Source organism: Sus scrofa, chromosome 5 (genome assembly GCF_054392235.1).
Source record: "Sus scrofa isolate SSC_HxYL_T2T_F1_AM1 chromosome 5, Sscrofa_HxYL_maternal_Yorkshire_Landrace_v2.0, whole genome shotgun sequence".
Taxonomy (NCBI): domain Eukaryota; kingdom Metazoa; phylum Chordata; class Mammalia; order Artiodactyla; family Suidae; genus Sus; species Sus scrofa.
In genome coordinates, this window is record NC_139387.1 from 72,551,423 (window position 1) to 72,673,255 (window position 121,833).

A 121,833-nucleotide genomic window follows, 5' to 3' on the forward strand; every position below is an offset into this window, starting at 1 on the left:
CTGTCTCGCTACTGCGAGGCGGTGGTGTTAAATGTGTCCCTCTTTGACCTACAGGAGTTGAAGTTTTCTTGCCATCAGATTATTTTGAAATACTGAGAATGCGGCTTGTGGGAAACCAAAAGCTCCGTGGGCTCATGGACGTGTCTGCCAACTTGGGGCTAAGTGTCATGAATCTGAGAAGCAAGTTGCATGCCCACCTCCCACCTACGTCACTCCTCCCGAAGCCTCTTTTTCCGGCCTAATGCCTCCACTGGGCCACTTGCAAGTCTTGCCACTGCTTAGGGAAAGGGTCTGCACCCGGGCGCAGGGCAGCAAAAGCCGGGGGCGGCGTGCGCGGTGCACGGCGAGTGCGGCTCCAGCTGCGCCCGCAGAGGCGCTGCACCTTGGCGCCTGCAGCAGGAGAGCAGCCAGCCAGCAGCTCCGGTACTTCGACTGCTGCCGAGTCTCCAAGGAGGCTGCAAGAACCCAGAGTCGCAGCCGATTGGTTCCCCCGCTGCACTTGGACCACCCCTTCGCACCACCGCGACCGCGATGCCTCCCGCCTCCGCTACCCACCTCTTTAATCAAAGCCAAAGATTGCATCCTCCCCGCTCTATTGTGGCTAGAGGGAAGCGGGGGCCTCTGCGGGGTTGCCCAGGCAGCGCAACAATCCTGGGTACAGAACTAGCTAAGTCCCTCCTCCAGATTGCGACTCCCGCATTTCTTTCAGAAAAAAATAATAATAAGTATTTGTTCCCTCCACTCCTTCGGAGCCATATCCCAGCTTTTCTTTTTACAAACAATGAGTTACCTAAAACTCCTCCTTCCCCTAGGAAGGACTGCCCTTTCCCCACCTTCCACACACATATTCCTGGATCCCACTTACTCCATGCTCCCTTGCCTTCCTAGCCTACGGCTTTATTGAAGAAAAAAAGAAGCTAAGAAAGAAAAGAAATAAGAAGCTTTGCATTGAAATACTGTCAAGGCCCTTGTTTTGGTTGCTGCTGCTCCCCAGGCTATGCTGCTGCTATAGCTCTAACCCAAAATCGCTCTGCGGCCAGACGGGATAAATATTTTCTGACATGTCCCAGCAATATTGGGCTTCCAACCCTGCTCCTGTCCCTCCCTTTGCCCCCTTCCTTCTTTTAAATGTTTCTAAAACTGTCATCTCCCTAGCTTCACATGAGTGCGCTTGCCCCCAATTCAGCATTGGGAGGTCACCTTACAGAAGAGATTTACAGACTGGATGAGATCCCAGGTTCCTCAATTCAACGTTTTATTAAGAGGGCATAGTAAGATCAGGAAGTTTTCAACATCCCTGGAGGATGTCTTTAGAACAGGACTGGACCTCCAAGGAATTGGAAGAGAGTTGCTGAGCTGAGCTAGGAATTCATCATTCTTGATGCAAATGAGAGTCTGGAGGTATTTATTCGTTTAACAACTTGCTTAGTTCCAGGAGTTCCCATTGTGGCTCCGTGGGTTAAGAACACGATGCAATGTCCCTGAGGACACGGGTTCCATCCCTGGCTTCAATCAGTGGGTTAAGGATCCAGCATTGCTGCAAGCTGCAGTGTAAGTCACAGATGCAGCCTGGATCCAGTGTGGCTGTGGCTGTGGCCTAGGCTCCAGCTGCAGCTCGGATTTGACCCTTGGCCCCTGGCATATAGAAACTTCTACATGCTGCAGGCGCAGCCGTAAAAAGAAAAAACGAAAACACTTTGCTTAATTCCAGGTATGTGTCAGACAAGTCCTCACACTGGAGACACGGTAATAACTAAGACATGAGATCTCAGACCTTCGAGCCCACATTCTTGTGGGAGAGACAAGGAATTGGACTATACCTTATAATGTTAGGGGAAAAAAACTTTTAAGGAGATAGAGAGTGATAAATATAGATTTGCATGGATAAGAAGGGCCTCCCTGCAGAGGTAACATTTGAGCAAAGGACTTCAAGAAGAAAGAGATCAAAGAACAGGAATGTCAGGAGGATGGAAGAGCAAATGCAAACATTCTAAGGCAAGGACAAGCTCAGCATATTTGGGAAACAAAAGAGGGCTGGAAAGAAGTGAGCAAGGAAGAGGGATGGAGAAAGTGGGTCAGAAAAGTGGGCGGGCAGATCATGCAGGGCCTCTTAAGCCACTCTACAAATATTTCGTTTGCTTCTGAGTGCAAGGGGAAGATATTGGAGAACTTGCATCCCTGCAGTAACATAATATGATTTGCCGTTTTTAACGGTTATTCTGGCGGCTAGAAACAGAGTGTGAGAGCTGGAGGTTATCAAGTAACACAAGCAAAGATGGTTTAAACAAGGAAGATAGTGGTGGGAATAGGATTACATTGTGAAAACTGAGATGAGGAGTTCCCTCTGTGGCGCAATGGAATTGGAGGTGTCTCTGCAGCGCCAGGACTCAGGTTCAATCCCTGGTTCCAGTGGGCTAAAGGATCCAGCGTTGCCACAGCAGAGGCATACAGCTGTGGCTGGGATCTGACCCCTGGCCTGGGACCTCCATTTGCCACTGGGTGGCCAAAAAAAACCAAAGATGACAGGATTTTGGATGTGGGGGAAGGACACATGTCAAGAATGTCTCCTAGGTCCAAAGTCTTAGCAACTAGGTGGATGGTGACGTCATTTACTGGAGGAGTGTGCTGGACAGCACCTGTCCCACTGGATTGTGAGCCACACAAAGTCTGGGACCGTGTGTGTCTTAGTTATTACTGTCCTGGGCTATGGAGGCCTTTCCTCAGAATCTCCTTGCTTCTCCATTCTTTCCTCAGGCCACTTGCCCTGTCTCAGCTGCTGCTGAAACAGCCAGCTCTGTGAGGGCAGCAGAGTTCTGCCTAATGAGGTTGCAATGCATTCCAGTGCAACGCGTGGAAACTGGATTCCTCAAGATGGCAAAAAGGTCCAAGTGACCAGCACAGCCACATGGAGGCATCAACTCAGTGGACCATTGAGAGTTGCCTGGTAGGAGATATGGGGTAGGATGGAGCCTGGAGATAAATTCTCTCTCTTCAGTCTTTTCAAGGACAAGTAACCACATGGTCTAGTGACAAGGCTGCATCTCCTTGTGGTTCATGAAGTAGTGGCCAGCTTGTAACTAACTACGTTGGTTTTTTTTTTTTTTTTTTTTGTCTTTTTGCCATTTCTTGGGCCACTCCCGCGGCATATGAAGGTTGCCAGGCTAGGGGTTGAATTGGAGCTGTAGCAGCCTGCCTACGCCAGAGTCACAGCAACGTGGGATCCGAGCCACATCTGCAACCTACACCACAGCTCACAGCAACGCTGGATCCTTAACCCACTGAGCAAGGCCTGGGATCGAACCCGCAACCTCATGGTTCCTAGTTGGATTTGTTAACCACTGCGCCACCACGGGAACTCCTCACCACGTTGTTTTTGCACCCTTTCTTCCCCTTTTCCCTTCTTCTCCCTGCCCAGGATCACACCTTCCATTAACATATTGTCTCAGGTTCTGTTTTCTAGGGAACCTGGGCTGAGGTAGGCATCCAGCCTTCAGTCCGAGACCTGTTAAGTTTGAGCAAGCTGTTAAATAGCCAGTGCAGATGCTGAGTGGGAAACTGGACATGCAAGTCAGTCTATACAGTTCAGAGGAGAGATCTGGGTAGATCCGGGTTTTTCAGCCTTGGCACTTGGTCTGGGTGCTTTTTGGTTGTGGATAGCATTTTTGTTTTGTTACTCTGCATTTTTGGAGGTTCCGCAGCATTCCTGCCTTCTACCTGCCAGCTGCCAGTGGCACCTGCTCCCAGTTATGACATGTCTCCAGACATTGCCAAAGTTTCCCTGAGTTGGGGGGGGGGGCAAAAATCACCCCCTTTGGGAACCACTGGGGTGGATAGTAGTTAAAGCCAGAATCCTGGACTAGCACACTGGGACATGAAGGCAGAAAGAGAAGAGGCAGTGTTCAGAGACTGCACCTCAGGATGCCCTAATTCTTCGAGGTCAAAGAAGGAAGTACCTGCAAGGGAGATGGAGAAAGAGTGACTGGTAAGGTCAGCAACGGGGGAGCGTGCGGGGGGGGTGGGGTCTGTGAAAGCAAAGGAGTACAGTGTTCCAAGAAGGAGAGGGAAGGATTGATTTTGTTAAACTCTGCAAATAGATTGAATAGAATGAGGACATTAGAACCAACTACTGGGTTTAGAAAAACGGAGTTGAGGAGATAGAAAGCCCCTTCTCTTTCGGTCATCTTGGAGCCTGTTGAGGCCTGCAGGGAAGAAGGCTTCAAAAACAACAAATACGATGGGAAGGTTGTGGTCCAAAGTCTTTTATTCTGGTTATAAGTGGGGTCTCCGGAAGCAGAGGAAGCACACGGCTCTTCTTAAAATTGAAGGTGTTTATGCCTGAGATGAAACTGAATTTTATCTAGGCAAGAGATGTGCTTATGTGTACAAAGCAAAGAATAACACAGTGACGCCTGGAAGAAAATCTAACAAAACCAGAGTAACCTGGGGAAAGGTGTCCAGCTAAGGCCATTGGACACAGAATCCATGTGATGCTGTACCCGTCAAGGATTTAAACTTATTGAAAAATAAATAAATAAAAGTGGATGTGCTCTCCTGTTAAAAAAAAAAAAAGAGAGAGAGAGAGATTGAGAGAGAACTGATGACAGTGGGTGAAATCAACTCTTGAAATTTGGGGGTCCCTGGGAGAAGATGAAGGGTGACAAGCCTTTTTCAGATGCGAGCCATTGCAGTATGTTTGTACACTGATAGGAATGATTCAGTAGAAAGGGAAAAATTGTTGATGCAGGAGAAAGAACAACTGGAGCAGTGTTCTCGAGAAGGCAAAGGGAGAACGGGATCTGAGATCCGAATGAAGAGGTTGGCCTTGGAAAAGTAAATCCCTAGAAAAGGGAGTGAGCGCACGGTTCAGGCACAAGTAGTTTGGTCGATGTGACTGCGGGTGGGAGTTTGTGGACATTCGCTTAGGCAATTGAGGCAATGTTCTCAGTGAAAAAGGGAAGCAAAATCATCAGCTGAACGTGAGGCTAGGGAGGAGGTCTTGGAAGTAGGAGGAAAACGTGTGAAATAACCACTCAGGAGAATGGTCAGTTGAAAGGATTAAGGAATGCAGCTTTGAGGTTGCCTGTCGATATCACAGGCTGGCTTTTGGTGAAGGACCTGGCTTTTGGTTTCGGGGATCGGGCCCTGATTGTTTAAGATAAACTTGGAAGTGAGTCATGATAGAATTAGTTCTGATGATTGTTTATGGGAAAATGTGAGACTAGCTCTAAATATAGCCTCCTTCTTAGCATCAGTTTCTTAAGTGTTATGTCACTTGCTAAGGCACGATCTGGCACGAGAAGAGATGGTCCTACCAGGCAAGAAATACCCATGTGGACTCACCTTAGATCCTGCTGCAGGCAGTGTAACGAGAGGAGGAATGAATGAGGACCTCATAAGGTATAAGGTAAAGGGTAATGTAGAACCATCAGGAGGCAAGAAGGAAACGTCACAAGTTCACTAAGGGTTGAAGATGACATTGAATGGGGTGGAGGGCTATGTCAGTTAGCCTTCTCTTGCTGGGAGTGGTGATGGGGCTTATCCGTAGATGGGCTCCAGGGATCTGGGAATCTCTCAAACTGTTTACATATTTTTTGCTACATGTCAAAAATCTGGTTTCTGAGCACCAGCTCTGTAAGGGATTTTTAGCAAAATCTCAAAGGGAGCTTACGCTGGAACTGTTAAAAGCCTAGGTTTTTAAAACACAGATGAATTCTAATTCAGTAACGCTGAGCTTGGACAAGTCACTCCATCATTTTATATCCTATATCCTAGGCTGCTGTGAGGATAAAAAACAAATCAAGCACTGATCAGACCCTAGCAGAGAGCTGAACTTGATGAAATGTCAAGAAAAAGTGACCAGAAAGGTCAGGAATCATTAGACAGGTATTTAAGAAACATTTTCACCAAGGACATGTCACCAAGGATAAAGCAGTCCCTAGATAATTGAGAATCAGAAAAAGAAAAAAAAGGTAATACCTACCATCAAGACTCCTTACGGCCAACTTCAATATTCAGCCACAACAGGTTAACTGGTACTGGCTTTTCTCCCATCACGAACAAGTAGAAAACTGGATAAATGACATGAAGCAGCACAGGGCAAGAGGCAGGGAAGAACTGACATCTCTTATAAAAGGGAACCGAATGAGGTGAGCTCTGTGATAGGCTTGCTTTTTGCCTGGAGATAGTTTCCAGCAGCTGTGCAGGGAGAGGAGACCCAAGCAGAGCCTTTGGAAATCTTGCCCATTGAGGCTTGAGATTGAGGTGGCTGAAAGTTATGAGGCAAAGTACTAAAGAGGAAGGAGGAACCCAGTGAAAAAAGTACTGGCAATCTGCACGCAGTCCCCTTGAATGTGTTGGTGGAAACCCAACTGCACGTGGGTAGGAAGGATAAAACTCCAGGGGGCTGGGTTGGTTTAATCAAACATCAGTCAGTGTAATTCCCTCTACCAAGAGAATCGTTAGGAGATTCTCAATAGAGGCAGAAAAGCTGCTTGACAAAATTCAACACCCATTCATGATTATAACAACACAGGGAAAAACAAACCTTTTAGCCCACTGGAAATTGAAGGAACTTACTTAACCTGAAGAAAGACCTCTACCAAAAACATAGAGCAGACATCATACTCAGTGGTAAAAAGGTTGAACACTCTCCCCTAGGATCAGGAACAGAGCAGCACGGCGCACTCTCATCACGTCTATTGAGCATCCTATCTGAGGTCCTAGTTGGTTCAATAAAGCACTAAAAAGAATAAAAGCACATAGAGAACAGATCTGTGGTTGCCAAGGGGTAGAGGGAAGGAAGTGGGATGGAGGGGGTTTGGGGTTGGTAGACGCAAACTATTATATTTAGAGTGGAGAAGCAATGATGTCCTACTGTCCAGCAGGGGGAATTATAGCCAATCTCTTAGAGGAGAACATGGCAGAAGTTAATATGAGAAAAAAATATATATACGTGTGTGTGTGTATATATATATATGTATGACTAGGTCACTAGGCTGTACAGCAGAAATTGATACAACACAGTAAATCAATTATACTCTACTAAAAGTAAAATAAAATTTAAAAAAGAAATAAAAGGCATATAGATTGGAAAAAAAGAATTGTTCTTATTCATAGACAACATGACTATGTGTACGGAAAATCTAAAGATTCTACAAAAACGCTACTAGAAATATTAAGTGAATTTAGTAAGTCTGAAGGAAACTTCAGTAAGGCTTTAAACTTTAGTAAGGCTGATGAATATATAAAAAGCAGTAGAATTCCTGCCACTTACAACAACATCGAAAAATAAAATGCTTAGGAGTTCCCATTGTGGCTCAGCAGGTTGAGAATCCAGCTAGTATCCATGAGGATGTGGGTTTGATCCCTGGCCTCACTCAGTGGGTTAAAGGACCCAGCATTGCCGTGAGCTGTAGTGTAATTCACAGGCATGGCTCAGATCTGGTGTTGCTGTGGCTATAGTAGCCTGGAAACCTCCATGTGCAGTGCATGAGGCCCTAAAAGACAAAAACAAACAAAAAAACACAAAACCTTACATTAATGTAACAAGATATCAAAATACGTTACATATAAGACCTATCCATGGAAAACTCTAAAATATTGCCGAGAAACATTAAATAAGATCTAAATAAATGGAAAGATGTACTGTGATCATGGATTGGAAGACCAATCCATTACATTAGCATGATGTCAATTCTCCCCCAAACATAACTGCAATCAGAATGCCAACGGGGGAGTTCCCATTGTGGCTCAGCAGAAATGAACCCAACTAGTATCCATGAGGACACGGGTTCGATCCTTGGCCTTACTCAGCAAATTAAGGATCCAGTGTTGCTGTGAGCTGTGGTGTAGGCTGGCAGCCGCAATTCCCATTCAACCCCTAGCCTGGGAACTTCCATATGCTGTAGGTGTGGCTCTAAAGAGCAAATAAAATAAAATAAAACAAAGTAAAATAAAATAAAGCTGATTGTAAAACTTATATGAAAACACAAAAAACCTAGAATAAAAGACATTTAAAACAGAATTTTATTGTAGGACTTACACTGTCTCATTTTAAGAGCTTTAAAGCAAAAATCATCTTGACAGTGCAGTATTACGTAAAAAGAGACATACAGATCCACAGAACAGAGTAGGGGGAGCCCAGAAGCAGGACCACACATATATGATCAACTGACTTTCAACGAGGCTGGCAAGGTAACTAAATGGGGAAAAGATACTTTTCTCAACAAATGCATCTGGAACAACGGAATAGCCATACACCTTCACACTCACTTCACACTTAACTCACACTTACACAAAGAATTATTCAGAAGGGATCACAGACCTAAGTGCAAAAGCTTAAACTACTTAACTTCTTACAAAAAAAAAAAAAAAAAAAAAAACGGACTAAAATCTTTACAACTTAAAACAAAGACATACACGCCATGCAAAAATTGAGACATGGAACTTCATAAAAATTAAAGACATCTGCCCTACAAAAGACACTGTTAAGAAAATGAAAGGGCAAGCCATAGACTGGGAGAAGGTATTTACGATACATACATCTAACATATATGCATACATGCCAGTAACTTTAACAACTCACTAGTAAGACATACAATGCAGTTGAAAATGGGCAAAAGATTTGAATGAACACTTCACAAAAAGAATGCTTTTTTTTTTTTTTTTGGTCATTTCTTGGGCCACTCTCTTGGCATATGGAGGTTCCCAGGCTAAGGGTCAAATCGGAGCTGCAGCCACCGGTCTATGCCAGAGCCACAGCAACGCGGGATCCGAGCCGCGTCTGCGACCCACACCACAGCTCACAGCAACGCCAGATCCTTAACCCACTGAGCAAGGCCAGGGATCGAACCCTCAACCTCATGGTTCCTAGTTGGATGCGTTTCCACTGTGCCACAACAGGAACTCCTATATCTTGATTTTAGTGGTAGTTAGATGGTGCATTGTCAAAACTCGTAGAACTATACACTTGAAATGGGTATGTTTTATTGCATGTAAATTATACCAAAATAAAAATTTTTAAAAACACCTTGTTGTGAAATAAATAATACTGATACACACTGAGCTGACAGAGGAAAGCAAAAACCTCGGTATTTTTTGAGAGCTTAACCTGTGATGGTTCCCTAAGCTGTTCTGAGTGGTCCTTGGAAGGAGGAATCTATGTGGTATGAGGGAGCAGAGGAATTTCCTGTCTTACTAAGACTATATGGGCAGGTTCACAACTAGGAGAGGAGAACTATAACATTTAGGACTTCATTGAAAAATAATTATTGAGCACCTATGGATTACCTCTGCCCTTGTGTAATACATCAGAGACCAGGATAGAGTCCTTGCCCTCAGTGAGCGCCTCTTGTAGGTGTTGAGACAAAGACATAAATAGGTAATTACAATACAAAAATGTTTTCACGGGACAGGCAGAGGCACACCAGGTATTGAAGAGTGGCCCTTCAGCCAGCCTTGGGAGACAAGGAAGAACTCCCGGGAGCAATAAGATAACAAGCAAGATGAATCCTAAAAGATGAGTAGGAAGGATGGCCATTGGAGTGCCTTCTGGAACAAAGTCAGCAGCCTACTACAAGGCTCTAGATATACAAGGGAATTGATAGTGTACCCGGGATAATATTATTTAGGTCACTAGACCTGGAGGATCAATATAAGGAGGTGAGTGGCAGAAAAATGAAGCCGGAGAAGTTGCCAGGAGCGAGGTCATGATGAGCCTTGCTGGTCTCCATAGTAAACCCCACTGGTTTCCTCCTGAGCCTCCAACCCTCTCTCTTTTCCCCCAGATGGGATCCCTTTTTACACAGCCAGGTGCCCAAAGGAGAGCCCAGTGCTCCAGCTTATCTCATCAGCCCGTGACCCAACCCTAACCTAGCGGACAGAGAGGAAGCCTTCTGGAGGGCTTCAGGGAAAGGCTTCCTCCGTGGTAAGAAAGAGCCACAGAAAGTCTTTCTCTTCATCCTCTAGATGTCATGTCTGATGAGTCATTGCTCTGTCCATCCCGCTAGCAGCCTGAATGACTAAGCCAACACTGAAGGTGTCATGGCAAAAAGGGAAAAAACATCTGGATCCTGGTGGCATCGCCGAGCTGCTGAATCAAACAGCCATGAAGCTTCTTACCATGGAAATTCCTGTTGTGAAAGTCAACAGTTTACTCATTGTTAGGTGAATTTGAGTTGAGCTTGCTCATTGTATCTTATTTCTCATTAAGGAGTTTAGACTGACTTGCAGAATAACCACGGATACTATTGGGAGAAATGGTTTAGATGTAGGGGCATCAATTAGAACTCTTTCTGATTATGGAAGTAGAAGCTTGACCCCAAATGACTTAAACCAAAAAAAGAGGGGGGGCGGAATTTGCTAAGAAAACTGAGCATGTGGGGAATAGAAATGGAGGTTTGGGAAAGGCTTACCCAGCACTCGAGGGTTATGACCAGGACCTATTTATTTCCTTCTCCATGTCCCTTCCTCAGCACTGACTCTCCTCTAAAGAAAGCCTCTTTGGGGGGTTCCTACGATGGCTGCGAGAAACTCTAGGGGCTCTGTACCTCATGTCTGGAAGAAATACCTCTAATTCTCTAGTGGCTCCAATGAGTCCAATGAGTTGGGAATTGAGTCCTGGTGACCCTGAATTGGCCTGACTTGGGTCATTTATCCATCTTTGAGCCAATCCCTACAGTCAGGAAGATGAGATGTGCTCACTGGATTAAAGAAATCAGAGCCCTTCCCTGAAGAAGGGATGGGGTCAATCTGACCCAAAATGTATCATGAGAAATTTCAAAGTACTGGTATAAAGCATAAGAGGGGGCTGCAGGCTAGGGAAGTGATTAAATGTCCAGAAAGGAGGTGATAGAGGAAGTTAAGAATCGCTCTCAGGTCTCTGGCTTAGGCATCTAGGAGAGACATGCACCAAGAGAAATGCCCTTCAGAAGGGTGAGTAAGATGAGCTATACTGTGAGATGTAGTGGCCACTGGTTATCAATTGTCTTGAAAGCAGGCATGAGGCAGTGGAAGCAGACGCCTGATTGCAGTAGTGGAGGAATATGTGGAGTGAGCAAGTGAACAGAGGGCAGGTAGGCATTCCTTGAAGGGTCTTAGAACCAGAGGGCAGGAGGGGGATGGAGGTCATAGCTAAAGGGATCTAGGAGGGGCGTTCTCATTGTGACTCGGCTGGTCACAAACCCGACTAGTGTCTATGGGGATTCGGGTTCGATCCCTGGCCTCACTCAGTGGGTTAAGGATCCAGCACTGCCGTGAACAGTGGTGTAGGTCGCAGATGTGGCTCGGATCCAGTGTCACTGTGAGCTGTGGTGTAGGCCAGCAGCCGCAGCTCCAATTCGACCCCTAGCCTGGGAACCTCCATGTGCCGTGGGTACAGTCCTAAAAAGCAAAGAATTAAAATAAATAAATAAAGAGACCTAGGAGGTCAGGAGAACTTTTTTTTTAAATATAGGAGAGATTTAAGCATGGTTTAATGCTAAAGGTGATAAGTGAAAAATATAAAAGGAAGAACAAGATTGAAAATATAGGCCGGAAATGGGGTGATTCATAGAAATGGGGTGATTCATCCTCTAGGAAGGATGACAGAGGGATAGAGAGCGCTATAGAATAATTGATCTTAAGGAAGAGCAAGGGACCATTCTTCACTGGGGTGGAACAGAAGGAGCAGAGGACCATAGCAGTGCACTGGGAAAGTGAATTCAGGAAGCCCAGGGAGAGGTCATCTGAAGCTTTCTAGTTTCTCAATGAAATACCAGATTCTACCTTCTGATGGGCAGGTGGGCAGAGACTGTGAAAGGTCAAAGACAGCCCCGAGGAAGAGTAGGAGAGAGAGTGGACCGGGAAAGTGCATGGAACTTTGCCATTCGTCCCACGTCATCTAGAAGATGTGTAGTCCTTTCTCCTGAAGACCCTGCCTTGCTCATAATCGATCATAAATATAATCAAAATCCAATGACTAGGACAATGTATTCATTATCTGTGGCCCATTAGATCACCTTCTAGTCTCATCAGACTCCAGCTCAGATGGACACGTGGAAGTCTTTTTCTCCCCTGGCTGTGAACTTGAGCTCTTAGGGGTTGGGCTTTGACTGATGTTTTCTTTTCTTTATTTTATTTTATTTTATTTTATTTTATTTTATTTTATTTTATTTTATTTTTTTGTCTTTTTAGGGCCACACCCACAGCATTTGGAGGTTCCCAGGATAGGGGTCGAATCGGAGCTGTAGCTGCTTTAGACACACCAGATCCGAGCCGTGTCTGCAACCTACACCGCAGCTCACGGCAATGCCAGATCCTTAACTCACTAAGCAAGGCCAGAGATCGAACCTGCATCCTCATGGATGCTAGTCAGATTCATTGTGTATAAGGCACAAATAAATTAGAGCATTAAAACACAGATTATAATTTCTAACCTAAAATACATATACTGGGAATGTCTACATCTCAAAACATTCTGTATTAAGAGTACATCCATCCAAGGGCATACAGGTCCGAGACCTCTATTGGCTAATTTTGTCTATTTTGCAGCACACCCAGAAATGCTTTCAGAGGTAAAATTTCCCTCCTCTAAATATTCCCTTAACCCTATAAGGTATCAACTCTCGGTCATAAGAAATAGTATTCATGAAAGATTGTTGGAAAGAAACACAGTACAGACATTTTTCTTTTTTTCTTGTCTTTTTAGAGCCATACCCATGGCATATGGAGGGTCCCAGGATAGGGTCGAATCAGAGCTATAACCTCTGGCCCATGCAACAACCACAGGAATGTCAGATCCAAGCTTCATCTGCAACCTACACCACAGCTCACAGCAATGCCGGATCCTTAACCCACTGAGCAAGGGCAGGGATCAAACCTGCATCCTTATGGATACCAGTCAGATTTGCTTCCACTGAGTCACGACGGGAACTCCCAGACATTTTTCAGGACCGCCACTGTTCAACATGACACCCATTAGCCACATGTGGCATTTACATTTAAATGAACTAAAACAAGAATTCATCATTAGTCCCCTGGCTACGCGTTAAGAGCTTAATAGCTTGTGTGGCTGCTGATATTGGACCATGCAGATAGAGAGCCTTTCTACAACAGCAGAAAATTCTCTTGGGCAACTCTGCCTTAGAGTTTCAACCCTTGGGTCAGTCCAGGCCCTCAGTGAACTCTGTACCGGAGCAGCATGGCTTGGGGCCTTTATATAATTGCTTCCATGCCCTTAGCCTACCATGAGAAACATTATCAGAAAAAGCCCCATCAACTCATGGTGGTGACTACTGCCAGAACTTTGTGAAAGACACCACCGCCCAGGTGCACAGTGTCTCTTATGAGGGTCCCTGGAAGAAATCATCACCCAGCGTCAGAGCAGCTCTGTTTCTCTTAAACACGGATTGTGTTCATCTTGCCCTTACTGCGATTCGTAAAGCTGATTCATTTGCCTTATGGTTTCCAGGCAAATTTAGAGCCTCTGTGAGTATATGTGTTTCCTGCCTTCATTTCCGTTCACAATTGATTTTACTTTGCGGTTGCATTGTTTTTACAACGACCTAACTCTTTCCTGTCATCGATGTAGGCTGTATGTAAACAGACATTACAGGCATATATACATATGTCTATGTGTGTGCATACACATAGGCATGCATGCATTCGACTGCCTTCCATTCACCATTCAGATATGTGTCCTTGAGATGAAAAAGTAGTCAAAGGAGTTCCCACTGTGGCTCAGTGGAAATGAATCTGACTAGCATCCATGAGGACGCAGGTTCGATCTCTGGCCTTGCTTAGTGAGTTATGGATCTGGCATTGCCGTGAGCTGCGGTGTAGTTCGCAGACACGGCTCAGATCTGGTGTGTCTGTGGCTGTGGCGTAGGCCAGCAGCTACAGCTCCGATTCGACCCCTATCCTGGGAACCTCCAAATGCTGTGGGTGTGGCCCTAAAAAGACAAAAATAAATAAATAAAAGAAAGAAAGAAAAGAAAACCTTAGTCAAAGCCCGACCCCTAAGAGCTCGAGTTCATCACTCTGGGATCTTTCTACCCTAAACCATTACTTTGGGGTACATAACAGATAACAGCATCATAACTGAGGCATCAGTGTCAGCGACAAATGTTCAAACCTAAGTTAGAGTCTGAGGCATTCAAAGGCTTTTCCTATTTGAAATGTAGCTGTCAGGGGCGATAATAGGCGGAGCAAAGGACTGGTCTGCATTGTGGCAACTGAAATGGTTTTCAGCACATTTTAGTATGTATTTAAGTCCCAGTCATGTTGACACAAGGTACTGTCGTTCTGACTTCATTCAATGGAGCCTTCTAACAAGCTACCCTCCCACCTGTCACTGATGATGTGACATGCATCTTACTCACACACTCTATTAAGCCACAAATAAATACAATGCATAATTATGCAGCATAGAGATGGATGAGGGATGCTATAGAAAAACTGAAATTTGAATTTCCAGGCTAATATGGCTCCTTCACAAGAAGGGGAAAAAAAAAAAAAACACTCTGAAAAGTTCGCCCTTTTTTCTTTTATTCTCCATATCAATTGATGCTTCACAGTACTGAATACTTACTAGGCACATTCTTTTCACTGCAGAAAAGGAAAAAAAAAATGCATTGTCCATACCCTCCATCAGTTGATCTTTGCTCAGGAGGCAAAGCTTAAATGAATGTAAGATGACAGCCTCCAAAGGCAGTCAAGTGAGCCACACAAACTTACATGTCTCGCAGGAGTTTGGGCCGGGGAAAGACAGGAGTGTCAAGGCAGCCGCTGGGCAGCATTCAAGAGCGGTGGCCTTTGGAGCACCTGCATGGAGAAGAGACACGGGTGACTCACGCAGGAGGAAAGGCAAGAGCAAAGACGCAGTCATGGGAATGCATGGACCTTTCAGGGGACAAGGAGCACATCAGCCTGGCAGCAGCAAACCCAGGTGGAGATGCTAACGGGCTGGAGAGTGACAAAACGGGCTGGGGAGTGACAAAACGGGCTGGGGAGTGGCTGAAGAGACCAAGCAGAGAACTTCGCAAATGCTGCACGCTCCGGCATTCCCCCTTGAACCATGGCACACGGTCAATACCATACCAAGTGTTTTCAGCCTCGGAAGGAAAAATAAGAGCCGCTCTGCAGCCAGTGTTCAGTGACAGAGTGAAGGCAGTGAGTTCCTGATGGCAGTTATCCAACACATGGTAATGAATCATTTTCAATCTTTACCTTCGTGCCATCCTTTATACTTTTGAAAGCTCTTTCTTATGCATCATTATTTAATCCTCAGACAATCTTTGGAGGTTGGGGGAGCAAGCGTTTGTTATCCTACTATGATAAAGGCGCTGAGCAGGTGTAACGGATAGGGGCTTGACTCCTCCGCACTCACGTGGGTACCAGTGGACTAAGGCAGCAGACACAGGTCCCTACCTCCCAGTTCTCTGCTACACCCCTTCCCTCCTTACTGCCTGACATTGCTGCTGCTTCACGCGCAGGCATTTGTAGCTCAGAGTCCCTTGACACTGGCATTGGGGATTTTCTCTTTAAATCCCACATCCTAAAAAACACACTAATTACAGTAGTGAGGGGGCGGTTATTCGGAACTTTCTGATTTTGAGGGAAATATGTGATAATTAAGAAAGACTGGTCATTCCATCTTCCCAGATGTTTCTAGGAGACATGCCTCTCTTTTTTTGGATTCTATACTGCCTGAAGACAAATGGATGGACTGTTTGATGTCCTGGGGGCTCTGTAAGCTGCAGTGATTCTGTAATTCTTTCCTCTAACAGTTGGCTTGGATGGCATTGTCAAGAATCCAAATCTCTTATTTAAAGTGCATCAGAGAGAAGTGCAGCTGGATATAAGCAATGTGAATATGTAGGATAACAGTGTAAATATTTTATAGACTGCAGCACAACAGAATTAAATACTTCTGCTTGGACAAATGAATCCTATCTTCAAAGCCATTGCAAAGAAGCGTATGTATTAAGTTCAGTACTTTTGCAAATAAGTGAACATACTGTGGTGTTTACATAATTGCATTTCTCCAAAATCTTAGCACCTTCTCAGCACTGTTGGGAGCACCCTTACCTATTGTTCTTACAAAGAACTCTTTTCTCTTGACAGTCTGGTAGATTATGCAACTCTATTTCAGTAATTAACTAATTGAGTCATATGTTTTTGTTCTTTCCTAACTGGTAAGCCTCCATCCTCCCTTTATTCTCAGAGTAGCATACAGCTACTTCCTCAGCTCAGAGCACTGACCCATCTGACTGACCCAGTTCTCAAAGGTACCCTTGTCACCACGCTCCCTCTGACCAAGGCCAGCACCCCTTGGAGTTCACTCTCCAGTCCTCACTGCAGGCTTTGACCCATGGTACTGTCTGATCTCAGACATCAGAAGTGTCTCAGAGACCAGGATGTAGCAGAAAGTTAAGACTAACCACCTGCACCCACTCCCATCACTGCTATTATACATAATCCTGGCAGTCCTCGCCAGAGCAATCAGGCAAGAAAAAGAAATAAAAAGGATCCAAATCAGAAAGGAAGACATAAAGTGGTCTCTATTTACAGATGACATGATCTTATATATTGAAACCCTAAATACCCCACCAAAAAAAAACAAAAAAACAAAATGAAACTGTTAGAACTAGTCAATAAATTCAATATACTTGGATACAAAATCAACATACAAAAATCAGTTGCATTTCTATATGCTAACAGCACACCACCTGAAAAGGAAATAAAGAAAACAATCCTTTGCGCAATGCTATCAAAAATAATAAAATACATGGAATAAATTTAACCAAGGAGGTAAAAAATCTGTACACTGAAAACTCCAAGACATTGATGAAAGAAACTGAAGAAGACACAAATAAATGGAAAGATACACTGTGATCATGGATTGGAATAATGTATATTTTCACAATGTCTACACTATCCAAAGCAAATCTACAAATTTGTGGCAATCTCTATCAAAATTCCAAGGCCATTGTTTTATAGAAATAGTGAAAAAAAATCCTAAAATTTGTATTAAAAAAAAAAAGAGTTCCTGTTGCAGCTCAGTGGGTTAAGAACCCACTAGGAAATCCCCGTTATGGCTCAGTGCAAATGAACCTGACCATTGTCCATGAGGATACGGGTTCAATCCCTGGCTTAGCTCAATGGGTTAAATTCAACTGTTAGCCTGGGAACTTCCACATGCTGCAGGTGCAGACCTAAAAAGCAAAAAAAAAAAAAAAAAAAAAAAAGTAATTAAAAAAAGTTTTTTTAAATCTGACTAGTATCCATGAGGAAGTGGGTTCTATCCCTGGCCTTTTCAGTAGGTTATGGATCCTGCACTTCTGCAAGCTGCATCATATACCACAGCTGTAGCTCAGATCCCAAGTTGCTGTGACTATGGTATAGGCTAGCAGCTGCAGCTCTGATTCAAACCCAGCCCAAGAACTTACATATGCCATGGGTGTGGCCCAAAGAAGACCAAAAACAGAAAAACAACAACAACAACAAAAAACACCTAAAATAGCCAAAGCAATCTGAGAAAGAAGAACAAACCTGGAATCATCACACTTTCTGATTTCAAACTATATTACAAAGCTATAATAATCAAAATAGTATTGTACTGGCATAAAAAAGACAAATAGATCAATGCGACAGAATGAAGAGCCCAGAAATAAACCCACATACATACAGTCAACTAATATTTGACAAGAGCGCCAACAACACTCAGTGGGGAAAACATAGTCTCTGCAATAAATGGTGCTGGGAAAACTGGACAACCACCTGTGAAAGAATGAATCTGGATCCCTATCTCACACCACTTACAAAAATTCCTTTGAAATGGATTAAAAACTTAAATATAACCGTAAAACTCCTAGAAGAAAACATGGGGAATCTCTTGTTGACATTGGTCTAGACAATGATTTTTTGAATATAGCCAGGAAAGCACAGACAACAGCAAAAGTAAGCAAATTGAACTACATCAAACTGAAAATCTTCTGCACAACAAAAGAAGCAATCAACAAAATGAAAAAGGCAGTTTATGGAATGGGAGAATATTTGCAAATCATATATCTGATAATATCCAAAATATATAAGGAACTCCTAGAACTCAATACCAAAAAATAAAGAATCCTATTTTAAAGTGGGCAAAGGACCTGAATAAGCATTTTTCCAAAAAGACATACAGGTGGTCAACGACTTCATTAAAAGGTGCTCAGTATCACTAACCATCAGGGGAATGAAAATCAAAACTACAAGAGCACCTCACACCTGTTAAAATGAGCATGGAGGTGGGGAGGGAGGGAGACAAGAGCTGGCAAGAATAGGAGTTAAAGGGAAAACTTGTTCTCTCTCGGTGGGAATGTAAGTTGGTGCAGCCACTATAGAAAACAGTATAGGAGTTCCCGTCGTGGCGCAGTGGTTAACGAATCCAACTAGGAACCATGAGGTTGCGGGTTCGGTCCCTGCCCTTGCTCAGTGGGTTAACGATCTGGCGTTGCCGTGAGCTGTGGTGTAGGTTGTAGACGCGGCTCAGATCTGGCGTTGCTGTGGCTCTGGCATAGGCCGGTGGCTACAGCTCCAATTCAACCCCTAGCCTGGGAACCTCCATATGCCGCAGGAGCGGCCCAAGAAATAGCAACAACAACAACAACAACAACCAAAAAAAAAAAAAAAAAAGACAAAAAGACAAAAAAAAAAAAAAAAAAAGAAAACAGTATAGAGGTACCTCAATAAAACTAAAAATAGAACTACCCTATGATCCAGCAACCCCACTTCTGGGTGTACACCCAAAGGAAATGATACCAGCGTCTTGAAGAGATAGCTGCACTCCCACGTTCAATGCAACATTATTTCCAATAACCAAGACTTGGAAACAATCTGAGTGTCCATCAACGGATGAATGGATAAAGACAATGTGAGTAGGAGTTCATGTCATGGCTCAGTGGTTAATGAATCTGACTAGGAACCATGAGGTTGCAGGTTTGATCCCTGGCCTCACTCAGTGGGTTAAGGATCCGGTATTGCTGTGAGCTGTGGCATTGCCATGAGCTATGGTGTAGGTCGCAGATGAGGCTGGGATCTGGCGTTGCTGTGGCTCTGGTGTAGGCCGGTGGCTACAGCTCCGATTAGAGCCCTAGCCTGGGAACCTCCATATGCCGAGGGTGGGGCCCTAGAAAAGAACAAACAAACAAACAAAAAAAGATAATGTGAGTGTGTGTGTGTGTGTGTGTGTGTGTGTGTGTGTATATGACTATATGTGGAATATTATTCAACTATAAACAAGAATAAAATCCTACCATTTGCAACAACGTGGATAAAACTTAAGGGCATTACACTAAGTAAAATAAGTCAGACAAAGACGAATATGACATCACCCCACATGTGGAATCTAAAACAAACAAACAAACTAGATTTCTCACTGGGGCGTGATGGGTTAAGAATCTGACTCGGGTCTCTGTGGAGGTTCAGGTTGGATCCCTTGCGTGGGAACAGCCATATGCCGCAGGTGCAGCCATAAATAAATAAATATTTAAAAAAAAAAAAACTCATAGAAACAGAGAGAGTGGAGAAATGGTTACCAGGGGTGGGAGGAGGAAGAGAAGCGGGGGTCAAATAGGGAAACACTGGTGCAAACTTCCAGTTATAAGATAAGTGCTAGAGACGTAGGCCCCTCGTAGTGACTCTAGTTAACAATACTATGTTGTGTGCTTGAAAGGTGCTAAGAACGTAAATCTTAAAAGTTCTCACCACAAGGAGTTCCCGTCTTTGCACAATGGTTAACGAATTGGACTAGGAACCATGAGGTTGCGAGTTCGATCCCTGGCCTCGTTCAGTGGGTTAAGGATCCAGCGTTGCCGTGAGCTGTGGTGTAGATCGCAGACGTGGCTTGGATACTGCATTGCTATGGCTGTGGTGTAGGCCGGTGGCTACAGCTCCAATTCGACCCCTAGCCTGGAAACCTCCATATGCCGCAGGAGTGGCCCAAGAAATGGCAAAAAGACCAAAAAAAAAAAAAAAAAATTCTCACCACAAAAAAAATAAAATAAAAATAAAAAGCAACAGTGAAGTGATAGATGTGGTTACTCACCTTACAGTGGGAATTATTATGCAGAATATACATGTATCACATTACCGCTTTGTACACCTTAAACTTTCACAATGTGATATGTCAGTTATATCTCAGTAGAGCTGCGGGGGCGGGGGGCGGACATCCAGCACACAGCCACAGCCAGCCACCTCTGTGCCTTCTCTGACCCCCTGCTTTGGATCCCCTGCCACCCCCGCCCCTCCCCTTCTCAGGAAGGTTCACCATGGATTATCACCCGCTCCCCTCGAGTTTTCAAGTTTCCTCTTAAGTCCTTCTGTGAGACCTTCCCTCTATCAATCCTTTTTGGAAAGGCAAGAAGGACTGTGTCTCTGTATTTACACTAATGTCCCCATAAATGCGGGTGACAGAGCCATCCACCTGTGCCAGAGCGTGGTACCTCCTCCTGTACTGTCCATCACACCTGTGATATGACAGGTTTATATTTAATAACCCTGCCTTTATTAAATTTTGAAAAGAGACTAATTAATATTCATAAAATGTAAGGCATAAAACACGTTATGCCTTTAAGGTTTAAGGCAGAAAAACATTTAGTAAAAAAATCACGTACCCACCTTAAAGTTTAATGAATAAAACATAATACTACCTTTGAAACCCCTGGGGCCTCTGTCACAGCTTCTTCCCAGCCCCCTGCCCCTTGCCACCTGCCTAGAAGTAAATCCTCTTCACAACTTTGACATTCCTCTTTCATTCCTTTGCTTTTCAGTCTAGCTTTACCGCATTTGTTTTCTATTCTTACACAGTGTATTATATAATTATATGGGCTTTTGACTTTACATAATAGGATCTCCTTACAGAATATGTGTTGTTTTGTCACTGACTTTTTTTAGTCAATGTTATGTTCCTGGAATTCAATCATGTTTCACTGCTGTGCAGTATTTCATTTCATGAATATATAACAATGTCTTGTATCCATTCCACTGTTCGTGCATATATAGGTCATTTCCCACTTGTTTGTTTGTGTTGCCATCACAAGCCATGCGGGTATGTCCTAGAGTACCATGTACAATGATGGCTTTAAAGTCTACCTAGGAATGGAAGAGCTGGGTCAACGGCTCGTTAGTTTAACAAGATTACACCAAATTATTTTCTCAACGTTACTGCATCAATTTACACTCCCACAAGCAGAGTCTAAGTATGTTTTTCCACATGCTCACCAGCTTGCTAATGTCCAAACGTTAAATGTTGCCATTCTGATGAAATACACATAATGAATTTACCATCTTAATTATTTTTCGGTGTACATCTCAGGGGCAGTGAGTGCATTCTCCTTGTACAACCCTCACCTCCATCTCCAGAACTCTTCATCCCGCAGAACTGAAACTCTGTCCCCATTAACCAAAAACACCTCGTTCAGCAGTGGCAACCGGTCTCCATCCTGGGTCTATGACTTTGACCATCTCAGGTACTTCACATAAGGAAAATCATACAGTATTTGTCTTTTTGCTGGCTTATTTCTAAAAGCATAATGTCCTCAAAGTTCACTCATGAGGTAGCGTGTGCCAGAATTTCCTTCTTTTTTTAAGGCTGAATAAAATTCCGTTTTAGGCATAAGCCACATCTTGTTTATCTCTTCATCTGTTGATGGACACTTGGAATGCTTCCACGTTGTGGCTGTTGTAAGGAATGCTGCTATGAACTTCGGTATTCAAATATCTCTTTTGAGATCCTGCCTTCAGTTCTCAGGGGGATATACCCAGAAGTAAAATTGCTGGATCATAAAGTAGGTCTTTTTTTAATTTTTTAATAAAATACATACTATCTTCTGTGTGGCTACATCACTTTACATTTGCACCAGCAGTGCACAAGGTTTGTAATTTCTCCAAATTCTCATAAGTATTTATGATTTTCTACTTTGGTTGGGTTTTGTTCTGTGCTGTTTTTGGGTTTTGGTTTTTGTTTGTTCTTGCTTTTTAGGGCTGCACCCACAGCATATGGAGATTCCCAGGCTAGGGGTCGAATCGGAGCTACAACTGCCAGCCTATGTCACAGCCACGGCAACGGCAGATCCGAGCCGTGTCTGCAACCTATACCAGAGCTCATAGCAATGCTGGATCCTTAACCCACTGAGCAAGGCCAGGGATCGAACCTGCATCCTCATGGATGCTAGTCAGATTTGTAAACCACTGAGCCATGACAGAAACTCCTGTTTTGTTTTTATAGTAGCCATCCTAATGGATGTGAAGTGGAATAACACATTGTATTTTAGTTTTTATTTCTCTCATTATTAATGAAGTTGAAAGTTTTGTCAGATTGGCCATTCTCTTAATTAAATCCTGTAATTCTTTGCCCATTTTGATTTTCAGCTATCCTATGCATATTAATTTGTAAGATTTCTTTCTTTCTTTCTTTCTTTTTTTTTTTTTTTTTTTTTTTTTTTTTGTCTTTTTAGGGCTACACCTGCGACATATGGAAGTTCCCAGGCTAGGGGTCAAATCGGAGCTGTAGCTGCCAGCCGGCACCACAGCCACACAAGGTGGGATCTCAGAGGCATCTGCAACCCACACCACAGTGCATGGCAACACCAGATCCTTCACCCACTGAGCGAGGCCAGGGATTGAACCAGCATCCTCTGGTTATTAGTCAAGTTTGTCACCGCTGAGCCACAACTGGAACTCCCTTATTTATTTATTTATTTATTTATTAAGATTTCATTATATATGCTGGATATTAATCCAGTTCTTTTGTTACAAATTTCTTTTCTTAGCTTGTGGTTTAATTTCACTTCATTTATACTGTATTTTTTACAAAAGGAAGTTCTTAAAGTTGACATTTAATGAATAGTTTCCTTACAGTCTGTAGTTCTTGTAAATTGTTTAAGAAAATTTTCTCTTACCCAAGGCAAAAAAAAAAAGGGTGTCTTAAATTGTCTTCTAAAACTTGTATAATTTAAACTTTACATCGAAGTCTTTGCTCTATTTGTAATGAATTTTGTTAACGAAATGAACTAGAGATCCAGTCTCCTTTTTATGCATATGAATGTCATCCTGTCCAAGCAATCCTTACAAGAAGGCCTTATCATCCCTTACTGAGCGACCTTGAGACTCTTGTGCGTCAAGTGTAAATTTATGTGTGCCCTTTTTACTGGTTCTCCTTGATATTACTTTGTTCCTTTTCTGTGCTTTCTTGTACTTTACTGTGTACTGTTCACTATCCTCGTGGAAGATGTTTGTGGGGAATTTTTTTTTTTTTTGTCTTTTTTTTAATGGAGGTTCCCAGGCTAGGAGTCGAATCAGAGCTGTAGCTTCCAGCCTATACTACAGCCGCAGCAACGCGGGATCTGAGCCGCATCTGCGATCTACACCACAGCTCACAGCAACGCCGGATCCTTAACCCACTGAGCAAGGCCAGGGATCGAACCTGCATCCTCCTGGTTCCTAGTTAGATTCGTTTCTGCTGAGCTACGATGAGACCTCCATTGTGGGGAATTCTTTGAGGCCCAGGATAAAGAGTATCTTTATCCAGGAAGGTCCCCCTCCCCCCCCAGAATCTTGAATTACCATTCTAGGTCCACTTCCACCAAGTTCACTGTGTCAGCTTCCCTGGACCACCCAGACAATACCAGTCCCAGCTGCAAATCCGTGGTAAGGCATCCCGCATCCGCGGCCTTCCGAGGATGCTTGCTCACGTGCCTCTGTGACTCTTCCCTGTCAGCATCTGTGCACCTTGCCCTGGCTTGAGCTCACCGCCAGGCTTACTCCCCATTCCTCTTTTTCTGACGCAGCATCCCTCGGGATCCCAGCTTGATGGCGGGGAAGCTTTGCTATACTTCACACCCAGAAGGAGACTAAGTTCTTGACTTCTTTCCTCTTGGCCCTTCCTGTCCCCCAAAACTGAGGCCCAGATTTGCTAGGTTCCAGAATACTCTCAGAGCAACTTTGGAGTTCTGCATATCTGTTTCTCACGTTTCCTTATATTTTTTCCCGGTGTTGATTACTGCCTGTCAGCAAGCTTTGCATATATGGATGCTTTTATTCAATATTATAGAGCCAAATTCTTAACTGTATTAATGAAAGGCTTGGTTCAAATAATATGTCATAGGAACTAGAATCAATCACTATCTCTTTCCTCAGCACTGCCTAAAGAACAGAAGAAACAAATTCTCAAATGTCCCCTTAGAAAGGTTACTGCTCCTAAAAAAATCAACCCTCTAGAGAAGGTATCTCTTTTTTTGTTTGTTTGTTTTTTTAGGGCTGTACCCTCGGCATATAGAGATTCCCAGGCTAGGGGTCAAATCGGAGCTACAGCTGTTGGCCTACACCACAGCCACAGCAACTCAGGATCCGAGCCGCATCTGCAACCTACAGCACAGCTCACGGCAACACCAGATCCTTAACCTACTGAGCAAGGCCAGGGATCAAACCTGCAACCTCGTGGTTCCCAGTTGGATTCACTTCTGCTGCACCATGACGGGAACTCCCTAGAGAAGATATCTTTTAAGAGAGGAAGGAAGGCACTTAAAATGCGGCCTTAGAATATGCCTGCGGTTGGTACGAGTCAATGGAAGAAGAAAGGAAGGAACAAAGGAACATAAGTGCAATCAGGTATATGCATCTCCTGCTTTAAAGTCTGCTTAGATTGTAGACCAGACCCAAAGCGACCATGGCCTTAAGCCATTATTTAGTGCTGAAAATGAATCACCGTGTCCCAATAAACAGATCATATCACATCACAAATCTTTCCTGGTACTCTGACTAAATGTTTGTAAAGTGCTTATGTAAAGCTTATTAAATGCACTTGCAAATCGAAGACATTGACTTCGGTTACAACAAAGGAATGCGGGCAAGGTAGACAGAAGAATTTCCTGGAAGTGAGTATTGTTAAGCCAGGAAATACAAACATGTGGCGGAATCTCCTTCACAGATGGCATTTAAGTTTTCCCATGATTCTGGGATTCTCTCTATATCTGTAATAAAATCAGTGTTCTCCCGTAGAAAGAACGGGGACGGGCAAGATGCCCTTGGCATTTCATTCCAGCCTTGGGATTCTAGTCATCTAACTCTTGGGAAACCAATGGCTCAACTTCAATTTGGGTCAAAAGAAGATCTTCCTAAGAGGCCACGAGATAGTTTTTAATAGCCATGGGTAATGAAGGAACCCCTGACAGGTCCTCAGCTCAAATTTCATTGTCACTAAGGCTCCTGCACCCAAATGGCATTTTAAAGAGTCTTAAAATAAGTGCCTATTTGAACAAGTAGCCAAAATCAGCCTACATCCCAGGGTTCTCTGAGCTCCTTAGGTCTCTGAGTTTACTCTATTATAATAACATAGTGTCTCTTCTGCGGATTTTTGCTGGCATTTTCTTTTGGCAACATTTTCTTCATCCATCACTGCTTGGTCTGTAGCAGTTGGTGGGAAGGATTTTGGCTTTGATCAATAGGTTCTCTCTACAAAAAGAACTGAGGTTGTAGTGTTTTTTGGACACCTGGAACATATCTTTTCTCTGGAGACCAGTAGACTTTACCACCAGCATGTTAGAATTTTTCAGTTTTGACCTCTTTTTTTTTTTTTTTTTTTTTTTGTCTTTTCTAGGGCCGCACCCGCAGTATATGGAGCTTCCCAGGCTGGGGGTCTAATCCGAGCTGTAGCCACCAGCCTACACCAGAGCCACAGCAATGTGGATCCAAGCCACATCTGCGACCTACACCATAGTTCACGGCAACGCAGTGATCCTTAACCCACTGAGTGAGCCCAGGGATCGAACCCGCAACCTCATGGTTCCTAGTTGGATTTGTTAACCACTGAGCCACACAGTAACTCCAGAATTTTTCAGTTTTATGAATAGTCTTCAAAAACCTTTGAGCCTGAGAGATGTTATAGGTTTATAGCACAAACCCATAAAATCTGCATTCACCCCAAGACCTTGAGACCGTCTCTAAGACTGGTAACATCTGTATAGGTGTCCCCAGGTCCCAAGCCTCCTTTATTGGATCTGCCTAACATACCACAGTCAGATTAACATTCCTGGAGAAGTTCTAGGCACGTCTTTTTCTTAATGAAGCATTCTCAGGTTTCCCTTTCATTTTTTGAGGTTCATCCATCCAATCATCTTCCCCCACAACCCTGCTCAGCCCCACCAGCCACTTGGCTCAGGTTGCTTTCCCCACTCCCCCACCATGTTCATCCGCATTTCTCACCCTTGCTCCTCTTTTTAGAGAGGGACGGACACTGATCCAGGATCTCCCTGCTTCTGAGGCAGGATAATTAATAACTCAGGTAGTTAGTGTAGGAGCCTGGGCTTCAGTGCATTCTCTGATACGGTCGTTGACTAACGTCTGGCTTAAGGGTTCCAGGGAGTAACATCCCCACAGGCCTTGCTGCCTGTAGGGAGTGTATCTGTTCTACACCCAGATAGATATGAATCAGTAACCCCCTCCTCAACTGATGATAGAAAAGAAACGAGAGGAGTGGCGACTCACAGTCTAAGGAAAGGAAGAGCTAAGAAACCATGCAACTTATGGGGCATTTCCACCTCTAAGACCCCTATTGGACAAGGGCTGATACAGGTAACTGGGCAATGCCAGTGGGAGAAAACCATATTCTTCTGGACCCCATGTTGGTACCCCCATCTTTAAGGGAGAAAAACCCCTGTAGGACAACAGAGAAGGGGACGCTTCCTCCCCTCTCCCAGTGTCTATGGGACTGACACTGGGAGTCAGTAATCTTCCTGTTATTAAAATGTTGCCTGCTTGCTGCCTGTTTTCGAAGTTCATTCTTCTGCTCTGTGACCAAGAACCCGGATTCCGATAACATCTTTCTGGCATCATCTCCTTCCTCTCTACCTCCCGCACTAACCACCATCACCTCCTTCATCAGAACCCAAGCTGCCCTCTCTGGTTCTTAGCCACTGTCCTGATCAGTGCCTGGAAGACACCAGTCTGCAGAAGAACGGGGTACACACTGATCACGTCCACCCCGCCTTCTCTCTCTTATACTTCTTCCTCAAATATGATAACAATAGCAGCAATGAGTACGTGTTTGAATGATGCCTTTTAATCCTGGCCACATTTCATCTTACTGATGAAGGAAGCAAGATTCAGGGAAGTTACCTTCTTCTTAGATATTCGACTGCAGAGTGGAGATTCAAATCCAGAAAAGTCTGGCTCCAAAGCAAATACCCTTTACAACTTGTGATGACAGGACAAGTTTCTTCTCTTCCACCCCTCTGGTTTCCTTCTTTCCAAGATTCCCTAGTAGATAATTTAGTTATTTAAGATGCAATCTAGCACAGAAGAAAGACACAGGCCTTGGAACCACTCAAACATGCATTAGAATTACGTCTTCAAGACTTACTAGTGAACTTGCTTTGGGCCAGTGACTTCACCTGTCCGTCCTCTGATTTTCTCATCTCTTAAAACAAGATTAGAATGCCCTAGAGCCCAGCACAAAGTCTGGTCCATCACAGACATTCAGTTAAACGTTGATTCATTTCGCTCTTCTTTCTTTACCTCATTATTTTTCTTTTATCTTCTCTTGTTTCCTCTTTGTATTTCTTTATTATTTTCTTTGATTCTATCTATCTCAGTTTGATAACATCCAGGATTGAAACATGATAGCATCCCCACTGAAAACATCCCGAGCCCTCAGGGGACAATTGGGAAAATTTGAATACTAGATATTCATTTGTTTTGAGAACAAAGTATTGCATGCCACATCAGTAAACAAAAGATGTCACAGTCAGAAGTGGTTACAGCCACCTGCAAGGGTGAACCTGTGAGCCCTGAGGGAACTCAGGAAGGAAAAAAAGAATGCCTGCTATCTAGCAGCCATCAGACTGCAGCCACTCCCTAAGGTGAACCCTGAGGGCACTCAGGAGGTGCAAACACAGGACACTGGCCCCAGAGAGCTGAGGGGCAGATCAAAGGAAGGATTTCAGCGAGCCGGATCTTTGCATCCTCCCATATTTAGAAAAACACTTAATTCCTTAACTTGAGATATCTAGTTTTCTGTTATTAGCAGTAATCTCTTGTTCTATTACCTGCCCTTTGTTGCAAAACTCCTATATATCCTAGCTCCCACCTCACCTCCTTGGATGGAGATGCTGCCTCCCAGGCTTAAGTTCTCAGTTTTCTCCACGGAATAAAACATAACTCTCAATTTTTAGGTTGTGCGTATTTTTTAGTTGACAGTATATTAGAAGGATTGTGAATTTTTAGGTATAGTAATTTTACTATAATACTGTTTTTAAGGAGTTCTTTTTTTCCTGCGATATATACTAAAGTATTTATGGTGCAGTGATGCGATGTCTAGGATTTGCATCAATAAGACCCAGTAAAGGAGTTCCCATCCTGGCTCAGCAGAAACAAATCTAAGCAGTAACCATGAGGACTCAGGTGCAATCCCTGGCCTCGCTCAGTGGGTTAAGGATCTGGCGTTCCCTGAGCTGTGGTGTAGGTTGCTGATGCAGCTCTAATCTGGCCTGGCTGTGGCGTAGGTCATTGGCTACAGCTCCGATTTGACACCTAGCCTAGGAACTTCCATGTGCTGCAGGTGCAGCCCTGAAAAAACAAACAAACAAACAAAAAGACCCAGTGAAGCTGGGGTAAGGAGACAAGAGTGAGTAGAAGTACGGATGAGGTGAGATGGGCTTTGAAATGTAAACACCTCTGACTCGAACCCAGCCAAAACCCAGATTGGGAATTCTATCCATGAGCCAGGACTTGAACCCAGCCAAAACCCAGATTGGGACTTGAGCCCATGGTTTTTTAATTAAAATCACTTACCTGATGTCCAGACTTACTGAAGTTCAGGTTCTTTGTGTCTTGGTGCAGCCGAAATTCAGCAAGAAGCAAAGTGATAGGCCAGAAATAGAGCTATTACGGCAGGGCGTTTGTGAGGGACGCAAGCAGGCAGTAAAGAAGCTCTGCCCCGAGAATTCGGGGGGCTTCCTTTTTATAATCCAAGAAAAGCGGGGAGAGGGAAGAGACCGCCTTCTTCTGGATGTAAGACCTCAGGCTGACCTCGTTAGCTCCTCCTTCAGATCTGGTTAAGCAAGTACATTGGCCAAATGAGGTCCAACTAGGCCAGTCCTGGTGCTTATTCAAATCAGCCGCAGGGCGGTAACATAGTAACAGACGCTAAAACTTGTTGAGTCATCTCAGGGCTACTTTGGAAGGTCATCTTTCCCTTACATTCTGTCCTTGGTTCTAAGGCTCATTATCCTGCTGACCTTGAATGCAGGCCTCAGTGTATCATTCACTTAATGACCTGAGGCATAGCTCATGCTTTGATTTATGATTTTATCGTTAAGCAAGCTGCTTCACCCCATGATATTCTGATGGCTTTCTTGAGCGATCACTAACTGACAGGGGTCCCCCAAAGTTCTCCAGGTTTCCCTCTCTATCTGGGGTCCCCTCCTGGGACTCCTACAACCACCTGTGTGACCATCCTACTCCATCCCTATCAGCTTGAGTGGATAAATGCTGCAGCTCAGGGGTGGGTGCCTGGGCACTCATTGCACTATCACTCTCCACGTTTGTGTGGGTTCGAACATTTCCAAAATAAAACCTTTTCTAAAATGTCCAAGGCGGAAGGTTCAAGCCTCAGTATCTTCCTCATCTTCATCAGAGTCTCCAGTTGCTCCTGATGACCTCCTGGGCAGCTTTCTCCTTGCTCCCCCAGCGCCTCCTGGGCTATTCCAGCCTCCATGCCAGCTGAGTACCAGGCAGCCTCAGCCCCCACAGTTGGCATTTGGACAAATATCTTTTCCTGACCCCAGATGGCATCACAGCTTCCTCAGTCTGATCCTATCAGCATTTTTTTTTCCCAGGCACCTGATTCTTGGATGTGGCAACAATAAGACCAACCGAGATGGTTTGGCTGCCGCCTCCACACACACCCCCCCATCAGTAGGTATTTCCCATTCTGATGGTGTCAGCCATCTGAGTGCACTGCTTGCATAGAGCTCCCTGATAACAGCCGAGTAAGAATTTCACAGACTGCAGTGCCTGCTTTTAGCCTTCTGGCCAGAGTGTTCCTGAGGGGCGGAGAGCCACTGGGGTAGGCGGTATAATAATATTACTGATTATTAATGGAAAAGCTGGTGCAAATAAGAAATTTTATGGGCTGCATTTTATTGGGAAGCTGGCATGAGAGAGGGGAGAAAAGCAAAATGCCAACCTACATGGAGTTTATTTATCTGCTATTGGTCACTATACGGATTCTTTAGTTTAAATCTATATCAGACTCTAATTGGATTCAAGTAGAAAGATAAGAGGCTGAGTTATCCAAGTCTCAGCAATTTCCTAAGGAACAAACAAGAAAAAGATAAACAGGTAGGTCAGACCAGGTCAGTCTAGAGGGCAGGACCAGGGATCTCAGTGGGTTGTACCCAGGAAGCACTTCACCAATGAGTCCTCAAGTGTTTATGGGTGTTTTCCATGGTGTCATAAATGCATTGGGTGTGTTGGGGACCTAGCCCCTCCCATGGGGCTGTGGTTTACTCCTCAAGTCAGAAGACAAAAATCCCAATTTCCCTCCTTCTGCAATGATGCTTTCAAAATGCAAGACTTGTAGACGAGGCTTTCAAATTTTTTTTTCTTTTTTTTTTCTTTTTTTTTTCTTTTTTTTTTTTTTTTTTTTGCTTTTTAGAGCCACACTCTCGGCATATGGAAGTTCCCAGGCTAGGGGTTGAATTGGAGCTAGAGCCACTGGCCACAGCCACAGCCACAGCCACGGCTACTCTGGATCTGAGCCACATCTGTGACCTACACCACAGCTCACAGCAACGCTGGCTCCCTGACCCACTGAGTGAGGCCAGGGATCAAACCCACATCTTCATGGGTACTAGTCCGATTCATTTCCCCTGAGCCATGACAAGAACTCCCACCCATTGTTCTTTTCTGAGCCAAAGAAGGAGCCATGCTTGCTTCCAGCATCATGCAGCACTTCATACTTTGAAGTATTTCTAACCTCTTCTCTCCTTCAATCCCCTCACAGTCTATGAGGTCGGACAGGTACTTGTATCCCAGTTGACAGCCTGGGAAACTAAGGCTGAGAGACATGGTGACAATGTGACTTGTCCAAGGTCACAGTCTCAGGGGTCGCAGCTGAAACAGGAACCTATGTCTCTTGCCCTCTGATCCGTACTCTTTTCCCCACACCAAAATTAACACAGAGTTTCTACAGTCAAAGCCATCAGGATCTTCAAGGAAATGGGCTGGGGAAAGTGGTTCAGACACCGGCAAGGCAGATTTCTATTAGGCTCTGCCTCTGGGTTTCTTACCTGACAAAATCCAGGCAACATTCACCACTGACAATGACACTAGGGGACCAGTTTAGACCAATGACGATAACGGCCCTAAATGACTCTGTCCTTTGTGTGGTGTTGAATGGAGCCCAGGCCCCCTTTGTCACCAGATATGACAGCCCTTCAATGCAACAAAGTTGCAATGACAACTTGGTATGTTTCCAGCACAGGGCTGGCAATTACTGTGCTTTGTTATTAACCGAGATGCCACGTTCCTGCTCCAAACTCCCCCCACACACACACCGCCGCCCTTTTCTCCCAGTTAATGTATATTGAACACCTTCTCTGTGTCAGGCACTGGGCTGGGCCATGAGGCCGTAGCAGCGATCCTTGCTTTCCACCCACGTACCACAGTATAGTCCTGCCCCCGCTTGTCAAGGTTTCCTGCCTAGAATGCCCACCTCCCACCTTCCTTCAATCCATTCCCTCCGTTCTTTTATAACACCGCTCTGGGAGTTCACGTCATGGTGCAGTGGAAAGGAATCCGACCAGGAACCATGAGGTTGCAGGTTCAATCCCTGGCCTCACTCAGTGGGTTAAGGATCCAGCATTGCCCTGAGGTGTAGTATAAGTCACAGATGTGGCTCAGACCCCACGTTGCTGTGGCTGTGGCATAGGCCGGCAGCTATAGCTCCGATTCGACCCCTAGCCTAGCAACTTCCATGTGCCTCAGGGGTGGGCCTTAAAAAAAAAAAAGGCATAAATAAACAAATAAATAAATAACACCGCTCCAAAGCAGCCTGCTCTGTGAAGCCTTCCCTTCTCTGCCCCTCCTACCAATTTGGGCCACTCTATTCCCCAGCAGAGCTCTGTCACTTTTGATCAGGGGTGGCACAATTTTCATTTTGATGCTGAGTCAAAGAGCTCAGACAAGGAGGTCTTTCAGGTTGTTTTAACTCCATTACTATCTGTCTGTGTAGCCTGAGGCAAGTCACTTAAACTCTTTGAGTCTCAGTCTCACTCACTGTAAAACAGGGGTGGTAGAAGCTGCCCCATTTATGTGTCAGATCATGAATGCTGAAGCCAATGGAAAAGTACAGAGGACAGGCTGCATCACTGGTTTTTATTTATGTGTTTCTTTTTTTTTTTTTTTTTTTGGTCTTTTTTGCCTTTTCTAGGGACGCTCCCATGGCATATGGAGGTTCCCAGGCTAGGGGTCGAATCGGAGCTGTAGCCACCAGCCTACGCCAGAGCCCCAGCAACACGGGATCCGAGCCACGTCTGCAACCTACACCACAGCTCACGGCAACACCGGATCGTTAACCCACTGAGCAAGGGCAGGGACCGAACCCGCAAACTCATGGTTCCTAGTCGGATTTGTTAACCACTGCACCACAACAGGAACTCATTTATGTGTTTCTACCGAATATCTATCACCCACGTAGGCACTAGATAAGATACAAAACTGTGCTGTCAAAAACTTACCATATCAGTTGGGAGAAAACACCAAAACAAAGCCACAAAAGGTACTGTGGAAGCTTAGAGGAAGAAGAAATAAATTCTGACTGGGGAGTTCCCATTTTGGCTCAGCAGAAATGAACCCTACTCATATCCATGAGGATGTGGGTTCCATCCCTGGCCCCGCTCAGTGGATTAAGGATCCGGCTATTGCTGTGAGCTGTGGTATAGGTCACAGATGAGGCTCGGATCCCATGCTGCTATGGCTGTGATGTAGGCTGGCAGCTGCAATTTGACCCCCAGCCTGGGAACTTCCATATGCCGAGAATGCAGCCCTAAAAAGAAAAAAAGAAAAATTCTGATTGGGAGCAGAGATGCTATCATGACTTAAGTGGCATTGGAGCAGGACAAAGAGAGATAAGTGTGACTGAGACAAGTGGGGGGTGGGAGGATGGGAGGAGATGGAAAGACAGCATTTGTGGAAGGAAGGTCACAAGTAAGTGGCTGGATGTAGGGAGGGGCTGTCGTGAGTGACCCCAAGTGGCACTTGGTTTAGTTCCACTGGAGGGTAACAGGCATCCAAGATAAATTCAGAAATGGGGACTTGCAACATTGTTTAACTCTGGGGTTTAGAGTTTAGACATCACTTGGGAGAAAGCCACTTAGAAGGTCAGAACAATTGAAGCTACTTGAGTACACAGGTGCTCCAATACAAGGAGGTACTTTTGAAGGATTTCTAGAGATGATGTTTCATAGTTGAAAATTACAAAGTGTAGTCATAGCAACAGGCCGTGTTAGTAACTGTATCTTCTCCTACAGAGGTCTCCTTTCTCTGCATCATCTCCCAAGTCCCAGGAACTCACCCTGTCATATGGTGGGGAGCTGTTGATTCTAACTGGTCTATGAGTGAGTTCCTGTCCTGTGTTCATCCACTGAAGCCCCTTGCAGTTGCTGTGCATGGTGTCAACAAAACGTTGGGGAGGGAAGCAAGTGCCTCTAGGCTGAAAATCAGTGCGTATCCCTCTTCCCACCACTCTCATTCAGGCTTGATTCATGGAGCCCTGCAGCTTCACAGGCACTCACAAATGGAGATGCTGGAGCCAGCTGCTGGAGCAAGCATCTGACAGGGCTCTGAGCAGATGTCCCAGCCCCCAGGATACCAAGCCTGAGACCCTGCCTGGCATCTGCCCTCTGGAATGCCAAGCCTTCTCCCCTCTTTAAAACAGGAGTTGCTGGACTCATCGTAAGATGAGAATGATTAAAAAAAAAACAAACTGCCTGGTTTAAATATACAGTCAGAGAGAATCACGGATGTTCCAGCGTTCCACCAGCAGGAAATGAAGAGCTTGGCATAAGCCTCAGAGAATAAGAGCAGGCACAGAATGAGAGTTTGTTATTTGCTTGATGTTGGTTGTGTTGGGAAAAGGACACTGTGCCTGGGAACATCAGAGTCCCCACTAGTCAATGGATGGTGACATAAACTAACTGCTGCTTTGTGTGCTAGACCCAGAAAACTGTGTCAGTTTTTCTCATCCCTTATGTTATGAAACAGTATGAGACCCCCAAACTCTCCTCGGTGTACCTCAATATCCTGGTTTCCTCTTTCCCTGGTTACTTTTTCAACTGGAAGTGGGAGAGGAAGGAATAAGGGTAACCAAGAAGCAGAGAGAACAACCAGCAAAGAGCACATTGGTATATGAATGATTATAACACAATAAAATATCTACTACTTGCTGAGACCCTATTATGTGGCAAGTACTGTTAGATACTTAGCAAATGTGATTTTATTGAATATTGATAACACTCAAAATGTATTTCTAGGAGTTCTTTTGTGGCGCACAGGGTTAAGGAGCTGGCATTGTCACTAAAGCAGCTTGAGTCGCTGCTTTGGCATGGGTTCAATCCCTGGCCCGGGAACTTCTACATGCTGCAGGTGCTGCCAAAAAAAATTTATTTTTATTCTTTAGCCACCCTGCAGCACATCAAGTTCCTGGGCTAGGGATCAGATTCAAGCCACAGTTGCCGCAGCTGTAATGCCAGATCCTCGACCCACTGTGGTGGGCTGGGGATTGAACCTGTGTCCTGGTGCTGCAGAGATGTTGCTGATCCCATTGAATCACAGCAAGAAATCCTCTATTCCCATTTTAAAGATAGGCAAACTGAGGCTCCTGGAGCTCGGCCCTTTGTCTATGTGATATTACATTAGGAATTATGTGTTAAAGGGGAAAGTTAAAGCCCTAAATATCATGTAATCAGAGCAGTAATACTTCTGCAACCTCCCTATTTACAAAATCCTTTTGTATGCGCCGAGCCATACCTCCCAAAACAAAAAAGAGGAATAATCAGGAAATGAGATCAGAGTGGAACAAAGATGTACGGAGAAATTTTCATACACCAGGCATGTGTTTTATGTAGTTTAATTAGTTATCATCTTCACTTTGCAGAGGAGTAAACTCAGGTTCAGAAGAGTTGGGTAATCTGTGAAATACTTATCATTCATGAGTGATAGACCCAGGATTAAATCTGAAAATGACAATTAGAGGTGAGCTCAATTGGACCAGAGTATTGGAGAATCAGTCAAGTATTGGAATTGCTGTCGTGGCTCCCCAGACACAAATCCATGAGGACACAATTTCAGTGGGTTGGGGATCCGGCATTGCCGTGAGCTGTAGTGTAAGTTGCAGACAAGGCTCGGAGCCCATGTTGCTGAGGCTGTGGCACACATTGGCAGCTGCCATGTGAAGATTAAATGTGAGATTTTGATACCTTATGAAGATTAAAAAGTAAGTCCTATACAACCTAAATGTCCATCGACTAAGATGAATGGACTAAGAAGATGAGGCACATATACACAATGGAATACTACTCAGTCATAAAAAAGAACAAAATAATGTCATTTGCAGTAACCTGGATGCAACTAGAGATTTTATACTAAGTGAAGTAAATCAGAAAGAGAAAGACAAATACTGTATATCACTTATATGTGGAATCTAAAATAGGGCACAAATGAACCTATCTACAGAACAGAAATGGACTCAAAGACATGAAGAACAGACTTGTGGTTGCCAAGGGGGAGGGGTGAGTGATTGAGATGGACTGGGATTTGGGGGTTAGTAAATGCAAGCTATCACATTTAGAATGAATAAACAATGAGGTCCTGCTCTATAGCACAGGGAAATATATCCAATTGCTTTGGATAGAACATGATGGAAGGGAGTTCCCATCGTGGCGCAGTGGTTAACGAATCCGACTAGGAACCATGAGGTTGCGGGTCCAGTCCCTGGCCTTGCTCAGTGGGTTAAGGATCTGGCGTTGCCGTGAGCTGTGGTGTAGGTTGCAGACATGGCTCGGATCCCGCGTTGCTGTGGCTCTGGTGTAGGCCGGTGGCTACAGCTCCGATTCGACCCCTAGCCTGGGAACCTCCATATGCCGTGGGAGCGGCCCAAAGAAATGGCAAAAAGACAAAAATTAATTAATTAATTAATTAATTAATTAATTAAAATAAAATAAAATAAAATAAGTGGTCCTTTCCTGCTAAGGAGTGCACAGGAGTATCCTCCTGTGAGTGATAATGGTGGAATTTCAAGTCCGTAGGAAAACAATAGACTACACGAAAGAAGTGATACTACCTCACATCATAAACTAAAAGTTTAAAGTGTTAAATATTTTAAAACCCAACTATAAAGTTCTTTGAGAAACAAGGAATGGACAGTTTTATAATCTTGTGGTAGGAAGGTCTTTCCAAGCAAGACACAAAATCAAGGAGTCATTAGAGAAAAGATTAAGTATATGAACCTCTGCAGGCAAAAACCCATGGGTTTTTGCATTTGTTATACACTTTTTTTTTTGGCTGCCCAAGGCATAGAGAGTTCTGGGCCAGGGATCAGATCTGAGTCATAGTTGCAACCTATGCCACTGCTGGGGCCACGCTGGATCCTCGAACCCACTGTGCTGGGCGGGGAATCCAACCTGCATCCTGCAGACACCACTGATCCTGCTGTGTCACAGCGGAAACTCCACATACACAAATGTTTTTATTTTCTTTTGGGAGAGGAAATAATATACAACCTTGTACCTCTAATTACTTGTGAAGTAGTATAGGATGATACACAAGGGAAAAGATATGTTGCAAATCATTGATCCACATTAAGAATCCGTTTACCCATTGACAAAGTGCCTGGTATATTGCAAGCGAGCAGAGAGGCAGCCTCTCCCATACAGATCACCAGGGAGTTTGTTCTGAGGGGAGCCCTCCCTTTCCCAGGATTTCTGCTTCTTTATCAGATCTTCCACCAAAACAAGCAAGGCTCAAATATGCTCTGTGGAAACCTCATTTTATGGAAGCTTCACTTGTCAAAATGGCGAGAGGGTTTGGTTCCTGTTGGACTAAAGGAAGCTCAGCCTTCTTTATTCAAACATTTTCCTCCTTTATTTCCCTTCCTTCTCCTCTCACCACCAGGGATGCGAGTAAAGATGAGACATTTCTCAAAGCCCTCAGCATCCCCAGTGGTACAATGCCTTTGCGCAGCAGCTGGAGAATCGCTGAGGTCTGAAAATGAGCAGAGAGGAGCCCAAAGGGCATGTTGCTTGAGAGGCAGAGCGATGGACCGCTGCTCACAGCCCTTCATCTGGGGCAAGACCGCACCGCGGGCAGAGCCGGTCCCTGGGAAGTGTGGTCTGCAGACTAGCAGCAAGGGCATCTCCTGGGAGCCCATGGGAAAAGCAGGCAGATTCTCAGGCCACCTCACAGCCCCCCAAATCAGAATCTCCATTCTTGAAAGATACCCAGGTGGGTCACATACACATTAACTTGAGAAGGACAGGCTCCTGCATGCGCTTTATATTCAGATAACTGGAGCCGGGGTCTTGGGGTCTCCTACTTTCTCACTTGGGACCTGCGGCAGCTTCTTCGGTCACCTCATCCTCAAAATGGGAATAACAACTGCATCTCCCTTGGAGTGCCTTTGAGGAAGCAAATGAGAAAATATATGTGAAGCACTCCGTAGGCTGCCTGGAACATAGTAAGTCTCTGTAAGTATGTATGTATGTATGTATTATTATTATTATTATTATTATTATTATATCAGAGTCTTAACATCATGCTCCAAAATCACATGTATCCTGGCGTGAATAGGATTTATGTGGTCAGCAGAAAAACTGAAAGCAATGGCTCTACCTTTTCCTAATTTGGGGGAGAAATTTTCATTAAAAACAAAGAAATCTAAAATATATTGTTTTAAGGAAGTAAGATGAAGACCACTTTACAGGCTACCTCTGTATAAAAGCGGGACTGTGAATACATTTTCCTATTCACTAGTATGTACCTCACAGGTCTTATTAGAGACACCTTCCCCCAAAATGGCTCAATGGTCATGTGCAGTGGTAGAAAAATATTGAGTTTAGGGCTCCTGGATTTGAGTTCCAATCCAAGCTCCACCCCTTATTTACTTTTTAATTTGGGGCACTTAACTTGCCTGGGCTCTTTCCTTATTTGTAAAATAGTTGCTTCTCAGTATGTTGTGAGAAATACATGTATTTTAAAAGACAGGTTTTCAGGACAAATCATAATTCAAAAAGATACATGCACTCCAATGTTCACTGCAGTACTCTTCACAATAGCCAAGACATGAAAACCACCTAAATGTCCATCAACAGATGAATGGATAAAGAAGATGTGGTATATATAAACAATGGAATACTACTTAGCCATAAAAAAGAATGAAATGATGCCATTCACAGCAATGTGGATATAATTAAAGATTATCATACTTAGTAAGTCAGAAAAAGGAAGAAAAATACCATATAGTATCATTTATATGTGGAACCTAAGATGTGGATAAATTTTCCCTTAGTGAGAGTTTTCTGCTCTCTTTTTTCAGTGGCCTCAGTTCCATAACTGGTCCCCTTGGACTATGTTTTACAGCACCTGTTTTGTCTAAAGCAGATGTGCAACATCCCCAGCTACAGAATATGGGTGGTGGTAGCTTCTGCTCTTCTCCTGACCATCAACCTGTGTGATGGGAGTTTGGGGTGGAGGGTAGTACTGGGGAGCAATTCAGGGAACTCAGACTGCTCATGTCACATGGCGTAAGATTGCCAGGAAGCCCAAGTGATGTCATCTGTAAGGCCCTATTCCTTAAAGGAAGTTCCCAAGAAATGAGCTGCTTAAGCCATGTCAGTGGGAGCAACTTACTTGGAAGACCTGACAGCCAGCCTATCTCCAACACCCACCTGCCGCCATGCCTTCAGTCTGACCCTAGAGATGCCTTCCTTCCTAAAATGTAATGATGAAATGTTTGAAATGTGCAGAAAGATAAAGAAATATGTCTTTGTTCAAACTCCTGAGATTTACTTTAAACCCCTCTCTGAAAAGAAAAACATTAGTTTTACCAAATTTCCAGCCTCATCTTCTTCTTGTCCCTGTGTCCCCAGAGATACACTAATCTGAATGGTGTCTTCCATTCCTAAGTGTTCTTTATGCTTTCCTTCGTTTATGGTATCATACTGCACCTGTCAATTTGCAACATGTTTTTCTGAGGTCAACACATTTTGTTCATTGAGATGCACCAAAGTTGATCTAGGCTGATCCAATTCCTACTTTTTCCTCTAATATTCCATTCTGTGAATAAACCATAGTTTACTCATCATTTGTTATTAGCTATATGTAAATGTTAGAGATTTAAGCATACTGATCTTATATCCAATAACCTCAATGAATTCATTATTATTACTGGCCTATAGATTATTTTGATTTTCCATGTTGACTATTATTTCATCTGTTCAAATGAGACTTTTTCTTCCTTTCCAGTTCTTACTTCTTTTATTTCTTTTCCTTATAAGTACCATTTGAATAGATATGGCAAGAGCAGGCATCCTATCTTGCTTCTGACTTTTAAGATAATGTTTCTTAGATTGGACTACTAAGTAGGATTTTGTTCTAGGTTTTCGGTGGGCATTCTCTATCAAGTTAAAGAAAATCCCTTCAGCTCTTGGTTTGCTAAATTGTTTTCTTTTTTTTTTTTATCAAGAATGAGTGTTGAATTTTTGAAATACTCTTTCTAATCTATGAGATGATAATGGATTACTCATTTGTGACGGTGGTCAATTACCTTCATATTATTTATATTAACTATTCTCACTTCGTCACAAGGTATTTTATTAATGCATTGATGGATTTAGTCTGTGAATATTTTATTTAGACTTATCGCGTCTATTTATAAGTGAGATTTGTCCGTAATTTGCCTGTCTTGTAATTTACCTGAATTGGGCATCAGATTTGTATAGTTTCCCTTCTTTATGATCTGACGCAGTTTATGAAAGATAGGGATGGTTTCTTCCTTAAAGATTTGGTAGAATTCAATGTAAAACAATCTGACTACATTGTTTGGAATTTTTTGGTTGTTTTGTTTTGCAGATAGTTTTTAAACTACTTTCACAAGGCAAATTGTTTAATAGTGTTAGGTCCATTCTTGATATCTTTTTATTCATTCAGTCTTGGTATTACATTTTATCTAAGCTTTCGAATATATTGGCATAAGGTCAATCATAGTTATCTCATAATTTTAAAATCTATATTGTAAATATAATTAATTCTCAGTTTTCACTTCCATTATTTTGTTTTTATGTGTTCTCTTTTATTTAACCAATATTTCTTAAGGATTGCCTATTTTTTTTACTTTTTTTTCCCAAAAAAGCCAGCTTTTTAAGTATTTTCATCTCTTTTCTCTTGTTTCATTAATTTTACCATTCTTGTTCTTATTTCCTTTTTTCCCCTATTTCCATTAAGTTATCCCATTACTCTTTCATAACTTCTTGTCTTTTTGTTGTTGTTGTTGTTGTTGTTGTTGTTGCTATTTCTTGGGCCGCTCCCGCGGCATATGGAGGTTCCCAGGCTAGGGGTCGAATCGCCAGGGCCACAGCAACGCGGGATCCAAGCCGCGTCTGCAACCTACACCACAGCTCACGGCAACGCCAGATCCTTAACCCACTGAGCAAGGGCAGGGACCGAACCCGCAACCTCATGGTTCCTAGTCAGATTCGTTAACCACTGTGCCACGACGGGAACTCCTTTCATAACTTCTTAATTAGACCCTTACTTCCTTAATTTCAGCATTCTCTATTTCTAATATTCATCAGTGGTGGTTTAACAAGGAGATTCAGGGGATATGGATATTTAAAAATGTGTGCTACTTATATATTAATAAACGGTATCTTAAAAAGAAATGTAATAACTACCACCTCAAACGTAATAGTTCATGGATGGTGTATCACTTAAGATAAGGCAAGCAGTATGTTAAAAGTCAATGAATGCCAACAAAAATGAAAATAATAGTAAAGTTGACCATTGTTCCATGATTGGCTGAAAAGACAGTGACTCCTCTAATTCAAGGTGCACAATTCAAGATAAGAGCATGGAGTAATAGCTGTTAACCATGCAGTTCAAATCATCCTTATGCTATTATTTATTTTTTTACCTGCTCGAATTATTAGTTTTTGGAATGGTATGTTAAAACCTCCTGCCCTAAATGTATTTGCCAATCCCTCCTTATAATTCTGGCAATGGCTACATTATACAGTTTGAATATGAATTGCTAGGTGTAATTCAGCTCAAGAATTATTTTATATTCCTCATGAATTATTCCTTTAGTAATTAAAGAATGCTCTTTACCTCCAAAAATATCTTTCTCTTGGGTCTTCTTTGGCTGGCATTAGGATGGCCACCCTGGCTTCCTCTTAGCTCTCATTTGCTTGGTATGTATTTTTCCATCCCTTTACTGTCAACCTTGGTCTGTCATTAAGTTTTAGTATTCTTTCCATCACATCAGGCTGTGCTTTTCCTGGTTCATTCTCCTCCACCAAGGTCTTTTGTAGTCCTGAGTTCTGGAATGCTAATGTATCCACATGACACACATATCCAAGTGTCCAGATGGAAAAAAGAAGTCTTTAAGGGAAGTTTGGATGTTCATGAGAGCAAGTTACAGCCCCCTGGTTTGCATCTGGAGACGGGAGGTGGAAAGCCTGAACTCCGCAGACTCCTGCCTGCCCGGGGAGTTCACGTACAGCTCGTGGGCAGTGGCCAAACTCGCCCCAGGAAGATCCTGGTTCTGAAGATGGGACACGTGCAGTTCTGCCTTCTGCTATTTACAGCTCCACTCAGATGAGGCTGCACCTTCTTGGGACAGAACGAGAAGGTCTAAGCCTCAGGAAACAATGTAAACCACTGTGCCATGGAGCAAGTGCCATCCTCCCGTGGAAGCTTCCTCCCAGGCTCGGGCAACAAGGGGCCTGCTCCCAGGCCCTGATGGGGCTGGAGGTCTTCTAAAACAGCCTATGAGTTCTGTCTCCACACACTGCTCTGCGTTAAGTGAGCAGACGAACCATTCGCTTTGCCTTTCCCAAAACATCCAGGCAACATTGAGGTTCCAAACATAGTCTACCTTCCTGTCTCAGATCTGCAAAAGAAAACCCAAAAACTGTATCCACAGGATGGGAAATGTGTGCCTGGAGGAATGAAGGTGGGAATGCCCACCCTTTGGTGGGAGGAGGGAACAGTGGCTCAGCTCCTAGGGAGGAGCTCCACCAATCAGGGACCAGGGATGCTAACCAAGCATCCGTCTAGGGTGGGACTGAGGGGACCCCGCCCTGGACTGTATCCCTTGAGAGGCGGTGACCATAGAGGGAGTGGGGGACACCATGCTTCTAGTCCTGCATCCACCATTTCTTCTATCTGGGCATCAGTCTCTTCCTCTGTAAAACAAGAGGAATGCTCCAGGTCAGATTTCTCTAAGCGTCATTCTTGTAGTAGCACTTTGACAATTTTTGTCATATACACGTGCCAACTTTATTATTGACATTCCACTTTACATCGACTTTATTGAACTTAGTACTTACCCTTCTTAATCAATACCATTTGCTGACTGATGGTTTTGATGTAACAGTTATTGTTTTCCTTTCTAAGACACAGTTAGTGAAATAAACAAGCAGTACAGGAGTTCCCGTCGTGGCGCAGCAGAAATGAATCCGACTAGGAACCATGAGGTTGCGGGTTCAATCCCTGGCCTCACTCAGTGGGTTAAGGATCTGGCATTGCCGAGAGCTGTGGTGTAGGTCGCAGACGCATCTCAGATCTGGTGTTGCTGTGGCTCTGGCGTAGGCCAGACACCACAGCTCCGATTACACCCCTAGCCTGGGAACCTCCATATGCCATGGGTGCAGCCCTAAAAAGGACAAAAAGACAAAAAAAAAAAAGCAGTATACATTTTTTCAAGTCCATGGAGCCTCTAAAATCTCCTTGTATACCATCAGTTAGACAATATATCATGCTTGGGAAATAGTTGAATGATCTTCTCATTTGAAAGAGTCTAAGTTTTCATGAAGTCAGCTTTTTGTGTTTAATTCTTTTTTGGCTGCACCTGTGGCGTATGGAAGTTCCCAGGCCAGGTACCGAATCTGAGCCTCAGCTTGAGCCATGCCACAGCTACAGCGATGCCAAATCCTTCAGCCCACTGCACAGGACCGGGGATCGAACCCGCACCTCTGCAGCGACCTGAGCCACTGCAATCGGGTTCTTAACCCACTGTGCCATGGTGGGAACTTCTCATGCAATCAGTTTTGACTCACATTGCTCAGGCTTCAGAGCAATCAGGCAGGAGAACCAGAGGGAGAGTGAGTGGTGGCCCCAGGGTCTAGGTCATCCTATCCTTTCCCAATTCATCCCTTCCCCCACCCCCCAGGAACTCCAGGAGGTTCCCGCTGTTGAAAGCACAGCCTGAGAAATCCAAAGCTCCCACCTGCATTTCCAAATCAGGTCTATGGATGGCTCATCCAAACTAAACAGAAAACCATAACTAAGATAGGTGCCTGATTTGGAGAGTTTGGTTTGGTTAACATGTGGGTTTGGAGGCAGCACGAATCACTATCAGATCACACACTACTCTTGTCACTCTCCCCCCGACAATTGGTACCTGGACTCTATTGGATTGAGATTTAGCTAAGGAAGAGGTCACATCTTATGCTGCCATCATGCAGCCCAACCGTCACTCCTCACCTTCAGAGAATTGTTCTGTGGGCCCTTTGCTGACTGGTTGCTTTCAGAGCTGGGAACATCTATGGCTCAGGGGGTCTGGGTGTGCCACTCCCTGCAAACAAGGCTTGTTGGTGATGACAAGGACTCACTCAGCGAGGACACACAGGAAGCTGATACTGTAACCAATCAGAACCTTATGAGGCCTTCCCAGGACAGACTCCCACTCATGTCCTCACCTGCCTTTTGTCTATAGAAGAACTTTAGTCAAAGAATCACCTGAATCAGAGACGTGAGAAAAAATAGAGAGAAAAAGGAAAACAGTCAAGAAAGACAGGATAATAATAGTTTAGCCCCTCAACAAAGTCAAGGACCTTTAGCTCTTCCTCAAGGACTAGAGTTAATATTCTGAGCCAGGTCCTTGGAGCTGTTTTGCAGGTGCTGAAGCTCCCACTGGTGGAAGAAGTCAACTGTGTGCTGCCCACAAGCATACAGACCCCAGACCGGTGGGAACCAGAAGGTTAATGACGCTGACTCCCAATGACCTCATCACCCACCAATCAGGAAAATGTCCACGCGCTGACCACGTCGTGCTCCTCCAGCACCATAAGACTCCACAGGACTCCTTCCAGGAGGGGCACAGTCCTTGAGGCACTAGCCTGCTGTGTCCCCTCTTTGCCCGGCAATTAAAGCTACTTTTTCTGTCCCCTCCAACTCTGTCTCCACGTTTCTATTTGGCATTGGTGTACAGAGGCAGCTGAGACTTTAGCAGCAATATCTATAAATTAACTATGGCATAGATCCCTTTTTAGTGGTTAGTCTAATTGGGGATCCTTCTGTAGAATTTTTATCAGTGTGGACTAGTCAGACCCCCCCACTAGGTAAGGGGCACCTGAGACTTCATCTCTGGCAGAGAGGAAAGAAGACTGACCTAGAATCAGGACGTCTGGGTTAGAATCAGAGTTGGGGTTCCAATGGCCTTGGAAAAGTCCCATATCTTCATGGTCTTAAACTGCACATCTATAAGCTGGAATGTATAATCCATGCCCTAATAACCTCAGGGGATTCGTAACACAGGCTCAACTCCTGTGTCACATGGAACTGTCAGGCTGGTTGACAGTGAAACATCTAACCAACATGAGGACAGAGCCCAGGTGCTGCATTTCCTCTAAGTAGGATGACCACGTGGCTTGCCCAAATATTTATTTATTTATTTATTTTTACAGCCATATTCGTGGCACACAGAAGTCCCCAGGCTAGGGGTCAGATCAGAGCCGCAGCTGCCAGCCTACACCACAGCCACAACACCACCAGAACTATTCCACAGCGTGTGGCAGTGCTGGATCCTTAATCCAATAAGCGGCACCTAGGATCCAACTGCCTCCTCGTGGGCACTGTGTCAGGTCCTTAACCTACTGAGCCACAGCGGGAGCTCCCAAACCAGGCCACTCTTGAGAGCAAAAGCAGACACTATTGGTAACTCTGCCTGGACAGTGGCGTAGACACAGCCATCCTGGGCAAACCAAGGTGGGGTTTGTCCAGCTTACTCAGGAGCTGAAGAAATAGTAAGAAATGCTTTCCTTCCTCATTTCCGAGCTTCTCTTCGTAGAGTTGGGTAGAGGTGTTAGAAAATCCCTGTTAGCCCAGAAGGTCCTGGAGCTAGGAGAGCTCGATAGTGCCTGCTGCCCTAGACTCCCCAGGCTCAGAACGTAGCATCCTACAAAATGCCAACCGACTCAAGGCCAATAAAGCCTCTAAGTCTCGTAAATGCCTGCAGCTCAGGCCCGAAAGTCTCCGGTTTGCGGGCCCGAGTCCCTTGGAGGCGCAAAATATAAACAAACCACCACGGAGCCGCCCTCCAAAGGCTCGGTTCATAAGCAGCCACTGAGCCCTTCGTTCCAGCGATTTCCTTGGACGTTGCCCCGCGGTCCAGATGGCGAGCCGGATAAACAAGAAGTCCCTGTTCTCCGTCAGCGTCAGTGCGCGCCTCACTCCCGGGCATCTGCCGAGCTGGGGATGTGAGCTCCGTTTACAGTTCAGCCCCCCTCAGCGCGCCAGAAATGTGCCCTTGTGTAAACATCAGAGCCTCCTCCCGAGGCCACGTGGCTGGGCCGCCAACACCTGCCCCTGGGTGGAGAAGTGTCCCCGGCCGGCCGGCTGCTCCCGCCAGCCCTGTCTCCAGCCTGGCGCCCATCCGCAGCTGCAGGACCTGCAAACGCCGGGAGCCCCCCAACCGATTCCGTTTCTAGAAACTCCAACTGCCTCCTGATTTTTCCGAATCTCTGTTCGGAGGCAACCGTCTCATCCTCCCGGACCCTGCCTCTTATTAGCTGCGTGACTACAAGCAAATCATTCATCTGAGTCTCCATTTCTCTAACAAATAATAAAGTAATACCCCTGATCTCTCAAGGTTCTCGCCTTGCCACTAGGACTTCAGAAAATATGTATGACCGAATCACACGGGTATGGGTGTGTAAAATACTCACAATGCGATCCAGCAAGACTACATCTGAGCGTATATCTGGAAAAGACAAAAACTGCTATTCAAAAGCATGCACGCACCCCACACGCACGCACCCCATGTTCACAGGAGCCCTGGTTACAGTAGCCAAAATCTGGAAGCAGCCACCAAAGTGTTCATCACAGATGAATGGATAAAGAAGATGGGAGATATATATATCTATCTATATATTTCATCATATATATATATTTCATCATATATATATATTTCATCAAATATATATATATATATATCTGATGGAATATCACCCACAAATATAGCCACTTGCAGCTATATGGATGCCCTTGAGACTATCGTACAAAGTAAAGTACGTCAGACAAAGATAAACATCATATTATATCATTTATATGTGGAATCTAAAAAAATGATGCGAATGAACTTATTTACAAAACAGAGGTAGACTTACAGACATAGAAAATAAACTTACGGTTACCAAAGGGGAAAGTTTGGAAGAAATAAATTAGGAGTTTGGGTTAACAGATGCACACATCTATATATTAATAGATAAACAACAAGGTCCTACTGTAGAGCACGGGGATTCAACATCTTGTAATAACCTATAGTAGAAAATTATCTGAAAGAGAAGTATATATATAACTATCATATATTTAACTCTATGTGCTGTACACTTAAACTAACACAACATGGTAAATCAACTATACTTCGGTAAAAGGAAGGATGGAAGGAAGAAAGGAAAGAAGGAAGAAAATGTAGATGAAAAACCTCCTACATGTCTGATTGACATCAGGACCTCTGTACGATGTTACTTCCTGTCCCCTCCCTGGTCAGCCCGATGGAAATCCTCTCCCTGGCACTGCCACTTGTCCAGGGAGGAAGTGGGTAAGAACTCAATGGCTGGATCAGTCTCTGGCCTCAAGGGCAAGTCTGTTGTGAGCAGTGGCCTCCGCTCATGGGTCTGGAGCACCTGCTGGTCCTGAGCATCTCACCAGTCGGTTCTCAAAACTCCAGCGATGGTGTAGGAGATGAAAATGTGTCCCATAAAATATGCCTCCAAAGCAGATGGGTTTTATACCTTTTAAACAAGGAAACAATAAGCTTATGAAGAATTGACACAACCAAAGGGTTTGGTCTTGGGGTAGCAAATAGAACAGAAGTAACAAGACCTGTTAACACGCCTTCTCCACCTTGAGTTCCTTGTCTCTGGTGACAGGTATGCCTTCTATGCTCCTGGGATGTGGAAGGTAGCTTCACGTAGGAGATCTATTTCCTGCTTTCAGGGGAACAACCGCCAATCAAAGTGTTTTTCTTTCTGTCTCATGGGATTTCAGTGAAGATGAAATGAGCTCTTGCATGTCAAGAGCTCAGCTCAGTGCCAAGTACAGAGTTAGCGTTCAATAAACATTAGCTGACATCACCACCACCATCATCACCACTACCATCACTGCCATCACCGCCATCACCACCGCCATCACCACCATCATCAACCACCACTATCACCACCACCACCATCACTGCCATCACCACCACCACCATCACCACCACAATTATCATCAGCCTCAGATCATCATCATCATCACCACTATTACTCCCATAAGCAGCATCTTAGACGGCAGGTCTCCGCACATGCATTCTTCCGTGTCCTTCTATCCTTGATTGGAATGTCTTTGGACCAGGAAAATCTCAAAAAACAAGTCGGTGCTCTTAACTTCACCCCTGCTACATGGACAAGGACAGACTTTGAAGATGCTTGGGACCAAGTTAACAACCCTGACTTTCCAAGACCCTTACCAAAGCTCGTACCATGTTCAGATAGATACCCTAGCAGACAAGCAGGAAAGCCATTTTAAAAACATGCAGAGGCAGGGAATGGTCCCACAAACGAGATTTGGCCCAGGGCTCTCCCACTGTGCACAGTTCAGCATTAGCTCAGCCAGAGCCCCTTGCGGAAAGCATGTCTTCCCAGAAGCTGTGTTTCTTCAATGGGAAACTCAGTGCTGGGGCGGCACTGCTCCAGAACTTGCCAGGGAAGTAGAAGTGCCCTGGAGATCTGGTAGTTCATCACAGAAGACTTGAAGGGGAAGCGGATGACCCAGGAAAAGCAAATGTACCGTGGAAATTTGAAAACACTCTCTGTGTTCTAATACAGCAGTGCCACAGCCTTCAAGGACCCCTGTGGTCTGGCATGTGGTGTTCAAACTCATCTTAAAACAAAGGCTGTGAGAACAGAAACGTGTTCACCATGAATTCCGATCATTTGCACAACTGAAGGACCACTGAGGTGTCGATGAAAACCCGCTGCCTACAATATCCATAAACAACAGTCACCTGGATGCAGAGTCCTGGGGAACTCAGGATGGAGACAAATCGGCTGCCCACTGCCAAGCCCTGAGCCACTGCAGACACTCCCAACTGAGCATCCAGAGGGGAGTTAGGGTGGGAAAAAAGCAGGATACTGGCCCTAGACACTTAAGGTGCATATCAAAGAAACAATTTCAATGATCCCAGACTCTTACCTCTTCTCATACAGAAAAAAAGTACTACATTCATTAACTTGAGATGCCTTTTTTTTTTTTTTCATTAACAGTAATTCTTTGATGTCCCGCCTACTAACTTTTGTTGCAAAAATTCCTACATATCCTGGCTCCTGCCTTATCTCTTAGGAGTAAAGAGCTCTCTGAGAGGCTGTGTCCCAGGCTAAAGTCCTTAATTCTCTCCACCAAATAAAACAGGTCTCAGCCGTTAGGTTGTGCATGTTTTTCAGGTGACAAAGGAGAATCTGACAGAGCGGGTGATGGGCACGAGGACACCTGCCTGCTGAAGATGAAAGGAATCCGGAGCCTGGACGTACCTCACATGGAGGAGCAATGGCAGCCTTATTGGGGAAGAGAGGGAAGGGTATGGTCCTGTGGGCCACTCAGATCCCCCAGCCCCTGGGACCTGCATCAGATCCTAGCTGGGGGCTGAGGCAGGAGTGGGGATGGATTTGAGAAGCAGGAAAGAGCGAGTTGTTTGGGTAACATCTCTGTGACATGCAGGCAGTACAGAGCAACCTGGGCCATGAAGTCCACTCTCCCATTCAGGGTCACTTTGGGAGCATTTTAGGGCAAGGGCTGTCCCAGGGGCTGAAGGAAGATGAGGGATGATCTCGATGTGAGAGAGAGGAGTTCCCATCATGGCGCAGTGGAAATGAATCCGACTAGGAACCATGAGGTTGTGGGTTCGATCCCTGGCCTTGCTCAGTGGTTTAAGGATCTGGCCTTGCGGTGAGCTATGGTGTAGGTCACAGACACAGCTTGGATCCCGAGCCGCTGTGGCTGTGGCGTAGGCTGGCAGCTACAGCTCTGATTCAACACCTAGCCTGGGAACCTCCATATGCCACTGGTGTAGCCCTAAAAAGAAAAAAAAATTGATGTGAGAGGGAAACAATGGCGGGGACCACACACTGGCAGCCACAGCAGAGTCTTAGAGCACAGGAGGCACTTTGGGGGTCCTCAAAATCACGTAGGAGGAATCTTAAAGGAACTGTTTCCTCCCAGAATGTGTCAGAGGCAGGACCCAGGAAATACTGCTATTTGTCTCCAATTGTGAGCTGATGTGTATCCAGGTTGGTCTCCAGTCCCAGGGAAATAGGACCATGCTCGTGGCCACCCCATCCCACAAATCCTGCCCAGATCTTCCTCCCTGGGGGCAGTTGACAACTTACCCAAAGCTCTGTTTCTTCCTTTACCTCCAGGGCGTTGTGAGAATTCAATAGGTTAATGCATGGAAAGTGCTTCGAGTGGAGTCAGCACATGGCGAGGGCTCCCTAAGTGTTAGCTGCATCTCCATCACTGCCCTCCCTTCCAGAGAGAAGGGGACAGGCTTAGAGGTCCTGTACCCAGACTGTCAGGGTTGGACTGGGGCCCCTCCCCGCTGTTCACTGTGAGATGCAGGGGGACTTGTCTTACTAGCATTCTTTTTTTTCCAGGCTGCCCTGGAGGCATAGGGAAGTGCTCAGGCCAGGAACTGAATTAGAGCTGCACCTGCAACCTACACCGCAGCTGTGGCAACACCGCGTCCTTTAACCCACTGTGCCAGGTCAGGGATTGAACCCACACCTCTGGAGCAACCCAAGCCACTGCAGTCAGATTCTTAACCCATGGTGCCACAGCAGGAACGCCTATTTACTAATCTTCTGTGACCTGCTTTCCTCCTACCCCAGGTCTGTGGTTGCCGTGATTTCATTGCAGATTCACTGGCTCCTTGGCTTGGGAGGGGCGCAGAGCCCCTGAGCTCAGGAGGCCTCTGTTTCTCCAGGGTACTGGGTATTCAGTATGGGAGCGAGTCCGTGTTACTGATGCGCTGGCAATGGACCGCTGTCCCCCAGAGCAAGTGTCCCTTATCACCTCATCCTCACACAGCTGCCCCTGAGGACAGCCCAGTGAGGTGCACGCAGGCCACCCCGAGTGCAAAAAAATCATGGAGATGCAGTCCCGGCCCCCAGTGACCCTTGGTGAGGACACTGGCTCCCCTGGGAACGAGGGGACGTGGTCCCCCATCGCCTCCTGGAAGTAGTATCTCTCCCTGTTGATGTGAGTTTTTCACTGCTTGTGCTCTGGGTTCTGGTGACAGCAGACCTATGAAGATAGGCAGACTTTTCAAGAGCCTCCCAGAACCTGTCAGCTGGCCAGTCCACCACGAGTCTGAGGGAAGTCCTATCCCAAGGAGTTGGGAAGGCACTGGCCCCCTGGCCTGGGAGGGAATAGGAGGCTTTCCTACATTTGGGGGCAGAGAGGGCTGACGGGCACAGGAAGCCCTGGAATCCAGCCTGGAAGTGGGGACCCAGGTCTGCTGCCTGTCACTCGCAGGCTGTGTGCCTTTGGGTGCTCAGGGAAGTGCTCAGGCCAGGCAACACCATGGCAACACCATGTCCTTTAACCCACTGTGCCAGGTCAGGGATTGAACCCACACCTCTGGAGCAACCCAAGCCACTGCAGTCAGATTCTTAACCCATGGGGCCACAGCAGGAATGCCTGGGCCTCAGCTCCCTCTTCTGCACAAATGTGGGGCTTAGGTCTGATGTTCAGATGTTCAAATGTTCAGCCCCTTCCTGTTGTTATTCCAGGCGTGAAACTGGTGTGTGTGTGTGTGTGTGTGTGTGTGTGTGTGTGTGTGTGTGTGTGTGTGTTGGGAGGGAGCGGTCCCTACTGAGCCCACATCACCTCCGCAAGTAGTCCACTGGGAGGATCAGAGAGAAAGCCTCCCCCGGGATGCCTCTCCCAGGCCACATTTTGCTTTTTTAATTAATTCACTGGGTCAGTATATATTCAGTGCTTAAAATATGCCAGCTCTGCTCTAAGCATTGAGGGATTTGCTGGGAACAGAAGAAAGGAAATCCCTGTCCTAATGGAGCTTATGGTAAAGGAGGCACATAATGAGCGAGAGATGGAGGATGCATGATGCGTCAGATGGTGAGAACCAGAACTTCAGCGAGGAGCGAGGAGAGGAGCGGGGCTGGGGGCGGGGTCGGGGGAGGGAGAGGACGGCAATTTTCCGTGGAGGGCAGGGAAGCGCCACTGATGAAGTCAGAGTGAGGGAGAGGAGAAGCCAGGAAGAAGGGTCTGGGCACGCAGGTGGAGCTGCCCTAACAGGCAGGGAGGGTGCATTGAGACGGCCCTGACTCCAGCCAGGCCGTGGTGGGGAAGACACAGAGCTCGGGGTCTCTGTAGGGACGCACAGAGCTCGGTGCATTGCCCTCCCGCTGATGGAAGGGCTGATGGACCTGGACTGTCCACAGGGCTGGCAGAGGCGAGCTGGGTCACAGCTCCTGCCCCACGAGGGCCGCCTGACCCAGGGGTCCTGCCAACTGCAGGTGGACCCACAGCAGCATGGCCGGCTGCACCTGACTCGCATGCCCAAGAGCGGGTGCCAATAATGTGGCATCAAGGACTCCCTTCTTTTCTTTCCTGCTTCCTTCCTCCTTGACCCTTGGTATAGCCAGAGATTCTGGGGAAGGGTTGGGGCGGGGGCGGGGGGGTGCAGGTAGGTACCAAGCACCCAGGTTGTTTCCAGGGTGGTCCCATGGGCGCAGTTCCAGGAGGACAGAGAAAGGAGGGGCGTGGAAGGCTCAGGACCTTCTGCGAGGCCGTTCTCCGTCCTCCCCTGCGTGCGGAGCAGAGATGTAGGAGCCTCTGGGTCAGCTGGGGTACGCTTTCTCCAACTCTGTCTGGAATTTTCCACCCCAGCGCCTCTCCCCACATGCTTTATCCAGGCCACAGGCCTTGCTGTGAGAGGCGGAGTGGCAGGAACAGGAGTGGGGAGGCAGGGTCTTCCAGACTCCACCGCACCTCCGCCTGGTCCCCTGTGGCTCTGAACAGAACCTGGCCTTTCCCAGAAGTGGCCCTGTCCCGGTTCCTCCTCCTTTGGTCCCTGGGGAGCCTGAGGGGCCCGGGACCCCTGCCCACTGCCTCCTCCACCCCTGGCCACGGTCTGTGGCACCCCCAGCCCCTCTCCTCACTCAGGGCCCGCTTCTTGTCTGGCCCATTGTCCCAGACCTTCCACACCCCAGCTTGGCTCCACAAGGTGGGGCTGCGGGAGGGGAGGGAGGGGAGGTGTGAGTGTAGAAATTCGGGAAAAGGAGGGAAGAAAGCAGTGAATTCAACCAATGGCCCCCTTTAAAGTCAATGTCACTGCACCTGCTGGGCTATGGAGCCGGCTGCCTGGCCTCGGAACCCCACAATTGGAGAGAGCAGCAGGGTGGATGTTATGGGTTCCCCCTGCCTGGGGGCCGGCCTCTGCCAGCCCTCCCCAGGCCTTTCCGGACCACCCTCTCATCACCAGGAAGGCCCCCCACCCTCAGTGCCCTGGCCTTTCCCACCTAACTTCTAAGTCCCTTTGGGGGACACTGGATGATTTGGCCTCTGTAAGGGCTTTAAAAATAGACTGTGGATCCCCTGCAAAAAAAAAAAAAAAAAAATCTGTGGCTAAAAATAGCTCTCAGCATCTAAGGGAGGAAAAAAAGAAACTGCAGCAAAATTCAACTGGAGCCATGACTTTCCTGCTTCTGACATTCCCGGTCAGTGACAGCATTGGGGAAGGCATTGGGGGGAGATGCTGGGTGGAGATGGGGGTGGGATGCTGGGGAGGAGATAGGGTCCTTCAAGGACAGGGATCAGAATCTCTGTCCACGCAGAATGCTGCTCTCTGCTCCCTTGCCTGTTGGCCATTGGACCCCATCCTGGTCTCAGCACCCAGGCTGCACTGGAGGTGGCAGCAGAGGGATGCTGCAGCCAGAGTCAGCAATGCAGCTGGGCAGGTGGCAGTGGGGACCGGGGAGCAGGCCCTGCAGTGTCCCCAGGGATACGAGTTCAGGAGCGATTCTAGGTCAGGCTGGGCTGCGACGCCATCCAAACAGCTTCAGGGGGGTGACAGTGAAGAGCTACTGCCTTTGCACTTACCAAGGGACAAAGAAGCCCCACTGGAAATTGTCACTAGAAAAGTCAGACAAGGAGCCCCATGGTCTTTCACTGAAGATCCTCTGGGCAGCTGGAACTACGAGGGAGTTCCCTAGTGGCTCAGTGGGCTAAGGATCTGGCATTATCACTGTTGTGGCTCTGGTTGCAGCTGTGGTGTGGTTTGATCCCTGGCCCCAGAACTTCCATATTCCTCAGGCAGGGACCAAAAAAAATAAATAAATAAAGCTATCTAAGGAGTGAGAGCTGTGTAGAGACACAGCTCTGTTTATTAAAGATGCTTTAAGGGGCATGTTTGAGGTGGGTAGCTTGTAGTCCATACTCACACACACACACACACACACACACACACACACGTACATGTACAAGTAGATGTATGCATGCATGCACACACACATACGCCTCTTTGTTTATATCTGTGGAATCAGGAGTCTGCCCATCTGCTCAGGTCAAAACACCTTCTCAGTGAGGCGGAGACAATTTCAGGCTACAGCCTGAGAAGAAAGGCTTCTGGAGTTCCCGTTATGGCTCAGAGGGTTAAGACCACGACTAGTATCCATGAAGATGTGGGTTTGATCCCTGGCCTCGCTCAGTGGCCTAAGGATCCAGCGCTGCCACAAGCTGCAGTGTAAATTGCAGATGCAGCTCGGATCTGGTGTGGCTGTGGCTGTAGCTTTGGCCGGCAGCTGCCGCTCTGATTCGACCCCTAACCCAGGAAAAATTCCATACGCCACTAGGGACAATCATAAAAAGAAAAGAAAAGAAAGAAGAAAGGCTTCTGGTCCCTCCATCTAGTTGTCACACATAGGGACTCCATCTGAACAACTGCTCTGTATGCGTTGGTCACCGATGTGGGTGAATGTAAGAAGCTAAGCAGAGGACAATCGGGGGCAGGAAAGGACCCCTTAGGAGAGGTTTGGATGCATCCAGCATCTTGTCCCCAAACTAAACTGTCACCATACTCTGCCACAGAGGCAGTGCCACACCTGCATGCAACAGGCACACTCACCGCAACAGACACCTCAGATGCATTAGGGCTCAAAACGTGTATCCAGCCCATCAGTGATCCCACAGTTCCCATGGTTACCTGGACCTGAACTTTTTTCCAAAACTACCAGGTGTTTTCAAGCCAAGAAAGAGGAAAGGGGGAGTCTGAAATGCAAATCCCTTCCAGGTAATGTGTGGTGAAGAAGCTATTTCCAAAGCTCATCCACACTGGGGAGAGAAGGGGCTTGGAGAGTGAGGAAGAGGCAAGTGCCACAGGGATGCTGGGGGACGAGTTCCTGGCCAGTGGGCACTGTGGTGGCTTCATTCCCCGGATGAGATGGGTGAACTGGGCAAGAAAGTGGGTGCACCACAGCTCCTGGACCACACTTCTTTGCAAGGGCAGGGCAGCGAAAATACCCTCTGGGTCATTTAGTCTCAGCCTCAGGACTATCTGACTTGCTTTTTTTTCCTCCCTAAAGAACTGCTTGGCCCTCCCCACCCCAAGGGAGTACAGAAGGTCAGCACCATGATATTGGGGTGGGCAGAGACCTCAGGGCTGGCCAGCATCCCCCGGCCAGCATCCCCCAGCCAGCATCTCCCCAACACACCTGGGCAGGAAGCATGCGGGTCCAGCCAGCCCAGCGTCCTTCACTGGCCCAGACACAAGCTCCCTTCTCTCGCCCTCTCGCTCCCTGCACAGCACAGGGAGAGCGAGCTTCTTGCATCTCACACCTCGGTCATCTACTGCACAGCGGGGTAAACGAGGATGCACTTTAGGACAACGGCAGAAAAACCAAACAACTTGAAAAACCGACAGTCCTCCCTCCTCACTAAACCCCAGTTCTGGACCGTGTCCGAGGACACAGAGACTGCAGCGGTGCTGCAGCCGGGCGGCACCGCGGGCTGCAGCATTTTCTGAAAGGCTCTGTTCACCTCTCCTCAGTACTTTTCCTCTCCTCAGCCCATCAGAAGTCATCCTGGCGCCCCCTAGTGGCCAGAAGCTCAGCACACTAACCTGGGATGCTCCCTGCCGAGGTCATCACAAGCCAAGGGCTTAGTTACACCTACAGCTTCATGAATAACAGCGAGAGGGGACTGTCCCATTTTCTTGGAGACTGAGCACTGCAGGCATCCATTGCAGTGACTATTCCCCATGAGCTCAACGGTCCCAAGTTAGTATCTGCACAGGTCTCGCCACTCTGGGTGTAAGGGACCCGTCACCGTGTCCTAGGCCATCACCACACACAGCCTGGTGTCCTGACCTGCAGCCTCAGTGCTACCTGGAGCCTGATAAAAATTCATGTTCTTGGGCCCCTTCTTAGACTTACTGAACCAGTCAGTGACTCTGGGGTCGGAGCCCAGGAATCTGCATTTTAGCAAGGTCGCCAGATGATTTGCATCCACAGCGAAGGATGAAAAGTCCTGCCTTGGACCACGCTTGCCCCAGTATCCTGCTCCCATTAATGTCCAGACCCTTTCTTGACTAATAAGGCACTAGACTTAAAGAAAACTGAAAAGCACATCTTCCTTATTCCAATCAATGATGTATTAACTGGTTCCCGTTGTGGCTCAGCGGTAACGAACATGAGGACGTGGGTTTGATCCCTGGCCTTGCTCAGTGGGTTAAGCATCCGGCATTGCCGTGAGCTGTGGTGTAGGTCTCAGACATGGCTCGGATCCTGCATTGCTGTGGCTGTGGCGTAGGCTAGTGGCTACAGCTCTGATTTGATGCCTAGCCTGGGAACTTCCATTTGCCATGGGTGCAGCCCTAAAAAAAGACCAAAAAAAAAAAAATGTGTTAACTGGAATGGTGCATCGATTGGAAGAAATTCCTTCTCCTTGCCTCTAAGGAAACTTTCCCATGCTCTCTCATTGTCATCCACTTTCTTGGTCACCACAACCCAATTTGGAACGGAGTCTTAGTCGCTGAGGCATCTTTGAGAGACTAAGCAGCGCTTGGAAATGAGGAGTAATGAGGGCTCTGTCACAAGGGTGTGAGGCAACATCACAGAGCTCCAGAGAGCTGGCCCCAGCCCATGAGAAGTCAGCAGGACCGAAAAAGAAACCAGACGGCAGGCCAGTGACGGTTGACAGAGAAAATGTAAACCTTCGCCTTGCTTTTGAGCTTTTCCAGCTTATTGCTGTGACATGATCAATTACTGTTGACACTTACGCACAGAGGGCTCAGAACCTTGGTGGTGAGTTGACTAGTTCTAAGAGGTCAATCTAATTTTCTTCGTACTGGTATTTTTAAGAGATGCTTATGCAGGGAAGGGAAATGCCTTTGAACATGCTTTACGCTGCGGAGAGCAGAGAGCTGGTGACAAAGGAGCCACAGTCCAGGGGGACAAACTGAACAGACCACTGCTCCTTGGAGGAGGGGCCTTGGAGATTATTGAGATGGGAACTTTCTGTGTGACACAGGATAAAAAGTTATGCACAAGCCCACTCATCCATCTGCCCCCTCCTAACCCCAGACCCAGGAGCAGGTAAGAGCTCAGGATAAGTCAGCCTGACTCTTAGCCTCGTGGGATTCCAGAAAATCTCTGACCTAGTGGTATTTGAACTGGAAAATCATTTTTCCAAAAGATTCCTGATCGCTTTGCCCCATCATCTCCTGGCCCCCATGGATAATTTCCCGTCACTGACAGCAACTTGGGCAAAAGTCACTGCCAGGGTGTCAGGCCTCCAAGTGCGATTTCCAGGGTGGTTTCCTGCTGCTTCCTGCTGCTCTGTTGCTTCTTGCAGGAGGCTGGGGACTCTCACAGGTAGGCACCCCTCAAGTTGCTCTCTAGACTTCCCAGGCCAAAGATCGGAGAGGCTTTGCAGCCTGGACACCCCCCACCTCACCTCACCCCCGTCCAGCCCCACGTCTTCCCTGAGTCTCTGAGTGGCATCTCCTGGTGGTCCTGTACCGACAAGGGGGTGGGTTGTCCCTCGATTTGCTGGACGTCCGCAGGGGAGGGATGCAGACCCGCAGCCCTGAATGGACTCAGCACATGTGGCTGGACATGCGGGGACCCAGTGGACTGAGAGCTGAGGAGGAGCTCTTCCATCCAGTAGACATCCAGGCAGCCCCAGGGTTTCCCATCCCGTCTCTTGAAGAAATAGGAGAGGTAGTGGCTCCCTCTAGTGGTGCAGTCTGCAATGGCATGTGGGGGATCCATCCCTGGGCTGACGAGCCTGGCCCAGATTCTCACGTCATCACAAACAATAAGCACAGTATTTGGAGAAAGTCCATTTGTTCTGTTTTGTTTTTGTTTTTTTAACACCTCCAGCACAGGAGCCTATGGCTGCAGAGACAAGCACTGGTGATCTCTAGCTGCTGGCTTCAGGATCAGCAACAAGGCTGAGTGCCCCAGAGCACTAACCTCCTGGTCAGACATCCCTTCCCACCACTCCCTGCCTTGCCGTGGACAAACCATCTTCGCTTCTCTGGGGATTGTTTTCCTCCACGTGTTGGAGGAAGGAGTGGTGCAGGTCAAGTAGCTGATCTCCAAACTTGAGATGCTCTGAAAGGCTCCAACGTGCAAAAGAGCCCAGAGTCTATGGCACACCCAGGAAGAAGCACAGGCTTGCTCATAACCTCCTGTACCAGGAGGACGCTTGACAGTCACCACACACTTCCACGAAGAGCACGGCGACCGTCTAACACATCTCATTCTCACCTGGTCCGCCGGTGACGGATTCTGAGGTTGAGCTGAGGCAAAGGACACAGAGCCAAGGACTCCGGGCCAAGGAGTCAGTCAGGCTGCTGGCTTGTGCTTGGAGCCCTGAGAAAAGATGCAGCAGTTCCACTCCTTCTTAGCAGGAAGCTGTGTCTACGGGACCCATCTCATAATAGTCACAACAGTGAGAGCAGGTAACCCACACACATGCTGCTGACAGCCAGGCTCTGCTATGTATTCACTCCTACCATCAGAGCACCTATATCACTGGTGATCCATCAAAGAACCATCCTTATGTGGACACCAGACCAATGACAGCCCGAGTTACTAGTTATGATAACTGCCTGCCGGCAGGTAGAGATGCTCAATGAGAATTCAACCCACACAGATCTCCCTAGGTAAGAGGAGAGGGCTCTCTCACTTTCCATCATGTACCTGGAAATCAGTTTGCCCTTGGTTATGTGATAGAGTTTAAAATCTCAGAATTATAAGTGGGACGAGACATTGGTCCAATTCTGGATTTCTCAGGTGAGGTGGGGACTGGATTTCTCAATGCGTGTCACCCAGGGAGTTTAGTGGCAGGACCCGGGCTAGCCTCCAGGTCTCCAGACTCTCAGCCCACAGCTCGTGAGCTGAAAGGTGACCCAAAGACCTCCCCTAGGGCTCCCTGGCCTTGGTCAGGGCAACCGAGCTTAGAGAGCAGTGTGGTCCTGACAGCAGCCTGAGGTGCCCACGAGCTGCCTGGTAAATCATCTTTCAGCTGCCTCATCTCAAAACAAAGCAAGTGTCACCCCGGAAGGGTGCATTCCAAAGGCAGACGACGGCAGAGAGCAAGACAGTCAGAGGGCAGCCTGCGACATCAGGCCTCCTGTCCCCCACCTGTGCACTCCAGACGAGGCCCCTGTGGCCCCCCTAGGAGCCGGGATCGAGGTGTCCTCAGCCTCCCATTGATGTGTCTTCTTTTCCCAGACCGCTTCCAGCCTCCCTACGGGAACGGTCCACACACCCTGCTTTTCCTTCCCACTGTCTCTGCCTCAGGCTCTTCTGGTCTCCTGCGTCCCGCTCTGGTTGGGCCGCCTGGGATGTGACAACACCTCGCCTGCTGTGTCCCAGCTGGAGCCAAGACTGGCCATGTCCCCAGCCTTCCCAGGAGGAAACGGACTGGACTGCGTGAGGAAGACAGACAGCAGGGGTGACAGCAGCGGACACCTCCCTTGGCTTCTTGGAGGAAAGAAGGCGGGTTAGAGGCAGAGTCACGTGGTATCTGGGGGCGGGGTCTCCAGGTGAGGCCCGCCCTGGGGAGGGGGTCGCCTGGCCTTGACACAGCTGCCGAGGGTGGTCCAGGCCCCCGGGCTTCTCTTTCCTCCACACAAGCTGGGAGTCTTCACTCCCTGGGGGGTGTGTGTGTGTGTGTGTGTGTGTGTGTGTGTGTGTGTGCGCGCGTGTGTGTTTGTGTGTGATGCAGGGATGCCTGACAACCACCCCCACTTGTAGGGAACAACACGTGAGTGTCAGATGATTTGTGTGTTAACATATATTTTAACCAGAGCCAGCACTTCATTCATTCACATCCTCACTCACTTATTCACCAGACACTTTGTGGGCAGCAAGTCCATGTCCTGTGCTCTGCAAGACATCAAGTGGGCAGGTGTTGAGAACATGGGCCCTGCTACTAAGGCTTCTGCAGTTTGGTGACAAAGTCCTGCCCGGCTCTGAGGACATATCCGGGAGGGCCCAGGCATTGAAGCCAAAGGTAACCCCAGCAACACCTAATTAGGAAAGTAAATTCGAGGCCAGAAAATCTGTGGCTCATCCATTGTGGCTCAGCAGGTTAAGAACCCGACGCAGTGTCCATGAGGACACGGGTTCGATCCCTGGCCTCCCTCGGTGGGTTAAGGTTCCAGCATTGCTGTGAGCTGCTGTGTAGGTCACAGAAGCGGCTTGGATCTCGAGTTGCTGTGGCTGTGGCATCGGCCGGCAGCTGCAGCTCCAATTCAGCCCCTAGCCTGCAAACCTCCATGTGCTGTGGGTGCGGCTCTAAAAAGAAGAAATCAGCATTTTTTCACCAAGAGGAAAAGATACTCGGCTGAGTGGCCACTAGTGGGAAGGTCCCCTCCCCCAGAGCACCCTGGGAGGATTCTGGAGGGAGGGAGGTGGGTGAAGAGGAGGGATTTCCCAGAAGTAGAGTCTGCTCTCTCTTCCCCAGGGACAGGCCAGGCGTGGAGGGAATCACACACTAGAAAGAAGCCCCTGCTGTCCTGAGAGACCCTGCAGATGGCACCCCCCGGGCCGTGGGGAAGCCAGTCTCTTGCCCTTGACATCTGCTGCAGGCAGGTCTATAAGAGGCAGACCATTCCTGGACCACAGGCAACACATCTTACCTCCTGAAAACACATCCCTTTCCAGGGTGGGGTCATCACAGTGGGTAATCAAGTACCTTATCTGATGAACTGTGGCTGGCACCCGGGAAGCGGGCTGGGTGCCCTGGCACCTTCGATACCTGCCTGCCTTTGTTACAACTAATTGCCATGCCTGCTTAACTTCATGGTGGTTCCACACAGCGAAACACAGCGCCTCCAAGACTCCTCATGAATTTATTTGTTTGCACTCCACAGCCATCCTTTTCCTGGATGGGCCTGCAGGATGGCCATGCACTGGCCTGCATCCTTTGACCCCTGGTATCTTTTATCCGCACCATCAGCTTCCGCCTCTCTGCCCCCAGCCTCACCCCAACATCCTGGACCCCATCTTTGAAGGCCAGTGGGTCCTGTCCCAGCTTTTTCCAGCCTGGTCCTGGCACGTGGGAGACCACTGGAGAGGGGGCAGGCCGGTTGGCCCAAGGAGCGGGTCTCATCTGTGGAAGTCAAGGGTCCAGGCTCTCCTTGTCCAGCCACTATCAGAAAGGCGAGTGTAGGTCTCCAGGCTTGGACCTCGGCTCCAGCCTCTTCCCTTCTCCCCTGCCACGGATGAATCAGAAGAAAAGGTGGGTTAGCGATGAGAGGCTGGGCTGCCTCAGGAGGGGGCCCGAGACGCCTGGGAAGGACCGGGCCTCCTTCTTTGGCTCCTTTGCATAGTGGCCCCCATCTGGCCCCATTCCTGGGCTCCCTGGTTTCCCCAACCCAGACCCTCTCTCCTTACAGGCCCCATGAGGGTCCCCGCAACCCATCAGCAGCTGCTCAGGCCCTGAAGTGGCTCCTGCAGAAGCTGCTTTTATATCCCTGGTCCTTTAGATATGGTTACCTTTAATGGCCCCTTTGTCCCCCAAGAATCAAGTCCAAGCTCAATCTCCAGGCCCAGCAAAGTGAAGCTTCATACAACTGACCAGCGGGGTTCCCTTCTCTCTGGTGCCTCCCCCGTCTGCCTGGGCCCCAGAGTCCATCTCAACCCTCGGTGTATCGGGCGTACCCTCCCTCCGTGACAGAGTTCATCCGCCCACCAGAAGCTCCTGCCTCTCCCCCACCTTCCACAGTCCCCCGACTCCTCTAGGTCCAGCTCCAGGGCCCCTGTAAACCTCTCTGGCCACATCAACATGACTGATTTTTCTCTTCCCTGATTTCCTTCAGCCTTCATGGCCTGTTCCACGTGGCAGTAAGCATCATTGTTTTTATTGGAAAGTATGTGAGATTTGGAGCCCAAAGTTCAAGGTCTGCCTCTACGGTGCCCTGGGCTAGGAAAGCCAAGCCCCTGCTCATCCACACAGATGTGGTGGCATGTCCCCATAACCTACCTGTAAGGTCCTTCAAGAAGGGACCAGGGCTGCAGTTTTCACACTTTTTCAGGTCTCCTGCTCCATCTAACAAAGCCAAACACCTACCCCTCTGCCACTCAGTCAAAAGAGGAGAAGTTAATCGAAGTCAAAAAGATACAGGGTCCCCAGTGTTCACTGCAGCACTATATGCAACAGCCAAGACATGGAAGCAACCTAAATGTCCATCAGCAGAGGAGTGGACAAAGAATGTGTGGTACATATACACAGAGAAATACGACTTAGCCATAAAAAATGAATGATTAATGCCATTTGCAGCAACAGCCTAGAAATTATTATATTAAGTGAAGTCAAAGACAAATATATGATATCACATATATGTGGAATCTAAAATACGATACAAATGAACTTATTTATAAAACAGAAACAGACTCACGGACATAGAAAACAAATTTATGGTTATCGAAGGGGAAAGGGGGGAGGGATAAAATAGGAGTTTGGGATTAACAGATACACACTACTATACATAAAATAGAGGAACTCCCTTGTGGTGCACCAGGTTAAAGATCTGGTGTTGTCACTGCAGCAGCTTCAGTCACTGCTGTGGTGTGGGTTTGATCCCTGGCCAGGGAACTTCCACAAGCTGTGGGCGGGGCCAAAAAATAAACAAAATAGATAAACAACAAGGACCTACTGTATAATATAGGGAACTATAGGAGCTCCCGTCGTGGCTCAGTGGTTAACGAATCTGACTAGGAACCATGAGGTTTCAGGTTCGATCCCTGGCCTTGCTCAGTGGGTTAAGGATCCGGCGTTGCTGTGAGCTGTGGTGTAGGTAGCAGACGAGGCTCGGATCCCGCGTTGCTGTGGCTCTGGAGTAGGCCGGTGGCTTCAGTCCTGATTCGACCCCTAGGTGGCAACCTCCATATGCCACAGAAGCTGCCCTAGAAATGGCAAAAAGACAAAAAAAAAAAAAAATAGAGAGAGATGAAAAAATTTACTTCCTGGATCATGCTATACCTGAAGGCCGATTTTAAAAAAGGATTTTATTATTTTCAAGTAATATATTATGGACCTTAGACTTAGCTTGAATTTTCCAGCACAGGCAGTGGTTAATTTAATTGATATGAGAATGAAATTGAGTCTAATAGCACTAGCTGAAAACACCATTTATAGGTAAGGGTAGAATTTCAGGGGTAGAAATAACCTAAATCTAAAGAGGAGGGTTGGAGTTCCCTTGGTGGCACAGTAGTTAACGAATCCAACTAGGAATGAGGTCACAGGTTCCATCCCTGGCCTTGCTCAGTGGGTTAAGGATCTGGCGTTGCCGTGAGCTGTGGTCTAGTTTGCAGAAGCGGCTCAGATCCTGCGTTGCTGTGGCTGTGGTGTAGGCTGGTGGCTACTGCTCTGATTAGACCCCTAGCCTGGGAACCTCCATATGCCATGGGAGTGGCCCTAGAAAAGGCAAAAAGACGAAAAAATAAAATAAAATAAAAAATAAAGAGGAGGGTTACCAGGCATCCTGTATATATAGGATATGTCCTGTATTTAATGATTTTGTCTCGATTCCTGCATTGGCCTTCTTAGGACAGCCTAAATGTCTCATATTCAGCTTTTTCCAATAAATTAAAAAATTCAAGAGTTGGAGCTATTTATTAAATTATCTGGGCTTTCTATGCTTTTATTTGCTAACTTTGGTGGCCCTGCTAAGGCGTCATTCAACCCCTAAATCTTCCAAGCTTTGGCCTCCTCTGTGGTATCTCTGTCAGTCGAAGCCCAATTTTAAACATTTATTTATTGGCTGCACCTGCAGCACAAGAAAGTTTCCCCTCCAGGGATGGAACCCACACCACAGCAGCCACCAGAGCCACTGCAGTGACAACACTGGATCCTTAACTCACCAAGCCACCAGGGAAATCCCTGAAGCCCAATTTTATTTTTATTTTTTTATTATTACTATCTTTTTTTTTTTCTTTTTAGGGCCACACTTGCAGCATATGAAAGTTCCCAGGTTAGGGGTCAAATTGGAGCTACAGCTGGTAGCCTGCGCCACAGCCCCCGCAGCACTGGATCCAAGCCATGTCTGTGACCTACACCACCGCTTATGGCAACACCAGATCCCCACTCACTGAGCAAGGCCAGGAATTGAACTCACATCCTCATGAATACCAGCTGGATTTGTTTCTGCTGTGCCACAACAGGAACTTCTTGAAGCCCAATTTTATTTTTTTATTTATTTATTTTTTGTCTTTTTGCCTTTTCTAGGGCCGCACCTGCGGCATATGGAGGTTCCCAGGCTAGGGGTCCGACCAAGCTGTAGCCACCGGCCTACGTCAGAGCCACAGCAACGCGGGATCCGAGTCGTGTCTGCAACCTACACCACAGCTCCCGGCAATGCCGGATCATTAACCCACTGAGCAAGGCCATGGATCGAACCTGCAACCTCATGGTTCCTAGTCGGATTCGCTAACCACTGCACCAGGATGGGAACTCCTTGAAGGCCAATTTTAGACGAAGGTTTAGTAGAGTTCCTTTTTTGATTAAGTGGGATTTTAGCCAGATTTTTAGTCTCTTGTAACCAAAAGAAAGCTAACTGGACACAATTAATTATAGAACCACCAACACCTAAGTTCTAGCCTTGCTAAAATAATACCTACATTTTACTCATCACTTACCACGTCAAGTTAAATACATTATTTCCTGAATAAGCCCACTCGTCTTTTGAGACAGACCTAATTTTCTGTTTCACAAATGAGGAACCTGAGGCTCCTCAAGTTTATGTAATTACCCCAAAATTACACAGCTAGATGGATAGAACCGGGAAACCAAGACACCACCAGGAGTATGCCACTGCGCCGTATTCCCTTCGAGTCTATACTCGGAATTCTAAATTCTCGTCTGCTATTGCAGACAGAATTCTTTTACCGGGCTTGGGTTCACTACCAGTTGAGCTAAAATAACTCATAGAAAGCTGAACTTCCCACAAATAGCTCTGATTTGAAGCCAAGCACAGGAAAAGCACACAAACAGAGCTTTGTTTGAAGTGAGTGGAGGAAATCCCCTCAATACTACCATTTTTCTCTAATTTCCCAGCAACGATCGAGATCAGAAAGTAAGTTTGGGGCTCACTTGAGTGAGCCCCTCCACATCACACACTCTGCAAAGCATTAATGGAAGTCAACTCCATCCATGAAATTAACTGGACACCTGGACATTTTCCACTCTATAAAGACACAGTCTTTTACACCGTCTGAGCTGGATGTGAGCTATGTCCACGTGCAGATCGGAGACAAAGGAATTAGCAAGTTTCCAAAACATCGTTGATGCTTCTTTTAAATATGTGAACATTTAGTAAAAGGAGTCATGCGCTCTTACCTATGACCTGACATTCTGTGTGCAATTCACCTCATTTGGTTATTTCTCTCAGTAACAACATCCCTTCTCAGAAACCGAGGACAACAGAGAGGTGAGACCCTTCAAAGTCAGCCAGGCTAATAGCAAATTGATTTAAAAAAAAAAGTTCCCCCTTTCCAGAGGTGACCAAGTCACCTGGATCATTGAATCACGGTTCATTTAGACTGCAAAACAGTCAGAGGTCAAGGGAAGTCCTTTTCCTGTCCTCGGATTCTGCCTCCACCGACAGCGCCCTTAATAATTCCTACAGCCTCTCACACGCTCGCGGATGCTGTGATGCTGAAACTGACAACACTTATGACCTGACCCTACCCAGAACCCAGACTGGGACCTGAACACACATTCTGGGACTCAAACCCAGCCAAAAGCCATGCTGGGCCTTAAACCCACGGTTTTCACATTAGAATCACTCACCCGCTGTCTGGACTTATTGAGGTTGAGGTTTTAGTGCCTTAGTGCAGAAGGAATTCACTGAGAGACAAAGGGATCAGCAAGAAATAGATTTATTGAGATAAGACACTGGTGAGAGAGGCAAGCAGGCAAGCGAGGAGGCTCTGCCCCCGGAGATCAGGTGGGCTACACTTTTATAATCCGAGGGGGGTGGGGGTGTGAAAAGACCACCTCTTTCTCTTTCTTCCAGTAGAAGCTCCTCCTTCGTATCTGGTAAGAGAGTTTTTGACCCTATAAGGGCAGACTAGGACTGTCAAGGTGGTTATTCAAATCAGCAGAAGGGCAGTCCTTAAACGCCTGCCCTGGGTCCGAAGGGTAATGACCTGAGGCATATCTCATGCATATCTCATGCTTTTATTTGCAGTAAGCCTGCTTCGTTCTGATGGCTTTCTTTTTTTTTTTTTTTTTGTCTTTTTGCTATTTCTTGGGCCGCTCCTGCGGCACTTGGAGGTTCCCAGGCTAGGGGTCGAATAGGAGCTGTAGCCACCAGCCTACGCCAGAGCCACATCAACGTGGGATCCGAGCCGCGTCTGCAACCTACACCACAGCCCACGGCAACACCGGATCGTTAACCCACTGAGCAAGGGCAGGGACCAAACCCGAAACCTCATGGTTCCTAGTCGGATTCGTTAACCACTGCTCCACAGCGGGAACTCCTGATGGCTTTCTTGAGCGATTATTCAATTATTAACTTACAGTGGTCTCCCCAAATTCCCTAGGTTTCCCTCTCTACCTGCTTCCGTGACTACCTGTGTAACATCCTACTCAATCCCTATCAACGCGACAGGTGCTCAAGAGAGCAGAGGTGGGAGGTGGGCACTGACGGAAGCCTGGAGGGATGGAGGCTGGTGGGCAAAGCTTTTCCTCCTGCCTCTCTCTACTTGATCCAGTGTCTCCCCTTGATGATTTCCTGGCAGCCCTGAATATTTGATGCAGGTATTTCCACGAATGAAAGAGATGCGCTTCCTTCCCACCTGTCCCAGCAGCCTGAGGGAGGGCTTCTCTGGCTCCTGGAGAGGGTCAAGGGAGCCAGCATGGCCAGGAGACATGGGGTGTGGGAATCCCACACGCCTGAGGTCAGCAGGATGGTGATGCCCGCCCCACTCCACCTCCACTCCGCATCTTCCCAGCACAGGAGGGCATCTTGCACCTTGGCTAAGCCCAGCCTAAACTGCTGACCTGCTGAACAGGTCACCAAAACTAGAACCCAAAAATAATGTCTGTTCTTTCAACCCCGGAGGCAAGATATTAACTCGGGGGAGTCAGTGTAGGAACATGGGCTGGATACAGTCTTTGATATGGATATTGATTAACTTTTGTGGCTTAAGGGCTCCAGGGAGTAACACCCCCACTGGACTTGTTTTATTATAGGAAATGTGCCTTCCCCACAGGCCTTGTTTACTATAGGAATACAACTCTCCAGCCCACTCCTCAACTGATAGAAAAGGAATGAGAGGAATGGTGACTTAGTCTAAGGAAAGAAAAGGACAAAGAAACCATAAAACTTCCACGGGACATTTCCACGCCTAGAACCCCTATTGGACCAGGACTGATGGAGGTAACTGGGCAGGGCCAATGGGAGAAAATCACATTTTTCTGGACCCCACGTTGGTACCTCCCCCCACCTTTAAGAGATAAAAATCCCTATAGGACAATAAAGAAGGGGGCTCTTCTCCCCCTCCCAGCAGCCCTGGGAGCTCTTTGCTTTCCTGTAATAAAGACTTTGCTTGCTTGCTGCCTGTGTGTTCGCGGAGTTCATTCTTTGACTGCCGTGAACAAGAACCCAGATTCTGATAACATCTTTCCGTCATCACCCCTAAGTTTTGAAATTAATGACAGAGCAAGAGCCACCTGATCGCCCAGTCCCCAGAGCCGTCCCTCCTCAAGGCTCCACGTTCTGAGATAATAAATGTTCTTTGGGTTTGGGGTTTTGTTTGCTGGTTGGTTTTTCTTTTTAGGGCCACATGTGCGGCATATGGAAGTTCCCAGGCTAGGGGTCAAATTGGAGCTGCAGCTACCTGTCTACACCACAGCCACAGCAATGCCAGATCTAAGCCACATCTTCGACCCACACCACAGCTCACAGCAACGCCGGATTCTTAACCCTCTGAGGGAGGCCAGGGATCAAACCCACGTCCTCATGGCTACTAGTCTGGTTCTTAACTTGCTGGGCCACAACAGGAGCTCCCAGGTTTTTTGGGGGGGGGCGGGGGGGTTACTTTGAAATGCCACTCTTCGATGCCATCACTGTCAGCTCCCAGATAGAGCACTGCTGGGGGCTGAAAAGATGAGAAGAGGCCCCTGCCTTCAAGGAAATGACAGGCCCGTTGAAGTTAAGACACATTTTCAACCAGGCTGTCAACTCTTTGAGGTGAGGGGCTGGCAATATCTGTGTCTGTGGAAAGGATTTGAATCTGAAGCACAGTAATTTGCAGAGCGATACAAGGTCACCCCTCTAGGGACACAGTGAGTGGGCCTGTCCCCCCATATGGAAGCCTCATGAAGCAGGACAGGTGCCGGGTGGTCCTTGAAGGAGGTGTGAGACTCAAAGAGATGGGGGTATGAGGGGAGACAGAGAAAGGCAGGATCCTCTCGGGCCCTGGAAAGATGGCTGCTCCATAGGGATTTGTCCTGGGAACAGGTGAATGGCTGGGAAGTGAGCTCAGATGTGGTGATTCAGGGCATGAAAGACACCTACCAGAAGAAGCGCTCTCTCAAGGCAGCTGGCAAAATTCATTCTACGAGGTCACGAGGCAGACCTGGCACAAGCCACTGTCCCCTGTAGCCAAGCTCCAGAAGCCTCTCAAAGGCTCATTGTCTCAGGGGCCACCAGGCCAATGCCAGTGACCTTGGAAGTGCTCAGGCCAAAAGAATCTCTATCCACTTGTGCATCCCTGTGACCTTACCCAGCGGGCTTCCTGCCGGCCTGGGGTGGGGTCGAAGAGCAGGCCTTTAATTGGATTGTAGGCTAAATGGACTTCCGAAGCCTGGAAGCGGAGTAAGAGAGGCACCTGCTTCTTCTAGTTGCTACACACTGCCCCATCCCCCACTCTGTCTGTGCTGCCGGGGCCTCAGAGGAATGATGACGGGCTGCAGGGTGACAGCCGAGCTCTGCACAGGGCCGTCCCCCTCAGGGCCTGGAGACCAGGCAAAAGGAAGCCCCTGTCTTCTGCTCCCAGCTCTGAACACAAAGGCACCCGATAATTCCCAAACTAGAACCAAACCAGCTCCAGCATTCAAGCACAGAGCAGCTATTGCTCATTTTGTTCAAGGAGATTTCTTGCTTTTGCTGAGCAATGCTCATGGGCTAAATAGATCCCAGCTCCATTAGAAAACCCTCACGGTTGTGCTGTAAAGTCAGTACCATGGTCCCTGTGTTGTAGAGAGAAAGGTGTCTGAGGTCTCAACGCTCGTGAGTGAGAGGAGGATTTGAACCGGTTCAGTCCGATAGCGAAGTCCGCGCTCTGTCCACGACGCCCCCACGCGGTGCCTGGAGACTGTGATTTCATCAGGGTCCGCGCTGCACGCTTGTTTCACAGGAGCCTAGCTGTAGAGGCGTTGCATCTTAGCCGAGAGCGAGTGGGTGAACATCGGACATCAGACCCAGCCCTGTCATAAAGCAGCCACCAAAGCCATGAGGCCTTGGGCCTATCAAGTGTTTATCAAGTGTTATCGCCAGACTTCAATTTTATGTATGTATGTATTGTCTCTTTAGGGCCCCACCCACAGCATATGGAGGTTCCCAGGCAAGGGGGCAAACTGGAGCTGTAGCTGCCAGCCTATACCACAGCCACAGGGGATCTAAGCCTTGTCTGCGACCTACACCACAATTCACAGCAACCCACCAAGTGAGGCCAGGGATCAAACCTGCATCCTCATGGATACAAATCGGGATCATTATTGCTGAGCCACAATGGGAACTCCAACTTTTTTTCATTCATAGAATAAGAAAAGGAGGCTGGATGACGGGCCAGACCCCCTCCAGCTGCTATGGTTGAGAGGCTTTTCACCTCTTCCGTAGAGAGACTACCCCAGGCTGAACTAGGACCTTCTGTCCCAACTAAGAGCTTCTAGAAAAGCAGCTCACATTGGCTCCTCCAGACGCTTCCAATCCCCACTGTTAGGAAGAGGAGGTTCGATAGCACCAACTTGGCTGCCAGAGGCTCAGCTTGGTGGGTGATGGGGCAGTTAAGGGGGCAATAGTGATGGGTTCTTGGACCCACTAATAACCATTCAGTGGGATGACATTCAATAAGAATGGTAAAGATCCACCAAGCCAGCCATTCCGGGCCCGAGAATGATGGCTTTGCTGCCTATGTTTTGGGAAAGGGGCACCCATTAATGTCATCCACCTTCCTCTCCTTCCCAATCCTCTCCTCCAGCAGAAAAAGCCGCAGAGCTGTGGTATGACACGAGGGGTCGGGGGCGGGGGCCAGCCTTGCTAACAGAGGACATGCCTTTCCTGAAAGTTGGTCCTGCAGGATCAAAAGTCAGAAGGACATTGATTGACTCGCCACACCAACCCCTCAAATCAATTAACCACACCCAGCGGGCAGGCCCAAGAGAGAGCGAAAGAAGGGCGCTGCAGCAGATGTCTGCCAGGTGGTGAGGGGCATCACCTGTCCTAAGGCTGCTGCACAGGTGAAGAGAAGCGGGGGACCCACACCTGCACCTCCTCCCGGGCCTGCAGTGCCTTGACGCAAAACCCCGCCCTCCAGCGTCCCAGGGACCGAGGCTGCAGGATTCTGACCCAGACAGAGCCTGCAGTCGCTGGGAGCCAGTCCAGGACACAGCCTGTGCAAGGAAAGAGGTTTGCCCAAGGAGAGGAAGAGTGAAAAGAAACAGAAGCCGTTGCTTCCAGTCGGGGGAAGAGTTTGAGCCCAGAGCTGACTGCTGGGTGGAAGACGGGGACGAGGCGTGCGCAGGTACCTGCTTCGGATTTCCTCTCCCTCTTCTACCTTGTAAAGCACCAGTGCGTTCATTCCCGATGTCTGGAGGGGAGGCTCACCCCTGCAGGGGCTACAGGAGGGATTTAGGTGGGCCTGAAGGCTACCCTGGGGGTAGGGTGGGAGGGGAGAGAAGCTTTGGCGGTGAAGGGAGAATTGGGATGGGGGCGACAGCTGGGAGGAAGGGGAGGGAGCCAGGGCAGCCGCTGCTGCTGGAGGCATCTCTGCCAGCTCCTGCTGGACACTAATGCAGAGGGTCAGCGGTGAAGGGCTGGTCTGGGGCCAAGGGTCAGACAGCTGTGTCCCTCCGGGTCATTATCTGTTAGGTGGGGAAGAGATGTGCTGGCACATTTCACAAGGAGGCCCCCTGGGGAGGAAGAGCAGCCTCGGTAGAAGGGATGTGGATGCTGGAGGCTAAGCTGTTTCCGTCCTGGAGGGTCCTCAGGGGAGGGAGGCTGCCCTTCTCCATAGGGCCTGGCACGATGGGGCTGGACTGGGCCGAGAACCTCTGCTGTGAGTGACAGAGAAGCTGCGCAACCTTAGGCAACTCACGCAATCTTTCTGGGCCAAGAAAAATCAGAAAAATGCCCACTCTGCTAACTTGGATAGTTGTGATGTTCAGCTATGAAAGAGCTTTGTGACATGTGAAGGGGACTTAAATGGAAAGGCATCAAATCGTCACCACAGCCTCTTAGACTAGGGGTCCCCAGCTGTGGCGGATGCTACAATCTCTTGAGAAGCTTTTTAAATATGCTGCACCCTCAACTCCACCTTCCATCAGTGATTCAAATTACGGGAGGGAGAGGGGAGGCGTTAAGACAGCACAGGGTATAGGAAGTGGTACTTTTCAAAAACCTTCTCAGGTGACCCCAAAGCCCCGGGAAAGGTGGAGATCCACCACCTAGGCCCCCCCACTCCCTGTTTCCTGAAGATAGTCAGGTAGTGGACATGTCTTAGAGAAGCAGATCCCAGGCTTCTCCCAGATCACCTGCATCAGACCTTCTAGAAGGCCAGGCAACCCCTGTATTGAACAGAGAACAGGGCAGCCTGGACACATCATTCTGGGACCAGCCCATCAATTCCCTCCTCCCTGCAGAATGAATATCTCACCCACGGCTGTCACATGTTCTGGACAGCGCCGGGCAAAGCCGCTCAGGGGGGGTATGTGCCCCTCCTTGGGGAACAGGTGCACCCAGGTGCTTCTAGGTCAGGGTCTTGCTAGATGGTATGTCCTATCCCATTCCTGCTCCACCAGGTGACATCCCGATTATAAAGTGACAAATGTCCCAGCCACAGAGGCTGAGAGCCTTAAGCTCAAGAGGACACCGTGATGCATTATCCATAACAAGCAGCACAGATTAGCAGCATTTGTCATTTGGCCAATAGCTCGGCCAGGCTTTTCTGTGTCACATTCTCTCTGCTGGTTCTGTTCCATCATCTGAGATCATAGAAACATGCACACACACTCTCACACACACCAACCTCAGTAAACACACAAAGGCGGGAGGGCTGAAGAGGACTCAAGGATCCCGGTACCCATGCTACCTGGGAACCTGGCTGGTGTGGCGCTGAATAATGCAGGACCCACCACTGCCCCTGGGAATGTTCTGTTTAGTTCTCTCATCTCGTGGGGCAATATTAGCCCTGCATTTAAAAGTGACAATGCTGGAGCCAGACTGCCTGGGGGTGCTATCCCACCCCCCATTTGCTGGCCATGGAACCCTGGACCAGCGGCTCCCATGGAGTAGGGATTCGCATAGAACCACCAGGAGAGCAGAGGAGTCAGGACACGCGGCCGCACATGCTATACTGGGGCAGGGTCTGCTGACATTCATTTCTGCTGTTAATTTCTGCTGTGTTCATTGTTCTTTTATGATAGGTGAGGAAGCTGAGGCCAAGAAAATAATTTACTCAATTTATTCATGCTCCTTGACTCTCTCTCGTAGGAGTACAACCTAAAGGGACAGTCATCAATGTAAACATGTACGTATGTGAAAAATGTTCACGGTAGCATCATTTAGAAGAAGAAAAAGTTAGAAAACAATCTGAATGTCTAATAATACAGGATACATTACCAAAGTGATGGTGCGCCTGCATGATGGGTAGGTAATAATTGCATGAGAAAATTAGAGACAGGAGTTCCCGTGGTGGCGCAGCAGAAACGAATCCGCTAGGAACCATGAGGTTTCAGGTTCGATCCCTGGCCTCGCTCAGTGGGTTAAGGATCCAGCATTCCCTCATGTGAGCTGTGGTGTAGGTCACAGACATGGCTTGGATCCCGTGTTGCTGTGGCTCTGGCGTAGGTCGGCAGCTACAGTTCTAATTGGACCCCTAGCCTGGGAACCTCCATATACCGCAGGTGAGGCCCTTAAAAAAAAAAAAAAAGGCAAAAAGCCAATCAGAAACATTATATAAAGTTTTTTAGATGAAATACAAGAGGATCTCAATAGAGGTGTAGATGCAGAGACTCAGCTGCTCTGGAAAAAAACTACAACAAAATACTGACACTGAAAGTCCGGTTGTGGGATGACGGGACTCTCATTTTTTTCCTTATACTTTTCTGAATTGTACTCATTTTGCATAATGAGCAGACACTACCTTTAAAGTCAGTATTTCAAGCCATTTGTTTCAAGCCATTTACTCAAGGTCAAAGAGGGCACCAGGAGCCCACTCAGGCTTTCTCCATCCCTGTCCAGGCTTCTACTGGACAGGCTGCAGCAGTAGGAGGAGAGACGGAATGGGCTGAGGATGATGAATGAATGTCAAAAAGCATGGGATGGAGTTTCCACTGCGGCTCAGCAGTAATGAACCTGACTAGTATCCATGAGGATGGGGGTTTGATCCCTGGCCCCACTCAGTGGGTTAAGGATCTAGCACTGCCATGAGCTGTGGTGTGGGCTGCAGACATGGCTTGGGGCTGGCGTGGAAATGGCTGTGGTGTAGGCTGGCAGCTGCAGCTCTGATTCAACCCTTAGCCTGGGAACTTCCATATGCTGCAGGTGCTGCCCTAAAAAGAAAAAAGGAAAAAAAAAAAAGGGCATGGGATTGGTGTAGCCGTGCAGGATCGGGATTCAGCTCAGTGGGGACCCTGGTCTGGATATGCAGCCCCACCTCCAAGGACTGAGCGGAACGAGCAGTGTTATATGGACTTTGCCATCCAGAGCCACCGCATGGCCATCCCATGTGCACAATCCAGAGCCTGCCCTTGGGGTCACTGCCCTTTCCCAGTGATGGAGAGAGCCAGCTTCTACTTTGAGGATCCCAAAGCATTGTACCAACTCTCTTCCCTTTGCCTTTCATCCAGGCTCCCTCTGCAAGTGGGGAGCTAAAGACACAGAGGCTCCTGCTCAGCATCCTTGCTGGTCTGCAACCCCTGCTTCTCCTTAATATAGAAGCGCCTTTCTGTGCCAATGCCTTTCCAGTTCTAAAGCCAAGCTGTTGACACAGCCCACACCCAGGAATGGTGATTCTGCTACTTTGAAACAAAAAAAGAACTGGAATCACTTAATAATGAAGATAGACCTCATCTAAGAAAAATAAGGAGGAAGGAAAGGAAGGAGGGAGAGCAGGAGAAAAGCAGAGGGAAGAGATTGAAAAACTGTGACATTTTCAAAACATTGCCATAACTTACTCCGTATATATTTAACTATTAAGTTCTGATCTTCATACAACAAGAGGCTGGAGGAGATGACCTCTGAAATTCAGTGATTCTATATAAAGTCGAAATTGTAGTTAACTCCCTCCCTCTTTGGAAAGGACCACTCTGGGGGCAAAGGCCAAGCAATAAAGTTGGCCAGGTTGGTCGAGGGACTCAGCTGTGCATTTAATGAATCGGCTTGAGCAGCCACAGAAGTTGAAGCAAAAGCTCAAAAACTGTCTAATCCAACCACCTCACTGCACAGCTGAAGAGAGACACCTGGATAAAGAATACCACCCCCAGCTAGGGTCTGCCCAGTGCCAGGCAGACGACCTACTCAGGGTCACGGCAAGGTAGCGACCAACCCAGAATTAATTAAACGTCACCCTCGCCTTCCCCACAGCCCACTCGTCCTGACTCTGGGTGGATTTAAAGATGAAAGAAGCCTTCAGTGAGCAGAAACTCCTCCTGCCAGCCTAAGAAGTCTGAAAAAGAAGCAGATCAAAGGCATCAATAGTCAAGAGCAAATACATCCTATCTCCTTCTGTCTCTGAGCACAGAGAAAGCAGGGAAGAAAGAACGCAGTCCCGGACCAGCTGGTTGAGGAGCAGACAAGATCATCAGGCCTCTCCTGGCTTGGGCAAAGATGAGTCAGAGGTAAGGGCCCTTGGGAACACCAAGAATGTCTCCAGTTCCCGTTGTGGCTCAGCAGGTTAAGAAGCCAGCATAATGTACATGAGGATGCAGGTTCAGTCCCTGACCTCGCTCCGAGGGTTAAGGATCGGGCGTTGCTGTGAGCTGGGGTGTAGGTCGCAGACACGGCTTGGATCCTGACTTGCTATGGCTGTGGTGTAGGTCAGCAGGTGCAGCTCCGATTTGACCCTTAGCCCCAGAACGTCCATATGCCACTGCAGGGGTGGTTGCAAAAATAAGAAGAAGAAAAAAGAAAGGGTTTCCTGGGGGACTTAATCCCAGCTCCGGAGAAACCAGCACCAACCAGGAGGAGCTGGCACCTGAAGTACCCCCAGAGACAGCCAGAGTGCCACCCTGAAAACGGTATTTAGGAAAACAGGGAAGGAGCCTGAAAACCCTGGTTACTTAGAGCTCACTGCTTGTGCTTCTTTCTGTCTTGCTCAGATGGCAAATAAGATTTTATAAACATGATGATTAGTCAAGGCTCCTTTTTTTTTTCTTTTCTTTTCTTTTTTTTTTTTTTAGGGCCGCACCTGTGGCATATGGAAATTCCCAGACCAGGGGTCAAATTGGAGCCATAGCTACCAGCCTCCGCCACAGCCACAGCAACTCGGGATCCAAGCTTCGTCTGCGACCTACACCACAGCTCGCAGCAACACCGGATCCTTAACCTGCTGAGCGAGGCCAGGGTTCAAACCTGCATCTTCATGTATGCCAGTCAGATTCATTTCCAGCTGAGCCACGAAAGGAATTCCAGTCAAGATTATTCTGGAACGTTCTCAGTCAAAGGCCCGGTTTAGTGGGGAAAGTACCTGTGAAGAGAAAGGCATGTCCTGGAAGAGCTGGGACCTGAACTCATGGCCTCATACTGCAGGCAAAGGCCTTTCCCTCTTCCTGAAAAAAACTCAGGATCTTCCCAGAGTACCTCTCACATGCTGGAAGCAAGCAGAGGCAGAAACATTTTCTGAGTCTTCTCTATGGAGGCATCAAGCCCTGGGTACAAACTTTGTCTCCTTCCCTTCCTAGCTGTGGGGCTGTAGGCAAGTTGCTTCCCCTTGCTGAGCCTCCGTTTCCTCATCTGTAAAATGGGGATACGTATGGCCACCTCAGAGGGTCAATTGTGCAGTGATGTCATTTGGGGAAAAAAAAAAAAAAAAGCCATGCTGGTCCCAGTCTTTGATTTGGTTACCAACAAGCATGGAAATTGGACGGTCAGCAAAGTATATCTGAGGTGTGGACATTTTCAGGCAAAGCAGAACAGAAACTCCATCTCAAACAAATAAGAGCTGTCACAGTTATTTTTTTCTCCAAGACTTCTACTTAAGAAGATTTTAAGGGCCCGCAGGGGAGAGAATGTCTGTCACATCATTCAGAGCCTTATCAAGTCACTAATTCTACAAGCCTCTGCCCAAACTCAAGAGGAGTGTGGAAAGCTTAGCTACACAACAGTCTATCCAAGAAAAACTCGAAGGGCGGAGGTTTCAAGGACTCAAATCCCTCAAAAGACGTTTCAAGGCGTTTCCATTGTGGCTTAGCAGTTAATGAACCTGACTAGCATCCATGAGGACGAGGGTTTGACCCCTGGCCTCGCTCAGTGGGTTGAGGATCCAGTGTTGCCGTGAGCTGTGATGTAGGTTGCAGATGAGGCTCAGATCCCTCGTTGCTGTGGCTGTGGCTGTGGCTGTGGTGTAGGCCGGTGGCTACAGCTCCAACTGGACCCCTAGCCTGGAAACCTCCATATGCCTCAGGCGTGGCCCTAACAAAAAAGACCAAAAAAAAAGAAGTTTGAGAAACCCTCTTTGGGTTTCTCAAAATGTATTCCCTGGATTCCATTTTTTGTGGGACATGAATAGAAGTTGCCCCGCCAAAAAAAAAGAGGTAGAGCATCTGTGGCAAAAAATAATGATAATTTGAATAATACTGGTTTAAGACGTGAAATAGGTTTATCTGCTGCAGGACTTCTCAGAGCCTTTAATGCAACGTGCATATGAATTGTGTATCTCCAAGAGGAAGCCTTTCTAAAACAAACATGGTGCCCAGTGGTTCTTCTCCTGGGGGAGTGTCTTGGAGGACCCGTGCTCTGCAGATCACACTGAAAAACCGGCAGAAGGAGCTATTCTAGGTAATACGGTTGGTTAAGCACCTATTTCAGTAGAAGGCAAAATAGGAGGAAGGAAGTTTAAAGTATCCTGGGAGATATATAACTGGGTAGGAGAAAAACATCCTGACAACAAAAACGGTGAGGCTCAAACACATGTCCTTGAAGGGGTCTAGGTTAGGGAGTCTCTCTGAGGTCTCAAAGAACAGACCTGGGACAATTAGGCCCTGCAGGGTGGAGAACCCTGACTCCTGGACATCTCTCCAGGCTCAGTCCAGGCCACCCCATCTTACTCTCTACGGAGTCATCATTACGTGGGTTCAGCTGCTCTCCTCACAAATGAAACACATTCTTGCAATGTTGTGTAAAGAAATACATTCTCTGTAAATTGAGTCATATTTTCCACGGGCTTGTGCTGGAATCACAAGGAAGGATGTCAACCCCTACACACATCACCAAAGGCACGTTTATGAGTTGCCGGCTACTCAAGGCAGCCTCCCGCTGGGTCCCCTGCGGGCTCTTGAGGACTGGCTCCCCGATCCCAGGGCAGCCCGGGAGCCAGGCAGTAACGAGCTGCATCAGGGCTTTCCACGTTCACTCACTTCCGAGTGAGCTGGACGGTTCTCACTGCTCCCGGGGATTCTGAAAGGATAAGTTGCCTCACTCCTTATGTTTTGTGATTCTTTTTCTTTTTAGGGCCCCACTCACAGCCTATGGAAGTTCCCAGGCGAGGGGTCGAATCAGAGCTGCAGCTGCAGGCCTCCACCACAGCCACAGCAACATGAGATCCAAGCCGCATCTGGACTTATGTTGCAACTCGCAGCAATGCCGGATCCTGATCTTTAACCCACTGAGCGGGGCCAGGAAAAGAACGCGCATCCTCAAAGACACTATTTCAGGTCCTTACCCCCGAGCCAAAACGGGAACTCCAACTGCTTATGTTTTTTTTAAAGGAATTTATCAGGATCCTTGGATCATCTCTTCCACTGGTGTTTTTAGCCCAGAAGTAGTTTTCAAATGGGCATTAAGCCCCCTGATATGAGTCACCTCTCTTACAGCCAAGCATCTGATGACTGAATCACTGAATTGTGGTCAGTCTTGGGCCAGGAAATCTAAATTTACAAAGTGAGAGAAACTATGACATATATTTTTGTGTTTGGGTTTTTTTTTTTTTTTTGGCCTCACCCTGAGCATGCAGAAGTTCCCAGGCCAGGGATCTAATCCTTGCCAAAGCTGTAACCAGAGCCACAGCAGTGATAGCACCAGATCCTAAACCCCCTGAGCCGTCAGGGAACTCCTTTTTTTTCCAACAAATATTTTTATTATTATTGCTTATGTACATATCTCCCAAAAGACTGACTGATGAGCGCTTTGAGTGGTTTCCACTGTTCCTAAAGGCTGGACGGTTTTCAGAGACCCACTGATGCCTCAGTACCCCCACTGAAGCAGGCAAAGAAAGAGACCGTGAAAACGGCAACGCTCTCTCACTGGATACTTACAACATGCCAGGTGGGGGAATGCACCCCGTTAGCATCATCTCATTAAGTTCCACCTCTGCGAGGGAGGCTACATTCACGCCCCCGGTCACAGAGAAGAAGACCAAGGCTCAGAGAGGCCCCCAGCGTACCGAGGGCCCTACAGTTGCACAGCCGGAGGGGGGCAGCCCTGGGCGCTGACTGCAGCTTGGCTGACGGCACCCCTTCCACCTGGGTGAACCGAGACAAGGGGCTCTGAACCGTGTCCTCCTTGATCCCATCCTGCCTCACCTGACACGTGACAGGTGTAGAAAAGGCAATGCCACACACGTTCAGATGCATCCCCTAAAGAGTCAAAATGCAGTGAGAAAGGGAGAAAATGGTAAAAGAGTCGCTCAGAATTCCCACTTTTAGGTCCTTTTTTATTTTTGCCTTTTCTAGGGCTGCTCCTGAGGCACATGGATGTTCCCAGGCTAGGGGTCTAATCGGAGGTGTAGCCACCGGCCTACACCACAGCCACAGCAAGTCGGGATCCGAACCGCGTCTGCAACCCACACCACAGCTCCTTAACCCACGGAGCAAGGCCAGGGATTGAACCTGCAACCTCGTGGTCCCTAGTCGGATTTGTTAACCACTGAGCCACGACGGGAACTCCAGAGTTCCCACTTTTAAACCTACATTTTGAAAAATATCCTCTACTTGCACAATGAAGAAAAAGGCTCGTTCTCAAATCTGGTCAGCAATCCCCCTGGTTTTCTCCTTTTTATTTCCTTTCTCAGCTTGTCCCTGGGGCATATGGAAGTTCCCAGGCCAGGGATCACATCTGAGCCACAGCTGCAGCAACCCTGGATCCTTAACCCATTGCACTGGGCTAGGGGATCAAACCCTCACCCCCAGAGAACCCCAGATCCTTAAGCCACTGTGCCACATTGGGAACTGCAGCAAACCCCCTCTCTAATACCAGCTCATTCCTTTCCTTCCATTGGAGGAAGGAATTTTGACTGTAGGAAGTAAACCACCAACTAGTTGAACTTCATTTCTTTACAGACTAGATATGCTCATGAAAGTTTAGCTATATTGTGATTTTTAAATGTGAAAAGGCCCCCTTCTACTGAAAAGCACCTCGGATAGGAAATGAGTCCATTATTTTTACACACACACACATACACACACACACACACACACATCATTTTTTAGGGCCACACCCAAGGCACAAGGAGGTTCCCAGGCTAGGGGTGGAATTGGATCTGTAGCTGCCGGCCTACACCATGGCCACAGCAACGCCAGATCCTTTAGCCCACTGAGTGAGGCCAAGGATGGAACCCGCATCCTCATGGATACTAGTCGGATTCATTACCACTGAGCCACCACAGGAACCCCAACTAGCACCTTTTTAGAGGTGTGTCTATTAGAAAAAGTGAGGCAGATAAGCATTAAGGTGATGCATTTCCTTTAAGCCCGACCTGAATTCATTTCTTCCACACTCCTGGAAGCAGCAAGTATTTGTGGGGGAGGGGAAGGAAAAGGGTTATAGCATCCTTTTAAATTTGAGTTTTCAGAAGAGAATGCTGTCCCCAGTGTGGGATGACCAGCCTGAACTCTCGCCCATTTCTTGGAATCCTAAGGATTTTGAGCTGACGTTCGCTCAGATGGCTTTTGAGACTCCCTGCTTGAATTCTAGCCCTGAAACACTGTAATGAAATCACACATCAAGCAATGAAAAGAGGAGAGACGTTCTTATTTCTCTCCCAAGGCGATGATGTTGGACATGCTTCTAACTGTACAGTCATGTAACTTTCCGCCAATAAACCTTCCAGACTCGAGGGTCCCCTGAGAGCTGACATTTTGGGGAGGAATCTAGGAAGAGGGGCAAGCAGGGATGTGACATGGACCTTGGCGTTGTGATGTCCCAGATAGCCCAGAGATGCTGAGCCCGTGCTGGGGGCCAAGCATGGCCCTGGAAAGCCTCGACGTCCCACTTAGGAACGCCCGATCTCATCTCTCCCCGTCCCAGGCAGCAGGTACAGGTGACATCAATTTACCTGACATCACCGAAGCAGGAAGGCACCCTCAAGTTGGAAATATCCAAACACCACAACCGGCCTTGTGGTCATCGGCATTGTGTTAGACCGAAACCCTTCACTGCTCGCACACCTTCCCTCGTAACTGAACACGCACCGCGGGTCCTTGATTTTGCCAAGAGGCCCCTGATCGCCTGCAGCCACACAACTGCCTCTTGTCTGGAGTGGAGACTGTCTCCTCCCCAGGCAGCCAGCGCCAACTACCTCGCTGACAGCACCCTCCTCCCACCCCATCTAACAGTCCCCTGGGACTCAACGCCATCACAGCCACAGAGCAGCCACACAGAGTCCATGAGCCACCAGCTGAAGGAGGCTGGATGTAGCTGTCCCTACATGGGGCGGAAATGCACACACAGGGAGCTGACTTCCTCCTACAAGCAACCCAACGCTGTGGGCACAGTGAAAATGGGAGGAGGCTCCAGCTTCTGCAGGCACAGCAAGAGCACCCACCCTTCCGAAGGGGCAGCCTTGCTCAGCACCTCTGACTGATGATAGAAAACTGAAATGCAAGAACCATGAGACCAAATGCAGAAGCCACAGTTTTCCAAAAGAAAACCAAAATCCAGGTCTGCATGTGAAATCTTTCAGCATTTCTTGAATTTTTTTCTTTTTTTTTTTTTCATTCATTCCCAGCTTTATTGAAATGCAATTGTCTTGTCCAATATTTCTTTGCCTTTTTCTTTTTTTAGGGCCGCACTCATGGTATATGGAAGTCCCCAGGCTAGGGGCTGAACTGGAGCTGTAGCTGCCAGCCTACACCACAGCCACAGCAATGCTGGATCTGAGCTAATAGTTTTTAATGTCACATCGTAGTTGGCCCACATGTCACCGATTCTGGACATCTCATCAGGGGTGACCTGCGAAGTCGCAGGGTATATGCTCTGTGGTTGCTATTTGGAATTTTGCACATGTGTAAAACCATGTACCGGGGGGTGCAGATGCAGAAAAAAATAAAAATTAAAACCGAATAGAATTGAATAAAATAAAGTAAAATAGAATAAAATAAAATGGAGTAGAACAGAATAGAATATAGAATAGAATGAAATAAATTAAAATAAAATAAAATGGAGTAGAACAGAACAAAATAAAGTAGAAGAGAATAGAATGGAATAGAATGGAATGGAACAGGACAGAACAGAGCCAACATATTTCCAGATGAGCAGAGCAGAACTACCAGGAAGGCTGGGGGTGAGTGAGAACCTGGGCTCCCCACGTGCACACACGCGAGCTGCTCCTGGCCAGCGTGACCCATCCCCTGAAGGACAGAAGGCAGTCCTGTGTGGGCCACAAGCTCTCCCCGCAGCACGCCAGACTCTTCCCTCTTCCCAGCGCTGTCAAAGTGCCTTAATGCGGCTGGCGAGCCCTGGCCTGATTTAGGGTTCAGCTCCGACGGCCTATGGAAACTTCATCCTCCCTGACCCCCGCCCCCTGTGATTTATAAGCTCTCTGGAAGCCAACAGGAACGTCTCTTTTCTCTCCCAGGACAACCCATTACGGAGAAGAGTCTAGAAGTGGATTTCTGTTCCCCAGGGCACCAGAAGTCCACAGTGCTAGGTAAGAGGCCAAGCTTCCGGTTTTCTTTCTTCCTCTATAACATACAGATGTCTCCAAAAAACCCTCCTGCTTTCCTGGTTTCTAATCTAGGCCAGTTTCCTGCAGCCGGATCACTAAATTTCACAGAAAACGTGAAGCCCCAGAAGGTTCGAGCATCTCTGAGTCAGGGAGATTAGATGCCCAGGGCTTGGCTGCATGGGCCAGAGCTGGCCACTAGCCTCTCTTTGTCCAGCACAAACGTACCTCCTGTCCACACGAGAGTAATGCTTACAGGCCCTTCCCTCAAAATCCCAGAGTTGGCTGCCTGATGAGGGATTTCTGAGCTTGGCCTGCTGCCTCTGGCCCCTGGAAAGTCAGGGGAAAGGGTGAAACGAAAAAGCACTAATTCCATTTCCTCCTGGACAGTTCTGCTAAGAAGTTTGGTTGGGTAGGAAATAAATTATGTTTTGTTTTGGCTGCACCCCCAGCACATGGAAGGTCCCAGGACAGGGATCGAACCCTTGCCACAGCACGGACCTGAGTCACTGCAGTGATAACACGGGATCCTTAACCCACCATGCCACAAGAGAACTCCTAAAGTTGTTTGTTTGGGGTTTTGTTTTGTTTTTCCCTTTTTCTTTCTTTTCTTTTTCCTTTCTTTTTTAGGGCTGCACCCATAGCCTATGGAGGTTCCCAGGCTAGGGGTCAAATCCCAGGCTGCAGCTGCCGGCCTACACCACAGCCTCAGCAACACAGGCTCTGAGCCTTGTGTGTGACCTATAACACGGCTCACAGCAACGCCGGATCCTTACCCACTGAGTGAGGCCTGGGATCGAACCCACAGTCTCTCAGATATCATTTGGATCCGTTACCACTCAACCACAACTGGAACTCCTTGGTTTGATTTACTTATTTATTTATTTTTTTGGCTGTACCCACAGCACATGGAAGTTCCCGGGCCAGGGATTGAACTTGTGCTTCAGGTGCAACTTGCACCACAGCTGCAGCAACCCCAGATCCTAAACTCCCCACTGCGCCACAAGGGAACTTCCTAAAGCTGGAGTTTTAAAAGATGTTTTGCATAATCTTTAGGCTTCCATTTTCCATGGGAAAATATACTTGCGTTGGAGTCAGAACATGTGAGTCCTGGGCTCAGCTCTGCCTCAACTGCCTGTGTGACCCAGTTAGTCCTGCTTCTCGTCCACATCGGTCCCCTCCTTCACACAAGGGGACACTCACGACCCCTTCCAGCTCTCTCATCTGTCCATCCGTGACCCTGGAAACAGCCCTACCCAATCCTGGGTCTCACAGGAAGGGCTAAGTGACACTCCTCCTTGTTTTCTGGTTGGAAGCAGTGAAAAAAAGACTACAGGTCTATCCATCGTGTTCTTAAAGACACACTCAGATTACCTCCTAGATAGCAAATCACATCTTCAGGGCAATTTATTTTTAAAGATTCTCCTGTGAATCCTTCCGGCCAAGGGCCTTCCAGTTCAGAAGCTTGCTATCCTGAGTCTCTTTTTAGGTCATTTTCATTTAAACATTGGTTTCAAAGAACAAAACTGCAGTCAGCTGGAGACACCCTACCCCACCCCGATGCCACTGCCGCCGCATCTTTGAAGGTACAGGTGGTGCTTTTCCAGCTGCACCCCCAGTGGCGGATCTCTGTCACTGAGGCCCCCCTCGGCTGCCTGGCAAAGGGGAAAGCTGGGCTGTGCTGCTAAACCTTTGAACTTGCAGGCTCAGAACAATTGGGTGGGGTAAGCGGAATTCACCCCCTTATCTTGCAGACGACAAAACTGAAGGCTGGAGGGGTTTAGGTGAGGTGCAGCTTACAAACTGGGTTCAGACCCAAGCTCTCTGACTCCAAAAGCAAGGAAGCCGGGAAGCCTGAAATTTGGAATGGGGAGGGTGGTGCCGTCGCCCCACCCTAGGCCGGGTCCCCCAGAGGATGCTGTGGTGGTGGCGGTGGGAAGAAGCTGAGGGCACCTATAGTGTTCTGACCTGAGTGGGGGTCCCTGGTGCGGCCCCTGCTCCTCCAACCCACAGGAGTCAGGGAGCCGCTTCTTCTGACTCGAGTCTCCCGTATCCTCTGCCTGAAAGGAGAAAGGGAAGCTAGCCACACCCGAGGATGCCACAGGTACCCCACCTGCACAGGGACCTGAAGGTGGCCAGAGAGCAATGAGGGATGCTGAGAGCGAGGACCAGGGATGTGGGATCTTGAAAGTCGCTAGAACAGTGTAGAAAAACCCTGATCTGAGTCCAGCTTCTGGGTTCTGTTAGCTGTGAGACCCTGCATCTGTCCCAAGGATGAAGGTGCGAGGAAGTGTGTGAGGAAAGCTCTAGCACCTAAGGATGCTAAGATGTGACAGAGTGAAGAAAGGCCTTCTTGAAAGATGTTGGTGCAGTCATGAGCTTTCAGAGCCCGGAAGAAAAAGAGCACAGGCCGCCTACTGGTTTTCTATCAAAAAGACAGTGTGGCAGGAAAATAAAAGCCCTGCACACATTCAGGGGCCACGGATTCATTCTCTCGGACTGTGGGTGCCAAGCAGACCCTGTCTGCCCTCTGCTCATCACATCTCCCCTGAGGGTGAGGGGCCACGCAATGCCCGTGAACCTGCCCCCTGAGCTTCAACTGTCCCCTCTGCCAAAGAGGAAAACAATGCCTTGCCTACCTACGGCTCTTGTTGTCCAAGGACAGCAACACTGAGCATAATACCAACCTTGTATCCGCCTTAGATGTGGCTACAGAGCACACTGTCACCACAGTGTTAAACGGCGTTGCATGCTGCATAGACGCTGTACCTATATCCACGCATCTAATCCTGCAGGCAGCCCTGTGAGATGGCCCCTCTTAGTATGTCTCATTTGACAGAGAAGGAAACTGAGGCCTGGAAGGTTCGAGAACTTGCCCAGGGTCCTCCTGCAGCTCAGTGGCAGAGGTGGGATCAGAACCCAGACAGTCTGGCTCCAGAGTCCAGACGCCTAATCTCTGTTACAGGACACGATGTCTGAAAGCACTGAGGGCGTTTCAGATGCTTTTTGAAATGAATGGTGCCCTTCTTATTCGCGTTAGGACCACTTTCCGGGAGGGGAGGATGGATGTCCCAGTGGGAGCGGTGCCCCAACCTCAGATCCACGACCCTGACGCCCGGGTGCTGGCCTCCTGGAGGAGAGGGAAGGCGTGGTCCCCACCCCTCCCGCCGCCAGACTGTCTTCCTCTGTTCTTTTCCAAAGCAAAGTGGCTCTGCTGCCAAGAGCTGGGTTTGTCTGTCTCCTGGAGACAGCGGTTGTCAAGTCCTGGGAGCGAGCAAGCGTGTCAAAAATAGCATCGCAGCAGACAGTGCGGCTGCAGGCTCCTCGGGGATGTGGGTTTTGCTCTCGCCAAGGAGCCGGGGTCTGTCTGCGCTCCCTGCACCTGTGACAGAGGCCACTTCAGGCTTCACGATGTTTTCTAGGGCCAGGCGAAGAGAGTCTACTGCAGGCATGACAGGCGAAAAGAAAAGCCTCCTTATGGGAACAATGCTGAACTCAGAGTTGGGCTCAAAAAAAATCCTAAGCTGCCCCCAGGGAGGCCCTGAGTAGGTTAGGTGGCAGCCAAGGTGAGACCAGTAGTGACGGCACTTGCTGTGGTGTACCCTCTTTTTTCCCTCTTGTTCTGGGACCGAGCAGTCACTGCCCTGTTCAGAAAACCTTTCCAAAGTGGTCACTGACAGGCTTCTGCTCCCTCCTTAGGGCACCAAGGAGGGTGAGGACCAAGAAGGGACCAAGAGGTGGTGTAAACTCCTTTCTCCAGGAGTTCAGAGCCAAAGAAGGGGAAAGAAATGACCATCTCCGACCCCACAGGGACCTCGAGCCCAGAACAGGCACATGGTTCATCGGGAGACACAGTAACAGGAGAGGAAGAGCCCATCTGTCCTTGTTCCCAGCAGCCTGCATCTGGGAGGCGCCCTGCCCCTCGAAGCCCCGGTCGCCAGCCTCCCCCCCTGCACCAAGAGAGCCATGCAACCTGGCATCCAGTAGTATGGAGAAAGGAAATCCTTCAATTTCAAGAATGGATTTCTTTTCTTTGCCTAAGTGACCCTGACAAGCTCGAATGAGACCAAACTTGGCTTCCCCAGGCGATAACGCAGTCAAAACCAATCAGAGGCGGCACGGTGGTTCCAGCCAGACTGTCCCAGGAGGACAGCATGCTCTGGAAATCTATCTTGGCATTTACGTAGAGATGCTGGTGGGGGGGGGGGGGAGACGGGAGGGGCGGGGGGGTGGGGAGGAACACAAAATCTGGCCCGAAGCAAAGGCCTAGTCAGGGAAGAGAAGGCATGATAAACGGCAGGACTGGAAGGTGTTACGTGAGGAAAAGCACCAAGGTTGGAGGCGAGGAATCAGAGAGCAGAAGGCACGAAAGTGCAGGAGGACAAGCTGAGAGAAGCCTCTTAACCTCGCTTCTGTTGACTCAAAGCACCAAAGCCATCAACTGCTGGAGGGTGGGGACCAGGCCAGGCCAAGAGACTAACACCTTGACCCCTATGCTGTTTCTTAAGCAATTCTGAGTTTACAGGTGCAGAGGTTGGGCGCGGGGTGGGGGGGAGGTTCAGTATTGTGAGCTTTTGATTGCTTTTTTCTTTTTTAAGGTTTTTTTTTTTTTGGCGTGGGGGGGGCAGGCGGTGTACTTTTTTTGTTTGTTTGTTTTTGCCAGCAAGGTATAGGCCCCTTGGGCAAGCTCACTGCCGTGGTCTTCTAGTGAGTAACATCCAACATGCTTATCTACGTCAGTCCAGGCTCACCAGGCTCTGCACAGACCAGAAATGGCTCAGCCTATCTACAGAGCACAAAGAAAGGGACACGTCAATCCCACACTGGTTTCATTGTCAAAATGAAAAACAAACCAAAACAAATAGTTCTTGGCATGGGAGGTGAAAAGCAGGAGCAACTGCATGAAAGCTCTAGAGTGCCCCCACGTGGCAGAGAAAAAAAACTGTCATTCCATGCCGAATATGCCGCGTGCATATTCAGCTTTAGAGAGAGGCTTAACCCCTAGATTTAGAAATCCAAATCATCCGCCAGACAAGACGTGAAACTCTCAAGTTATTAGCTCATGTCACCTATTTTTTAACAAGTCGGTGACTTTTTTGGTTAACGTATAGAGCTGTACAATTATCATTGCAATCCTCTTTTAGAAAATGTCCATCATCCTTCCAAAGTGTCCTGGTGTCTGATGCAGGTGGGACTTCGCCTGCACGACTTGCATCAGAGAGAGGCACACGCCTCCTTGTGGACTGGCTGGTGAATCTTAATCTTGCCAAGGAGTGCCCCCTGCACCTTGCGCCCCTGGGTTTTGTGTGCCTTGCTTCTTGTTCTGCCTTCAGTGCCCATGAGAGACAGCTGGATGGTATGAGGTCTTTCAAGAGAATGAAGGGCAGTTCAAAGGCCACACCTTGTTTTTTGTTTCTGTTTTTGTCTTTTTAGGGCTGCACCTGCGGCATATGGAAGTTTCCAAGCCAAGGTCAAATCGGAGCTATAGCTGCCAGCCTATGCCACAGCCACAGCCATGCGGGATCCACGCCATATCTGTGACCTACACCATAGCTCACAGCAATGCCAGATCTTTAACTCACTGAGCGAGGCGGGGGATCAAACCTGCATCCTCATGGATACTAGTCAGGTGTGTTAACTACTGAGCCACGACAGAAACTCCAAAGGCCACCCTTGAATTGAGGCTTTTTCTGGGCTGATTCCACTCCGTGCCTTCCTCCTAAGCCCTCTTTCCTGTGGTTATTTCCTTATTTTTGCAGTGCCATTGTCTTGAACCTTTCTGTAAGCTTCTTAGCACTGGGGAACCCAGAGGCACAGAATCCAGGGCTACGCAAGCACGGTATTTATCCAAAATGTATCAGGTTCTCCCTCCCCACCCCCATCTCTCTCCCCTACTCTATTTTATCCTTAAAGATTCAGGACATTTTGTTGGAGACATTTTCTAAACCCACAGCAGTCTCCTCTTGCTAGGGAAGCTCAGGACCCTGCCCACAGAGGGGGGTGCCACAGAAAGGACAGTGTACTGAGATGGCAGAAAAGGCAGGAAGGGTTCCTCCAGCTGGAAAACAGCCTTCTGAGCCTAAGCCGTAGGTCACAGCTGTCCTAGAATCCAAAGAGCCATCCCAACAGAAATGCCTCAAGGTCCTCCCAGCCCCTGAGAAGGTGGGAGGGGGAGAGAGACAGAGAAGGAAGAAGAGGTTAAAACAGCAGATGGGGAGAAAAAAAAAAAAAAAACAGAAATCTGAGAAGGGGGAAAAAGCAGAGAAAGTAAGAATGAGGAATTCCCATCGTGGCTAAGCGGAAACAAATCCGACTAGGAACCAGGAGGTTGAGGGTTCGATCCCTGGCCTCGCTCAATTGGTTAAGGACCCAGCGTTGCCATGAGCTGCGGTGTAGGTCACAGATGCGGCTGGGATCTAGCGTTGCTATCTATGCCTATGGCATAGGCCGGTGGCTACAGCTCCAATTCAACCCCTAGCCTGGGAACCTCCATATGCTGCAGGTGCGGCCCTCAAAGGACAAAAAAAAAAAGAAAGAAAGAAAGAAAAAGTAAGAATGAATACAAGAAGGAAGGGGGAAATGCAGAGAAAAGGGGGTGAGGGTGGTTAGAACAGGATGCAGGCAAGCAAGCAGCACTGAGGGAGCAGAAACTGAGGAGAGAAAGGAGATGGAGACAAGAATACATGGAAAGAGTTCCCGCTCTGGTGCAGTGGGTTAAGAATCCTACTGCAGCAGCTCTGGTCACTGCAGAGGCGTGGGTTTGATCCCTGGCCCAGGAGCTTCGATTAAAAAAAAAGAAAGAAATGAAGACTACACAGAGAGAAAGTAAGGCGGCCGCTCAGGAAAGGACCTCAAAGCCTTCATCCTCCTCCAGCCACCTCTCCCACCTTCCCCTGCCCCGCCCCTGCCCTCATGTGGCCTGAAAGGACGGAAGCAGAAGGACATTCCCCAGCAGGAGAACCTACCTCAGGTGCAAAGGCGGCCAGCTGTCCCCTCCTCTCCTGGGGCCGATCAGGCAGGAGGCACATCCCGCATCTCAGCTCAGCCTGCCAGATCCAGGAAGACCTCGGGGAGCTCCTGTGGGGCCTGAGCCAGGTGTAACGATGGCCTGAGTTCCTCTGCTGGCAGCTGTGAAGTCACCACCCCAGCTGTCACGGCGGCACTGGGCACAGCTCCCCTTGGTGCTCAGGGAGCAAGATCCACACCAAACGGCTCAGAGGCAGAAGGAGAGCGATGGGCAGAATCTTCCAGAGAAACTAGGTCAGGTCAGCCTGTCCGTTTTCCTTGGACGTCTCAAGGAGAATCACCTCTGGGATTCCTCCCAGGTGCTAGACTGTTCCTTGAAAGGAGAGGAGCTGGCAGGAGCCTCTCTCTGAGGACGTGAGCGCTCCATGGGGCTGTTGCGGACTAAAACTAGTGTGACCCTTGGCGAGACCCCGCTTCCCTCCAGAAGCCTGTCCCCTCCGAGGCCATTTCCAAACAGATCATATCAACAGGGCTTTAACTGGCAGTTGCTTCGTATTCAAGTTTCTGAAGACTCCGTGGTGAGACGAGGCAGCTGCAAGGACCAGGTGGGGAAACCAGGAAGAAAGGTCCAGATGGGAAGTTTTGGGGACCTGCTTCTCCCCCCTCCACCTTCCAAAGGGCATGCATCCCCGTCCAGGTGCCACCGGCCCCTAAACCAATATGGGGGAGGTGTCCCCGATTCAGAAGCTGGGAATAGGTAGACGCATGCTCTTCCTTACTGCCCAAAGCAGAAGATAGAGAGAACAGTCTGGAAGGTTGCTATGGCAACCAGAGTCCCTGGAGAGCCCAGCTCTCCATAAACCCTTGACTTTCGGGCAGACTCTGACTTGAAAAGGAAACGGTGATGAGGGCGAGCACACGTACACACAGAGACACAAGCATACTCGCTCCAACACTTACCCTCGCTGGGAGCACCCCTTTTGCCTCTGGGTGGGCCCTTCTCCTCGCCCTGAACAGCCAGGGGTAACTGAAGAGACGGGGAAACTGGCATTTTAGGACCTCAGAGCAGGTGTCTGAATCATGAACATCTCCTACAGCATTTCAGGTTTGGAGACGCCACGCTCCCAACCGAGATGCTCTCTGGCCCTGGAAGGATCCCACTGAATCCATCCAAACAGCCTCCTCTTTGCCGAAGGGTAAGAAGCAAGACTGACGAGCAGTTCCAGAGGCCAGGGAGGGAGTGACAGGGCTAACGTGGCCCAGAATGGCTGGTTGGTGGGCTTTGGATCTGAGGCAGGGAGTCTAGGGGGGAGGCCTTGCCCCGGGGAGCTGGGGAAACAGGGTCTTGAACCAGAAGTCATTAGGAAAAGTCACACATTTGCATAGCATCACCCCTAGGCTCCCTGAGGCGTTCCCGGGACCTTCCCCAGGGGGCATGAGGCAGGGGTGGGGGTCAGACATGAATGTTCCCATTGAATGGATGGGGAAAACTGAGGCACAGAGAGGAACTGCGGCACCCTAGCTACCCTGTAAAGTGTGGTAAAATGCAGACGGAGATCAGGCACCCACGGGTGCCACAGTGTCACTCAGGAAAACCCTCAAGAGGCCCTCCCTCATCAGCGGCTCTTAGAGAAAAGACTGTTTAAAAAAACCCTCATCAAAGAGTCTTCAAGCCTAGATTACAAAATTTAAAAAAAGAAAGAAAAAACAGGTTAATGGTCCTTTCAGTTTCCGAACTGCACCCGGGAGAGCTCAGAACGGTACATCACAGTTTATCAAGGCAACACATGAATGACAGTGTGATGAGGACAGAGATGAGGGGACATGGGCGGATGGGAAGGAGGGGTTCATGATACAAGGAGATGGCTTGGTCCAGGTGGTAACTCCCACCACCCCGGCACCTTACCAGTTAGAGCCACAGGCTGCAGCCCCAGGGCCTGAGCCGCACAACTGTTTGCTTAACTCAGCCAAAAAAAACCCTCTAACCGTGAAGCTGTCAGCAAAAGACTAAGGCTTCTTCCTTATTCTAAACCACCTCTCGCATCTCCCAGGAAATGGGAGCGGGGGAACCCACGCTAGCATCCAATGTGTGCTTTGACCTGTCTGCAGGTGTAAGGTGGAGTCTCTATAGAAAGCCTTCAACTGCAATCCTAAGTCAGATTTCCAGGAAGGGGGGGGCGGTGGCTAGAGAGGATTGGGGGATGTGTGAGAGACAAATACGCTGTCAGCAGCTAGCTCCTCTGCCCTTCTGACACGGCATCGTCTGAGAGGCACCTCTCTTCTGATAAGCAGTCGAGCCAGGTGCTCGATTCCATTCAGCTGTTTCTCCCGGCTCTGTGGTTCCCCTTTGCCACTTCCTCTGTGCAGGAAGGCACTTGCACCAAAAGAGTATTCGGCTCTGTGAAGGAGCCTTCCTGGAAGCCAGAGAGAGTCAGGAGATCAGAATGACAGGACCAAAGACTGGTGTCTACTGTGCCAAGTCACATCTGGAAAAATCCATTGGCCCCTTTGGTCCAGGACTGACTCTCACAATCTCCAAATGGCCAAGGGTAACTGTAGTTTCTCTAATTCCATCCAAGATTAGGGATGAATCACAGCTTTTGAGGCTGTGCAGCTGAAGGCTCTCCCAAGGGTCTTCTGCAAGAGGGCCAGTCTATGAACAGGGCACTGGAGGAAAACAACTGGATGAGCCATGTTTTGGTCCACCAGCTTCTGCTAGTTACCATGTGGCCGCAAGCTAAGACAGGTGCATGCCCCAAAGCCAAGGATGCAGGAGAAATGGGGCCCAGGTATGCCTGGTTTCTGTGCTGTCAACATCACTCTTCCTAGAGATCTTCTAAGTCCCAGACATGAAAAGTCAGAGTCTTGAAGGAAGGTCAGATGGAAATCTCATCCATGTGACAGAAGATGGGCACAAATGGATGGCACCGTTAGAATTTCAAAAATGTCACTTAGATGGATAAACCTTGGATGCTGCAGGGGTCAAGTAACAAGGCTGACGGTCCAGGCGTGTGGTCCTGGCACCAACCACCGGGTGTCGGGGAGGGAGTTGGGAAGTCACCTGGAGCTTGGGGGGTGAGCAGTGGAGAGTGAGAAGGAAACCCGAAGGGACTTCCGTGTCTTCCGTGCAGGCATCAGTCAAACCTCGGTGAGCATCCTCTTCTCCGCGTACCCCCGATGTGGAGTGGGAAGGTAGCTGGGTCTCCGCTCCCGGGTGGCCTCGGGGAATTCAGGTTTGCCAAGTCCATTGTCAGCTGCCTTCAGGTCCGGGGTGGGCTGCCCACAAGTGACGTGGGTATACTGGCCCTGCTCCTCTTGCTCCGTCTCCCGGTGGTAGAAGTAGTTGAAGTTGGAGACAATGACGGGCACAGGCAGGGCGATGGTGAGGACCCCAGCGATGGCACACAGCGAGCCCACGATCTTGCCCCCCACTGTCATGGGGTACATGTCCCCATAGCCCACGGTGGTCATGGTAACCACGGCCCACCAGAAGGCATCCGGGATGCTGGGAAAGAGCGAATCGACATCGTCCGCCTCGGCGAAGTAGACGGCGCTGGAGAAGAGGATGACGCCGATGAAGAGGAAGAAGATGAGCAGGCCCAGCTCCCGCATGGAGGCCTGCAGGGTCTTGCCCAGGATCTGCAGCCCCTTGGAGTGGCGGGAGAGCTTGAAGATGCGGAACACGCGGACCAGGCGGATCACTCGGAGGATGGCCAGCGACATGGCCTGCTGCCCGTTCTGGCCCCCCCCTCCACTGGCTGACTGCTGCTCCTGCTGCTGCACCAGCTCGGTGCCCAGGGTGATGAAGTAGGGGAAGATGGCCACCAAGTCGATGATGTTCATGATGTTGCGGAAGAAGGCTGGCTTGCTGGGGCAGGCGGAGAAGCGCACCAGCAGCTCGAAAGTGAACCAGACAATGCACAGCGTCTCCACCAGAAAGAAGGGGTCCGTGAAGAAGGAACCCCCGAAAGTGCTTAGGGAGGATGAGCCCCCTGCCACCATGCCGCCGGGGGTGATGCCTGGGTGGAATGTGTAGGAATCGTCTTCCTCCTCCTCTTCCTCCTGACTGCCCCTGGACACGGGGGAGCCTCTACCCACACCACCTCCATTGCTTCCACCTCGACCATCTGCACGGAACTGGGGCAGCGTCTCCAGGCAAAAGATGACGATGGAGATGAGGATGACCAGGACCGAGACGATGGCGATGCCCCGGGCGGGCCCCGAGCTCTCGGGGTACTCGAAGAGCAGCCACACCTGGCGCTGGAAGGGCTGGGAGGGCAGCGGCTTCTCGTCGACGCCGCCTTCGGGCAGGCAGCCCTCGTCCTCGCGGAAGGCCGCCAGGGCCTCGTCCCCCAGCTGGTAGAAGCGGATCTCCTCCAGAAAGATGTCCAGCGGCACGTTGACCGGCCTCCGCAGCCGGCCCCCGGACTGGTAGTAGTAGAGGATGGCGTCGAAGCTGGGCCGGTTGCGGTCGAAGAAGTACTCGTTTCTCAGCGGGTCGAAGAAGCGGACGCGGCGGCCGGGGTCCCCCAGGAGCGTGTCCGGGAACAGCGAAAGGGTGCGCAGCTGCGTCTCGAAGCGCAGCCCGGAGATGTTGATCACCAGCCTCTCGCTGCTACAGCAGCCGCCGCCGCCACCGCCGCCGCCGCCGCCGGCGGCCTCCGGGAAGTCTCCCGCATCCTGTTGCTCCCCCTCCGGCCCACGGACCTCCCCCGGCGCCGCCAGCGTAAGGGATTTCTCCGACCGCATGTCCCCTCCGCCGTGCGCAGCCCGCCACTAGGACGGCGCCCACAACACGACCTCCAGAGCGCGGCGCCGCCTCCCAGCTCTCGGCGGCGCCCTCTTTTCTGGGTGGGGCTCGCAGTCTGACCCGGAGTCCGGTCCCTGCGCCCCGAAGCCCAGGTCTCTGCCGGGCTAGGTCTGGGGAGGTGACCTGGGCGCGGAGGGTTCGGCGCTGCGCCTCCAGTTATCCGCGCCCGATGCTAGATAGAGCTTAGGGTACCTGGAACCGCAGCCTGGAGCGTGTGCAGCTGGACGCCTGAGAAGACGCGTGGCTTCGCTCCCCGCCCTACTCCTGCCGGGGCTCCGGGATGCCGGGGTCCGCCCTCCGGACGGGTCAGCACGTCTCAGCTCCCGCGGCGCTTCGCCAGCCGCTCCAGACCCCTGGCCGCCGCTGGGACCTGAGCGCCAGATGCGCCCCCCTCCCGCTCGGCCAAGACTCCTGGCTGGACTCGGCCTCCGCCCTATGGCCACCGCGGGCTCCGCTGGCCAAGGTCGCCGTTCCCGCCGCCACCGTAGCCGCCTTCTCCCTCCGAGCCGCGCCGCGGGCCTGCGAGAGGGCCCCGGGGCCGCCCCCGGCGCCGGGCGCGCGGACCCACCTCCCCAGCGCTGAAGCCTTCGCTGCAGCCGCCGCAGCTGCAGCGGCTCGGCTCTCCGCTCTGCCCTTCCTTCCCAACACACTCGCTCCAAGTGACGTGGCAGGCCCCGCCTGCTGCCCCCTCCCACCCCACTCCCGCATCACACCCCTCGCCCGGCCAGGGGCCGCGCGAGCCAGGGCGCTCCCAGCAGACAGACGCACCCCCGCCTCTCCCGGAATCTTTCCCGCGCTCCCCTGGCACGCCTCTCCCTTCTGCAGGTCCACATCCACGGCCCCCTGAACAGGCACAGGTACCTAATACCACACCCCCCCGCCCCCGCAATCCGCTTTTCGGTTTACGGAGTTGACCTGCGCAGTGCATTTCATCAATAAGAAAACACCCCGCCCCGCCCCCCCAGCACAGAGCTCGGTGTCTCCACTCACCCAGAAATTTAATGAAAAAAATCAAATCATATTTTGTCTTGTGTTTACGGGGAAACTCGTTTGCCAGCTTCTCCCATCTCTACTTAAAAGAAAATTTTTAAGGCGTTTGATCTCTTGAGAGTTTCCAATTTAAACTGTACTCCTGTGTCAGTCCGCAGAGAATCCCATGCCTTCCTTTGCAACCTGGGGACGGCGGGGGACGTCCTTCTCCTAGGATTGCAAAGGGATGGCAGTGAGAAGGGTGAGAAGTCGCCGGTCGCTTTTCCCAAGTTTTCCAAAGGGGTCCTGGGAGCTTGGGCGGCAGCCCCAGTGAAGAAAGAACCAGAAGATAGATGGTGGCGTCTCAGAGGAAGCATAGCCCTGGGAAGCACATCCTCGCATTCATCAGCTCCCAGCCTCCCTGGAATTGAACTTGGGGTGTCTGAGCAAGGGGGGAGGGGGGAAAGTAAAGGGCATGTTGATTAAACTAATAGCTGCATTTCCTGAACATCTGATAGGTGCCAGGCCTTCTAGGTGCTTCACCAGCACTATCTCAGCCCTCCCAGGCCTATGAGAAAGATGGCCTCTGCTCCTCCTAATGTTACAACCAAGATCCAGCTGGCAGTTTTGGGGTAGGGACCCAAGTTTGTTGTAGAGACTCTTCCCCTAACTCTCTGGGAGCGAGGAGGTGAGAATGGTTTTCCATCCATTTCTTCCAGAGACGGTATCTATGGTCTTCCATCACTGGTACAGACAGGCTGGGGTGCGGTGCTGGAGCAGTTGGTCTGATCTTTTCATTCTGCCACTTCCAGGTAGGGTTGACATTTGCTTCTCTGTGCCTCTGTGCACCACTCCCCCCCCCACCCCCCCACCCCGCTTTTGGGGTGGTTATGGACAAAAGAAATTGGCTGACAGCCAGAAGGGGTTTTTGTGTAGATCATTAGTAAGATAAGCTTTCATGGATGATAATGATGGGAAGGATACATAGAGGTCCTCTCAAACCACAAGATTCCTGTGAGAGGTCTTCCTGTTGCACAGAGTGTTTTAAAGATACAGTGGTTCATTCCCAGCCGGGCGGGGGGAGTAGGGAACTAAGCGTCCCGCGTGTGTAGGGCAGCGGTCAAGGGGTGAGCGTGTAGGAGACAGGCTCCCACCTTATCATCATTCTCTGGTCTGGTCCCTCACCCCAGCTATCATTTCTGCTTTTTTTCTCTGCTTGTCCTATTTGTTTCTACCCTCCCCTCTCTCCTTGCATGTTGCAGTGAATGGCAGGTGCACTTAGTCACCCAGTCAATACTTTTCTTATTCACCGTCTATGTAATTAAGCCATTTAAACTTTGCACTAGGAAGTTGCTCCATTCAAAGCAACAACAACAACAGAGCATTTTAAGGAAAGAAAAGGGAACCTACAATAAGCACAACATCGAAGATATTCTTTTTTTTTTTTTTTTTTTACACTTGTCCAATAATCTGTAATTATTTTCTGGGTTGTAAATTGGCTTGCTCATGATTCTTCTTTTTTTTTTTTTTTTTTTGTCTTTTACGGTCGCACCCGTGGCAAATGGAGGTTTCCAGGCTAAGGGTTGAATAAGAGCTGTCAATGCAAGCCTACACCACAGCCACAGTGATGCAGGATCCGAGTCACATCTGCGACCTACACCCCAGTTCATGGCAACGCTGGATCCTTAACCCATTGAGCGAGGCCAGGGATTGAACCCACTCTTCATGGATACTAGTCAGATTCGTTTCTGCTGACCCATGACAGAAACTCCCTTCTCAGGATTCTTTTGGTCTTTGATGGTCAGTTTTTATATTGAAATAGTCATTTGCATGTTTGTTTTCATCTTTGCCATTATTATTCATGAGATTGTCCACTAAGTCAGCAACTCCTCAAAACAAACCTTGGAGAACCGTGGGCAGGAACCTGCATTCTGCCAGAAGGATGCACGATCTAACATGATGGTGGCAACAGCCCTTTAAGTACCACTTGGCTGAAGGCTGCCAGTCCACAGGCAGAGCGGATGCTTTATGGTTACCTTCATACCAGACATAAGGCTGTATGAACACGGGAGAGGTTTCACTGTGCAGGCGGAGCTTCCCCTGGACGGAAAGCCCTTTAGCAAGTTCATGAATCGGAGTTCTGTTTTTAGTGCTTTTGTGAAAGAGACTCATTTCTGAGCTTTAGAAAAGCCCTGTGCCTCTAGATCATTCTGCTCAAGCAAATACTAAGGGTGTGTTAACTCACAGCTTTAGAGCTGCTGTATAGCACAGGGAACTACATCTAATCACTTGTGATGGAACATGACAGAGGATAATGTGAGAAAAAGAATGTATATGAGTGTGTGTGTGTGTGTGTGTGAGAGAGAGCGAGAGAGAGAGAGAGAGAGAGAGACTGGGCCACTTTGCTATACAGCAGAGATTGACAGAACATTGTCAATCAACTATAACAGAAAGAATAAAAATCTTACCGAAAAAAATCACACCTTTAGAAATGCTGGTTCCCACAGGAGGGAAGATAAAAGGAACAGCCCCATCCATAAACTGCAATGCCCCCCCGCCCAGTGATAGGTGAACATTTCCCCAGGGTTCACTGAACCCCAATTTCATGAGAATGTAAGCTTTTTATTTTTTGTCTTTTTGTCTTTTTAGGGCCACACCCATGGCCTATGGAAGCTCCCAGGCTAGGGTCTAATCGGAGCTGCAGCCGCCAGCCTTCACCACAGCCACAAGAATGTGGGATCCAAGCTGCATCTGCGACCTACACCACAGCTCACAGCAACACCAGATCCTTAACTCACTGGGCAAGGCCAGGGATCGTACCCGCAACCTCATGGTTCCTAGTCAGATTCGTTAACCACTGAGCTACGACCGGCACGCCTAGGCTTTTTAAACGGTGTCTAAATTCAGACACTCTCACCAATAGTGGGGGTCATTCATTTATTGAACAAGCTTTCATTGAGAAGCTAGTGGGTGCCACCACGTGCCAGGTGCTGGGGATCCCGAAGTGATCTGGACAAACCGTTCTTACAAGATTCCATTTTCCTGCAATAAACACATTTCATTCTAGATAGAAAAATTTAACAGTGAACAATAAAGAAGCTATTTACATATTATAGCACATGTTCTGAAGAAAATAAATGGGATGCTAGGTCAGAAATGAACCTGGGGCTTCTGCTTTGAAGAGGGTGGTTGGGCAAGTTCCCTGTGAGGACGTGCTATTTCAGCAGAGAATTCAAAGATGAGAGCAACCAGACTCACGCGTGCATGTGCTCGTCACTACCCCGGCGGTAGGACCCTTGTAGTTTTCCTCTGGGGAGATTTAGCCTTGTTTCTTATGAGTAATCTCTGTGAAAGGTCCTTTTCACTGCCCTGTCCCCCACAGAGCCCTGTGGAAGAAAAGGGTGGTGAGTGGGCAGTTCCCTCAGTTCCTACCTGTGCACACGTGTGTATACACACACCCTCCCTAAGAAGAATTACCCCCTCTCTCTGTCTCTCTCTCTGTCTGTCTCTCTGTCTGTCTCTCTCTGTCTCCCTCTCTGTCTCTGTCTCTGTCTCTGTCTCTGTCTCTGTCTCTGTCTCTGTCTCTGTCTCTGTCTCTCTCTCTCTCTGTCTCTCTCTCTCTCTCTCTCTCTCTCTCTCTCTCTCTCTCTCTCTCTCGCTTCCATTGTAGACGGTTGGGGACAAGGGTGATGAGTAAGACACTATGTCCCAGGAGCCCTTCCCTTCCTCTAGGCTTTCCCTGAACCAAAGTGATGGCAGCGGCGATGATGATAATGAAGATGAGGAGGAGGAGGGTGGTGAGAACGGTAATGCTATCAGCTACAAAGTGGTGATGGAGTTAATGATGCTCTAGAATCCACTAGAGAAAAACTTAAGAGCTTTCAGTTGAGTGAAGCTGTACATTGGAAAAGGCGTGCATTAGACATCTGTGTCGTGCAAATCAGCAGCTAGGAAATGACTAACCACGCCAAGAAATAGATCTATTAAGGATGCCTTATCATTCAGGGAGGATCCCAAGAGACCTTATTAGTATTACGAGTTTGCAGCCTGCTTCTGCATCCCATTCCCCTCCTGTGGCATCATTGGTGCCGTTTTCCAAACATCTCCACCTCCCTACCTTTCAGGGAGGCGGGGAGTTATACACTGTAACTCACCTGTGGTTGAACCAGGCAAGTAGTTCTGACCAATGAGCTGGAAGCAGAAGTGATGTGTGTTACTTCTCAACCAAAACATTTAATTACCAACGCAAAAGACTCCAGGGCTTTCTTTACCCCACCCACAATGGTCAGCATCCCTCATGACGGCAGCTGCTCTGACAGATGAGTGGATTCCAGAGTGAGGTGACATGAGGCAGGACCCCCAGGTAAAGCAACAGGAATGTGGCATGAGTAAGAAAAGAGCATTTGTTGTTCTAATTCTCTGATACTTGGGGATGGATTTGTTACCACCGCCTAATGTAGTCTATCGAAACTGATTCACAATAGAACCCAGCATCAAGAAGCTGCTAGAGGAGTTCCCGTCGTGGTGCAGTGGTTAACGAATCTGACTAAGAACCATGAGGTTGCGGGTTCGGTCCCTGGCCTTGCTCAGTGGGTTAAGGATCTGGCGTTGCCGTGAGCTGTGGTGTAGGTCGCAGACGAGGCTCGGATCCCGAGTTGCTGTGGCTCTGGCGTAGGCTGGCAGCTACAGCTCCGATTAGACCCCTAGCCTGGGAACATCCATATGCCGAGGGAGCGGCCCAAGAAATGGCAAAAAGACCAAAATAAATAAATAAATAAATAAATATTAAAAAAAAAAAAAAAGAAGAAGAAGCTGCTAGAACCAAGACCTGAAATTTGTGACATTGGTTCAGGGGCCAAATGATGGCCAGTGAAGACATTTTATTGGAGGCTGTTATGGACAATCCATGTTATAAGTGACAAAACATCTGAAAGATTGTTGCCTGTGATAATTTAGATATTTTGGTTAATGTACCTAAAAACGTGCATATCTTTGAAGAGGTTGGAAAACAGGTTGTTGTGTGTGTCTTTTTTTTTTTTTTTTTTTTTTTTTTTGGCCACCCCTCCGCATACAGAGTTTGCATGCAGCGGATGGAACCTGCGTTCCAGTATCCCCAAGACACTGCCGATCCCATCGCACCACAGCAGAAAATCAGAAAAGAGATTGTTAGCCTTTCATGGTGGCTACTCTTGGCGAGCAGAAATGAAATGAACAAGAGAAGGTCCAGAAATGTGACAGTGTTCAGGGCTGGCCCAGGCAACTGCTGATCATCTGCACTCAGAAGTAAACAAAACTTAAAAGACCTCTGTGCAAGAAGGGCTGATTAGGACTCAGGCTTGGGTCCTCATGGAACAAATCCATCATAGGGCAATCATGCCCACTGCTGGTACCTCTGAATGAAATAAGGTGTTTTAGAGCAAAAACCTAATTAAAGCTGTGGCTTCCGAAAAAGATAGTTATGAATTAGAGAAAATGCTTCATGGGAGGAGGAAGAAAATAGAGGTGTAGAACCCCCCCCAGAAAGTCAGTAGCCTCAAATTATCCACTGTTAGGTTGGTCTCGAGAAGGACCATGGGTGCGGTTAATGGCACAGAGAACTGCCTGGACAGAGAGGAGAAAGCCTAAGTGATTTACATGAGTCATACTGCCAAAGGAACCAGCACCTGGACCAACCCATTCATGCCTATTCAAGACTTGAAACAGCTTTTGGGCCCCTAAATATCTATCATCAAGAAGCAGGCAGAGAAAGCTGCCCAGTCTCCAAGGAGCATACACCTGGCAATGCCCATCCCAGATAGGACCAAAGAAGATGGCAGAGAAAAAGGAATATTCCAGGAGGAGAAGCCAGGGGACAGAGCACTGTGGGCTAGGAACCCCTTCCAAACAGCCAGATGAGGGCCTAAATTAGAACCACCATGGTCCAGTGATGGCTATACTGCTTCCATCTCTCCCCTTTCTGAAAGGGAATATTTATTAGGGTTACCTTATTCCAAATCAACCTTTGTCCATTGTGTTGTAGGAAAGAGAAAAGCATATTATCTGTTTGGTTCCCTGAGTTTCTGATCTAGGACAAGCCATATCCATAATTGATACAGGGACCAGAATATATTCCTCTGTGAACAAAGACTGCACACCACTGGAGAGCCTAGACTTTGACCTTGGAAAAGACTTTTGGGTTGTCTCCCTTAGAGAGTGAGTGTATTTGCCTCTGAGGTTCAAACATTTCATCATCAGGAGGGTGAAGGATGGTCATCATAGCTGCTATTTACCAGATATTTCCAGTTCTCTCCCTCTGAACTCAGGGTAGTATTGCATCCTTCCTGGTCCACGTAGTGTTGGGCGGGGTCACATGACTGGTTCCAGCTGACGTGTTATGACATGGGTGGAATCTGGCCCACAGCACTGACTTAGCCCAACTTTTCTCCTCTGCCATCATGATCCAGAGCCCTTGAGAAGGTGGCGGCTCCATCAGTCTGGGCCCCCAGAATACCAGTGATGAACATGGAGTCTGAGAAGTAAATAATCTTTCAACAGAACCCACTGAAATGAATGGGATGTTTCTGACTATAGCTTAACCTTGCCTTTCCTGACCGGTACACTTACTTGTTTCCCTGCTTGGAGATACAACACAGCAGACGTCGTTAATGTTCTATTTTCTGTGACTATAAGAAAAAAAAATGGAACATACATCATGAAATTCATTTTAATAGCTTAATTTTGACCAACTCTCTGGTTCAATGTATTATTGTTGACCCTTTGTTCTTCATTCCCAAACTGAGCTCTACACAAATCGAGCTTTGCTTTATTTTAATAGGTACTACACACACACACACACACACACACACACACACACACACACTCATGTTTCCCTCGTAAATGAGTTGGGAATCCAATACTTTGTCTCAAAGAGCTTCACAAATGACAGTAGGATAGTAAAGTGGCTGATAACCTTCCTTAACACCATTCAACACGATGTTTCCCAAACAGAGGGACCCATGGAACCCTATTTCTCACCAGACCTTACATATTGAGAGATCTGTGTGCTGTTGAACAATCTGAGAAAATTAAATCTTAGAAACCAAAGAGTGACCCTGAACGCTGCCGTCCTTAACTGCATTCTTTTTCAGATGACCCAACAGGACTTTAGAGGAGCCTCTGGGAATTCCCTGGTGGCTCGTCAGGTTAAAGATTGGCATTGTCCCTGCTGTGGCGGGGGTTTGATCCCTGGCCCTGGAACTTCTGTTTGCCACCAGCACGGCTCTCCCCTACTCCCTGAAAAGAAAGAGGAGATGCCACTCCCATCCCCCACTCCCCTCCCCCTTTTGATGAACACAGACAGATGGAAGCTTCAGCTGAGGCTGGGGCAGCTGGTGCCTGGTCCCGGCCTAAGCATTTGTGTCACCCTCCCCCCCAAGCTTGCCGCAAACAGAGAGCCGCTGTCCATGCCCAGTGAGTCTCAGGGCGGATGTCGCTGAGCCTCCAAGATGCTGCTTCTCTTCCTGAGGAACTAAGAGTGTGGCTTTCACGTTCTGGATCTTCTGCGGTCCTGATGGAATATAAGGGCTGGGGCTAAATAATGCAACACTCCCGTTCCACTGATGGGAACTTCTCTTTTTTTAACTACAGTCTCTTATTCACTCAAAGGAATGAATTATGTTTGATGGCCTTTTATAAAATATTCATTCCTCCTCACAGGGCTCTTGGTGGTTCAGGAAGCCTGGAAATGGCCTGGGGTGAGGAGAACCTCAATTCCCTCTGGACATAATTCACAGAGGCGGCCAGGCTCTGACCACAGGGGACGCGATGCTGGATGCCAGGCTCGGATCCCAGCATTCTGCCCAGGACAGCTGGACCTCCTGGAGGTTGGGGGCCTCGGCAGCGGCTGAAAGGGACACGGGTGGACAGGGACTCACGCTTCTCCTCTTAGGGGTTCCGTGCTTTGTTCATTTCTTCTAAGACGTCAAAGGCTCACCAAGCACCCTTCACAAGCTTCCTTCTCCAGACCCTTTTCTGAAATGTGTGTGTTATTCCCACCCAGGCCAGGGTTCAGGACACCAACAAGGGGACCAGAGTCCAGAGAAGAGGAGGGACATTCTGCAGAGAGTGGGGTGGGAGGGGTGCGGGGGAGAGGAGACGAGATGCCGGCTGTTTTGTCTCCATTTCCCTTCCCCATCCAAGGGCCCAAGGGACACGTGTTTGTCATGACACGAATGATGCCCTCACTGGCTCATGGAGCTTCACACTTTGCAAAGGACGGTCATATCCAGAGCCTCGAGCACCGAAATCAGAGTCAGGGAGCCCGACTTCCAGGTCTGGGGTGCCCGGTGTTCAGCCCAGATCCCCTGACTTCCCTGGCCTTGGTTTTCTCATTTGTGCAGTGAGGGGTTTATACAAGAAGACTCTGGGGTCCAAAGTAAATGATAATCCATACATGTACATGGATATAACATATATGTTAACCATAATACGTATATATATATTAACCCTCAGACTCTGGATATGTGCTCCTAATCCTAGGTTTATGCCATTTCAGAGGGTCTCTGGGTGTCTGCTCACTGTGGGTAGAAAGAACTCTATTTTTTCCAAAAGCAACGGCCTCAGCAACTCTTCAGGGGAGCTGTCTTCCAACATCGGTCTCGCAGTGCGATCCCAGGCATCACCCACCAGGTCCTTCCCTGGGCAGGGCTGGGGAGCCAGGGAATGGCCTCTAGGAACCCCTCCTGGTCAGCCCAGGACCTGATTCTTGGAGGTGATGCCGAGGAAGATGTGTGCTACTAGCTGCAGGGCAGGCAGCCACAGAGGCGGAGAGGATACAGATAATCTCACCACTCAGGTACCATTCCCCATATATTCCCCCGCATCCCTGCCTCACTCCATGTAGGGATGTGCTCGTCTGAAGATAAGGGGAAGATGAAAGATCTCACAGGGACAGCCAGGATCTCGTGAAAATTACATTTTTCACGAGAAGACTTTTCCAGCAGATTTGTCATCTCAAAGTACTCTGTGTCTCTCATTTATTCCCAGAACCTGTTCATCTGAAAAGCTCAGATGAGTTCATGCACACATTTTCGATTAGCCTAGTGTATGGTCCAGTCACTCAAGATGGCTGTTTTTGGAGTTCCCGTTGTGGTTCAGTGGGTTAAGGACCTAATGCTGTCTCCATGAGGATGTGGGTTCGATCCCTAGCCTCACTCAGTGAATTAAGGATCTACATTTCTGAAAGCTGCAGCATAGGTCACAGATGCAGGTTGGATCTGGTGCTGCCATGACTGTAAGCCTCAGCTGCAGACCCGATTTGACCCCTAGCTTGGGAACGTCCCTATGTGCCGCAGGTGAAGCCATGAAGAAAGAGAGAAAGAGAGAGAGAGAGAGAAAGAAAGAAGGAAGGAAGGAAAGAAAGGGAAAAGAAAGAAAGAAGAAAGGGAAGAAGGAAAGAAGGAATGAAAGAAGGAAGGAAGAGAAGAAAAGAAAAGAAAAAGATGGCTGTGCTTTTGCTCTCTGTACATCCCCTGCTGGACCAGTGCCTGCTTCACGTACACCCTGTGCTCATGACTGACATGCTACGTACTTGCCCCAGGCCCCAGCTCAGAATAGCTTATCAAAAGGGCAAGAGGGGCGTGCTCCTCACTGGTTTCCCTGGAAACTAATGAGCCAACCTGATGTGACCCCTCACAAGTGGCAATCTCCCCTCCCCCTCCCCCCCCCTGGGGTGAAGACTGTCTCCATGTCCTGATCGTCATCTGCTGCACACGGTGGGGTGATGTCCAGGACCTCGCTTCAGACAGGTAAGCTCCCCCACCCATTAAACCATTCATGTCTCTGTTGCTTTTTTTTTTTTTTTTTTTTTTTGTCTTTTGTCTTTTTAGGGCTGCACCTGCAGCCTATGGAGATTCCCAGGCTAGGAGTCTAATTAGAGCTGTTGCTGCCAGCCTACACCAGAGCCACAGTAATGCCAGATCCAAGCCACGTCTGTGACCTACACCACAGCTCACAGCAACGCCGGATCCTTAGCCCCTTGAGCGAGGCCAGGGCTGGAACCTGCAACCTCATGGTTCCTTCGTTTCGGCTGCACCATGATGGGAACACCTGGGCTCTTTTTTAATCCTGAAGCTGGGCAAGCATAGGGCTTATATGCCTGCAGGTGCAGCCCAATACTGAGGCCACAGTCTAGGTAAGAATCTGCGAGCCCTGGACGCCTCAAGCTATATTTGCTGCAAAACGGGGTTCTCCACCCAGTCTAGGGTGAGCTGGGCAGTATTCATGTATAAGGAGGGGACAAAAAGAAGGCTCCTTGAGGAGGTTGTCCCTGTGTGGACTCTATCACCGCCTGCTGTCTTGGCCATGACTTGAAAGGAAGTCACTCATCTACTCAACAAATAATCCCTGAGCATCCTCTGTGTACCACGTACTGTGTTAGGTGTTGAGTAGAGCGTGTTGAACGAAATAGTCATGGCAGAGCTCCCTTGTGGCACAGTGGGTTAAGGATGCATCATTGTCCCCAAAGAGGCTTGGGGTGCTGCTGTGGCGTGGGTTCAGTCCCTGATCTGGGACTGAAAAAAAAAAAGGAAAAAAAATAGTCATGTCCCTGACCCCAAGGACAGTCTAATAGGGGACAAAGTATAGACATACAGACATGTGCGCGCGCGCGCACACACACACACACACACACACACACACAGACTCCCTGAGCAGCCCTAGTTGCTGTTTCCAGTCTCACCCATTCAGATCATCCCAGCGGATGCCCCAGACATCACAGAGCAGATACAAAACATGAACATTCCAGCTGTGACTTGTCTGAATTCCCAAGTGCCAGAATTGCGAGCTGTAATGAAAGAAAACTGACATTTGAGATACCCTGAATGCAGAAATAGAGGACTGAACCCCTCGGAGAAGCCAAGTAAGTTGCAGAGAATTGCTCAGCTACTAAGTTTTCGAGGAGAGGTTCCGACCCAGCTGAGTTGTGAGGCCAGAACACCTCCTGGGAAACGAGGGGGATGTTAGCGCTCAGGGGAGCCCAGAATTCTCCTGAATGCGGAATGAACCCTCTGTGCTTTCTCTTCACTCACTCACACACACACACACACACACACACACACACACACTCCACAGATAACCGCTGGGCATTGGATCTCACTATCTCATCACCAGAAGTGGGTCCTTGCAGGAAAAGGACACGCACGAAGTCCCTCCTTTAGGGAGAAGACCTCAGCTTGGCTAATCAGAGTCAGCAGACCTTCGGAATCCGGGTCTGTCCACTGTGGGCCACGCTCTAGCCATGCACCGAGGCGCAGAGAAACCAGACATAAGGTTCCAATTTGAATTCCATTTTCATGAAAAACACATCCCGCCAAATCCTTTGGTCCTTCCCAAAGCCAGAAAGGGGCCCTGCACTAGGGAAGAGCCCCACATCCTCACAGAAGCTGTTCTCAATCTCCGGTCCAAAGCAGGGAGATGAAGAATGGAGGGGCTGGGGGCAGGTGGAGGGCGGGCCCCCACGCCCTCTGGAAATTCTGCATTCAGTATTCCTGAGTTGGGCCGCTCAGGAATTGGCAGAGGAGGGGGCAAAGCACCGTTTTGGAAGCAGGAAAGGGAAGCTGCAAGTTTCGGTACCTTCCATGTGTCCAGATCCTATTTCCCACTTAGCAGGAAAATCAAACCACGTGAGCACCCGGGCTCCCTTAAAGCCCTGGGAGGATTGGGAGGGAGCGAAGGCGATTTGCACCCCAAATTGTAAAGGGGAAACAAGAGGGGTGTGGAGTGATTGACAAGGTCAGACTGGAGCCCTCAGACATTGTGACCACTGCCCCTGTGCCTAACTGGGTAGTTGGTAAATAACAGACATTCAATGTTTGTTGAATGAATGAAAAAACAACAACAACAACAACAGAAAACGACCTGCGTATAGCAGCCCCGATGTCAGGTTTCTAAAGTATTAAGAAGTGGGCTGCTTGGGCCCTAGCCAGCACATCCCTCTGATCTTCGGAGGAAGGGTGGGCGCACTGCAAGGGCGGGGCTCCTCTGCTCACTGGTGGAGCACAAGCTCTCGGAGGTTACATGGAAGGAGCATGGGACCCTGCCCCAGATGCCACATTCAGCAGCTACGTGACCCTGCGTGCAGTTCCTAACCTCTCAGAGCCTCAGTGCTCTCACCTTTGAAAATGAAGCAAAAGTGTCTCTTCTTCCCAAATTAATGTGGAGATATTTGGAATACTTTTCATAAAGTAGAGACTGAATAACTATAATTAGTTCTCTTTACCTGGGGTTGCCACAACTCCAGGGATAAAAATTTGCCCTAAACATCTAAAGCCTTAGGATTCTCCATTTTTGCTTGGTTTTAGAGTTGCACCTGCAGCATATGGAAGTTCCTAGGCCAGTGGTCGAATTGAAGCTGCAGCTGTCAGCCTATGCCACATCCACAGCAATGCCAAATCCTTAACCCACTGAATGAGTCCAGGGATTGAACCCACATCCTCACAGACACTATGTCAGGTTCTTAACCTGCTGGGCCACAATGGAAGCTCTGGTTTCTCCATTTTTCTTCATCTTTCTACCTCCTTGCCCTTGCATCCTGGGTGCAAATGGGTACAAAGATTCACTTTGGGGTGTGAGGCTGTACATTGTGTTTAAATCCCATTTCCCCCACTTCAGACAAGTTACTTAACTAATACCAATTGTCAACTTCTCATTTATGAAAAGGGAGACCTGACAGTACCCCTGTCAGCATAAAGGGCTGTCGTCACAAACTGGCAGGTTGTACCCTGTACAGGGAGACCGTATTCCATAACTTACACTGTGCATCCTGGCCTGGCTGCTCATTTCCAGAAGAAGGGCATCTTTTCCCAATTTGCACAAAGGTACCCTATGGGATAAAGGTGGCTCTGAGCTGGTTTGAGGATTAAATGAGATATAGTAAAAAAGGTTACCTACCTTGCTCATCATAGGAGGAAGCTTAAAATACATACTGATTACTTTTCTCACTACTTTACTGCTAAAAGCCGCCTGCCAGCAACTTAAATGCCCATCAACAGAGGAATGGATAAAGAAGATGTGGCATATATATATATAATGGAATACTACTCAGCCATAAAGAAGAATGAAGTTGTGCCATTCGCAGCAACATAGATGGGCCTAGAGATTATCATATTAAGTGAAGTAAGTCAGACAGGGAAAGATAAATATCGTCTGATGTTACCTATATGTGCAGTCTAAAAAATAGCACAAATAAAGTTTGCAAAACAAAAACAGATTCACAGACATAGAAAAACAATCTTGCAGTTCCCGTCGTGGCTCAGTGGTTAACAAATCCAACTAGGAACCATGAGGTTGCAGGTTCGATCCCTGGCCTTGCTCAGTGGGTTAAGGATCTGACATTACCGTGAGCTGTGGTGTAGGTCACAGACACGGCTCAGATCCTGCGTTGCTGTGGCTCTGGTGTAGGCCGGTGGCTACAGCTCCGATTAGACTCCTAGCCCGGGAACCTCCGTATGCCATAGGTGCAGCCCTAGAAAAGACAAAAAAGACACACACACACACACACACACACACACACACACACACACACACACACAAATCCACTTTAAAAAAAAGAAAAAGAAAAACAATCTTATGGTTACTGAAGTGGAGGGGGAAGGGAGAAAATAGTAGTATGGGATTAACAGATGCATACTATTATATATAAAATAAACAACAAAGCCCTATTATACAGCACAGTGAACTATATTTGCTATCTTTTTTTGTTTGTTTGTTTGTTTTTCTTTTTTAGGGCCACATCTGTGGCATATGGAGGTTCCCAGGAGAGGGGTCGAATAAGAGCTGTAGCAACCAGCCTATGCCACAGCCACAGCAACGTCAGATCTGAGCTGTGTCTGCAACCTACACCACAGTTCACAGCAGTGCCGGATCCTTACTTCGCATGTGCTTTTGGCTTTTAGGGCCACACCTGCAGCATATGGAGGTTCCCAGGGATCAAACCTGCGTCTTCATGGATACTGGCCAGATTTGTTTCTGCTGAGCCATGATGGGAACTCCTATATTCAGTATCTTGTAATAAACTATAATGAAAAAGAATAGACAAAGGAATATATATTTATCCCATTTTATATAATTTATTTATATATATACATATAATGGAATCACTTTGCTGTACTCCTGAAACTAACACAATATTGTAAATCAATTATACTTTAATTAAAAAGATAAAATAAGGGGAGCCACTCTCTGTGGCTCAGAGAGTTAAGGACCCAGTGTTGTCTCTGCGAGGATGCAGGTTCAGTCCTTGGCCTCACTCAGTGGGTTAAGGATCCAGCCATGCTAAAGCATGTGTCAGGATTCCATTCCTTTTTGTGGTCAAGTAATATTCCATCACAAGAAAATATCACATTTTTTTTTATCCTTTCCTCACTTGATGGAAAATTGTGTTGCTTCTATCTTTCGTCTATCATGAATAATACTGCTATGAGCACTTATATATAAGTTTTTTGTGAACATGCTCTCATTTTTTCTGGGTCTATGCCTAGCAGTGGAATTGCTACATATGGTAACTCTATGTTTAACTTTCTGAGGAGCTGCCAGACTGTTTTCCAAAATGCCTGCCCCATCTCACATCCCCACCAGCAGGGTATGAGGGTTCCAGTTTCTTTGTATTCTCACCAACAATTGGTATTTTCTGGGAGTTTTTGTTTTTGTTGTTTTAATTATAACCATCCCAGAGAGTTTGAAGTGGTATCTCAGGTATCTCATTGTAGGTTTTTTTTTTCTTTTATCTGTGCCTGCGGCATGTGGAAATTCCCAGGCTACAGCTGTGACCCACACTGCAGCAGTGACAATGCTGGATCCTTAACCTGCTGAGCTACCAGGGAACTCCCTCATTGTGGTTTTGATTTGCAAGTCCTTGATGGTTAATGATGTTGAGCATCTTTTAATAGGCTAATTGGCCATTTCTATATCATTTTTTTGAGAAATGTCTGTGTTCCCATTGTGGCTCAGAGGGTTAAGAACCGGACATAGTGTCCTCGTGGATGTGGGTTCAATCCCTGGCTTCCCTCAGTGGGCTAGGGATCTGGCATTGCTGAAAGCTGCAGTGTAGGTGGCAGATGCAGCTTGGATCTGGTGTAGCTGTAGCTGTGGCTGTGACGTAGGCTGGCAGCTGCACCTCTGATTAACCTCCTAGCCTGAGAGCTTCCATATGCTTCAGGTCTGGCCCTAAAAAAAAGAAAGAAAAATAAAAAGAGAGAGAGAGAGAAGGAGGAAGGAAGGGGAGGAGGGAGGGAAATGTCTACTCTGATCCTCTGCTCATTTTTAAAGAAGTTATTATATATTCTAGATACAAATCCCTAATCAGATACATGATCTGCAATATTTCCCCCCATTTTATGAGGGGTTTTTTTGTTTGTTTTTAGTAAATAGTTTTTTGGCTTTTTTTTTTTTTTCTCATTTTAGGCCTGCCCCTGCGGCACATAGATGTTCCCAGGCTAGGGGTCGAATTGGAGCTATACCTGCCAGCCTACATCACAGCCACAGCAATGTCAAATCCGAGCTGCATCTGCAACCTACACCACAGCTCATGGCAACCTACACCAGCAGCTCAGATTTGACATCGCTGTGGCTGTGGTGTGGGCCGGCAGCTGTAGCTCTGATTTGACCCCTAGCTTGGGAACCTCCATGTGCCACAGATGTGGCCCTAAGAAGACAAAAGACACACACACACACACAGAAAAGATTTGTCAAATAACTAACTCAATAAATGTTACTTATTTCCATCATCACACTTTCAACCCCCATGACCCCGATGGCTGAAGCTCATGTAGCTCAGAGTTCCTAGTACGGAAGAAGCTGTCCTGTGAATCCTGCCTTCGCTCTTGTTCCTGGACTTTGGTTCTTCCTGGTTCTGACCCTGATCTTCCCACCAACCTAGTGGTAATCTCCATTCCTCCCTCTACTGCCTCAGAGTTTCTAGCCCTTTCTCTCTTGCTCTCAGCCCCTTCCTCGCCTCCTCCTCTCCCTCCCTGGTTACCTCAGCCTCACTTCTGGGGATCACCCACCTGTGGTCTCTCACGTTTGCCTGGACTCTTGCTTCTCACAAGATATCTCGTTTGCCTGACGGACACGCAGGGAACCCAGTGCACAGACCCCACCCTCAGCATCATCTCGGTTTCTAACTCAAGGACCTGCTCCTGGAAGGCTCACTCCGGCTGCCTGCGGGTCCCACAGCTTATGGTGGCACCATGGCCAGGAGCCAGGTCTTCGGACTCCACACAGGGGAGACACTCATGAAAAAATTGCCATCAGTTTGCATTTACATGAGGACAGCTCTATGACATGGTCTTGGTTGCTTTTCCCAGATTTCTAGTCATCCTCTTGATCAAACGAAGCTATTTTTCACAGCATCAGTTGACTGTGACAAATGATTGCTGTGAGCTGGGCGCTGCGGGGTTTTACATGTGTTATTCTTTTAATCCTCAGTGTTCGCTGAAGCTCAGAGATGAACAGACTTCTCCAAGTTCACCAAGTTGACACGCAGTGGAGCTGGAAATCAAACCCAGGTTTTTTCCCAACTCACACTGCAACCCTCTTCCCAAAGGAGATTGACCACAAGGAAAAGCCACATAGTTGACGGGAAGGGCAAACGGAGCTCCTCTCTACCCAGCGTCTCTGTTGATCCTCACCCTTCTCCCTTCTGCGACCAGAGCCCAGGGGGCTCCCGCACCAGGATCCTGTGTCCTAGATTCTCTGTACTCACCACCAGGCTCTTTCTTCAGCTCCTTTTCCTCTGGCTCCTGGGCCACGCACTCATCTGCTGTCTCCCCCCTCAGCCTCAGACCAGGCTCCTCTTCATTTTCACATCCTTACTCGGAAGACGAAGCAGCCTACAGCCCTCCCTCCCCCACGCAGAGCAAGAATAGCTCAAGGCTGGATAAAAGCTCTGAGTCCTGAGCCACAGTCATTATTGCGCTTTAATTTGTCACATCCTTTCTTTCAAATGGCTCCCATTCATCGCTCTCTGTAGCCCGTCCCCTAGGCTTCCCGCACATGGGTCGGCAGCTCTCTTTGGCTGACCCTTTCTTGGGCACCTTCAGAGAAGGACTTCCTTCCCAAGCCACCATTCAAGTCCCCTCCCAGCCAGCCCCCTGCCCACCTTCAGATCACAGAGTTCATGACCAAACCTATCGCAGCTTCTCCACAACCGGACACTTAATGCAGATGGCTCTGTCCCCAGGATGGCTCTGAAAGCAGTGCCCATCGCTTAACAGTTTCTTCTTGCTGTTTTGTTTTTGTTTTTTCCAAGGTAGGGCTTGAACTGGTGGAGGGGAGAAGAAATAATCTTCTTATGATGTCTTAAAAAAAATAAATACTGTTCTAAGAAAATCACCGGCCCTGAAATATGCAGGAAGGGGAATGGAATGTCTTCCACTCCTAATTAAGTTCCCAGCAGGAGGCGGAGGCAGAGAGGGACAGGGAACTTGGAGAGGATCAGAAAGATGTTGGGGTCCCCACCCTTGGGAGAGACAACGTCTTCCTTCATTATAAGATGTTCCCATGAGTATTTGTTCCCTCTGCTTTCAGGTCAGGTTATTTGCACACTCCCTTGCACAAGTGTTGGAATTCATCTGGACATTTCTCCCAAGCCAAATGCCATGTAATTCTCCTTTTGATAACCTACATTGCCTTATTTATTTCTCTAAATTATCTTGTACAACTTAAGCCATCTCTGCCCCCTTCTCACTCCTGAGTCAGCTCTGGTTACCATCATCCATGAGGGGAAGTCGTGTGAGTTGGGGATAGGAGGGCAGGGGTTGGGAAAGTAGTTGGCAAAGAAGCAGCAAAGGAAGATGGGGAAGGCTAGGGACTCTGCTACTGTCAGGCAGGATCAGCACCTCCTGGCAGACCACGGCTGGTCCTGAGGATGGTGAGGCTAATGGACTCTTTGCTTTTGAAGTATGTTTTACAGCTACTAATGGACTGTTTCTTACTGAATCTCGTTTCCTGATACACTCTAAAGCAACCATGTCAGAGGACAGCTCTCACAGCCCGCAATTTATGTTTCCTTCCTAGAGGGCTTGTCTTTAGGGCATTCTTTCCAAAACCTACATTCAACCCTGACATGTACAAGGCACTATTCTCAGCCTTGACATTTACCCATCTGATCTAACTCTAGAAACAATTTTATCTTTACAGTCAGATAGTTGGAAAGACTGGCCAGGTGTGGGTAAATGTTTCCTTGTTGTCTTGGGCACAAAGCTGGACCACATTTCCCAGCTTCCCTTGCCATTAGGTGGATGCAGTCATGTGACTGGGTTCTGCCCAGTGGGATGTGGGTGAAGGGGATGTGGGTCACTTCATGGCCTGGCCCATAAAGCTAGATTCTCTCTCCTTTTGTCACCTTTTGGGCAAATAGGGAGCTCTCTGATGACTGCAGGATGGAGGGGAATGAGGGAGCCATAAGGGGGAAGTATCCTGAGTCCCTGAGTCACACGGTGGAGGAGAGCTATGCAGAAAAGCCTCCTGACCAGGGACTGCTGTTGTATGAGTAAAACACAAACTTTCATAGTGTTAAACTACTATGATTTGGGTGACAGCAGAGAGCCTGCCCCGGCTACTACTTCCCCCATCCTATAGATTATGTAATTGAATTATGGCTGAATTTCTGTGACTTCCTCAAGGTCAAATGCTATTAAATGGCAGAGTGGGATTCACAAACAGATTTTCTGACTAAAACCAGGGCTTTTGCCACTCCACCATGCTGCTTCATCACCACTGCTGCTACTGCCTTTAAAGAAGCAACAAATCTGCTGAGACAAGCGATCATTCCATGCAGATGCGTTTATAGCTCATTGGTGCTGTCCTAATTAGGACCATAATGAAGCTGGCTCTAGGGGAGGGACTGAAATCAGGGAGGTAATCAGGGACATATCTGGGCATAATATGGAAAGAGATTCTGCAAAGTCACCTTTGAGGACCTCAAAGCAGTCTTAGCAAATGGCAGGCACCAGTGTTAGCCCAGGGAGGTTGGCAACTAGAATATGAAATGGCTGTGCTGTGCTAATTTTAGAAAAGGGCAGACCACTCATGGTCTCTGGGAAGAAGGAAGCCCACACATGGAAGGAAGAATCCTTGGAAAGTCAATATGCATGGCATTAGCCCACCAGTGCTCCTCTCATCCTTCGGTGGCTTAGTGGTGGCTACTGCACAAGGTCCAGCACCATAAATGGCCACAAGGTCCACCATGATCTGTTCACACTTGTTTTCCAGCTTAAACTCCCTTCCTTAAGGACAGCACAGGAGGAGCGTGGGGAACACACCTTCTGCTTCGGCAATTTCGACTCTTAACTCCCATGTTGCCCAGGTCTTTGCCAATGCCGTTCTCTCTGCATGGTTCCCCCATCCCCAGGCTCAGCCCCCTTCAAGCTCAGGCCAGGGACCCTCTCTTTCTCCAGGCTAGGATGAGGCCCCTGCTCTGAACCCAACATCCCTCTTGGCACCCCCACATTAAGGGCTTGCAGTTGTTTGTCCCTGCCTCTTATCAGACTATGCACCATGCACCCTGTGTTGCACTTGGAAGAAAGTGAGAGCACTGCAAATGCGAATGAGTGCGGGGTAGATGGCTGAATAAGTGGGATCCTGAAGGTAAGTCACCTGGCACCATAGTAGGTAGAATAATGGCCCCTGCAAAGCCTCCCACATGCTGATCCTTGTAACCTGTCACTGTGAAATGTTACACTGCAAAATGGAATTCAGTTTGCTGATCAACTGACCTTAATATCGAAGATCCTGGGAGTTCCCTACATGGCTCAGTAGTTAACGAACCTGACTAGGATCCATGAGCGTGTGGGTTCTATCCCTGGCCTCACTCAGTGGGTTAAGGATCCAGCGTTGTCACGAGCTGTGGTGTAGGTTGCAGATGCAGCTCGGATCCTCTGCTGCTGTGACATAGGCCGGTGGCTACAGCTCTGATTTGACCCTTAGTCTGGGAACCTCCATATGTGGTGGGTCTGGCCTTAAAATAGCAAAAAAAAAAAAAAAAAAAAGGAAGATCCTGGAGTATCCAGAGGGGCCCAAGGTCATTGCAAGGGTCCTTTAAAGATGGCAGAATAGTCAGCAGTGCAGTGACGCAACATGAGAAAGATCTGACCAGCCACCACCAACTTTGAAGGAGGAAGCAGCCACAAGCCCAGGAATGCAGGCAACCTCTATAAGCTGGGAAGTACAAAAAGAAAAACAGAAAACAAAACAAAATGAACAGAAAAGAAGGAATTTCCCTCAAGAACTTCCAGAGAGAAACACAGCCCTGCTGACACCCTGATTTTCACCCAGTAAGATCCCTTTCAGACTTTTGACCTCCAGAGCCTTGAGATAATATATTTATGTTGTTTTCAGCCACTGTTGGCGCTTATTTGTTGCACAGACCAGGGAAGAAATAGGCAGGCACTTTCAAACTGCACACCAAGTTCCCAAAGAGAAAACTTCTATTCATTCCCTACATTAATGGATCATCTTCTGTGCACAAGGTGTTGTGCTGAGATCTGGGGCAATGCAGAGATGAATCAGAACAAATACCCTCCATCCAGGAAATGTAGAGGGTGGGGGGTAGAGCAAGTCATGACCTGCCCCTGAAAGACCCCTGAAAGCAGGGAAAGAGGGAAGGAGCTAAAAGTGGGATGGGAGGAGTTTCCATTGTGGCTCAGCAGGTAACAAACCCAACTAATATCCATGAGGATGCAAGTTCAGTCCCTGGCCTTGATCAGTGGGTTAAGTATCTGGCATTGCCATCAGCTGTGGCATAGGTCACAGAGACAGCTCAGAACCCACATGGCTGTGGCTGTGAAGGAGGCCCACAGCTGCAGCTCGGGTTCGACCCCTAGCCTGGGAATTTCCATAGACTGCAGGAGCAGCCCTAAAAATAAATGAATAAGGAGTTCCCGTCGTGGCGCAGTGGTTAACAAATCCATCTAGGAACAATGAGTTTTCGGGTTCGATCCCTGCCCTTGCTCAGTGGGTTAAGGATCCAGCATTGCTGTGAGCTGTGGTGTAGGTTGCAGACGCGGCTCGGATCCCGCGTTGCTGTGGCTGTGGCTGTGGCTGGCAGCTACAGCTCCAATTAGACCCCTAGCCTGGGAACTTCCATATGCCTTGGAAGCAGCCCAAGAAATGGCAAAAAGACAAAAAAAAAAAAAAAGAAGAAAAAGAAGAAGGAATCAGTAAGTAAATAAAAATAGTGAAAAATAAGAGGGAAGGGAGCTGAACCCAGATGAATCTGAGACCAGATCTCTCCTTGCCCAACAGAGAGGTGCCGATGGGACTACCATAGGAGAGGGGCTTTGAAGGCAGCCATGCAGTGTGGGCTCTGCTCACACTGCCCAGAAACACGTGTGAAACATACATGTGGTTTCCTCCATATGGGAAAGAGCTGTCCTTGGTGACAAGCCTGCAGTAGATAGAGGATGAGAATCACAGAATGCCAAGGCTGCAGATCACTCTTGTCCACTTCCCTCATTTAACAAATGAAACAACAAAAGCTCAGAGCGGGAGATACCACCTTCATGCCGAAATCTTCCTTGACTGTCACCAAACATATGTAATCCTCCTTCCACAGCCCTCTCCTCAGCCCTGGTCCAGATCTCGACGGCAGTAACCATTACAGGTGTTACAGTGTGCATGTGGAGCTTGTCCTCAGCTCACTGCCCCGTCTATTTCTTAAAAGTGGGGGCTAAATCTTTTTTTTTTTTCCTTAATTTCTTTTTACAACTGCACCTGAGGCATACGGAAATTCCTGGGCCAGGTGTCGAATTGGAGCTACAGCTTCCAGTGACAGCCACAGCCACAGTCACAGCCACAGCAATGCCAGATCTGAGCTGCATCTGTGATCTATAGCACAGCTTGCTGCAACGCTGGATCCTTAACCCAGTGAGCGAGGCGAGAGATCAAATTTGCATCATGTTAACCCACTGAGCCACAAGGAAAAATTCCAGGGGCTAAATCTTATCCATTGTTTTATTTCACTTATCAGTGACTAATACATGGTAACTGAAAAGTAAATGTTTGTTGAATGAATGAATATAAGATCCAACAGAGAAAATCAGAGGAGCAGAGACTTCCCCAATCCAGGTGCCAGAGAAAAGAAAGAGATTATTGGCAAGCTTTCCGCAATAAATATGTGTCACTTTGATAGTCTGAAGGACCGCTGTGTTTTAAATTCACGATTTTGTTTCTTCCAAAGCCTGCATTTCTATCCTGCTACGCTCTTGGAAACCCAAGCTGTAATCCTCATTCAGTCACCCACCAGTTGCGTGACCGTGACCATTCATCTCTGAGAGCCTTAGTGTCTGCCTGCGGGAAGTGTGGATAACATAATGCTTGTTTGGTCAGGCTGTTTGGAGGCTGCCAAATAGTATTTGCACCCACCTCAATGCTCAGTATCTAGCAGTCACTCAATAAATGTCAACTTGAAGGAAGGCCCTTCAGGGAGACGCGGAGCCCATGATTGCAGCTCCCTCCCACTGCATCTGGGAGCAGGGAACTCTTTTCCCAACACGCCCTGCTCTGCCTTCCTCCTTCTCAAAACAGCAGCCCTTGTGCTGGCCTGGTCAGCCCAGGGAGCGCTCTGTTCCACCCAAAACTTGTGTCCAAAATGATCTCTCCTACAGAGTCATCTTCTAAAGCCTATGCTAGAAACGTCTTTGAGCAGATGACTCCTCTATATCTAAAAATAATGAACCAGTGAAACATGCTGGATTTGGGGAGTAAAACCCTAAATTTTAAAAAATCCAGCTACAACGGTGTATAATGTATAGTCCTAATAAAACGTATAAATATATTCAGACACCCAGATTCAAAGAGAAAAAAGATGAGAAGGAAATAAGGAGGAGTTCCGTTCGTGGCTCAGAGGTTAACGAACCTGACTAGGATCCATGAGGATGCAGGTTCGATCCCTGGCCTCGTTCAGTGGGTTAAGGATCAGGCGTTGCCGTGAGCTGTGGTGCAGGCTGAAGACGCGGCTTGGATCCCTCACGGCTGTGGCTGTGGTGTAGACCGGCAGCTGCAGCTCTGATTCAACCCCTAGCCTGGGAACTTCCACATGCCCTGGGTGTGGCCCTAAAGAAGGAAGTAAGGAGAAGTGTGCCATTACGACTCAAAGTGGTAAGATGATGCAGCGTTTTCAATTTGTTTGTTTGGTTTTGCCTTTATGTGTTTTAAAAATGTTTACCAGGAAAAATAAAACCTGAGTATTTTTCATTCACTTCTCTAAGCAATTCCTGAGGGAGAAGGCTCCACGGAGGACGTATTTCTGTTGGCTGCTGTGTTCCTCACAGGCCCACACTGTCTCTCCCCCAGGGAACGCGCCCAGATTTTTCCTGCCCTTACATGCCCGGTCCAGGCAAATTCATTTTTGGCCCTTTTTGCTCCCAGTTCCACATCTCCACGGCCGTGTCCGGCTCTGGGACAGGAAAAGTCCCCCTCGCCTCACTCCCCTCCTCCAAGCCCACCTTTCTCAGAGGGCTTCCGAGCCTGAGGCAGACCTGGAGGCCAGATCACAGCCCCGCCCACTCCCTTAGCCCCGCCCACCCCACCACCACCCCGCCCCCGTCCACCCCCCCACCCCACCCCCGCCCCCGGTCCCTGTGGACCTGCTTCCTTCTGTGCATCCGTCAAGATGATTCCACCCAGCGTCAGATAAGTAGAACCGAAGGTTGGGCCTGAAAGGGGAAGGGCTGGGAAAGTCGATGAAAACCATAACATCCTAAAGAAGCAGGAGTTCCCGTTGTGGCCACCAAGTTAGAACTAGTGTCCATAAGGATGCAGGTTGGATCCCTGGCCTGGCTCAGTGGGTTAAGGATCCGCATTGCCACAAGCGGTGGTGTCCGTCGCAGATGTGGTGAGATCTGATGTTGCTGTGGCTGTGGAGCAGGCCGGCAGCTGCAGCTCCGACTGGATTCCTAGCCTGGGAACTTCCATATGCTGCAGGTGCAGCCCTAAAAAGAAGGAAAAAAGAAATCCTAAAGAAGCAGGACTAAATTTGCATGACCTTGGAGAACCTAGACCACGCCTCTAGCATCTACAGGGTCTCAGATGGAGTGACAGAAGGAATTCAAGTGGCCCTTTGCAGCTTTTCCCTGACCCCTTCCTAGGAGGCAGGAGAGTGCATGCCTAAAAGGAAGGAAATAGGGTGTCCTTCTGTGAGGACGAGCCTCTCAGGAGAAAAACTACATCCCTTCCCAGCCAGAGGAAAGGAAACGCTCCCTCTCAGGGTGAGCAGAGCCCAGTGCCCGCAGCCAGCCCTGCAGGGAGCGTATTTACCTTGGCTTATCCATCCTCTGACTCATGGACTTAATTAAACTCTCTCCATCTCTGGCTATGGGTCTTTTTGTTATTATTTGATTTATTTAAACTAAAATAAAAACAAATTTCCCCTCCCCTCCCCACCCCCTGTTCTGGCAACCACCAATCTGTACCTTTAACCTTAGTTTTATATGTATTTATATTTTATAGATTATATAGATTATATACTATATATTACTATATTTTATTATATTTTAGATACATGTGGATTCTACATATAAGAGAGAGATCCTACAGGATTTGTCTCTGTCTGACTTATTTCACATAGCATAATGTGCTTGAGGTCCATTATACATACGAATTTATCCATTTCTTCTAGGTTGTCAATTTGTCAGCATATCATTTTTCATGGAGCCCCTTATGAACCTTCATATTTCTGTGGTGTCAGTTATCACATCTCCTTTTTCATCTCTTATTTGAGTTCTCTCTTTTTTTTTTCTTGGTGAGTCTAGCTAAAGATTTATCAATTTTGTGTATCTTTTCAAAGAACCTTTGCTGTTGTCTTTTGGTTTCTGTTTTATTTATTTCTGCACTAAACTTTATATTCTGCCTTCTACTAACTTCGGGCTTTGTTCTTCTTTTTCTAGTTGCTTGAGGTGTAGAGTTAGGTTGTGTGGGAATTGTCTTTTTTTTTTTTCTTTTTGCCATTTCTTGGGCCACTCCTGCAGCATATGGAGGTTCCCAGGCTAGGGGTCGAATCGGAGCTGTAGCTGCCAGCCTACGCCAGAGCCACAGCAACGCAGGATCCGAGCCGTGTCTGCAACCTACACCACAGCTCACGGCAACGCCAGAACCTTGACCCACTGAGCAAGGGCAGGGATCGAACCCACAACCTCATGATTCCTAGTCGGATTTGTTAACCACTGTGCCACGACGGGAACTCCAATTGTCTTCTTTCTTGAAGTAGATCTGTATCACTATGAACTTCCCTCTTAGAACTACTTTTGCTGCATCCCATAAATTTTGGTATGTAACATCTCCAACTTTCGTGTTTCTCAAAATATTTTTTATTTCTCTTTTGATTTCTTCTTTGACCCACTGGTTGTTCAGCATGTTGTTTAATCTCCACATGTTTGTGAATTTTCCAGTTTACCTTGAGTAACTGATTTCTAGTTTCATACTGCTGTGGTCAGAAAAAAAGTTTGATATGATTTCAATCCTCTTAAATTGATTAAGACTTGTTTTGTAACCAAACATATTATCTATCTTAGGAAATGTTCCCTGTGCACTTAAGAAGGATGTGTATTCTGTTGCTTTGTGATGGAACATTCTGTAAATATCTGTTAAGTCCCTCTGATCTAATGTATCCTTTAAAAGGCTGAATTTTCTGTCGTGGTGATCTATCAATTGATATAAATGGGGTATTAAAAATCCCCTATTGTTATTTTCTTCTCCCTTTGGATTTGCTTCTGTGTTGGGTGCATAAATATTTACAAACATTCTGTCTTCTTGTTGGATTTACCCCTTTGTCACTATGCAATGTCCTTCATTGTCCCTTATTGTTTTAAACTCTATCTTTTCTTATGTAAGTGTAGCTACTCCAGCTTTCTTTTGGTCCCATTAAGTCCTTCAAGCTATTTTCACTTTTTATTTTTCTTTTTTCTTTTTGCTGCTCTGATTGGATGAGTTCCACTGCCTGGGCTTCACATTCACTGACTCTTTCCTCTTCTTCATGTAGTCTTCTTTTGAATCCCTAGAGTGTATTTCCCAGTTCCATTATTGAATTCTTCAACTCTGCGACTTCTGTTTGGTACTTCCTTATATTTTCCATCTCTTTGTTTAAGTTTTCATTGTGTTCATCCATTCTTCTCCCCAGTTTAGTGAGAATATTTATGACCATTACTTTGAACTCTTTACCAGATAAATTATTGGTCTCCATTTTATTAAGCTTTTTTTTCCTAAGGTTTTATCTTGTTCTTTCATTTGGAACATATTCCTCTATTTCTTCATTTGGCTTACTCTGTGTTGGTTTCAGTACAGTACATGAAACTATCACCTCTTCCAGTCTTAAAGAAGTGGCCTCATGTAAGAGATGAAACTTTTCATTCTGTCCTGTCTCAGATCCTGCTTGTCCCTTAAGCCTCCATGCTTGTCTGAGCAGCCTATTATATTTCTAATCGCTCCCAGTAGTTGAAGATATGCCAAGACCTGTCCACATCCCAAAGGGGAGGCTCCCAATCACCACCTAGATTCAAACTGACTGAGAGCCAGACCCTCGAGCATTGGCTTTTAAATGTGTAACAGCCAATATATATGGTCCTCTGGGACCACAGCCATAAGCTCCACTGGCCACTAGGCCAGGTGATCTGGAGGTGTCCCCTGAGTGGCGTCACAGATATCAGGGCT

At 48.1% G+C, this 121,833-nt stretch overlaps 1 protein-coding gene and 4 long non-coding RNA genes across 8 annotated transcripts; 2 read left to right on the top strand and 3 right to left on the bottom strand.

Annotated features, from left to right (window-relative positions):
* Nucleotides 1-14,509: 14,509 nt before the first annotated feature.
* On the bottom strand, nt 14,510-28,991 carry LOC146403441 (uncharacterized). Of its 2 annotated transcripts, XR_014803929.1 has the most exons (4): nt 28,807-28,961; nt 27,133-27,273; nt 14,713-14,799; nt 14,510-14,583 (listed from the first exon to the last, which is right to left on the bottom strand). It is a non-coding gene; the product is annotated as an uncharacterized LOC146403441 (long non-coding RNA). The 2 variants fall into 2 exon arrangements; XR_014803930.1 differs by lacking the exon at nt 27,133-27,273 and having other exon boundaries at nt 28,807-28,991.
* A 31,924-nt stretch (nt 28,992-60,915) lies between these two features.
* Nucleotides 60,916-94,846, bottom strand: KCNA6 (potassium voltage-gated channel subfamily A member 6). Of its 3 annotated transcripts, XM_084956924.1 has the most exons (3): nt 89,375-94,846; nt 69,275-69,474; nt 60,916-61,297 (listed from the first exon to the last, which is right to left on the bottom strand). In XM_084956924.1, exon 1 carries the CDS (start codon nt 94,122-94,124, stop codon nt 92,514-92,516), a length of 1,611 nt encoding a protein of 536 aa, XP_084813050.1. In that variant the 5' UTR covers nt 94,125-94,846; the 3' UTR covers nt 60,916-61,297; nt 69,275-69,474; nt 89,375-92,513. The 3 variants fall into 3 exon arrangements, with proteins under 3 accessions (XP_084813050.1, XP_020948097.1, XP_084813051.1); XM_021092438.2 differs by lacking the exon at nt 69,275-69,474; XM_084956925.1 differs by lacking the exons at nt 60,916-61,297; nt 69,275-69,474 and adding an exon at nt 65,946-66,120.
* On the top strand, nt 70,697-86,244 carry LOC110260754 (uncharacterized). Its single transcript, XR_002344130.2, has 3 exons — nt 70,697-70,835; nt 82,323-82,394; nt 86,109-86,244. It is a non-coding gene; the product is annotated as an uncharacterized LOC110260754 (long non-coding RNA).
* Nucleotides 94,847-94,909: 63 nt separating the features above from the next.
* LOC106507533 (uncharacterized) lies at nt 94,910-100,358 on the top strand. Its single transcript, XR_014803932.1, has 3 exons — nt 94,910-95,042; nt 95,874-95,966; nt 100,229-100,358. It is a non-coding gene; the product is annotated as an uncharacterized LOC106507533 (long non-coding RNA).
* On the bottom strand, nt 98,412-112,009 carry LOC106507532 (uncharacterized). Its single transcript, XR_001303575.3, has 3 exons — nt 111,893-112,009; nt 101,758-101,816; nt 98,412-98,540 (listed from the first exon to the last, which is right to left on the bottom strand). It is a non-coding gene; the product is annotated as an uncharacterized LOC106507532 (long non-coding RNA).
* Nucleotides 112,010-121,833: the final 9,824 nt, after the last annotated feature.

Coding starts and splice junctions, on each gene's coding strand:
- KCNA6 (XM_021092438.2), bottom strand. CDS start 94,124: ATGCGGTCGGAGAAATCCCTTACGCTGGCGGCGCCGGGGGAGGTCCGT.